The sequence below is a fragment of the Phragmites australis genome, chromosome 1 (genome assembly GCF_958298935.1).
Source record: "Phragmites australis chromosome 1, lpPhrAust1.1, whole genome shotgun sequence".
NCBI lineage: Eukaryota > Viridiplantae > Streptophyta > Magnoliopsida > Poales > Poaceae > Phragmites > Phragmites australis.
In genome coordinates this window covers 53,164,277-53,271,562 of record NC_084921.1, presented here as the reverse complement: position 1 = coordinate 53,271,562, position 107,286 = coordinate 53,164,277, and the positions used below count along the sequence as shown (strand labels likewise).

Below are 107,286 nucleotides of genomic sequence, written 5' to 3'. Positions count from 1 at the left end.
TTGTTGCCTGCGCTCAGGCGAACAATGCCCGTCCCGCGCTCCGTAGTCCTGACATTCTCCTCCCCTTCAAAATCGGCTTGACCCCAAGCCGGTGAGTCGGGGAATCAACGCCGGAGAGCTGTGAGATCTTCCCATGTGTCCAGATTGGGTGGTAATCCCTTCCACTGAACCAGCAGGCGTTGAATTGTGGTATTGCCCATTTTTATCAGCTTGCGATCGAGGAATTGCTCCGGTGTCTCGACAGTTTGCAAGACGGGAAGGAGGAGGTAGTGTAATGCTGACCGGCGTCGAGGGACTCAGTGCTTTCTTCAATTGAGAGACGTGCACCATGGGATGAACCAATGAACCATCTGGCAGCTTCAACTTATATGCAATTGTTCCCACTCGAGCTTCGACAGGATATGGACCAAAGTACCGAAATACGAGCTTCTAATTGGGTCTTTGAGCAACTAGTGCCTGAATGTGAGGTTGCAATTTGAGATAGACCTGATCGCCAACCTTGAACTCCCGTTCAGTGCGGTGTTTGTCAACCTGATGCTTCATGCGCAATTGTGCCCGATGAAGCTGATGCTGGAGCAATTGGTTCATGATCTCCCGTTCTTTTAGCCAAGCGATGAGATCCGACACTGTTGCTTCATCTAACTGTAGCACTCCCAAATCACGAAGTTTCTTGCCGTATAGAACTTCAAAAGGGGTCAGCTTCAAAGCAATGTGGAAGGATGTGTTATACCAGTACTCGGCAAGAGGGAGCCAGTGAAACCAATTTGTCGGACAAGAGTGAACTGAACAACACAAGTAAGCTTCCAAACATCGGTTATCATGTTCGGTTTGTCCATCCGCAAATAGGATGCACTGAGTCGGAGTTGCGTATGTGAAAGCTTGAATAATTCTTACCAGAGGGAACTTGTGAATATCGGTCGTGATCCGACACCATTGCTTGCGGTAATCCATGAAGACAAAAGATGTTGTTGATGTACACCTTGGCCACTTGCAGAGCGGTAAATGGGTGAGTAAGTGCTATGAAGTGGACGTATTTAGTATGATTTGTTGACCTGGGCAATCCTTCGATGAAGTCGAGTTGTACCACTGCCCAAGCTTGATCACGCACATTCAGTGGTTGAAGAAGACCAGCCGGAGGTACTCGTTCAACTTTTACTTGCTGACAAGTTGAACAGTGCTGAACAAAGCTTTTGATCTGAGATTTCATTCCGGGCCAAGCAAATAAACGTTTCACAGGGTGATAAGTTGCATAGAATCCGATGTGCCTGCCCAGCGCACTGTTGTGCAATGCTCTGATGATATGTTGTTGAGTTGTGCTGTCGGATCCAACCCATACACTGCCCTTATAGCGAAGGATACCGTTAGTGAGTGTAAAACCTTGAGAAGAGCACCCCAAGACTGCTAATGCCTACAGAATATGCTGTGTATATTGATCATCCTGATAGTTGTGTTGTATGGCTTCTAACCAGGATGGACGACAAACTGAAATGGCCACAAGTTCTTAAGGGTCTGTGTCTGGTTTGCGAGATAAGGCATCCGCAACACGGTTGAATTGTCCTTGTTTATACTGAATTGTGAAGTTCAGACCGAGCAGCTTGGTGAAGGCCTTGTGTTGAATTGGAGTGTGTAGGCGCTGCTCTGAGAGGCTCTTATGGTCCATCCTGATGGTGAATTCAGAATGTTAGAGGTAAGGGCACCAGTGATCAATCGCCATCGGTAAGGGCAAAAACTCCTTGTAGGCTATCAATTTGTAACATCTCGAGTTGTAGCATATAGAGCATAGCAAAATTCACTCGAATTTAAAAAATTTCTAACCAATATAAAATAAGAAATTATATATTTGAATAAATATGTACTTATATATATATATATATATATTCAAATGTATTATTTGGCTAAAGTATTCCAAAGAGCACCAAATTAATTTCTAAATTTAATCCTTGCATTAAATTGAACCATTTAAATTTTTGGTTTATTTATGTTTATGGTTCTTTGAGTGGAGATTTGGAATTGAATGACTCTCAAATTCAAATATATTATTAGACTCTTTTTAGCTCAAATTCAATTTGAATTCAAATCCTCTTCCAAACTCAGAGCTTCACATCCAAAACATAATTCAAATACTCTTATTTTGAATTTATGCCAAATCTAAATTCAAATCTCCCATTTGAATTTAGCCCAAAACCTTCTTCCTTTTTCCTTTTCTATCTCGGGTCAGGCCATCCTTCTCTCTCTTCTCTGGCGAAGCCCAGTTGGCTAGCGAGGCCGCTCCCTCTCCCCTTGCTCTCCCTCACTGACATGTGGGCCCTACCGATCGAAGTCTTCTCCTTCCTCCAACGCAACGCCATCGCGCTATCTGCGTGCCACCACCACGACAAGTGCATTCAATGCGCCGAGGACTTTCTTGCCCCTCGCCCTCTCTCTGCTCTCTCTCTCTCTCTCTCTCTCTCTCTCTCTCTCTCTCTCTCTCTCTCTCTCTCTCTCTCCCCACCCTGTGCTCTCTCTTGCATAGCCCGAGCCCCCCTGGCACACGACGACTTCCTGGCTAGCGCAGAGCTGCAACTGCCGTGTGAATTCTAGTAGGCACCACCATCGAGAAGATGTGCCATGTCTTTGTGGTGTCACCGCCTCTCTGTTTTCCCCCTCTCTCTATAAGAAGGGAACCGACCGCCTCCACCGTTGAACCTTGCTGTTGGTAGCCAGGATAGGAGGAGCACAACTTGAGGAGCACGAAGGCCACCTTGAGCCGCCCTTCCCCGCTCGATGATTATGTGGAGCACTCGCTGTGCCACCGAGCTCTCCACACCACCATCACGTTCCAATTCCGCCATTGCAACTCTGATTCCGACGATTCTTTTGGCTAAATTCATCTAATTCGAGATATATCCTTCTATCCCAATGTGATATCCATTAGGATTCATTTGGTATTCCATTTGGTGTTATTTGATGCTTCTCTAAAGTATAGTCCAATGTTGATCATAATCGTGTTTGCAGAACCAGAAGACTTCATGGAGAACCTGGATGATCCTGAATTCGATGAAGGCTTAGAAGAAGACTTCAGAGAAGGAAAGTCATATCTTCTTGATCATTTTGAACACATGTCTTCAATACTCTAATTGATCAACCTAAAACTTGACTAATCGTCGCATGTGCTATGTATTATGCTATTTTAACCTAAAACTTGACTTATCATCAAGCAATTGCCATGCCTTAAATGTCATTATCCAGAATAGATATCACCATAAGATTTACCTGTTGTTATCTATATTAATGTCGGATGACGCCTTGTTATCTACCATGCTTAGGTTGGAATACGTCTTTTCAGAGATGTCGCTATGGAACACATCTATTCGGAGATGCCGCTTCACTGTTTAATCAATTCAACTCGTATACCATGAATCTTTGGCGATTGTGGAATCTTTGATGTCGTGCGGGATATGATGAGTGGTGTGTAAAATAGGTTAAAACTGTTTGGCAGGGGCAAGTAGGGTAGTCCTTCGGTCGAGGATGATTTTAGGGACTTGAGTTACCTCTGTGGTAATCATTGCCAACTGAAGATGGCTGCCCCGGACGTATAAGCACCGAATCATGGGCCATCATGCTAAGTCACCCCAGTGCAACCATGCATCTTGTATAGGCAGGACTTGACTTTTCTATCTCCTGACCAAGCTGGACATCATACTAGGAGGTCTGAGGGGCAATGGGGAACCATAGGTGTTTCCAACGTAGCCACGTCGATGGTCAATGGGGAAGTACACTCTATACGAGACTTGGAGCACTTGGGTTATCTTGTAGAAAAGTCCGGTAAGTAAAGGTGAATGAAGTGTCTTAGTATGATTCGCTCCTCCGCTTGCAACTGTCGGAGGCTGAGCATATCGCGTGGGTACAACATCTGCATAGTGTAATCTATTCGAATATCCATGTCCATGGTCATGTACATGCAAAACATTGACCTAACTTTGTTAGATTCGGGGCATGTATATCTTTGATGAGTGAGTGGGTGGACTAGATATCCGTGTGATGAGGTTGCATGCTCAATCCGCCAGGGGCTGTGTTATACTAGAGGTACATCAAGTATAATGATAGGGATTACGGAGTGTGGTGTAGCCCTTCACATGACCAAAACCCCCTCAAATATACCTTGTTACCTTATTTATACTATTTCAAAGTTAAAGCAGTAGATAACGCAATTAAATATCTACATGAAACTGTTTTACGCTTAAAACTAAATCGTAAAGCCTTGTCCTTGAGATATCCTTTATGCATCTATCAACACCTTGAAGTAGTATACGACTTGCTAAATACCTTTCATACTCACTATTGCTATCATTTAGATGAGGAAGCAGATGTCGATTTTGTTGGAGATGAAGACGTGGATAATGAGTTTATTTAGTAGTCACGTTCGCACCCTAACTGCATGTGGCTCTAGGTGGTCTTTCTGTTGTGCTTTTGATGGCCATTAGGCCAAGTTTTTTTATTATATTACCAAGAATATTGCCAACCGAGTGATCTCTTTGATACTTTGAGAACTTTGGATATGACACTTGGGATTGTGGTTGAATGTCATCCACTTCATCATCATCAAGGAATTTGTTGGAGTCGTCGTGAGCTTGATCTTGATATTGATCTTGGCTTTGGTCTTGATTTTGAGTTGATGTTGGTGGAACCACTTGACTTGATGAAGATGGATGAGCTTGATCATTATTAGCCACTTGTTGCTCTGGGGGATCTTTAGGCTTAATTTCACAAATTTTTATCTTCTTGATTGCCTCACTTAGAATTTCTTCATCACCTAAAATATTAGAATCAACTTTCTCCACTTAGGAGCTGTTAGATTCATCAAATGTCACATCACACGTGATTTCAACACAACCGGTGGTTTTGTTGAAAACACGGTAAGCGTAGGCATTTGATCCACAACTATGCAAGAAACTTTCATCTATCTTAGGAGCAAATTTAGAACTTTTGACCTTCTTATTTAGAATAAAGGATTTACTACTAAAAACTCTAAAGTAAGACAAATTAGGCTTGTTACCGGTTAGAAGCTCGTAGGTGGTCTTCTTCAAGATATTATGGAGATATAACCGGTTGATGGCATGGCATACGGTGTTGATGGCTTTCGTCCAAAATTGATCCGAGATCTTGTACTCATCAAGCATGGTCTTTGCCGATTCTATGAGAGTCATATTCTTCCTCTTGACAATCTCATTTTGTTGAGGGGAGTAGGGTGCCGAGAATTCATGCTTGATCCCTTCTTCATCAAGAAATTCTTCATCTTGTGTATTCTTGAATTCGCTTCGCTTCCATTGTCTTTTCTCACCCTTTTTATCTTCACATTGAATTCATTTTGGGCTCTTCTCACAAATTTTTTGAATATAGCTTGTGTTTCACTCTTATCATGCAAAAAAAATACCCAAGTAAAATGAGAATAATCATCAATAATAACTAAACCATATTTATTACTGTCAATGCTTATTCAAGCGATTGGTCCAAATAAATCCATGTGAAGAAGCTCCAATAGCCTTGTTGTCGTCATCACATTCTTTGCGGAATGAGAGGCTCCAATTTGCTTACCCGCTTGACATGCATTACAAATTCTATCTTTCTCAAAAGAAATATTTGTTAGTCCTAAGATGTGTTCCTCTTTTAGAAGTTTAGACAAGTTCCTCATGTCAATATGGGCTAATCGGCGGTGTCATAGCCAATCATTAGCAATCATACAATTTTTAGGCCACACTTCATCCGTTGAAAAGTCAACAAGATAAACTTACCCTTCAAACAACCGGTAAAAGCTACTGAGGAGTCTTCCCTTCTAGAAATGGTCACACATTCATTAGTAAAAAGATAATTGTAGCCAATTTCACAAAGTTATGATATGGATAATAAGTTGTAACTAAGAGATTTGACTAATAACATATTTGAGAAAGAATATCATTAGAGATAGCAATTTTATCTAAACCAATTACCTCTCTTTTTTCATCATCACAAAAAATGATATTTTTATGAGATCCTCCATTTTCTTCAAATGATAAGAACATTCCCTTCTCTCCGGTCATATGATTTATGTATCCACTATCAAGCACTCAACTTGACCACCGGAAGAACATACTTATAAAACAAGTTATGCTTTTATTTTAGGTACTTAAATTTGTTTGTGTCATTTCATATTAGTCAAAAGCACTTTTGGCACCCACAAATTCTTTTTGACAACTCCATATTTTTGCTTGCCTCCCTTGATAAACTTGAGGCACTTATTGTCATTTATCACCACACGCTCACTTAGCTTGCTTGTATGCATATTGAATCCAAGGTTTCTCTTTTGCTTGTTGTCCTTAGCCTCAATGGTTTTGTATAGTGCATCATTAGATTTGCATGTCTTGATACACCCATACTTAACCAAGACATTTAGCCTCTCATTCTCTTTTGTAATGCTTGCAAGAATTGAACATTAGTAGCACAAACATTTATATCAATATTGTAACAACGAGAGAAACCTTGATTAGTGAAAGTATTAGAGAGTAAGGTTGCTTCATTGGAGGGAGAAGAGCTATTTCTAAGAGCATCAATTTGCACTTCAAGAGTTTTATGAGTTTCATTCAAACACTTGAATTTCTCTTAAAGTGTAGAATTGCTGCCATCTAGACTAGCAATTGAGACATTGACCAAATTAAGATCTTTGATCAATTTCTCAAATTTCTCCTCTTTAGCAAGGAGCTCTTTGAGTTCAAGGGTTCTCTCATTTTCAAGGATAAGCAAGTCCTCTTGCTTCTCGAGAATCTCCTCTTGACTCTCTATTGTTTTCATTAGCTTTTTTTTTTATCTTAGACATGATATTTTTACTTAAATCTTTAAGCAAAGATTCACAATAACTATCACTATCACTATCACTATCTAGGAGCTTGGATTGTGATTTTAACTTACATCTTTTTGCCATGAGACACTTGGGAGTGTTGTCATCGTCGCTCATGTCACCAAAAAGTGATTTTGTCGGTGTAGATGAGCAGATGGCAATGGTGGTGACTCCTTCATCATCAGAGTTGGAGTTCCACTCCTCGCCAATGTGAGCTTGACACGAATATTTTTTCTTGTGAGTCTTGTACTTGTCCTTCTTGAAAGACTTATTCTTCTTTTCCTCCTTATCCTTGCTCTTCCTTTTATTGGGATATTTGATGAAAAAGTGGCAAACTTCACCATACTTATAGCAAGCTCTCTTGGATGTTTTTCTTTTAGGTATGTCTCTCTTGTACTTGCTATAGCCACCATTCTTCATGATTTTTTTGAATTTTCTTACAAAAAAAGTAATATCTTCATTATCGGAGCTCCCATATTCACTTGAGCTTTATTCTTCAACTTGTTTACTCTTGCTTGCCTTGAATGCTACTTCTTTATTCTTGGAGGTTGAGCTTTGCTTGACTAGGTTCTTAACTACATTGGCTTTCTCCTCCATGAGCTCATAAGCAAGAATTCTACCAAGCACATCACTTGGTGTGAGCCTCTTGTAGTCTCTTTTTTCTTAGATGAGGGTGACCAAAGTGGGATTTCTTGGTACAAAAGCTCTTAGCAATCTTCGCATTATCTTGTGATCATCTAGCTCTTCGCTTCTAAGCCCTCTAATTTTGTTCACAGGCACCATCATACGAGCATACATTGCTTGGAGGATTTCATCATCTTTCATAATAAATTCTCCTAATTTACCTTCAAACAATTCTATCTTGGGCTCTCATGCTTGTTGTACCTTCATGTGCAACGTGAAGTGTATCCCATATCACTTTAGCTTCCTCAAGCCCATCCACCTTGTTGAATTCTTCGGGGCTCAAGGTGCCAAGAAATACACTTGCGACTTGTGCATTGCGGTGAAGATTTTGTTCTTGCTCGGAAGTAAGCTTTTTGTTTTTGAATGTACGTGATGTCACCTAGAGGGGGTGAATAGGTGTTTCCTAAAAATTAAGACTTCATAGCGGATCACAGATTCTGGATACTCCGGGGTCCAGAGGTTCTGAGCCCAACCCAGATAGTCCGGATGGAACAGGAAATCAAAAACTAAGAATACCTAACAAGCTAATTGAATCTAAGGATTACCACATGTTTCAAAGGAAGCTTAAAGACAATTTCACTAACCACCTGCAACTACAAACTCGCAAACAAATAGATCGAATAAATTACCCCAAAGATCAACTACAAAGAGTAAGTATGCAAGAAAGTAAAGAAGACAAGAATTTGTTTCCTCACGTTCGGATCAAATGATCCTACATCTCTGTTGAGGTGCTCACAAAGAGCCGGATCTGTTCAACCCTTATGCTCACCAAGCAACCACGAAGATCGAGCTTAGGCTTACTCAAAGCTTCCTCTTCCCTTGCGGAGGCGAGGATAACCTTCAAAAACTTTTCAGGGCACTCCACAAGCTTCAGTGCTCTCTGAGTGACGCCTAGCCGTCTAGGAGCTCTAAACTCCAAGAATAACGGACGCGAATCGATGGCTTTTGACAAACTCAAGTGCTCAAAGGATGAATTTATGCTCACTAGCACTCAATCTCACTTTCTCAACTCAACTCTCAAAATCTTGCAAGATTTGATTCACTAGATGAGTTAGGAAGGCTATTGAATGACTATGAATGTGTTTGTCTCAAGTTGGTTCGGCAACAACAGCATCTTGAAGAAGAGGGTGAGGGGGTATATATATTCTCCCCTAAAAAACTAGCCGTTATAAAGATTTTTTACTGACCCAAAGTATCCGGGTTATACCTGGAAACTCTGGGTTGTCACTTAAATGCGTAACCGAGAGCCCTGTCTGGAACCCGACTCGGAGGGTTCGGATGACTGACAGAACCCAAAGTATCCGAGTCAACCCGGAGACTCCGGGTAAAAAAGAACTTAACAGACCACTCCCGCCGAAGCTGAACTCGGAGACTCCGGCTGACACACCAGAATCCGGAGTATCCAGGTCAACCTAGAGATTCTGGATTCAGACTAAGACATTTAACTTCTAGGTGTTCGTGGGGTGATTTGTGTCTCTCTTCTTTGGTCTAGATGAATACTTTGAGCACTGAGATATCTTTAAGTCAATCTATACGTATCTTTCTGGATAGAACGGCATACCTATACTCAAATTCAAAAATAAAATTAATTTAAATCTATTGAGTGACTACATGCTGGTTCTCTTTTTATTTTAAGGGATGTCAACGCCATTTAACTTCATTGATGAGACTAAAACATATTCATAACTTTGATAAACTCATTAATCTTTTAATCGTTTATCATCAATTATCCAAAACACACTTAGGAGCCTAAATGCACTTTCAGGTCCATCGAGATGCTCCTCCGATAGCTGACGGCGAAGTGACCGGGAGTACCTTGTAAGGGCTTAAATGTGATTTTTATGTTCAGTGGGGTGTCTTTGTAAGGAATGCTATGTAATCTTTTATGTGCTTATATGAAATACTCCCCGGTTTCTAAAAGAAAAAGAAGTCATCCCCAGTAGAAGACTCCGCAATGATCAAGTAATAATCCTACACACAACACCGAACCACAATAAAATCAAAGCACAGCTCACAAATGCGGCAAAGGGAAACACAATCCATTTGTATCTGTGTGCGGGTGCGTGGCTGTGTGAAACCTCATTGTTGTGGCGGGCGAGGAGCTTCCGTGGACGAAGATAATAAGATATATAGGCTTTAGCTCATTATATTTTGAGAAAAATTCTAAATAAATCTCAAAGACCTATTAAGAAAATAAAGGTAGTGGTTTAAGTATTACATTGTTAATGGATAGGTATGTAATAAGATGAGATGTGGATGGATATAGTTTATCATGTATCATATCTAGTATTTTTTCTTGAATCAGAATCGAATACGGATAGTATTGTATAATTATTTCTTCATGTTGTATCGTATTCTATATTCTTTTCTCGAAGTCAGAGTCAGAGTAGATAGTGTCGTAAGCTTTCGATTAGTCAGATAGATAATTTTGTTTTCACTTCATTTGTATCCCCACAAAACACATTAAACAATAAAGGGGTGCAATCAAAGTGAGCACAGAAAGAGTGATCGTTGAGATGTGAAAATAAGAGCATTCAGTATTATCTGTTTACATGTGTGTGATAATATACATATATATTATCATGTTTTTAAGTGGAATAATAATAGGCTTTTCGTAACATTTAACATTTGGATACTTTGGATGGATATCGCTCATCTTGTATACTATCTTTTTTTTCTCAAATTCAAAGTTGGATATGTGTAGTGTTAGATAGCTATTGATATATCTTATATTTGCTTCGTAAACCTTCTACAGGTTGGTTTGGTGGATGGAAAATACCTGTCCTATTTTCACCCATACTAGTGGAGATAGAAGAAGACCAATTTAAAAAGAATTATGTTTTTCATCACCTTAGTAGTGAATGAGAGGATTAGAAGACAACTTGTTAATCACCAGGGTAAAAGGAGGTGTCAGTCAGGCGCAAGATGCATTTGTCTTGCACGTCCGCGCTTGCAAGTGATCCACGATCCTTGTTCAGGTTCTGTTCATCATGATTATCTTTGTCTACGTATCTCTATGGTTGTTTTTTATATGGGTTGCTTGCTGATGTTTGTACATCCTAAGTATTTTGGAACTACAGATCACTAGTGGTTGAAGGCAAATGTTTCTGTACGCATCAATTTCCTAGTCTTAAATTAAACAGCCTTGTTGCTCAATTTTGCAGGGTTAATCCCCCCCCCCCCCCCCCCTTTTTAAGCAGACTGGTTTTTCTTGGGCAGCAGCCCCAGCGTATTCTCGTCTTTGTTTTCCAGGAATCACTTCTTAATATGCTCCTCATAGATTCAATGTATTAGTTTTTTCCCCTCCAATGAGATGATGTAGACGTATTTGCTAGTGACTAGCTGATGCTGATGGAGCACAGAGAATCTAATCTTCATGTCAAGCACTTGCTTCATGTATCTGAACTTATCCCTTTGTTTTCTAGCTGAGATGCTGAGGAGTGAGAATCAACGCTGCAGCCAAACCCAGCAATACGCATGATAGAGTATGTCGATTGTCAAAATTAGGAATTAAAATTTCGTTGAAATTTTACGAATTTCAGAAATTTCAGAGGAAAATAAAAATATCTAATTTTGAAATTTTCTTTCACTGACATAAGGAGCCATACAGCTTTTTGATGGACATTTCGTGAATTTTAGTCTTTTCACACAAAAAAATTATAAAATAAAATTGAAATCTCTGATCAAAATTGCATTGATCGGACCTCACTATCGAAAAATACAGAAATAATTACATCATATTTTTATTCTAGCTTGCTTATTGCTTTTTGAGATCAGGGACAGAAAAAAAAACAATTTGTACGTCATATATGGAGCTCTGACTCTAAGCTCTCTGAACCTGTAAATATGGTGTATAATCTATCATCTAGGCAAGGTCAATGTAACAGCTACCGACAATTGTACTTCCCTGCACTCTCTCGTCCCGCCGGCGACACGTGGATCGGTCAGCCGGTGGTCGCCGGATTCGGGTAAGGGTCGGTCCAGCACCCATCCTCCGCCACCGCATCCCTCCACCTCCTGTTGAACACCTGCAGCTCGTCGTAGGAGCGCTGCCTCACAGCGTACCGGTCTGTCGCCGACGTCGACGTGGACTTGGACACCGGCGCCTTGCCGCCGTCGCCGAGCGTGGGGATGCCCCGGTGGAGCACGTACTGGCTGTCGACGACGCCGACGTTGCGGCTCCGGTCGCCCTGCGCGCAGTAGCCGAGCTTGAAGTCGAGCCCCCACGCGTAGATGAGGTCGTTCTGGATCATGTGCCACGCGCAGCGCCACGCCGCGTGCGAGAACACCGGCACCATCATCTCCACCCATCCCGTGCATGGCGGCCCCGTGCTGTTGCCGTAGCACCTGCCATGCCCGTTCGTCTTGTAGAACCGCCTGCTCACAGACGTGATGATGATCAGTGTCAATCTCAGCTCACTGAAAAGCTAGCTTAAGCTGATCGACGAGGACAGAAAGAGTAGTTTGTGACCTGTGCACGTCGCCTTTTCGCGCGCGGGCCGTGAGCCGGTGGTGGATCTGTGACCGGTGGTCGAGCGCCGGCTGCGATATCTCGAGCCCTTCCCGCCTCACGATCCGCAGGTACTTGAGCGGGTCGAAGCTGTCCACCTCGATGTCCTCGTCCCAGAGAAAGATGTACTCGTACTCCGCCACCAGGTCCGGGTGCAGGAACCTCTTGCCGAACCACCACTTGGTCTGGTCGCGCGCCGCGGCGTGGATCGCGCGGCCGGACCACTTGAGGTCTCCCCACCGGTCGACCACACCGTCGTAGTGGAACAGCATCACCGTGAAGTTGGCGGCAGGGAACTGTACGGGCAGAACAACACGGTGATCACTGATCAGTCAGGTGTGTCACAACGGCACGAGAGCGCAGTGCTGCTACCAGGAGGAGCAAAGCTGAACAATTGAGAACAAAAAGATGTATCAGAATTCAGAGGAAGGTTACCTTTGAGACGAGCTTGTCGACGACCGCCTTCTGCTTGATGCCGACGGGGATCGCGAGGAGGCTTTTCGACGGCCTGCTGTCATCCTTTCGTTCAGGGTTGCCACCGAGTGACTCCATCTCGAAGTTGGACTTGTCCTGCACGATGCCCCTCGGCAAGGCCTCACTGCCTGAAGGCTTGCATTGATTCTGCAGAGTTTTCAGCACAAGAATTTCTTCAGTAACTGCTATTGTAAAACTCTCAATTGTCAATTTGTCATGAACAACAGCAACAGATGGGCCATGTTTTTTACCTCACAGATGTTAGGTTCTTCTGTTAGCTCGACGCGCAACTCGCTCGTGGGAGGCCTGATCTCCTCAGGTGCAATAATTTCTTTTGGTTTCAACTGCAATATTGGCAAATTCTGCAGAAACAATTGAGCAGGAGTGAGTTTTCAGAGTTCAGAGACTCTACGCCTGATTAAGATATACAAGAACACATGTTCATCTATCAGGACGCACCTCCTTGCGATCAAGCGTGACAATTGTACTGGCGACAACTACTAGTACGAAAAAGATCAGCGCCGCCGGTGGCGCGATGCTGAAGGGCCGTTTCTGCGACGCATCGCTGGAGATCGGACCCTGCGACCGGTCGTCAGGAAGAACAATGAGAGTTGACATCATACATGCGGTTGCAATAATGCAATTGCATTGCGTCAAGATTCAACATGTCTGAACTGCTGAAACTAGTCTTGACCAGAAAGCAAGCACTTCTCAGAGAGGAAAACAGTTCAGGCAGGAGGAGGCAAACTCATATTCCCGGGAAACCCAATCCAGGAAGGTAAGCTATTCTAAAACTCAATCTGAATTCTGCTGCAAATGTAACCTCTAAGCAAAGAAACTCGCAAGGGTTAAGAATTCAGCATTCCCAGCGTGCAGGACAAGCTGTTTTCAGGGGGAGGAAAGCATCCGAGACATACACACACACGTGCGCGCCTAAAGCAATTTTCAAAAAGAGTTAAGCTGTTATAATCAGATTAAGAGCACAAGTTTCAGCTACAAACAACATTGTCACGGTGTGGAGGAACAAACCGGGTAAAGCAGAAAACTTTTTAATCCTTTCCAATAAAACAAAGAAAATTCTAAGTTGAGGACCTTAGATGTCCAAAAAGGAAGGCAATTAGTTATCTAATTACAGTGGAGCTTATTTATAAAGCGCGTGCAACAGCTACCAAAGGGTGCTGCGGCCAACAAATTAAAATTTTGAAACAGAATTAGGAAATTTTGCATTTTGCGAGGGATCATTGCGCAGTGAAAAACAAGACGAGGAATCAAGCGTACAATTTAAACTTTAACATAATGCACTCTATATCCATGCAAAAAAATATGAAGGTTCATTGAATTCCTAGTTAATTATTGAAATTAAAGCAGGAAACTAGTTTCCGATTTATTAAACTACTATCCCACAACCACAAGAAGCATGTACCCAAAAAAAAATGGGAACTGTTACAAAAACATCTTTTTGAAGTAATACCTACCAAATATAACAACGGAGGAAAAAAAGAAAGAGGAGAATTGCAGGAACGCAAGGGAGGACCGTGAATTTCTACCAATAAGAGAAATAAGCACAATCTGTTCTCCCGGGAATCACAAAAATCCAATCTTTGAACAGAGTTCAGCGAATTCCTTTACCAAATCAATGATAAAACAGTAGCAGAACAAACATTCTGCGGGAAAGAAAACGAATCAATTTCACTCAACTCCTCAACATGAAAAGGCAATCGAAAAATGGATTTTGGGAATAGATTTTAACTAGAAATCAACGCGTTCTCAGAAAGCTTGGAGAAATCCAATCTCTGAACTACCGAATAAAGCGAAAAAAGCGAGAAACTAGTAGCGGAAACAGCAGAACGGCGCAAACTCAGGGGAAGGTCGTTAAGCCTTCGTCGTCATCCAAAGAGAATCAAATCGAATTGAATCATCTAGAACAGCAAGCTATAACGCTGAAGAAACCGTAGGGAAAATTTAGCGAGAAAGAAACAGAGGAGATCAAGAAAACGCGGGCCTTACCATCGCGAAACGATCACGAATTCTTTGAGAAGTTGCTACCGTTGATAATAATCATTTGCCTGCTGGAGCAAGCAATTCGAAACTGCGCCGCTATCGGAGTTTTGCGATGCGCAGAGGAATCCGGAATCGGAAGCGGGGTGGAAGAGGAGTTGGGAGGTGAGAGTATTGGAGGGATATTTTAGTGCTCTAGCCCGCCTCTTTGTCGATTTTTATGCTATGCCCCCTATCGGTGTAGACTTTACTTTTATGATGATAGACTCCGGCAGACTGACTTCACTCTGGCTTTTGTAGTCTTTTTTTTGGCATAGCGAATCGGATATGCAGTGTCCTAAAATAACGAAAACCCGGATATGGATTCAAAAGAAAAAATATAAGTTTGGATGTGTATTTCAGTATTTATTGTTTGTATATTTATTAATATATATGAATGTAATGATAGTAGAAACATGGATTTAAGACTCTTTGTTTTATTATTCTAACCAAAAAAAATCTCACTTTTATGATAGTAGAATATTCTCTCGCTTGATCTTTTCTCTACCTATAGATGTTTTCTTGTAAAAATTTGTAGTAATTTCAAATCCTTCTCTCTCGCTATGGTGTTTTAGTGCTTGCCTTTCTACTTGCTCAATGCTCCATTCATAAGTGGAAACAAGAATGAACTACACATTTGCCAACGCGGAATTCATTGATATGCATAAATTTAATAGCAAGCATAATATGTGGATGTTTTGAGAAAGCAGGAAGGGTGGAAAGGAGGAGAGGGTTGTCAAAATCCAGCATAGGAATTTGCATAGCCACCATTTTATAGCCCCGCCAAGTATCGTTTGTACAAATTTTACTTAGTTTGTTTGGGAGGAAAGTTTTATTTGTTTAATGGAGACTAGACATGTACCTTTCCTATGCTAATTAAAATGAGTCATAGAAATTGCCATAATTACATGATTCTATCCGCAAATTTGTGAAAGCTAAGGGGTCACTGTGAGAGAGCCGGAATACTACTTCTCTAAGTCAAAAAGATGACACCACACATTCTTCAGCGAGGACCCGTGCGTTATCAGTTGTCTCCCACCAGCTAAGCAGAAACTGCCTATTAAACCTTTTTAACAGTCACAAAAACGTTTGAACAAATCTTAAGGTGAACCCCACGAGAGGCTATCAAGGTGTGGGCCCTCCTCTATTTTCAAAGTAATTATATAAAAGTTAAGTGTCGCTCCTCTATTTTATATGTGTAGAAGTTCTAATCATACCATCTATATTCTTAAATAGATATGTGTTTAAGAATTTGAGCAGACATAAAAGTATTGAGATTTTAGACATAAAAATCATGTTAGTAGATTTATCAAAAAAATACTTTCGAGTCATTGTACTTTTAATATTTTTTATTAACATTTAGAAAAAAAAACAATGATCAAATATATGTGTTGAAGACCATGTCAATATCCAAAATAATTACTTACTCCAAATCAAAATAAAGGGAGTGGTTTGAGTTGGCACAGTCTCTAATACTACACTTTAACTATTATTTTTTATAATATATTATTCATAGAAAAAAATTACGATTATAGGAAAGTATTTTCTATTATGATTCTAATGGTTCTATTTTGTACACAAATCGTTGGTAAAAAATCACAAGGTTTAAACCTTGAAATGTGTGTCCCTTATAAATAGAAATAGAGGGAGTCAAAAAGAATGGAAGGAGCCGAGGCCCAGTCATCTCTGTTAAACAAAACATTTAGCAGGCACCAAGAGAAACCCCTCACTTATAATTTGGATTCAGGGCCTATGGACTGTGAGGGAATTTTTAAATAATTTGAAACAAATTATACTAAACGTGTGCTTTCTGATTATGATGAATTATACATATATTCTTGTATGTTTAACTACTGATTCCCGCCGGAAAAGTGAAGGTGATTATATAGTTCATGTTAGCATGCGAGTCCCACCACTGACTATGATCTAGCATCCTCATTTGTCCACATGTTAAAAAAAACAGCTTGTTGATGCATATTTGCACAAGCATTTCTTTACTGCAAACGATAGGGACTTATCCCACAATAGACGATAAGAAACATTCAATAGTATTAGCTAAAGGCCCCTCAAGTCCTCAAGTAAAGTTGTGACCTTTTTCGAGTTGTGGCTAGAATAAGTAAAAGAAATGCATATCCAATTGGATCAGAAAGCTATCTCCACCCCTGAAATGAAGTCAGTAAGGTATGAGGATATGTAGAATGGAAAAATATCAAAGAAAAGTAATCCACGTCGTCGTCAAAGACCAGAGAACAGCCACAGGACTCCACATCTCTCAGCCATCACCATTATTTCCTATGTTGTATTTTTTTTTCATTCGGGTAGCATGTTATATTCTGGGCACTCTTTAGGTAGTTTTTGCTGTAGGATATGATTTTTTAAGTTTGATACCGGGTACTAAAAATATGGCTATTTGCTAGAACACACCGATGCCATTAAAATACTACTTTTCTAAGTTTTAGACAGAGAAGAAAACATAGAGAAAAATAAGAGAAGGACAATCTTGGTATATTGGCTATTGTCTCTCTCTCTCTTCAACACTTAGAAAAATAGTATTTTAATGGGCTTGATGTGTTTCGTAAACAGCCACATATTTTTAGTGTCCCGCAGCGAACATAAAAAATCGTGTTCTACAACGAAAGTTATATCTAAAGAGTGTCTAGGAGCAAAATTTGCTAATATTATGTTACATCTTTGTCACTTCTAGAAAAAATGAGGCAAAAGTCTACATCAAGAAAATGAATTAATGCACCCTAATCAAACTATGAGAGAAGACGAAAGCTGGAAAGATTTCAGGGATAAGAACACTTCTAGCGGTGTCATAGATTGACAGCATAAAAGTTAAATCAGATTACTTTTTGCAAATTTCACCTAACAACAAACGGAATCATGAAAACCTTGTCTCTGAAACCATCAAAAGATCAATCATTCGAGAACGAACAATCTAACTGAAATTTTCTTTGGCAGGAATGATGTCAAGATATCGAATCAGGATAGATTTGAAGCAGCTCCATTTGGTACACATGCTGGTAGGCAGCCTGCAAAAGGGCTTGTAAGCAGGTTTGTTTAGTTAGCATCTAAGTTTGCCGGTGGAGATAACAGACACTAAAGCTAGCACCAACGCTTCAATACCAGAGTGAGACGATTTTGCAACTTCGGCTGGGAGGTCGTTAAAGATTGGATCTTCTTCTATCTTGAATGAGACGATTTTGCAACGTGTTGGGCTACCAAAACTCTTGTTGCACTCTCCTATCTTGGATCTTGTTCCAAGGCATCAGATCAGATGAACAAATTACAATAGTTCAACCAACTGTTGATCAAGGAAACTTTGCCAACATTTGGAGTTTTTCTATTAATTCCATTGCGAAAAAAGAAGAAAAAAAACTTGACCACAGGGAGAAGTTGTCTCCCTAGCTGTCTTGAGAGAGTGTAGTATCAAATCTTTTAGAAACATACTAACACGATCTGCGACCATCCTGAGTTGGAGTCTAGGTAAACGGGAGGTTCTACCAATCAAGTTGATTATGTCCGCTGCAAAAAAGAGACATTACTTTTTTAAACAAGAATATTTGTTCTCAAGTTCTAGTGATCAACAGGAATTCCATGGAACTTTGTATAGGAACTTCTCGGAAAAGAAATAAGATTGGGAATATAATAATTTTATCCATTCAACGCCCTAATAATTGTTCAGGCCCGACCCAAATTCCAACACAACGTCCTAGCACCGGCAGATGCCGTCCTTGGACTTGATATATTAGAATAAGTTTTATGCATATAACAATTTTATTAGTAACTATATATAAATAAGATCAAATTATATATATATAACGATGTTATTACTGTATCATATACTATAAGGAACCGTTTAAATAGTATTTGAGCTAATTATTAGGATGATTATTTTTCATAATCATGCCCACAATGATTAATTGAAATACTATTTTGATAGTCCCGACATGTTTTTACTTCCAGGACCGGAACACCCGTCTTTACAACAAGCATATCATCACAATATATAATAAAGAGCGAGTAATTAAATTAAGTTACAAATCTTTAAGTACATTAAAATTTACAACAAAATACAGAACTCGAGCGTTTGCTAGAGTAGCTATGCAGCAGAATAAGTTACATGACGATAAAAGATGGGTAGTGCCATTTGCCCTAAGACGTCACTCCAAAATAAGAACACACGAGTAGAATGGCACAACTTCTGCCCGTCGTCAACATCGGCGGACGTAAAGTAGCCAAAAACTAAATCTTACTCACCTGAAAGGCAAACAAAGCACGTGAGTACGAATGTACTTTGCAAGACTTAATCTGTAATGGGCACTTATAAATAGTCTGACTCTAAGAAGAATGCAATTTGAATAATTAGCAATGACTCAGCCACAAGTTTAAGTGAATTTTATATGCAAGAGCAATTTCGACTCAAGTATAATCACTACACCTAAACCATAAACAACCTTCTATCCTAAGATAACTTGAACCGTATCAAAACTTCAACAACATCACCATACATTTCTCAACAAACCATCACAACCACAATTCGAACTCTACGATTGATGCAAATAGATAGAAGCATACTTATAAGCGAGAGCGTGGTAATTTGAAATGTTTTACACCATACAGGGGGTACTCTATTACCCACACGATTTGAGGATCATACGGCTTGCGTGAACACACAGGTCCACACAAGGGGTACTCATATCAACCTTTCTCAAATAAACTCCAACCATTTGAACATGCGACTCAGCATGTGGGGTTCATCTAGAACTACTCCCAGAGCAAACTAGATACCCTTTTAAAACCTATTATGTCGACAACATACGAGACTAGCACGCCAAAAGATCACAGCTACGTAAGGTATTCGGCTCATCCGTCCCATATATGGATACGTGGTAAGTACGGATAAGTGCTAAAGGTAACTGCAATAACAGACGATGCTTAATCGATTAAAGCAGGCATATAGCATCCGAGACTCCCTTTTTGAGCTATCCCTATTTCCCACCCGCATCTCAGCTCATCCTAATTAACTTACACCATCCTTCATCATCATTATCTTTGTGATATAAAGTAAGTCCTAAACTCGCAAACGATGGCCGAACCATTGTTTAACTTCTACCGATGACCTATACCATGCTAAGCATAACACATTCTTTTCAAGTTAGACCATTATGTGACATGAACAACACATGTTACAAAGGATCAAGCGATAAACAATATCAAAGGAGGGTAATATAACAAATAGGATCTAACCCAAAACCCGACATAAGACTCATTGACATGCAAACATACATAAAGCATAACTTATCAATTGACACAATATATGGTCCGAAGTAATGAGATGAAAATGCTTAGATGTTTGACTTGTTGATCAGCTTCACAAGCAAGGGAAACAACTTTCGGATCGCCGTCGATCACGCTCGCGTCACCCTCCGGTCCTTCGTTCACTAACAAAGATCGCATGCAATGATGAGCATGAAAGAGATGCAATGAAAATGCTACAAAATTTTAATGGTGATGTGGTACTGGGTACTGAACATAATTCAGCAAGATACGCTCAAATTTAAATACATAAGCTCATGATAACAATGATTTATTTAAGGTCTATCAAAAAATGATCTTACTTAAGCTAGCTATTAAGACTAAATGAGTTACAACAATTTAAATAGTACTTTTATACCAAAATATATTTTTCCTAGATAGAACTGATCATAATATGAATTTTTCAAGTGGTTCCATAATTTTAGGATATGACACTAATTAACTGTGATTTAATTAAGCTAAAATGCATTTAAATAATTAATTAGATATCAGAAAGTATTTATTGAGTTACAACATTTTTAACATGTAGTTCATAGTCATAAGAAGCTAACGCGACTAGTCTCATGATTTTTAGAGTTTGTATGAATTAACTATAAAATTTACAAGCTATCAGCAAAATAAATACAAAAGAAAAACGCCTTATAAATAGTAGAATCCAGAGTCTTCACGTGAACTCAGACCCTCCGAGTGAACCTCCAGGTGGGGTTCCTTGGGTATTTTTGGTTATGATCACCCGGAACCTCCGGGTTGAACTCGAACCCTCTGGGTTCCAGAGTATCCAGGTGAACTTTCGGGTGGGGGTCCTCGGGTATGTTTAGTTAGGATCACCTAGAACCTCCGAGTTGTGACCCAGAGTCAGAGTTCCTGCAGAACATGAATTTTTTGATGATTGTTCGACCGATTCAACTTGCATGTTTAAGTCTAACCCACATAAGCATGTATAGGCACTAAAACATGCATTCTAAACCTAATTTATCCACTCCATCAACTTGAATCATTAGTTGTACTCATCCAAACCTTCCTTCTATCTCTAATGCCTCAATAACATGATGCTACTTCGCTATTCCTCGATTGCAGCCCATAAATCCCATCCAAAAGCCAACTAATTCGTGCATCCTCACATGGAAAACCTAGAAGACTTACCCAAGGTGTTTTCCCAAGGTTTGTGGCTGTCGATTTGGGGAAGAATCGAAGAAAAAGCTTGGAAAAGGGAAGAGAAGATGCTGCTAAAATTCTAGAACAAAGTGGTGACAAAAAATGATTTGCAATTCTTCCAGATCTTCATGCATGCAAGAAAATCTTGGATGGATGGAGAGCTAGGGATGTGGGGAAGGCAATGGGATGACATGCATACCTTGATTTTTGCTTCTTGAGGGCAGATTTTTGAGGAAAAGTGAGAGAGAGCTTGAAGAGGAGAGGGAGCTGCTATCCTTTCTTGCTCTTCGGCTGGTTGGAGTGAGCAAGAGAGTGTGAGAGAGAGAGAGCATGTGAGGGAGTGAGGTGGAGCTGCTGGTCTTGTAGCCGAGTGGGAGAGAAAGAGGTAGTGGGGCCGGCTAGCGGGTCCCATGCTTTAGAGTAATGAAATATTTCAGCTGAAATTTTATTCCTTCTCTCTTCTATTTACCCAAAAGGATGCTCTAGTGCTCCGTAAATTCTAAAAATTCTTGTGCAGTGATAACAAAATGAGATGAGCCCAATTTAAATTGAACTCACCTACCATGCCTGCGCGGGATATAAACTAAAAGAAACTTTAGCGTCAGGTATTTTTATAACTCTAACGCAAGTTAAACCACCAAAAGAATTAACAAGTACTCAACAAATAAACATGATGCTCGTGATGCATTCTTATGCTTAATGACACTGTCGGTGTAAAGAATAATAGGGTCCTCTGGTAGGGGGACCTACCGCGGTCAAATATTAGTCTTTTCTACATGTTATGATTGGGTAGGAGCATGGTCCCCCGGCACGTCCAGCCAGCGACCACACGACCAGTTTCTCCAACTAGTCCCCAGGTCTCAGAGGGAAACCCAGCGACTAGTTCTCTCTGGTCGCGGGGCAAGTATGTGCCTAATTAGTCTAATTTCATTACATACTTTTCCACTCAAGTATTTTCTTTTACCCAGTTCGTCCTTCGAAGCGGACCTAGTTGTGGCCAGCATAGGCTTGTCGTGTCCCGTCCTGTAGCATTAAACACTACGGCACAGCCTGACAAGAGAAAACTTCTTCACTAATTCCCTCAAATATAGCATTCTTAGCCTTAGCATTCCACCTAACTTCTTGTTCGGTAAAAGGTTGTTCAAACCCAACGGAGGTTGCTTGCCAACACTCGGGGGAAATAGCCTCTAGATAGCTCGCCATGCGAACTTTCCAATAAGCAAAGTTCTTTCCCTCGAACCTTGGCACGCTACTTCCGCTCCCCGGGGCCATTTCTCTAGGATTTTAAGCCTATCAAGAGAACGTGGCTCTGATACCAATTGAAAGGATCGAATAGCCCAAGAGGGGGGGGTGAATTGGGATATTAATTTTTTTTTTTAATTAACCACTGCTTGACCAAATAAAACTTATAAGAAACGCAAGTAAAGAATTTTAACTAGCACAAGATAGCTAACCACGCAAGAATTAACTAAGAAAGACAATTCCCAAGAAGAACTTGCAATAATAACAAAGCTCAAAATAAGATGCAAGAAAGTAAAGAGTCAGAGAAGACAACACCGATTTTTTCCCGAGGTTTCGAGAAGTTGGCACTTCCCCCTAGTCCTCGTTGGAGCATCCACCAAGGATGTCGCTCCCCCTTGAGTCACCAAGGCTCAAGTGCTCCCTCTTGATTACCCTTTCTCCATCTCCGGATTGGCGGGTATCAAACCAAGTACATCCTCTTTTTCGGGGCTCCCACAATTGCTCCAAGAGCTCACCGAGAAATCCTCCGATCACCAAGACCGTCTAGGTGTTGCCAACCACCAAGAGTAACAAGCCTCAAGCTTCACTTGACAAAGACCAAGCCTAGACAACAGCTAGATGCACACTTGTTACTCTCCAAGCACTCAAAGAAGTCCTTAATCCTCAACTAAGAACTTAAAATGGACACAAGTGCTCCCTCTCTTGCCTCTAAATGACACACCAAGTGTATGAGCTGCTACAGGGTTGCAAGAGCAACTGTTGAAACCAACTGAGTGGGTATTTATAGCCTAGAGATCAAAAATTAGCCGTTGGCTAACCACTCTCATTTTACTGTAATCACCGGATAATCCGCTGGCTGTATCCTTAAGATCACCGGATAGTCCGGTGGGTTCAAACCCAGAGCCAGCTGTCACTAGCCGTTGCACGGCAACATTTGTCCGGTGATAAACTCCGGTGAACAACAGTCAACACCGGATAATCCGGTGAGTACAACTCACCCGACCCTTCGAATTTCAGAACCTTCTGCAAGAAATACTCCGGTGATATTTTTGCTACCACCGGATAATCCGGTGAGTTCAATTTGTCTGAGTTTCTTCACAACATTTCTCCGGTGGTCTGCCAGCTAAGTCACCGGATAATCCTGTGAACGTAATTTTCCACTGTGGCCCGAAGCAATGCTCTCTGCAAGAAATAGTCCGGTGTTCATATTATGCATTCACCGGATAATCCGGTGGGTACAAAATTGTTTTTCTCCGAAAATTTTCTCTGCTGGAAAAGCTCCGGTGGTCACCGGACTTTAAGCACCGGATATTCCGGTGTAACACTTCTGAAATTTTTCATATAATTCGGATGCCTCAATTAGTGTTTATCCGGTGAGTATTAGACATCCATCAGAGGATAATCCGGTGAATAAATGTTTTGTGAACTTGTCCAATTCAACTCTTTTTGAGCTCTAATTCCTTGATAGTTTCACCATGGACTTGTATGCTCTACCTAGTGCTAGAATTTAACAAGTGTGCATCATCTACGTCTAGACTCACTAAGTCAAGCTACTACTTTTAGCCCCCCTTTATAGTACGGTCAAAAGACAAAAAGAAAAAAAGGAGACCTATACTACTCTAAGTATCCTTCATCTCCTTTGTGATACTTAGAACTAGAAGATCCTTAGTCTTAAAGCATATGTCCTTTGATTGTCCATATAAGCACTTTTAGGGACCAAGATTAACCAAATGTCATTGTATACTGAATTTTTGATTCCCTTCAAAACAAATTGTTAGTCACAGTAATATGGTTGTCATTAATCACCGAAACACTTACCACTTACCTAGGGGCCTAGATGCTACAATCTCCCCCTTTTTGGTGATTGATGACAACACAAATAACAATAGAGATATGAATTTGAAGAGCAACCTATCATACTAGGCAAAAGAATGTATAAAGCAATAAAAGCGAGATAAAGCCTAGCGCTACAAAACTATCATGCTAGAATAGGTAGGAATTATGCGAGCATGAAAATAAACACAATGTGATGACAGGCGAAACACATCCATATACAGAGCCAGATAGCCTGTCATAACATCAAAATCAATCCATAAGATCCAACATTTCAAAACTAGCTACCCAAAAATCTAACCTCCCCCTGAATCAAAATCTCACTAGACTCACCAGATACTTTCTCTACCAACTCCCCCTATTACTAGACTCTCCCCCTTTGGCATCTAAGCACCAAAAAGAGAAAAAAAAACTAGGACATGACTAAGCAGCCGGAGCTGGAGAAGATGGAGGACCCAATGGTGTCGAAGAAGGTGCCACGACGAACTGAGAACCGTCGGCCTCGGAGTCAGAGCTGGACGAACTGTGACCCGCAGCTGCTGTCGCCTCAACGATCTGATCCTGCACTGACTGAAGAGCAGCATCTGGAGCGTCAAGTGCTGGCTCAGCGACTGAAGAAGGCACAACTGACAGCTGAGGGACATGAGGAGAGATGACTGGCTGCTGCTGCTCGGGGACTGTCGGCTGTGGAGTGTCCTCGAAACTCAGAGGGCCAGTGGGTATAGGAGAAGTCAACGATGGTAACACTGGCCTCTGAGACATCCCAGCAGGCAGAGAGTACACTCCGGAGGCCAAGAGAGCTGACAGAGGGAAATCGGACCCTGGAGTACGCAAGAGTGCACTGACACTTCCTGGGAGATGACTCGGGGCAGGAGCTGAAGCAGGTGCTGGAGCTGGCAACTGAAGGCCCTGTGCCTGGAAAAGAACGGAGAACAATCTGGCGTTGTTCTCACGGTCTGCCTGAAGTGCTGCAAACATGGCCTGCTGCTGCTGCTGTAGTGACTGCATCAGTGCAAACTGCTGCTCCTCTCGGCGGCGAGCATCCTCTGCCTGAGCTGCCTGCTGCTGCTGCATCTGCCGAAGGATAAGAGTGATCTCCGAAGGCACTGCAGCAGAGGGCTCGGTGGTAGCTGTCTCAGTATCTGAGGAAGGAACTGATGTCTGAGGCGCACCCTGAGTAGAACCACCAGCCTCAGCATCATGACGTCTCGGGAGTGGTGGAATGAACTCGATATCCTCCGAGTCACTATCGTCGTCATCCAAGTCTATGAAGGCATGAGGTAGCTCTGCCTCGGCCTCTGCAAGGGCCTGGTCCTCAGCGGCAACTCTGTCTCGCTCCTCTGCTGGGATTTGCCGCTGAGCCTGCGCCATAGCACGCTGTCCGCGACGTCTGTCCGTCGGAGCGCTAGGAATATAGTCCGGGAATCGCTTCGGGGATTGCTGGTAGACGCCAAGATGCTCTGGATAATGAATCGAGCGAGCCAACAAATATGAGATGAAATGCGCGAATGGCTGCTGTCTGCCCAGACCCTCTGCTATGTTATCCTCAATCTCACACAAGATGAGATCTAAAATGTCGAACTGCTGATGAGTGAGGATAGATAAGAGCAACCACTGCTGGATACTGGTAATAGCCTCTGCGTTCCCGATCCTAGGCAACAGGCTGCGTCTGAGTGCAAAGTGAACTGCCCTTGCCTCTGGAGTCAGCATCTCTGGCAGTCTCAGTGAACCTGGAGGAAAAGGCGACCTGAACAACAGACGGATCTCGTCATCCGTCGGGAAAACGCCACCGGTCAGAGGACGACGAGGAGGATGAGCGTTCGGATGAACGACCTCATGCAAGAATCTGGTACTCTCCTGAAGCCTCAGAGCCTCAAGCATATCTGCCCGGTACAATTTGTAGACCTCTCCCTGAAACATGAACTGAATGAACGACCTGTCGGGAGCGATCCATACTGTCGCATAGAATACTCTGACCCAATCCCCAACATATCTGTCCACCTGAGTAAGGAGAGCGGTGAGACCGGGGAATGCATCAAAGTGTCGTCTCACATCTGCTCCCCCTGCAGCTGACTGCAAGTACTCCCATCTCAGCGTCCTGTGCTGACTTAACTGAACGCTCTTCCTGCCAAATGAGCGATAGAAGCTCTCCTGTACCACTGTCCAGAACCGGGGATCAATCCCCTCCTCTCTGACCTCAGGGAACCACTCCTCGACTGGTACGAATCTCAGCCTCTTGATCCTCGGACCCTTGCAGGACGTGAGATCAAGCAAACGAACCTCTCCCTGAGCTGGAGGCTGCGGCTCAGACTGCTCGGACTGCTGCTGCTGTTCAGACTGCTCGGACTGCTCGGACTGTTGCTGCTGTGTCTCTACTGCCTCTAGCTCCTGGCGAACCCTCTTCCGGCCCCCTGACCGGCTGGAAGGCGTCGAACCTGACCTCCCGGAAGCACGAGTGCGGGTGGAACGACGTGTAGGAGGGGTGGTCTCATCTCTGATCACAAAACCCTCCTGCCTGTTGTAGGCATCAACAGCAGCAAGCGCTCTATCCCATTCCTTCTGAGTCTTTGACTTCTTCTGCTTAGGCTGCTCAATTGTCTTGCCCTTGCCCTTGTCATTGCGATTACGACCCATCTGACAGATGCAACGTGAAATAGAGATGAGTGATCATATTGGGTTTAAGATTTCGAATGAAATTAACCCTAAACGGAACCCTAATCATGGATGGATATGAATTGAGACAATCATGCTATGGATATAGGCAAGAGACAATAGATATTGATCAATTGCATAGAGGAAGACGTGAATTTGGGCAAATTAATCAAAATAGGCATGAATTTGAAGCAAATGTGAACGATTTTGCTTGAATTTGAGTGAAATGAGCGATATATGGTACAAACAGATGAACATGCCCTAGTAGGTGATGAAAAGGTGGAGATGAAGCTAATTTCTTGATTTGATCACGGCAAGAGGCAAGATTTGACACAATTCATTTAATTTGACATGATTTTGAGGCAAATTTGTATTAAAGTCAACGGATTTAACAAGGAAGACGCATAATTGATGAACATGCTCTCAATTTATGTCAATTGAAACTGAATGATCCCAAATTTGAGAGAAATTGACTCAAATTTACATGAATTTGAATGGAATTTGCATGGATTGTCTTGAATAATCACGAATTTGGCCAAATTATGCGCAATTTTGACTAACATGTACTCAATTCATGTCTAAAAGATGGAATAGCAACAAATTGGATCAAATTTGCTTTGATTTTTGAAGAAATTTCATGAATTTTGGCACACAATTGTATGAATTTGATCTAGGGCTTCATCAATTTGAGTACACCGGCCACAAATGTGCTCACCACGATGAAGGAGAGAGAGAGGAGGCGGTGGTGATGCCGGAGATGATAGCCGGTGGCGCAAGAGGAGCGGCGGCGGTGAGGAGGGCACGGCGGAGGCAGCTCTGCGCGCGGGACCTCAGGGCAGCGACGGGCGGAGAGCCGGCGGTGGCGAACTGGTGGCGCCGGTGGACGGCGCAACTCCGGCGGCGGCGCTACGGAACTGGGAGGCGGCGAGTCGGCGAGGTCACGCGACGACGTACGAGCGGCGGCGAAAAAGTGAGAGAGCCGGTCGACCGGGAAGACATATATGACAGGTGGGTCCCGCTGTTTTTGAAAGCACCGGATAATCCGGTGGAGGCAACAGAGAGCACCGGATAGACCACCGGACTATTTTTTGCAGAACCAACTTTCAGGGATCGAAAAACTCTGTTCACCGGATGTTCCGCTGAGCTTATATTTAGCACCGGATGACATCACCGGATATTCCGCTGATCACCAGGAAAAGACAGCGGACTAATTTTTGCAGAACTAAATTTTTGAAGGCCGAAACCTATTATACTCACCGGACTTTCCGCTGATCACAACATAACATCACCGGACTTATGTTAAGATTTTGAAGTTCACTGAACTGATGAGCACCGGAATGTCCGCTGATAACTAACTGATCACTGGACCATTGTCATGGTTGAACTGATTTGAGACAGAGATCACAGGATATTCCGCTGGTAAAATGAAAGGAGCGCCGGACTATCTGGTGATATGAGAAAAACCAGGCTGAACTAATTTCTCTCACTGAGTCCAAGTTTCAAATAACCACTCAACATAAACACATATTTGGACCAGTTTGAGTGAATCCCTTACCCTCTCAAACTCTCATTTACAAATATTTGCCAAAAAGGCTCTAACATATATAATTTTTGAAATAATCAAATAAGAGCCAAATAAGATGGTAGAAAACACCAAGGAAATATTTGAGCCATATTTCCTATGAACTTAAAGATGAAGGCTTTAAATTCGCTAGGTCATGACTCAATAGGCATTAAGCACTTATATCTTTCTAATCACACTTTTAGAAGTGTACGTTCACATTGAGAGCGAACTGTAATCTCAAAGAGTGATATTCTCCTTTGTGATCTCTCTACCACCAATGCTTAAGCAATGTAAGACATATGCATGAAAGTAGACATGAGTGCATATTATATGACATGTGAATGCGAAGCGTAAAATTAATCTATCTTGTCATATTACTTCCCTTCTCAAGCTTCTTCATGGTGAACCCAACAACATGCCTTGAGAAGAACTAGTGACCCACCATTTCAAGCAAAACCCATGTCCACCATTACCTTGAGAAGGTTAGACAAGGTCCTATTTTGAATGCATCTATATGACAAGGTATCAAATGACATTAGAAGCATCGATCACATTTAGTTCATTTCGTAATCTACTAAAAGTGGCTTCATCTAGAGGTTTAGTGAAGATATCCGCCAATTGATCTTCCGATCGAACACTACTAAGAGAGATATCATTGTTTGCCACATGGTCTCTTAGAAAGTGATGACGGATATCAATGTGCTTTGTGCGGGAGTGTTGAACGGGATTGTTAGCAATTTTTACGGCACTCTCATTATCACAAAGGAGTGGAACCTTCTCTAGACGAACACCAAAGTCTAACAAGGTTTGCTTCATATAGAGGATTTGAGCACAACATGCTCCGGCGGCAATGTATTCTGCTTCAGCTGTGGACAAGGCTACTGAATTTTGCTTCTTAGAACTCCAAGAGACTAGGGATCGCCCTAGCAAGTGGCACCCACCTGAAGTACTCTTGCGATCCACACGGTATCCGGCAAAGTCCGAATCCGAGTATCCAAGCAGTATGAAACTAGCGCCTTTTGGGTACCACAAGCCTATGCTAGGTGTATGCTTTAGGTATCTAAGGATTCTTTTTACCGCACAAAGATGAGATTCCTTAGGATTAGCTTGAAAACGAGCGCACATGCATACACTAAACATTATGTCGGGCCTAGATGCGGTAAGGTAAAGGAGTGACCCAATCATCGAACGATAGAGTTTTTGGTCAATCGATTTACCCGTTTCATCCAAGTCGAGATGTCCATTTGTAGGCATGGGGGTCTTGATTGGCTTGCACTCTTCCATCTTAAACTTCTTGAGGATATCTCTCGTGTACTTCTCTTGATGGATGAATGTCCCTTCCTTTAATTGCTTGATTTGGAATCCAAGAAAGTAATTTAGCTCACCAATCATCGACATCTCGAACTCCTTAGACATCATATCACCAAATTCCTTGCAAAACTCTTTGTTAGTTGAACCAAATATTATATCATCAACATAAACTTGACACAAGAAAAGCTCATTGTCGATGATTTTTGTGAACAATGTGGTGTCCACCCTCCCGATCTTGAATCCTTGGTTGATGAGGAAGTCACGTAGGCGTTCATACCAAGCTCGTGGGGCTTGCTTGAGACCATAAAGTGCCTTGACCAACCTATAAACATGATTAGGATATCTAGGATCTTTGAAACCGGGGGGTTGTTCAACATATACGAGTTCATTAATAAGGCCATTTAAGAATGCACTTTTCACGTCCATTTGATAGAGTTTTATGTCATGATGTGAAGCAAATGCTAGAAGGATACGGATGGCCTCAAGCCTTGCCACGGGAGCAAATGTTTCGCCAAAATCCAAACCTTCAATTTGTGCAAAGCCTTGTGCGACAAGTCTTGCCTTGTTGCGTACCACCACACCATGTTCATCTTGCTTGTTGCGAAAGACCCACTTTGTTCCAATTATGTTCTTGTCTTGAGGCCTTTCCTCAAGTATCCATACCTCATTTCGAGTAAAGTTGTTGAGTTCTTCTTGCATTGCCATCACCCAATCAGGATCAGTGAGAGCCTCATCTACATGTGTGGGTTCTGAACAAGAGACAAACGAGTAATGTTCACAAAATGAAGCACACTGACGAGAGCGAGTTTGTACTCCCCTAGATGGACTTCCAATGATCAAGTCAATCGGGTGATCCTTGGAAATATGTGTATGCTTCACTTGTGGTTGTTGAGGTGTATTTTGTGGTGATCCAACATCTTGAGCTTGAGCTTGAGCTTCCTCTTGAGAGATATGGACATCATGTGATGGAAGTGGTTGATCATCTTTGTCTTCATCTTTATCAACTTGTGGTGCCATTGAGGTGTGTGGTATTGAAGTAGAGGGTACATCTTCATCGTCCTCCTTAGGCTTGATATCCCCAATTGCCATATTCTTCATTGCATCTCTCAAGGGTTCATCACCTACATCATCACAAGAAATATCCTCTCCTTGGGAGCCATTAGATTCATCAAACTCCACATCACAAGTTTCTTCAACAAAGCCGGTGGCATTGTTGAATACTCGATATGCTTTGGAGTTTGATGCATAGCCAACAAGAAAACCAATGTCACAACGTTTTTCAAACTTGCCTAGGCGTTCCTTTTTCTTGTAGATAAAACACTTACACCCGAACACCCGGAAGTAAGAGACATTGGGTTTTCTCCCAATAAGAAGCTCGTATGGCGTCTTTTTCAATAGTCGATGGAGGTAGACTCGGTTAGAAGCATGGCATGCCGTATTGATTGCTTCCGCCCAAAACTTCTCCGGAGTACCATACTCATCTAACATTGCTCTTGCAAGTGTAATCAAGGTCTTGTTCTTCCTTTCTACTACGCCATTTTGCTGAGGTGTGTAGGTTGATGAAAACTCATGTTTGATGCCTCTTTCTTGACAAAAATCTTCAATTTGAGTGTTCTTGAACTCCGTCCCATTGTCACTCCGGATCTTCACAAGTATGGACTCAAACTCATTTTGAGCCCTTTTTGCGAACTTCTTGAAGATTTCAACGGTCTTTCCTTTGTCATCTAAAAAGAAAGTCCAAGTATATCTTGTATAATCATCAACAATGACAAGACAATATAAATTACCACCAAGACTTTTGTAGGTAGTTGGTCCGAAGAGGTCCATGTGTAGAAGTTCCAAGGGTCTTGACGTAGACATCATGGACTTGTATGGATGAGGACTTGCAACTTGTTTTCCGGCTTGACACGCACTACACAACCTGTCCTTCTCGAAAATCACATCCTTCACACCAACCACCTTCCCATTTTTGAATACCTTCTTGAGTTGGCTCATCCCAATGTGTGCAAGCCGACGATGCCAAAGCCAACCCATAGATGTCTTGGTGAAGAGACATGTAGTCAAGCTAGCATCATTAGAGGAAAAATCCACAAGATAGATATGCCCATGTCTAAATCCTTTGAATATTAGGTCATTATGCTTCTTACTCGTTATGGTAACATCAACATCACTAAACAAGCATGTGAAACCCAAATCACATAGTTGAGCTACGGAGAGTAGATTGAAGCTAAGTGATTCTACTAAAAGAACATTGGAAATAGAGAGATCTTTTGAGATAGCCACCTTACCCAAACCTACCACATTTGCCTTAGAGTTATCACCAAAAGTGACTTTATCATGATTATCCACTTCATCTTCTAGCGAGGTGAACATCGTTACATTGCCGGTCATATGTTGTGTACATCCGCTATCAAACACCCAATGTTTTCCACCGGCTTTGTAGTTCACCTACACACATGTGATCAAGCCTTTTGTTTAGGTACCCAACCAAGTTTGGTACCTTTTATGTGAGATACAAGAGATTTAGGCACCCAAAGTTGCCTAGGAAGTTTGCCCTTAGCTTGAGTTCCAATGAATTTTGCCATAATTTTACCATTTTTAAGCTTATGTAATAGAAAATGATGATCATTAAATGTGGACTTGTATTTAGAAGGCAAAATAGGGAGAAGTTTGGTAGGAATTGGACACTCCCTTGTGTGGTGTCCGGTGACTTGACAATGTTGGCAATATGAACCAACTTCTTTGATGAAACAATTCTTGATCTCCGGTGTCTTTATGACCCTTTTTACCGGGTTGGGGAAGCATCCAAGTCCTTTCTTGTTGAAGTACAAAGCATTCATCATGAGGATTTCCTTGTGCTTGTACTCCCCCTTAGTCAACCGGGCCACACAAGATTTGAGACTTGCAATTTCACTTTGAAGCTCTTGCTCCCTTGCATGGTTAGTCTTAGATGATGATGTAATATCACATGATATATCAAGAAGATCATCACAAGAAGTAGATGCATTGACCTTAACTACATCATTATCAACCAATTCATCCAAGCTACGATCAATGGCATCATAGGCATATTCAAGTTCTTGGTGTTTGTATATTAGGCCATCATGCTCAAGTTTTAGCTTATAGTTACTTGCTTTAAGAGACTTGTTGGATTCAACTACTTCATCATATTTTTCAAGCAAATTATTGTGTTTAGTGAGCAACTCATCATGTTTGGAACTAAGCATGGAGTTAGCATTTTCAAGCAACTTGATTTTAGCCTTTTGCCTCTTGATGATAGCAGCATAGTCATTCATTAGCTTAGATAGATCATTAGGAGAAAGACCATTATCATCACTACTATCATCTTCCTCACTACTCACCTTGTTGTTACCTTTTGCCATGAGGCACATAGGTGGTGGAGGTAGAGGTGGATCATCATTGACGATTGCGAGACCCGCGAAGTTGTTGTCATCATTATCACTTGAGTCATCACTTGAGCTCTCACCGGAGACCCATTCACCAACAATGTAGGCCTTACGTCCTCCACCTCTCTTGTTAAAGAGCTTCTTCTTCTTCATATCTTGATCCTTCTTCTTGTACTTGTCCTCATCTTCACTTGCATCAAGCTTCTTGGACTTGTTCTTGTTTCTCTTGTCAGGATGAGGACAATCATATGATATGTGACCAAGATTACCACAATTGGAGTGAGCAAGAGAGTGTGAGAGAGAGAGAGCATGTGAGGGAGTGAGGTGGAGCTGCTGGTCTTGTAGCCGAGTGGGAGAGAAAGAGGTAGTGGGGCCGGCTAGCGGGTCCCATGCTTTAGAGTAATGAAATATTTCAGCTGAAATTTTATTCCTTCTCTCTTCTATTTACCCAAAAGGATGCTCTAGTGCTCCGTAAATTCTAAAAATTCTTGTGCAGTGATAACAAAATGAGATGAGCCCAATTTAAATTGAACTCACCTACCATGCCTGCGCGGGATATAAACTAAAAGAAACTTTAGCGTCAGGTATTTTTATAACTCTAACGCAAGTTAAACCACCAAAAGAATTAACAAGTACTCAACAAATAAACATGATGCTCGTGATGCATTCTTATGCTTAATGACACTGTCGGTGTAAAGAATAATAGGGTCCTCTGGTAGGGGGACCTACCGCGGTCAAATATTAGTCTTTTCTACATGTTATGATTGGGTAGGAGCATGGTCCCCCGGCACGTCCAGCCAGCGACCACACGACCAGTTTCTCCAACTAGTCCCCAGGTCTCAGAGGGAAACCCAGCGACTAGTTCTCTCTGGTCGCGGGGCAAGTATGTGCCTAATTAGTCTAATTTCATTACATACTTTTCCACTCAAGTATTTTCTTTTACCCAGTTCGTCCTTCGAAGCGGACCTAGTTGTGGCCAGCATAGGCTTGTCGTGTCCCGTCCTGTAGCATTAAACACTACGGCACAGCCTGACAAGAGAAAACTTCTTCACTAATTCCCTCAAATATAGCATTCTTAGCCTTAGCATTCCACCTAACTTCTTGTTCGGTAAAAGGTTGTTCAAACCCAACGGAGGTTGCTTGCCAACACTCGGGGGAAATAGCCTCTAGATAGCTCGCCATGCGAACTTTCCAATAAGCAAAGTTCTTTCCCTCGAACCTTGGCACGCTACTTCCGCTCCCCGGGGCCATTTCTCTAGGATTTTAAGCCTATCAAGAGAACGTGGCTCTGATACCAATTGAAAGGATCGAATAGCCCAAGAGGGGGGGGTGAATTGGGATATTAATTTTTTTTTTTAATTAACCACTGCTTGACCAAATAAAACTTATAAGAAACGCAAGTAAAGAATTTTAACTAGCACAAGATAGCTAACCACGCAAGAATTAACTAAGAAAGACAATTCCCAAGAAGAACTTGCAATAATAACAAAGCTCAAAATAAGATGCAAGAAAGTAAAGAGTCAGAGAAGACAACACCGATTTTTTCCCGAGGTTTCGAGAAGTTGGCACTTCCCCCTAGTCCTCGTTGGAGCATCCACCAAGGATGTCGCTCCCCCTTGAGTCACCAAGGCTCAAGTGCTCCCTCTTGATTACCCTTTCTCCATCTCCGGATTGGCGGGTATCAAACCAAGTACATCCTCTTTTTCGGGGCTCCCACAATTGCTCCAAGAGCTCACCGAGAAATCCTCCGATCACCAAGACCGTCTAGGTGTTGCCAACCACCAAGAGTAACAAGCCTCAAGCTTCACTTGACAAAGACCAAGCCTAGACAACAGCTAGATGCACACTTGTTACTCTCCAAGCACTCAAAGAAGTCCTTAATCCTCAACTAAGAACTTAAAATGGACACAAGTGCTCCCTCTCTTGCCTCTAAATGACACACCAAGTGTATGAGCTGCTACAGGGTTGCAAGAGCAACTGTTGAAACCAACTGAGTGGGTATTTATAGCCTAGAGATCAAAAATTAGCCGTTGGCTAACCACTCTCATTTTACTGTAATCACCGGATAATCCGCTGGCTGTATCCTTAAGATCACCGGATAGTCCGGTGGGTTCAAACCCAGAGCCAGCTGTCACTAGCCGTTGCACGGCAACATTTGTCCGGTGATAAACTCCGGTGAACAACAGTCAACACCGGATAATCCGGTGAGTACAACTCACCCGACCCTTCGAATTTCAGAACCTTCTGCAAGAAATACTCCGGTGATATTTTTGCTACCACCGGATAATCCGGTGAGTTCAATTTGTCTGAGTTTCTTCACAACATTTCTCCGGTGGTCTGCCAGCTAAGTCACCGGATAATCCTGTGAACGTAATTTTCCACTGTGGCCCGAAGCAATGCTCTCTGCAAGAAATAGTCCGGTGTTCATATTATGCATTCACCGGATAATCCGGTGGGTACAAAATTGTTTTTCTCCGAAAATTTTCTCTGCTGGAAAAGCTCCGGTGGTCACCGGACTTTAAGCACCGGATATTCCGGTGTAACACTTCTGAAATTTTTCATATAATTCGGATGCCTCAATTAGTGTTTATCCGGTGAGTATTAGACATCCATCAGAGGATAATCCGGTGAATAAATGTTTTGTGAACTTGTCCAATTCAACTCTTTTTGAGCTCTAATTCCTTGATAGTTTCACCATGGACTTGTATGCTCTACCTAGTGCTAGAATTTAACAAGTGTGCATCATCTACGTCTAGACTCACTAAGTCAAGCTACTACTTTTAGCCCCCCTTTATAGTACGGTCAAAAGACAAAAAGAAAAAAAGGAGACCTATACTACTCTAAGTATCCTTCATCTCCTTTGTGATACTTAGAACTAGAAGATCCTTAGTCTTAAAGCATATGTCCTTTGATTGTCCATATAAGCACTTTTAGGGACCAAGATTAACCAAATGTCATTGTATACTGAATTTTTGATTCCCTTCAAAACAAATTGTTAGTCACAGTAATATGGTTGTCATTAATCACCGAAACACTTACCACTTACCTAGGGGCCTAGATGCTACACTAGATCCACCGTAACTGATGAGCCTGGCTCCAAGGACTCGGGCTGCTGTGGGGTGTTCACCATGAAGCAAGATCCAGACAACCCGGGGGTTGCAGAGACCTTCACGTTGCTGGTTCCTGCCGATAGACTCCAGGCCGTGTGCCTTGGGGGAAAATCGCCCTGGCAACTACATGGCCATCCAGAAAGTCCCCCTCCGTGTCGGGATGGTTTGCCAACCATCCCGTGCGTTCCTCTCTTTTTACGGAATGACCCAGAACCATCGGCAAGGTAAGATCCCTAATCAGGTAAAAGAGTAACCTGAAGCTAACAAGATATGAGCCCACTTTGAGCAGGTTCATCCGGAGGACAAAAAAAGGGTCTTCCGCTCTTCAATTTTTCTAAAAGAAAGAACAATCTCTTTTTACGGAATGACCCAGAACCATCGGCAAGGTAAGATCCCTAATCAAGTAAAAGAGTAACCTGAAGCTAACAAGATATGAGCCCTCTTTGAACAGCTTGTTTAAAACATCAGAAGACCACAGGTTGTGGACACGGTACGAGTCGTCTGGCAAGAAGGGCATCCAAAACTGGGGATGGACGAGCACAGAACCATAAAAGCCGATAGGTCGTTCATGATAAGGGGAGCGGGGGCTGGAACGAGCTCGACCCCACTAACTAGCGTCCTCCTCAGGTACATAGTTCAGTTATATTTTTTCCAATTATTAGACGATATTGCGGAGTATAAGGGCCTGCTAACTGGAATACGAGCAACACCTGTACAAGGGTTAGTATACTAACTAGAGATGAGGGACTCGCTACTGGGTGTAACCCAAGTACATATAGGGCGTCAGTGCTCGGGCCAGCCAACGACGATGCTCCAAAGTAAGAAAGCTAAAGCGATGCTTCATCAGCTTTGAAGTCTAGCACTGTCCCTCGCAAGGATAACTTCTTAGGCCGGTGAGCTGGCCCGTCTGGCCTCTTTCTTGCACACCTATCTTGGTCGGAGTCTTTAAAAAAAAAGATTCACACGACCACCCATTGTGGTCTCGGACCAACGTAGAAGGGATGCTCTGCTTGAAAATGAAGCACCAGAGGCAACACCTTTGGAGGCAACGCCTCCTTTAGTGCCGCCGACCTCGGGTGGCCATCATGTGGTCACCCTGTTTGATTCGGGTACGACTTGGATGGATCAGATCTCAATCTAACTTCATAAACAAGCAACCCCTGATGATGACATGTCAGCAGAAAAGGTCATACGACAAGCTCACAAAAATACTCCTTGGTAGAGGGACGCCTTTACCACAGAAGAAGCAACGACTTTTTACTAAAATATGTCACTCAGGAAGGGGGAGCATAGCGTTTCCTAACATCCTCAGAGGCATCAGTGGTGGCTGCGCTTCATACCGCTCTCTGGTCGGAAAAACGTTTCGATAAGGATTCTTTCGGCCCATGGACCTCCAGAATGCTTGAAAGCGGATGAAATGATGTGTGCTATGAGTGTACCATAGCCGATATATCAACCAACAAGCCCAAGCACCAAATAACTATGAACCACGAGACTCGATTCACCAGTCGGAGTTCGCCTGTCAACCATCTTCGATGGCCAACTACTCGGGTAGTGACCAAGTGGCGTGGCGAGAGGGTGATACAGACCCGAATGAAGAGTTTCGCGAACATGCTCTAAATCTGAGCATCCCAATGCCGATGAAATCCCAGGCATTTCCACGACCACAAGGTTTGGAACAGACACTAGTCGCGAGCAACCCTGATGCGGTCTATAGTTCCTAACCTGGCATGGTCAAGTTTGCCATGGAGGTCGGCCACAAATCACACAGCTCGCGGAACATCAGTTCTATATGTAAGGCCACTCGAAAAAGAGCCTATTTTCCTATTTTGCAGGGTCTTCCGGACGAGTGTGGAAACATGACTTGTAAGTCTTTTAAAGTTCTAGAAACTAGGCTCTCTATTTTGTAGGATTTCACGAATAGAAATAATTTTCCACCAAATTGTAAGTTTTTCCATTTCAAAGGCTTGATCGCCTGGTCGGAGTTTTTCTTCTTCCGATTAGATGATCGGGGCTAGAACTATTAGAATATGTGTTTGGTTCCCTAGCAGCCAATTTTTTTTTCCCACCCGATCGCTCACCTTGATGGGGTGAGAACCAGATGTGGCCACTCATGCAAATTCAAAGGTATAGACGCTCGTGGGATCACGATCACAAGGCCACGAGTCCCAATTTGGATCGAGCGTTGGTCGCCATTGAGGGGCTTATCGTGCTAAGGGCCACCCTAACGACCACGAGGCCACAGGTCCCAACCCAGGTCGAGCGTTGGTCGCCACTGAGGGACTTGTCAGACCAAAAGTCATCATGAGCACAGGAACCAAACTCGTGAGCGACTATGTCATCGAACAAAAGCAATCCACTCACGCAAAGTCAAAGGTATATACGCTCGTAGGATCACGACCACAAGGCCATGGGTCCCAATTCGGGTCAAGCGTTGGTTGCCATCGAGGGACTTGCCGTGCTGAGGGCCACCCTAACGACCACAAGGCCACAGGTCCCAAATCAGGTCTGGCGCTGGTCGCCGCCAAAGGGCTTGTCGCGCTAAGTCATCGCGAGCGCTTGGAACATAACTCGCGAGCAGTGCAACGTGATACCCCCATGCATAGCAAGCACTCCTAATCTACTCCCTACCCAAGCACAGGAAAAAACTTGCTTAAATAACAAGTCTTCTCATTACAAAGCAACCCCCGGGCAATACCCGAGGGCTAACGCTAACTTTCTGATCAGTATATACGGGACCCAAAAACATGTGGCAGGGGATCAAACCGAATAGTCCAAAAAAGAGAACGAGCGGCAGGCAAATATAGGTTAGCCTGACCTCGAAGCTCCTCCGTGGTCCTCGTAGCATCGACAAAGTCTTCAGAGACTACCAGGATAAGGTCAATGTCTAGAAAATGCTCCTGGGCGCGGGCCAAGGCAAGGCAAGTGCTGGTGGCTCCAACATCCAGCAAGTGGTCACCCACTGTCACGTGAAGCATGTCCTCGAGATCACAGGCCTCCTTGGAGGCCACCAAAAACCACTCAATATGATCGGTCACGGTGTTCCTGGGTGTCGGGCGGACCTGAATGCCGGTGGACCGAAGCAACGAGTCGAATGGGATAAAAGCCCGGCTAAGGCAATCATAGAACTTTTTTCGCGCCGCTCGTCGTTCTCCTTGACAATCTGCTCTTGGTCTCTCCGCGCCATGAGGAGTTCATCCCGAAAGCGGCTGAGGCGATCATAGAACTGTTCTCGCTACTGGTCGTTCTCCCTAGTCATTTATGCCAGGTCCCACCGTACCATAAGCAGCTCCTCCCGACAAGCTAGTCGACAAACAGGACAAGAGCCATGCAAAAGTCAGTTAATTAAAATTTTACTCGGCTAGCCTAAGACTGCATGTAGCTTGGACGGTCGAACCAACGTACCTTGGAGATCGCCCTACAGACTCGCTCTCTTGACCGCAAACCCCAACTCACACTCAACCACCGCCTTCCGAGTATGTTGGTCGTCGAAGTTGTCGATAAGCGTGGTCAAGGGCATGCTGCGAGCAGAGGGGCCGGTCAACTCTAACCGCGCTCTGTTTATGGGCGTGGTCAGGGGCTTGGAGTGAGCACCAAGTCAGACATGTCGTGGATTCTACGACCACAATGGCGACACAAGCTTATCAGAAAAAAAAGGCATCATCCAGATATATTACAAAACCAGAGTTACTGCCCAGTTCTTACTCCTCGGTGGTCTCCAACGTAAAAACAGACTACAAAATCTACAGCCCCTTGGCACTCCTGCTGCAGCTTCTCCTCAGCTTCAGGTCTGGTAGCCGCGACTCCCTCTCGAACGACGTCTAGATCAAAGTTGAGGTCACGACTACGGTAGCATCAGAGGACGTACCCTGCGGTCTCCCTCACTACCATCGCCACGTCCTCCGCGGCTCTCACCGCCAGGATACCAGGTAGCTCGGAAAACCTCTCCGGGAGAACCTTGGTGGCATGGGTCGAGGACAGGGTTGTTGGTCATGACTGTGGCTCAATGATGTCCAACCCAAGGTTCCCCAAGGGATCCGCCAACGCCTTAAAGGCATCCAGGAGAAGGTTGTGGGTGGTATGCTCGTTCGCCTTGAGCTGGAGGTTCTTGGCGGTGAGCGCAGCTTGCTAGGGCTGGAGCTCACCGTACTTCTGCTAAAGCACGAGCCTCGCCTCCTTCTCCTGAGCCAGTTGCCTCTCTAGCTCGGTGCACCTACTCGTCGTCGCCTCCTTGTCGGCAACTAGCTTGCGGACCGAAGCCAGGAAACGGGCGACCACACAGAGCAGGTTAGATTCTGGAACATGCTTCACGAGCGGCTTCATCGGCACATGATTCACGATTAGTGCTCCTGGGGCCAAGGCCAACACTAGAGGAGGGACCGGAACGCCCTGCTGTGGCACCGGAGGGGGAGTCACGAACGGGGCCGTAGGAGTGGTCGAGGGCCTGCAACAACAATTGAACCACGAAATCAAAAGAAGAATACGAACTTGGTGTATCTTGCACCAACCAGAGAACTCACCGTGAACACGGAAACGTGAGAACGAGCCTAGTCCTCGCGAAGCCGCTAGACCGGCTGTTCAAGGAGGATAGGCCTATGGAAAACACACGGACGTGCTTGAATGCATCCAGGGCAGATGAGTCCTCCGCCGGTCTTTTCCCCCCTAAGCAAAGACACTCGATCGGCAGCGGCCTGACCGCTCCTGGTCTGGGCAGAAGGGGTGTGGTCGAGGGATGTCTTGTTGGTGGGAACATGGTCGGGGTGAGGTTGGTTGGGCGACGCGGGTCAGCCCCTACTGGCCGGCTCCACTCTCAAGACTGCCACTCGCAACATCCGTCTGGCTCTGGGCAATCTGGCCACCTCTGCGACCAACTGTGCTGACTTCTGCAGTCATGGCCTCAGTAGTCACCGTAAGTGGAAGATCCTGCTGTAACACAAACTATGAAACCTCAACCCATGGGAAGATCAGGGATCAAAGAGTCTAAGAAAAATCCAGGCATACCATGCGACGGGCCCTCTCAGAAGGTGAAAGATCGCATAGCAGAAAAGTGTCTCGCGGAGGTCCATTCTTCCTCGCAGCGGCCGCCATTAGGAGTTTGACCCGCTGGTCGATGACATCGTCGGCCAACTCTGAGATAAGGAAATACGTAAGATATCATACGATCAATAAACAGACACCCTAAAAAGGGATGCGATGTTACTTGTGGAGCTTTCCCGAGTGACATCATCCCTCCTGGTGTACAAATAGGCCGGGTGCTCTCTCCTCCGCAGAGGGCATAGCCGGTGCTTGATGAAGTCACGGACGACATCTGCTCCCGTCAACCCGGCGTTCACGAGGTTCTTGACCCGAGCCGCGAGGACCAATAGCTTCGTTGTGGTCGTGGGGGTGGTTCCCCGATCCTCGTTGTACTGAGCCAATCCACTCGGCACACGAATATGATCCATGGTGTCCTCGGTCTTAAGGTAGAGCAGTCCTCCCTCTGGCCCGACCACGAGGACTTAAGACCCGTCTCAAGGTATGCACCGGCGAGGCTGTCACGGAGACGAAACCCGTAGCTTTCGGTGACCAACCTGGCCACCGATCTGGCCATGTAGAAGTACCTGAACAGATCGAGGCACGGCTCAACCCCGATAAAGTTCTCGCACATGTGAGCAAAAATGCTCAGCATAATAATGGAGTTGGGGTTGAGATGGAGGTGATGGACGTCATAGAAGGAAACAATGGTAGTGAAGAACTCGGAGAAGGATGGCATGAGATCTGCCAGGAAGAAGGAGGCAAACAGCATGATCTCCCCTCATGGGGAGCAGGCGTGTCCTCCCCAGCACAGTACCCAGAAGAAAGGCGGCGAGGGAGCAGACGGCTCTCTTACATCACCTTCAGCCTCGTCTCGGTGCATTTCGACTTGGGAAAGTTTGGCTCGTTGCCAATGCGCGGTGCCATGGGATTTCTGGGGAGGGGAGCTATAAGGAAAGCTCTGATGGAGAAAAAGGCAATGAGTGTTGGGCTCTAGGGCTTGGTGACTGGGGAGATGGCAAAAAGTTTCATGGGAGCTTTTGGCTATCCAATTTATAGGGCCAGTGCGATATCCCAACCGCTGCGAGCCCAGCCGTTTTGGAATTCAAGAGGCCGCATGGAGAACCAAAATCCTCTTAGGTCCAGCGGCAATTAAAGTATCTCTCTCCCATGATCCTCTCCCACGCACACACCTTCCTTTTTTCTCTCTCCTAGGATTCTCTCTCATCGTATGTTTAACCTCCCCTCGGGATGTGGTTTTTTGAGCCAACCACAAAAGTATACCATGTCGCCAACCACTTCCTGGGCGAATTCATGTTCACTCGAGGCCCAAATGGTACGACTTGGTCCGACCACGACTACATGACAAACTGCTCGATCTACCGTATCCACGCGGGAGCTTAGGGGCTACTATCAGTGTAAAGAATAATAGGGTCCTCTGGTTGGGGAACCCACAGTGGTCAAATATTAGCCTTTTCTACACGTTATGATTGGGCAGGAGTATGGCCCCCCGGCACGTCCAGCCAGCGACCACGTGACCAGTTTCTCCAACCAGTCCCCAGGTCTCAGAGGGAAACCCCGCGACCAATTTTCTCTAGTCATGGGGCATGTATGTGCCTAATCAGTCTAATTTCATTACAATTTTTCTACTCAAGTGTTTTAGGTCTCAGAGGGAAACCCCGCGACCAATTTTCTCTAGTCGTGGGGCATGTATGTGCCTAATCAGTCTAATTTCATTACATATTTTTTCACTCAAGTGTTTTCTCTTACCCAGGTCGTCCTTCCAGGCGGGACCTAGGCGTGGCTAGCACAGGCTTGCCGTGTCCCGTCCCATAGCATTAAACACTATAGGATGGCCTGATAAGGCGTGGCAGTAGGTTTTGCAGGAGCGCAGGCGGCGCATGTGTATGAGACCTGGCATACCAGACAATAAAGATGACACAGGCGTGGGAGCGATGGCACAGACCCTGCAGACCGATAGGGCAAGTGGAATGCAACCACTCGTAGTAATGATGGGCATATGTTAGAAGGATTAGCTAGATCTAGGTCTAGCTTGGGTCCCTATGTAAGTCCTCTCTCCCTCAGATATATAAAGGGAGGGAGACACGGAGAAGAAGGTAAGTGTGTCCAGCTTATTCAGGCCTATATCAAAAATACATAGTATGTAGGGCTATTACCCCACGGGAGGTCTGAACCTAGATAACCTCCGGTGTTCTTGAGTTTATCACACGCACGCAGCTAGGACATACGACCCCAGGTCACGGATTATACGCCCATCGTCAGTTATACCCCGATATCATTGTCATAGTCAATCCTCGACAGACATGATTACGATTCTGGAGACGTTACAAAAATAGTGTCATTATTACAACGTTTAACTTAAATAAATAGAAAGGACATCGAGATCTTAACCAGAGCACACTAGCAATCGACTGAGGGTCCACCAACCTAGCAATCTTTATCTTCATATGTAAAGTACTCTGGTTCTCCTTCATTATCTAAGCAATATTTTAGAACACATTTATATGAAAATAACAAGTATAAGTACATATTATCCTCTATAAATATGAGAAATAAATGACATACCAACTTAAATAAAGGAAGGCATCACGGGTTTGAGTGAGGTGATTAGGAGTCAAACAAAAGCCTGCGGTTCAGCTGGTATGGTATTGGACTAGTTCTGATGCGTGATGAACATCCCCGGACCAAGTTTTTCTACTTTTGTTTCTGTGCTGCGAGCCACAGCAATAGGCTGACGCTAAAACCTCTGTTGGAATCTGATTATTGACTTGATTGATGGCTAGGATTATTTGACATAGCTCTAGTTCTAGATTTGGTAACATCTTTTTAACTAGGTTGGTTGGTTTTCACAGGAGTAAATCCAGACATAATGGTAACTGTTTGGGTAATTTCGATTTGTGATGCTGGTCGAAACCTAATGTGCCGGATCATGTAACAAGCACTTCTTCCGGCCCACTGGAGTCCTAGGCCATGACGACAATCCAAGCCCAAAATTTCACGGCAGCCTACCCCCAGCAAACCTCAGGGAATCACTAATGTGAGGTGACAAATTCCTTTCCCCTTCTGAAACTTCAGATACGTTCCATGGGCAAGTTTCAGGGGCTACACTACACTACACCTACACGTTAACATGCAGCCACGTTCTGGAGGATGCAAACGGCACCACCGATACAATACAAACTTCACATCGCATCACAGACCCAAACAGAAAGACAAGATACCGTGTCACACATTAAGACGATAAGAGGCATCAATATCCATAGGGAATGCTGGGTATACTTTACTGATGATGCAGCTTGGTACGATGTCTCAAATGCCGACGCCAAAATCACTTGTTAAATTGTTGGAATACTCTATGCCTACGGTAGTTCAACATACAATCGCCATAGGGCCAATGCGGAGGTCAGGTGCTGCAGAACTGATAGCAAAATGACCGAAGCGGTTTTACTCCGTCGTCGGGAGGTACACCCGGTGGTAGTTGCTCTTGTTGAGCTTCCTCCGGCAGGTAGGGCACTTCTTCTGAGCCTGAATGGAAGCCTCGATGCATTTCTTGCAGAAAATGTGACCGCAGATGGTGGATGACGCGTCCGTCAGCTCATTCATGCAGACTGGGCAAGTGAACTTTGGTTCCTTCGTTACCTCCTTCACAGGTTCAGGGGGTGCCTGGATCAGCATTGGCTGCATTATTTAATCAAAAGTCGCAGAGCTCGTAATTCCTGTCTTACGGTATTGGTGAAGTAGACAGTAGAGTTTTTACCTTGATGCTAATGACTTCAGGTGTGTCCAGTAAACTTATTACAGGGCAGTTGTTGGATGCTCTCGGAAGCTCATGCCTACGGTTTATGCCGAGAGACAGAAGTGTGTTCACATGCTCATCAAGAGCGTCCCCTAGAAACAATGCGACATGCACCAAGTTACCAAATGGGAAACAAAAAGACGAGTACATGAGTCTCCTATCACATTTCTACCTGCTTGGCATACTTAAGCCAAATTAAGTACAAGATTCTCCAAGGACAATATTTAACACTACTTTTCTAGGAATGGAAATGGATTCTTAAGAATAAGATTTAATTATCTAATCACTTATTGTATATTCAAATAATAAAGTAAACAACAATTGTAAGCAAATCTAAACCTACCAAAGCTGGGGAAAAAAACCGCTCTGTAGGCACCCCGCTTTTGCCAAAATGATCCATTGCCCATATTGATAACCAGTACTGCATAACGCAATCTAGAGAGGTTTGAGTGCATATGCTCATGCTATTTATCTTCTAGTGGATCAACTGTCAAGTCGGCATAACCAGATTCTTTTTGTCAAGTCTTACAATCAACTTACATCCATGGAAAGACATGTGATTGCACTACAATGTTGTGCTTTACTGCTAACTTGCTAAGTGAACCAAATGTGAAAGATATCACCCTGTCATGGATCAAGATCCAGACCATGGCCCAATAAAACCGGCCGGCCCAAAAGCCCACTCAAGGGTACTGTTCATAAGCCCAAAAGCCCACTTGCAGTACCATGAACAGTACCATGGATACTTCCTCGGCGATTAAGTAGATTAGAGTTTCCCAGAACTTTCGAAATTGTAATAGATTACTTAGGAAACAAGTTAGCAGAGATAAGCAAGAATTAAAAGAAAAACACTTCTTCTTACCGCCCAAGTGCCAGGCCGACCCTCGCTTTCTCTCTCACGTCGCCGCCTCCCTACGCCCAAACCCTAGCCACCGCCCATCGGCGAACTACATGGTTGCCATCCCCCTCCTCTCGTCAAACAACCACCATTACATCTGGTATCAGAAACCACTCTGACGTCATGGATTTCGTTGAAGAGATCGATCATGCAGTTAACTCAAGATCTACATACGCAAATACGATCGTGAAGAACTGCATTGACCTCGATAACGACAACCGTGGGCATGGCCTCACATGAACAGTCCCATGGCACTGGTCGTCGGGTAAACAGTACCCTTGGTACTGTTCGTCATGTGAGCAGTACCCACATCGATGTTCTGTCTGTGAACAGTGCATATGGCTCTCCGATTTCCTCCGATCTTCATGCTCCACTCATCACCGATCCTACACCTTCATCATGGGATTTTTGCAGGCAATTTGAGGAATTTCGTCGCTAATACCGACAATATGAGGATGAGTTGTTCACCGTCCTCAACATTCCTCAGGATCCAAAGGAGACGCCTAAGCATTCTTCTCCCTTACCGCGCCGACCGCCAGCCTCAGATACCTGTACCAACAAGGATGATTTTTAGCAGGCTGCCTCACCGCCGACAACCGTCATCCTGCCAGGTGCCATGTCCCATCATCAAAGCTTCATCGGAGGTCATGACCAACACTTCTCGACGACCACCGACTGATGAACATTTCTGCAACATTACCTACACGTCGAACATTAGTGTTCCCTCTACGCCGGTCTTCCACCCTATCTCGACGCCAAGCGGTGCTACCTATGTCTCCCTAGATGGTCAGATCGCGCACAAAGAAGAACCTATTATTATGGCAGCCCCTAGTGTTCAGGAGGAACACACGGCTGCTAAACAGGATTTTGTGATGTGCGCGGTCACGACGTCCCTCACTGAGACTTATGGCACTTCAGCAGCCGCGGACTCTCGTTTGCCACCTGCGACCGACTTGGAAATCACGCCTGGGGCAGTAGGCCCTAGAGCATATCCAAATGCTGACACCATAGGATTGTTGCCGATCAAGCGTCTCACTAGAAAGGAGATTATGGAGAGGTGGTGTCTCAACCTTTTCCCTTATTGTGACAAGAAGTTTAGCGACAATCATGATTCCAAACACCTATTCTTCATCGTGGTTGGTCACGACTTCATCAATGATGACCCACATTGCACGGCACCACTAGCAACAACAGTCCGTGACGTTGTTGCAGGCAAGACCAATGACACCCCGCTCCATGGCATGGTGTTCCAAGGTCCAGCCGGAACAGCCTACAATGTTATGACGATGGGAGCTACCAGTTCTTCCAGCAACCATGACTTCGTCAACACCAAGCCGGGCACTGCTACTCCAACATCCACTTCAAGTTGCGAGGATTACTCCGTTGTCACCTGCCGCATTCCTACATACACCGGCGGCCACACCATTGCACGGCCGATTGATCCTGGTGGACCGAATGATGTGGCTGTCACCAGCTCCTCCATCTCCACCATGACCAATCTGGCGACCACGATTGCTCGACCTCCATTGCATCCAACAGTCATCAACGTTTAGGAGAAACACACATCCACCCTTCCCGTCCACACCATCTACAACAAGGTCGTCGACTCGTCACGCAACATGATTTGGAGATCGTTGTTCCACCAACGGCCCTGCCTACAACCATCGTGTCACCAATCTCTCCCATCCAGATGTTACGCAACGCACCAACCTTCACCTGTCGGCCATTCACCGCTCTTGGGATGATCCTCATCGCCTACCTGCTTGCCTCGTTCCCATGGGAACCAGAAGGATCGTGTGTTGCGTGCAGGATCTCCAATTCCCCTACCCAACATTTGACGTACTACCAATGCGTGATAGATATCAACATCCACAATGTACACATTAATTTTGTCTTGCAGGAATTCAACAACGAGCACAACAACAATGTACATGGATTTCAACGACATCTCCAGCACAAAACATGACGTCGTCATGATCCACATCTTCATCACACTCATCGCCGAGTCTACCTCCTTCACCTACATCAATGGCGATGCAATCATCTACATGCTCCTTCGACTCCACGCCACCGACGTCATCATCAACACAAGGCAAATAGAGTTCTTCATCAACCATCTCTAGCCCTCCCTCGTCACGCCAAGGAGCCGCATGAGAGCCTTAACATGGGGCTTCCTCAGGCTTCAACCATGGCCCTCACCTTGCCACATGCGGAACTTTTCATGCCCATGGCCCAATAAGACCGGCCAGCCCAAAAAAACCACTCACTGGTACTGTTCATGCCCATGAACTTTCCATTAAGTAGATTAAGGTTTTCTAGAACTTTCCAAATTGTAATAGATTACTTAGGGACCAAGTTAGTCTCTCTACATGTAAAGAGAGGCAAATTATCAATAAAGAGATAAGCAAGAATTAGAAGAAAAACTTTTCTTCTTGCCAACCAGATGCCTGGCCGACCCTCGCTTTCCCTCTCTCACACTGCCGCCTCCCTACACCCAAACCCTAGCCGCCGGCAAACTCCATGGTCGCCATTCCTCTCCTCTCCTCCCTCCAATAAACAACCACCATTACACACCCATAATCAGTAAGATTTTGCTGTTACATGAGCAGCTAACAAGTGGCCACATCAAAATATAGCCTTCTAAATATACCACAATTAAGATTACTAACACATATACCACAGAATTTTCAATACTTAGAAAGTTAAAATGTAAGTTACTAGGCCAAAAAAAGATGGAAAAAGAAAATTCACCTCAACTACTAAGAAAATGAAGAGGCGAGCAGGCCAGCAGAACAAAATGAAAGGTTACTAGATGTGTAACGAGAATTACAAACTTTCATTTAAAAAAAAAACCTAGGTGGTTCTATGTCACAGTATGGGTCAAGCGGTTCATGCTTGGTATGTAATCAAACCTGCTGGTCCAGGGTTTGTTTCAGAATCGTCATCAATTATCACAGTAATGTGTTCCATCCTGGTCGACTGTTGTCTTGCCTGAAACATAAAGTCATAAAGGCAAACAACTGGATCGTCAGTATTCCTTCTCAAACAATAATATAAAACTAAAAGTGGTGAAAAAATTAGACACCAGAACCAGGCACAAGGCACATACATGAGGGAGTGATCTTGAAGGATAGATCACAACATCATCATCGATGGCTTCTACATCAATGGGAAAACTATGCATGCCAATGTGTAGCCCATTAGCAGCAGGTGGCATACTGCTGGAAGCCTGGCTGTGTGAGACAGGCATGCTCCCAGAAGGTAAACTCCCCTCACCAGCCCCTTCAGCTGGGGCCGAGTTCAGGTCCAGAAGCTGTGAATGGGGCTTCATAGTCCGCTGCCTCTTCGGAATCCGCCTTGTGACACCATTGGAGCTCATAGTGTCCCAATAAAAAAATACTGGCTTGAGGGAAGCTAATAGAACGCTGTATGTTTACAAACTTCAGCATCAAGTACAAGCACAGCTATAAAAGTTTCTGAAATATTAAGAGTAAAACAGATGCAATAATGTTCTTGACAAAGCATGGTTCGACCGATCTCCCATGATATAAAAAACATAATAAGATAATCAAAAGGAGCAAAAGAGACAGAATCTAGAATAATAGAACCATCTTTTATCCCTAATCCCTCTTTTCCCCAGAGCAGACATAATGGCACACATGGATACACAATTGAAAGAAATTACACCCAACGGCGATGCAAACCTCTAAAAATCACCCAAAAAAAACTGCGTACTCTCCCCACCTAATCGATTCTAACCAACAAAAAAATTGAAAAGGCATCCTTCTGTCCAAATGCCTTCCATAAAGCCCCAGGCACCATTTCCAACCTAACGGGGCCAAAGAAAAATCGCACCTTTCTACCGCTTTCCCCAATTCCCCAGCCCTAACCATTTGGGCCAAGAGATCCCCGAAATCCCCTCCCAAAACCCCGTCTTCCGCCCATAAATCGTCCTGAACCCCCCAAATCCGAGCATGATTTCTGTATTTCCTCGGCCCCCAACTCCATCCGACCCCAAAAAAATCAGAAAAATTGGGGGAAAATACCACGGCGTACAGGAGGATACAGGGATCACCGGACGGGAGATGAAAATTACCACGAAACAATCGGACGCGTCGTCTGGGTCGCGAGGACCGACTAGGGTTCGTGGTGCAGGCGGGGAAGAAGATTCGTTGTGTTTTTTTCCTACTCCCGCCGACCATTTCGCGATTAAATAAGAGACCGGACGCGGACAGTGGCAGGGACGGCTGTTACGCGGGGCCGTGCACCGGGTCTACGATGGATTCATCCTGGCCGTACGACCGCGCCATGATTCGTGCGCATGCGGTCCGGTCCGTGCGCTCGGTGCAAGGAAGGGGGCGACCAGATTGGGTTCCCCTTCGCGTGAGGGGGCGTTGAGCGACGCGGTGGAGACATGGTGACGTCGGCGCCTACGTTCGAAATGAGTGGGGCAGTTTGGGTGGGTGACATGTGGGCCCGGGGCTGTGGGTTTAAGTGTACAAAGTGGCTAAGGTAAACTTTGCAAGGACCGATTTCTTTTTACGTTTGACTTTGAGGTTCGTTAGTGTTACCTTATTTTCAGTAGGTTTTCAAATTTTTATATCAAATTGAAGCAGTGGCTAGTAAACATTGCAAGGAGCGGTTTCTCTTTATGCTTAGATTGCTAAAATATAATGTTTAAAATTTGTTGGTGTTACTGTATTTCTAGTACATTTTGAAATTTGGTATCAAACTGAAGCAGCCAAATAAAATTTGCAAGGACCGGTTTCTCTTTATATTTGGATTGCTAAAATATGATGCTTGAAATTTGTTGGTGTTACCGCATTTTCAATATGTTTCCAAATGTCGGTATCAAACTGAAGCAGTAGGCAAGTAAACTTTGCAAGGACCAATTTTTCTTTATGTTTGGGTTGCTAAAATACGACACTTGAAATTTGTTGCCATTACCGTTTTCAGTACGTTTTCAATTTTTTTATCAAACTAAAGCAATAGCCGAATTTCATAGGCATTACTAATATTCGACTTCAGTTTACATTAATATCAAGCCAAATATGAGTGTATAAATGGCTTTTCAAGTATCTAAGCTTTTGTTAACCATGATTCTTGTATGAAATATCATGTATCAAATCAGCTTTTCCATGTACTTGCCAAAAAAATACTAGGTTGTATAATTGGTTTTTGGCTGACATGTGTATTTTTGACCAAAGGCTTTTTTCCATGGATGGAAATTTTGTGCGTGTTTTCATGTGCAAGTTTTAACCATATCATTTTGATGGCAGGAGTTTGACATATATATATAGAAGTGCCATCGCCGCTTAAGCGGTTGCATAGAGAGTGGAGCATGCATGACAATATAGTACATATTTAGGCTACAACTATATTGGCGTATGCGATCATTTGATATATGATGACAAAATATGCATTCTCATTTGGGTTACCCAGTTATCAACACAGTTGGTGATGCCTTTTTCTTCACCTCTTTAGCGAGTATAGATGGAATATAGAGAACATCAATCCATCTAATAGTAGAAATTATTACATATTATCTTCTGAGCTAAGGAACTAGTAGACCGAATGATTTGAATTGGCAGAGGCCTTAGCCCAACTTCTGATCTCAGTGGGGACCCCTATAGGTCACCAAAGCCACACCCCAATGGGTCATAGGCTACCACTAGTTCCTTAATGTCACTGTGACCTTAAAAAACTTAAATTTGTCATATATTCCATACATGTCAACCATCCCACACATCGCATAGCTAGAACACATGTGTTGTCCTGCCACTGCCATTCATTTTATAGTTGGGACATAATAATTACCTTAAAACATATTACCATGATCAAATGATTCTCGTGGAGGTTGTTTGGAAGTTTTAATCCCATATAGTAACTGGTAACCTAGTTGGGTCGCAACCCACGATGTGCCATAAATGAGAATTGTGTAGTCTCTATTACACACATATACCATGTATCAATCCAAATCAACAACGGATTTAAACCTAGGCATTGCAGAGATATAAAAAATATACACATAAGTTGACATGATCTTTCTTCTATTCTTCGGGAAGACATAGTTAGCACTTATCTTCCTTTCAAAAAGAAAAAGTTAGCACTTATCCGAAGTTGTCGGGTCGGAGGTCTGACCAGAAGACCGGAGCCCAGAAGAAGAGGATTCATGTGGCCCGGCCCGCTGACGGTGCCACTTTCGGCCATACTGGTGGGCCTTGACACTATAGAATCGGATCATTTGAGGCCTGTTTAGATGTCGACGCCCAAGTCATTCGGCCTGTCGTGGCCCACGAATCAATCTGGGCCACGTACCAGCAAACACATTGTAGCACACGAGTTCTAGTTCAGTGCATGCCGGAATATGCTGTGAATATTCCGAAGGGGGCGCCTGCTTGACGCAGACGACGGGAGGGAGGACGATGCAACAGGGGCAAGAGGGCGGGCCGCGACGGCGAGCGGTTTTGTCCCCGCCCGATCGACCGCCGAAACGAGCCAAACGGCGACGTCGGCGCGCGCTTTGGCGTTTGCTTGCCCGTTTCCTTCTCACCGCACGGCCATGTCCCTCCTCATCCTACGTGCCATGCCCGTGGATATTAATTAATACTGCGGGGACGTGGGGTGCCGCGGCCGCGCGCGTCACCGCAGGACATGCGTTCGGCGGCCGGCGGGCGCTTCATGCATTATTGCCTTATTGGGTGGTCGCAGCAGGGATCCGTGCGGGTGACGCAGCGCGTCCACACACGTAAGCATCATTCGCGCCCAAGAGCGAGCGTGCCGGTGAAAGCGCGTTTTTTCAACACATAATTCTCCAATGAATGTTAATGAAATTTTCGGTTTGTTACTTAAAAAAATTATGATCATTTATATGTTATCAATTTAGTTTTTTAATCTCTAAGTGTTATTGTCGTTGTAACAGAGGTAACGACAGTAACAGAAGATGGAAAAACTTTCACGACAGTAACAGGAGATGGAAAAATTTTCATTACTGTCAACTATGTTACGAAGATGTTGACACACATAAAGAAAAAAAATTAAATGATAAAATGAAAGAAATCATAATTTTTTTCAATAGTAAATCAAAAAATTTGCTAACATTTGATAGCACACCGAAAATTATCTCTTTTTTCTACTCCGTGCTGGCGCGCGTTCGCTCATACGGTTGAGATCCGAGAGGATCCTCCTTCCTAACGGAAAGGCGCGTGATAAAAGTGAAACTGTAAAACCAACGTGTGCTCGAAACGAAGCGCTGGGCCCAGCCGGCCAGCCGTGGCCAGTCGCTGACTCACGGGGCCCACGCGCGGAATAGGCCAGCCTGCAGTTCACAATCGGGCCCCACGGGCGCCACGTGTCGACCATCACGCGCCACTCTGATCCCCGCGGCCCTTCCTCTCCGCCGCTCGCAACTGAAGGCCCTACAACCGCGGACGCAGCCGGAGTGCATGCACGAACCTTTCCCTCCCTCTCTCTCTTCGCTTCTCTCTCCTCCTCCGCTGGTGACGCGTACGTGCCCGCCTTTTTCTCTCTCTCTCTCGATCGGTTCCACTCCATCACTTCCAATCCCTCCCTCACCACGCACGCCGCTTTCTTTCTCCCTGCCGCGCCAAAGAAGGAAACGAAGCAACGGCCAAGAAGAACCCGCGCGGGAGAAGAGCACTCTACCTCTTAATGCTCCTCTGATCCGAGAGCACTAGAGCCGGAGGGAACAGTCGGCGATGGCGGGAAACGAGTGGATCAATGGGTATCTGGAGGCGATCCTGGACAGCGGCGCGGCCGCGGGTGGAGGGGGAGGCGGGGACCCGAGGTCGCCGGTGGCGGGGGCGTCGGCGAGCCCCCGCGGCGCGCACATGAACTTCAACCCGACGCACTACTTCGTGGAGGAGGTGGTGAAGGGCGTCGACGAGAGCGACCTACACCGGACGTGGATCAAGGTCGTCGCCACCCGCAACGAGCGCGAGCGCAGCACGCGGCTCGAGAACATGTGCTGGCGGATCTGGCACCTCGCGCGCAAGAAGAAGCAGGTCTGAGTTACTGTTTCTCTGTTATCACGGCTTTTTTAAGTTCTCGTCTATGAATTTGTTGTATTTCTCTCTCCAATCTCTGGCTCTTTACAAGTATCTTTCTTTCTCGTGTCCCTTTTGATTTCCTGTTGGTTGATGCCTTGGTGGCCCTGTCCGTAGCGTGTTTGGTTGGATAGCCCGTCCAGCTCGCTCGCTGGCAAGGCTTGCCAGTGTGACAGCATCGAAGAGCAGTTTTTTGCCCCGCCAGGCAAGGCAAGCGGTGGCAAAATGTCTAAACGCGCCCTTAGTTTGGAGTGTTCTTGTCTCTGGAGGGAGATGCATGTATAATTAAAGTTCATCTGGGCAAATTAATTATCTGAGAAAGATTCTGATCGTTGCTTATGAACGCTTGTCTACGAACAGCATTGCTTAATTGATGCGTAGCGCTTTCAGAAATTCAGAAATGTGTACTTAACCGATGTCTTCCTTAAATTCAGAAATATAAATAAAGTCTTCCTTAAATTTGAGTTGTGATTCCCCTGTCAAAAGTATGATCTCTGTAGTGTGTAGCCTGCACCATGACAGTTACGATCTACTCATGGTATCAATAGTGGCCGTTGAGTTTGCTTTCCCTTTTCTTTTTGAATTGAACTGGACTGCACCTATGCACCTAGCCAAAGTCACTGTTTTGCCAGTGAGAACAGAGAATTCTGCTTGTTTGCTGATGCTTCTGAATTTTTGGTGCGAGCAGCTGGAGCTGGAGGGCATTCAGAGGATGTCCGCACGGAGGAAGGAGCAGGAGCAGGTGCGCCGCGAAGCTGAAGACCTCGCGGAGGACCTGTCGGAAGGAGAGAAGGGGGACACCCTCAGCGAGCTGGCACCAGTAGAAACGGCCAAGAAAAAGTTCCAGAGGAATTTCTCTGACCTCACCGTGTGGTCTGACGAAAACAAGGAGAAGAAGCTTTACATTGTGCTCATCAGGTCTTATACTAGTTACTTACTCATTGCCTCACTCTACCTGATGCTAAATTGCTAGAGTCAATGTTCCATAATGAAGTGGTCATAAGATGATTCAGCCAGCCATAGTTGCCTGCTATTTGTTCTAGTACACAGTTTACTGGAGTATCTGAAATCTTGAACTTTCTGTAAAGAAAAAGTTATTTGCACAGTATCCTTGTAAGTTTCACAATTTCTTTTTCATTCTTGTTTGCTAGTGTGCACGGTCTTGTTCGTGGTGAAAACATGGAACTAGGTCGGGATTCAGATACCGGTGGCCAGGTAAACAGCATCCATCTTTTAGCTCGGAGAAAATTACCCTTTTGTTGAATCAAGCTTTCCATGGCTGAGTGTGATTGTTCGTCGAGTCTCGCAGGTGAAATATGTCGTCGAACTTGCAAGAGCGCTCTCGATGATGCCTGGCGTGTACAGAGTGGACCTCTTCACTCGTCAGGTGTCTTCTCCTGATGTGGACTGGAGCTACGGCGAACCAACCGAGATGTTAACCTCCGGTTCCAATGATGGAGAGGGGATGGGTGAGAGCGCGGGGGCGTACCTTGTGCGCATACCGTGTGGGCCAAGGGACAAGTATCTCAAGAAGGAAGCCCTGTGGCCTTACCTCCAAGAGTTCGTCGACGGAGCGCTCGCGCATATCCTGAACATGTCCAAAGCCCTGGGAGAACAGGTTGGCAATGGAAGGCCAGTCTTGCCTTATGTGATCCATGGCCACTATGCCGATGCTGGAGATGTCGCTGCTCTTCTTTCTGGTGCGCTGAATGTGCCGATGGTGCTCACTGGTCACTCACTTGGGAGGAACAAGCTGGAGCAGATTCTGAAGCAAGGGCGCGTGTCCAAGGAGGAGATCGACTCAACCTACAAGATCATGAGGCGTATCGAGGGCGAGGAGCTGGCCTTGGATGCGGCGGAGCTTGTCATCACGAGCACAAGGCAGGAGATTGATGAGCAGTGGGGATTGTACGATGGATTCGATGTCAAGCTCGAGAAAGTGTTGAGGGCACGGGCGAGGCGTGGGGTTAGCTGCCATGGACGTTTCATGCCTAGGATGGTGGTAAGTATTCAGAACTCAGTTGTAGATAGCAAGTAGTGTAAGTACTGTTCCACATCTGACAAATCAGGTATTTGAGCTGACTCATGTGGTAAATAAAAAAATTATCCACACATTTGATCTATATTTCTGGACAACTTTTTCCGCAGGTGATTCCTCCTGGAATGGATTTCAGCAACGTTGTGGTTCAAGAGGATATCGATGGAGATGGTGACAGCAAAGATGATATTGTCGGTTTGGAGGGTGCTTCACCGAAGTCGATGCCCCCAATATGGGCTGAGGTTGGTGCTTGATTTTGTATTCCTCCACAGACCTACAAGAATTTCCTTCACAGTGATCGCAAGTCTTAAAACTCGCTGCATGACAACTGCTTGTCACAGGTGATGCGGTTCCTAACCAATCCTCACAAGCCGATGATCCTGGCTTTGTCAAGGCCCGACCCGAAGAAGAACATCACCACCCTTGTCAAAGCGTTTGGAGAATGCCGCCCGCTCAGGGAACTTGCAAACCTAGTAAGCAACAGTTAGCCTGAAGTACACTCATTCCTCGTAACTAGATTGCAAACCTACCCTACGCTGTTTTTGTTCTTTCTTGAGTTTTAAACTGGTGAATGTGGTACTCTTTTAATTCCGTTATCTGTGGTAATGGAATCCAGGGGCAACCCTGTTATGGATTTTTTTTTGAATAATTAAGGTCTTTGCTGTTTCTATAATCAAATGCCACGGGCGCATGTAATCGCTTCTCTTATTAATACATAAGCTGGCAATGTTACGGGTTTTTCGAAAAAAAATAATCAAATGCCAGATGTACGATTACCATGTTGGAAGGCTTCTCATTTCAAGTAGTACTAAACAAAGTCTGCAATGAAAACCAAGTGATAGAACTTACCTCTGTTTTCAGACTCTGATCATGGGGAACAGGGATGACATCGATGATATGTCTGCTGGCAACGCTAGCGTCCTCACCACAGTCCTGAAGTTGATCGACAAGTATGATCTGTACGGAAGCGTGGCCTTCCCCAAGCATCACAATCAGGCCGACGTCCCGGAGATCTACCGCCTCGCGGCAAAAATGAAGGTCTGCTGCATGTCATGATCTTTGTTTCAACTTTGGCAGCTCACACTCAATTTAAAAATCGCTGGTTGTTCTGTGCAGGGCGTCTTCATCAACCCTGCTCTCGTTGAGCCGTTCGGTCTGACCTTGATCGAGGTCAGCTTCTGCTTCAGTTCTATGAACATCACCTGGCACATTCCTATAGCCTTAAAAATCAAAAATCAATTCTGAAAAATGTATGGCTTTTAGGCTGCGGCGCATGGGCTCCCAATCGTCGCCACAAAGAACGGCGGTCCGGTTGACATTACTACTGTAAGCATCCATACTTTCGTGGATCCCATGTTTGAAACACACTTCAATACACTGTGCTGGAGCACAAGCGTGTTATTAGTAAATGCACTTGTGGAGAGAATGTGTAATTGTGTGTGTGCATGGCACTGGCAGGCACTGAACAATGGACTGCTTGTGGACCCGCACGACCAGAGCGCCATCGCCGACGCGCTGCTGAAGCTGGTGGCCGACAAGAACCTGTGGCAGGAGTGCCGGAGGAACGGGCTGCGCAACATCCACCTCTACTCGTGGCCGGAGCACTGCCGCACGTACCTCACCAGGGTGGCCGGGTGCCGGATAAGGAACCCGCGGTGGCTGAAGGACACGCCGGCGGACGCTGGCGCCGAGGAGGAGGAGTTCCTGGAGGACTCGCTCATGGACGTCCAGGACCTGTCTCTCCGTCTGTCCATCGACGGCGAGAGGGGCTCCCTGAACACTACCGAGCCGCCGTCGTCGGACCCGCAGGAACAGGTGCAGAGGATCATGAACAAGATCAAGCAGTCGTCGTCGGCGCTTCCGCCATCCGCGTCCTCGGACGCCGAAGGTGCCAAGAACGCAGCCGAGGCCACCGGCGGCGCCGTGAACAAGTACCCACTCCTGCGCCGTCGCCGGCGGCTGTTCGTCATCGCCGTGGACTGCTACCACGACGACGGCCGCGCTAGCAAGAGGATGCTACAGGTGATACAGGAGGTCTTCAGAGCGGTCCGGTCGGATTCCCAGATGTCCAAGATCTCGGGTTTCGCGCTGTCCACGGCGATGCCGCTGTCGGAGACGCTCCAGCTTCTGCAGCTCGGCAAGATCCCCGCGACCGACTTCGACGCGCTCATCTGCGGCAGCGGCAGCGAGGTGTACTACCCCGGCACGGCGCACTGCGTCGATGCCGAGGGTAGGCTGCGCCCCGACCAGGACTACCTGCTGCACATCAACCACCGGTGGTCCCATGACGGCGCGAGGCAGACCATAGCCAAGCTGATGGCACAGCAGGACGGTTCAGGTGTCGCCGTCGAACAGGACGTGGCGTCTTGCAACGCGCACTGCGTCTCGTTCCTCGTCAAAGACCCCCATAAGGTTGGCAAATTCGTTTACATGCGTGTCCTTAATCGGTTGCTCTCTGAAACTGAATTCTCTTTGACTTGTTAGGCGAAAACGATCGACGAGATGAGGGAGAGGCTGAGGATGCGAGGCCTCCGGTGCCACATCATGTACTGCCGGAACTCGACGAGACTACAGGTTGTCCCTCTGCTAGCATCAAGGTCACAAGCTCTCAGGTAAGAACCGAGCATAGACTGTGTAACGTCATAACGTGACGATACTGTAGCATTTCCAACAGCAAAAGCTGTAAATAGCCTGACTGTCAGCCTGTTACCAAAAATTCAATTCTAGGTATCTTTTCGTGCGCTGGGGCCTATCTGTGGGGAACATGTATCTGATCGTCGGAGAACACGGCGACACTGATCTAGAGGAGATACTCTCCGGTTTACACAAGACCGTGATTGTCCGAGGCGTCACCGAGAAAGGCTCGGATGCGCTGCTGAGGAGCTCAGGAAGCTACCACAGGGAAGATATCGTCCCGTCTGAGAGCCCCTTAGCTGCTTACACGCTTGGTGATCTGAAAGCCGACGAGATCATGCGGGCTCTGAAGCAGGTCTCAAAGACTTCCAGCGGCATTTAAATTTGCCGCTGGGAAGTCTGTTCTCTGATATCTTCACTACATAATCTTATGAACAGTACCACGAGTGTATATCTTGCAGTGAGATAACTAGGACACTGCTAATTCTACTGGTGGCTCACATGATTGTGAACAGCAATCAATTAATACTGTAGCCAGCGTCTACAGTATTTTTACTGTATTCCTCAAGTAGTTTGAAGCACACATAACAAGTACATATTCAGAATTGAGATGATTTGGAACATTCTCCCAATGAGTGTGCAGAACCTAAACAAGAGAATATATTGCTGGATATGAACCGACATAATTGGAACATTCTTCTGCAACTTTTAATTTACTGCAAACTCAGTCAAAGGAAACAGGATGCTCATAATCAAACTAACCAGTAACACGCATTATGATCTGCAACCTTTTCCCTTAATACCCCTCCATTATCTTTTGATTACAGGCCTATAATGTGTGCAGTAAACCTGTTAGAACTTTGACCACTGATAAGTCATGATTTTTGTAACAAAAGTGACCTGAAAAATTACATTAGTAAATTTGTCATCGATGGTACTTCGTTGTCCTTACTATTTTAACAATCATCACTAATATATCATCAGAAAACTGAAATTTGTCATCGATGGTACTTCCGTGTCCTTACTATTTTTAAAAATCATCACTGATATATCATCAGAAAAGTGACAGTCAAAGACATGCACTGTCAGCTAGAGACAGTGCTGATATCCTTAAAAAAAACTAGTACAAGAGAATTGGGGGAATGATAGATTGATAGTCAACCAATTGCTGAATTTTGTAGTATTCATCCTTTCTAATTTACAGTAAGATAACAAATTTGTAGTATTTATCTTTTATAAAATACAATTATTGCAGTCTCTGCCTCCCCTATTGGTTATTGGAGGCATTATTTGCCTTTGACTTACTAAAATTTCTATCTCCAAATCAAGATCGTACTGAAACTGCCACAATTATACCCCCACCCCTGCATCATCTCCCGAGAGGAGACACGGGGGCGCCACCGCCGCCGCCGCTAAGAGCCCCCCACCTTCGTTGACAGCGTCGTAGGTGGCGGCGGCCGGCGACGATGCCAAGCGGCCGATGATGCCTTGCCCCTTTCCGCCTCCCCTTCCCTTCCTCCCCCATCCTCTTTTCCTTCCCTTCCTCCAGCGGATCGTCGATGGTGTCGTTGGTTGGTGGCAGATCCGGTGTGGCGCCTGTAGTTCTGGATGTGGGCCGGCCGGATCCATCTTGTGGCCGCACTCTTGTCTCGTGGCTGGCCGAATCCGGCTGTTGGGAGCTTCCCACCAACAGATCTCGTCATGTGGCTGCGCTCTCGTGGGTCGCCGATGCGACGTGGTGGGTGAAGGACACGTGATCGTGGTGCAAGCCAACGATGACCACGATGGCGTAAGCCGTGCTGCTCCTCACGTGGCACCCCCACCTCGTCGTGCCGACGGTCACACTCCACGTCACCGCCGTTGGCATGCGTCCATGGTGGAGGCGCTGGACTGGGTGGTGATGGACAAGGAGTTCGACACAATTCCGAGCGCGAGGCTGCATGACGGCCCGGGTGCCCTAACTGGCTCTATGGGGTGTCTTGTTCTGCCACCTGTTCGGGCTCCTCCCCCTGATGGCTCCACGTGCTGCCTCGGCGTCTGTCGTGCTCCTGCTGCTCGGCGTGGGTGGTGCTGTGGTGGTGGCGCATTCTTGCGCTATTTGACAATCCTGCCACTCTGGTCGGCCACCTGCGCTGCTGAGCCAGATCTCGCTGCTGCTGGGGGCCTGGGTCCCCTCCCTCTTGGCTGCGTCAAAGATGATTTGATGTCACATGTTTCTGCCTCCCTCCCATTCAACAATGGCGAATTCGGCCCCTTCTTTGCTAGGTCAACTGTGTGCTCGGCGTTCTGGGGGAGGGGGAATCATCGGGCGCCTTCTTGGTTGGTGTCACTGATGCTCCGCGCCTGCTTTGCTTGTCCTCCCCTTTCTATCCCCCCTCGGTCTGGGTTGGCATCGATTTTCTTTCCTCTTTTAGCGGGCCAACTGTGACGATCTAGGGGCTTTCTTTGGGGTGGAGAGGGGGTGTGTTGCTGCGAGGTTAGGGCTTTGTCGTTTGCTTCAGGCCTGGCATTGCCTCAGAGGGGGTCGCATGGTCTCATGCCACCTTTGTGTAGGTTTCTAGGGTGGGGATCCGCGGACAAAAGCTCTGCCTGGCTTGGAAAGATGAAGTGCCAGTTCCATGAATAGAGGCCAAGGCGAGACTCCCAGGGCAATCCATCTGGTGCTAATGTCCGGATGTCCGAATGGGTAACGACGGCATTGTTGTCGTTACCATTCTGAAGGCATCGCTCTGAGGAATCCCTGCTCTCTTCGTTTGTTCCACTGGTTTCTTTCTGTAGGTTTACCCATGCGTCCTCGCTTCATGGTGACTCTTCTTTCTTTTGGCGCTTCACGCAGTGATTTGCTCCAATGCGCACTCCTCCGAAGTGACGTGTTGCAGAATTATGTGTCAAAGTGGTGCAGTGTGAGGGTAGGACTCCGCCGATCGAGTGGGTGACGGGGCAAAGAGGTGTGGCGTGGGAGCAAGGCTCCATCGACCGTGTTTATGAGGGGGCAGAGAGGTGCGACATGGTAGCAATGCTTCGTCATCTGAATTTGCGAGGGTGACATTTGTTCGGTTGGATAACACGCGAGTTGAGTTGGGTTGATCTTGTCTGTTGTCTGGCTGTGTCTTTTGGTTAAGCATCATCTGTGGAATTAAGGTCATATTGTCGTCGTGGGGTTTTAGTGCCGGTTTTCCTCTCTGAAACCATGCATCTATTACGGTTTTTGGGTCCAATTTTCTTTATAAACTATGTCAACTCTCCTTTTCTTTTTAATATATGCTTAGCTCAAGCTCTAGCTCGCCATGTTCATTTTAAAAAAGAAACTGCCACAATTCTACTAAATAGGGAACACGCAAGGAGCGTGGTGGCAAAGCAGCAGGGTGCTACCGAGCCTATCAAGGTTCGATCCCCCGGTGTCACACCCCCCGTATGGCCTCCAATGAAGGTCCTGGGTAAAGGTGGGCCGGTGTTAAAAAAACAGCGCTTAACAGAAGTCTAATCTGCAACCATTTGCTCTATTTGGTTCCTATGAGAAAAATATCCTGAGATGGAATAATTGGAGGAAATGTCTGTCCCTTCCTGTCATTGGACATGTTCATTCCAAATCCAGCAGAAGAAGCGATTGCAGTCCAATTCCACATGGTGTTCCCAGATCAACTGCTAGAAGAGATGGATCATAAACTCATGGTGATGAAAAAAGAAGTTTGAGGTTGCAAAGGAAGCACGAGGGGACCATATAGTTTGCCAGGGCGGTGAAGAAACCTGGCATGTTGCCGATTTGGAAGGCTAAGACTGAGCTCAAGTGCAAGTTCTTCGCATGGGTGCTCTTGCAACGCAAAATTTTAACGGCGGTTAACTTGGTAAAGAGAGGCTAGCCTCATGACCAGGTCTATAAGCTTTGTCGGCAAGAATTTGAAACCCCCACACACTTATGCAAAAACTGTAATTTTACAAAAGACATATGGAGTGAGCTATCTAGCAGGTTCAACCTTGTTTCCATGCTAGGTTTGGATGAGAGCAACTCAATTAATAGGTGGTGGAAGGTGGCACAAAAGATCTTTGCTCACCAAGCTCGAAGAGAGTTTGATGGGCTAGTCCTATACTTTTAGTGGAATATTTGGAAGTAAAAGAACCGTAGAACCTTTCAAAACAAGGAGTTGCCACCTATCAAGTCGCAATCAAGGCTAAGGAGAATTTCGACTAACGGAATCTCATGTTCGCTTTTGCCTAAACTGATCATTTTCTTGTTAGTTTTGTCCTAGTCTTGTTGGAGGAGTGCGATTTTCTGTCTCTGCGATATTAGTTGGTGCGGCTGGTGAGTCGTGGTACCTTGTAGTTATGTTTTTGTTTTACTTATACTGTTTTACTCATTCTAGTATATAATCGACAACTCTCTTGTCATCCGTTAAAAAAAAACAATTGAAATAGAATGGCCATGCAAGGAAGAACCTACGGCTTACCGAAAAACAGTTCACAACACTTAAAACTGTCTACAAAGATCATGGTAATCTCAATCCAGTAAGTTCATAGTGCAGTTATTTCTAAACATCATTATCTAAAAGTTATTTCTGAACATTGTAGTGCATGAGAACTTTCATGTCTTGGAATTGAAAATTCGAACGTGTCACAAAAATTATGATCTGAAGCAAGGGCTGGCTGAGAAGCTGAACATAAAACCACGCCAGTTCGAAGCCTGATTTCAGAACATAGTGGCCGGATACTTGCATTTGCATATCGCATTTATCAATTTATCAGGACAGTAGTAAAGCTTGTTTTCTGATGAGTGATTTTCTCCAAATTTCAGAAACAAGTAGACGGGGATGGCAGAAGATTTTGAGATCTGAAGATATCATGCGACGGGCTAAAAAGGAGAACCACAGAATGAAATGCGGTTTATCTCTCCATGAAGGAACTTGGAATGGGTCAAAGCTGGTCGTCATGTGCTCATCTTACAACAAATCTCCAGAAACCCACACAGTCTTGCTTAACACACTATGAGTTCTTAACAAGCACACATAAATGTCAACTAAATTTTTTAGATGTTGTTTGTCATCCATTCAAATAACCGGAAGAAGTTCTTTAAAAATGCTAATATAGATATTTCTTTAATGAATGCTAATATAGATCTTTCAGTGCCTAAATAATTCAATGTCTAGAGAAAACCGTAGGGGACTGGACTTGCTAATACTTTTAGTCTGCTGGAGGATCTGGCTATCGCGAAACGACATCATCTTCAGTAACCATCGCATTACAACTGATTCTCAAATGGCCCTCATCCGGTCGGACATGGACATCTGGTGTTAAGTCGGGGCTAAGAATTTGTCCACCCTTGTAGAGCGGTTGCGACGTTTTGGCTCCGTCATATGACCTACTACTGGCTTCGGTCCAACCGGTTGCTTCTTTCTCGCGTAATCAGTTCTTGTAATCCAGTGTGCTAGGTGGTTGTTTGATGCGACCTTTACTTGGTCGTCGTCATGTAAAACTAAGGTTTCTTCTTTTTAATATAAAGATGAACAACTCTCTTACGTATTTAAGAAAAAAATTCAATGTAGCTCACGGTTAACTATCACATTGTTAATTTCCCCCTTTTTCTTAATTGAAGGCTTATCGAACTGCTATCTAAAACACTATTAATGTACCTTCTGAGTTCTGACAGTAGAGAACTAGAGATGTTGTTGTGTCCCTACAAAATTCGGACAACAAGACTGCTCTTTTAGCAGGAGGACGAAAGGAGGAGAATAAAGGAGAGATAATGAAACCCACTGCATGCATGCAATGCCTATTGCAAGCACAGCATGCAAATGTTCCAAATGTGACGTTCTCCAAATTTAGGGCGCACACCATGTCTTCGCCTACCGTTGAGCAACACCACTGCACCACGGACGCTGCCCCTGAAACCTCTCCCCTCCACCGCCCTGACTTCTACTCTTCCCGTATAAATCCATCAAGAACACCACCTCCACCATCATCACCAAGCCAAGATCCAGTCGAATAAACAGACTTCCACCTCTGCCAATCCGTGTTCCTACAGTCCTACCGGCAGTTGATACGCAGGCGATGGCGTCCAAGTCCGGCGAGCTGCGCGTTACGCTGCTGGGCCTGGCCCTGCTGGGTCTACTGCTGCTGAGCCACTACGCGGCTCCCGCCGACGCCACTGAGAACGCCGGCGCAGGCGCCGGCACCGGCATGCGCAAGAACAGCTTCAGCTTTAACAACGCCGGCGGCCGCACGCTCACCAGCTTCAGCATGAACCACGACTCCGAGGAACACCGGGCCGGCCATGCCGGCGGCGGCCACTGATCGGACCCAACGATCCGCACCCCGTGCTTACCGGCGGCCTTAATCACGTACCGCGTCGCCGTAATCTTCTACTATATATATGCAAGCGACTACTGCAGGGGATTGCGTCTACCGGAACTGGCTTGCTCGTGCTGCTGCTGTGTTGTCAACGTCTCGTGTTTCTTGATCTGTTCTTGGCTTCTTGCTTTTACTTTCATCTTTTCTCTCTCTCTTTCTGATTAATCAATTATGGCTTCAGGTGCATGCAACTAACACGTGTGCCTGCACCAGCTGTTCTTCTGTGTAATTGCTGGATTAACGATCTGTTCGTGATTAAGGGTCGTTTAGTTGTTTGTGTTTGTATTGTGCTCCAGTACTTAACCATGTATTGAAAAAGTTGTTGGAATTAATTCTCGCACACCCCCCCCCCCTTCTCCTCTGTTCGGATTAAGATTTTAGTATGTCTCTTTTTTTTATAAAAAACTTTATTAACTCTTACCACCATAACAAGTAGATATAACTATATAAGAGTTTGCTCTTACATTTTACATGAACATAGATGCACACGACCTGAACAACAAAAAAGAACAAACAAAAACAAAACAACAAAATACTTTGTAAATGACGAGGAAGACTCGAATCATACAATATTATGAATGTGAACTCATGATCCAAAACCTAGAACCTCATCTATATCTGACAAAGAGCTATCTGATTGTTTGCTCCAGTCGCATACATGTGGTTGCTAACATCCCTTGAGAGTCTGCTTGTTAAAGCATGGATCAAGTACGGATTAATATGTACATGTATATAAAACTTACAAATGAAATAACTTTTTCTCTTATTAAAAATAATAACATTTCTACATAGTCATAGAGACTAACATAATGCCACCGCTACAACTAATATATGTGATTTTAGTCTTTTACTAAGACCTCGTAGCCAGTTTCTCATCATATTAAATACGTTGCAGGATGGATAAAGGTTTATAGCCATCTGGATAATAAACTATATGAAACAAGCTAAATAGCATTATTTTTTTATTTTAGAGGGCATTTTAGCTTATATATATATATATATATTTATATTGGGTGTATCAACATGTTTTAGGCTCTATATAAGGAATTCACAAAGAATTTACCCTCTTTTTTTTGTCAAATTCTAGTTTAACTCATCCCGCTCTTCGATGTGATATTTACATCGTTAAGGTTTAATAATAGATCATTAAAGTTGTCAACCTTGTACCAGCTAGATTATGCCAGAATGTGATATTCACCGGAGGTGTTGAAGCATATAAGCCTCTATTTCATATTTTGGTAATTAATGGCAATAAGAAATTTATAGACTAACATGTTTATTTGAGTTATGAAAAGGTTAGTCACAAAAGTGTTACGAAGGTAGAAGAAACATGTGTGGAATATATGAAAATGACTAGCTCAAGGTAAAGGTATAATTGTAGGATATTTTCTTTTACTGGTCAAAGGAGATTAGAGAAGAAAATTGACCGGATTGATAGAATAAGTGCCGTACTATTAAGAAGAGTTGATGCACGTTTACTTTAGACATCTAAAGTGTCCAAATTGCTGAAACTTGCATTTCATATAGAGTGGGAAATTTAGGTTGAGAGAAACCAAAGAAAGACGGTATTTTTGTATTTCTGAGTTGTGGCGGTCTAACCGCTGGAACGGCCGATCTGATTGCTATATAGAAAAGGTTGTTATGTTCAAGTTTTAAGTGTCAAGGTCTGACCGAAGGGCCTTGCCGATCTGACCATTGTATAACCATGTTTGAGATGTGTTCGAACCTCAGTCCTGGTCTGATCATGGTGTGATCCGGTCTGACCGTCAAGGAACAGAGGGGTTCAGACCCTCTACTTTGGCTGGCGGTATGACCATCGGGCATGGCCGGTCTGACCGCCCAGGACCAGATAATTTTGGCACTCTATTCCCTGCTTGCGGTCTGACTGAAAAGGTTGGCGATCTGATTGCCAGTCTATGTCAAAAGTAATCCAACTTTATAGCCGTTGAACGGCTGGTGGCCTGACCACCAGTTGATCTACGGCCTGACCGCCAGTGTCGCAGAAGTGTCAAATCAACAGAAAATAGACATATTTTAGAGTGTGACCTATATATAGTCGCTTGGCAGGTTCAAGGGAGGGTGCTAGCACTTCACTACAAACTCTTTTAAGCTCTTGCCTTATTCCTCTCCCTCTCTTGCCTTAGTGTTTTCATATATAGTGGGAAATTTAGTTTGAGAGAAATCAAAGAAAGATGGCCTTTTAGTGTTTCCGAGCTGTGCCGGTCTAACCGCCGGAACGGCTGGTCTGACTGATGTATAGAAAAAGTTGTTCTGTTCAAGTTTTAAGTGTCGTGGTCTAACTGAAAGGCATTGCTGCTCTGATCGCTATATAACCATGTTTGAGATGTGTTTGAACCTCAGTCCTGGTCTGACCGTGGTTCAGACCCTCTGCTCCGGCTGGCGGTCTGACCGTCCGGGAACAGAGAGTTTTGGCACTATGTTCCATGCTCGCGGTCTGACCGAGAGGGTTATGTCAGAAGTAATCATCATGACTTTATAGTTGTTGACTGACTTGATCGCTAGTTGACATGCGGTCTGACCGTCAGTGTCGCAGAAGTGTCAAATCAACAAAAATGGTCACATTTTGAAATGTGGCCTATATTTAGTCGCTTAGCTGGTTCAACGGAGGGTGATAGCACTTCACTACAACTCTTTTGAGCTCTTGCCTTCCTTCCCTCCCTCTTTTGTCTTAGTGGTTACATTTTTGAGAGTGTGAGAGCATCTAGTGCATAACTTTGAAGAGTTTGAGTACTGGGGCACTAGTGATCCTTCAAGCAAGCGTCATTGACTTGTTACTCTTAGAGGTTGCTGCCTCCTAGACGGCTTGGAGGTTGTTGCGCTATGGAGCTCTTCAAAAAAGATTGTGAATGAGCCATGACAGTGATTGTGAGAGACTTTGAGCACGCCTTGCTAGAGAGGCAAAGTGTTATTTTAGTGAAATCGAGGTATTGAGTAGTTCTTGTTCTTTTATGGTTTAAGATCAAATTGCTCAGTGTGAGCACTTTCAGAATTGGATACTTGATAGAGAAGCGGTTAGAAACTTGAACTCACCTCAATGTGGATTAGGGGTGATCGGCAAATCATCGATATTACAAGATAAATTATGTGTGTCATCCTTTGAAATATTTACTTTCATGCAATTTACTTTATGCAATTTATCTTTCTAGAATATAAATTATTGTATGTCACCTTAGGATTATAAACCTTGACATAGTTCTTAGTTGTTTTCATATTGCTCTAATGATTGTTAGTTTGTTTTCATAAGTTTAGTTGATCGCTTAACAATTAGTTTTAAACCCGCCTATTCACCCTTCCTCTAGTCGTTATCCTAGGTACTATAGGTGTCTGTATCACCTGTGCCACTGTTTTGTCTGTATAACACACTATATTATACAAATTGAGGTATTGATCACATAGTGGTGAGTTCTCTAACCACATATACTCTAGAATCTGATGTGCGAACCATCTTTGATAGCAGATGTACCAAAGCAGAGCAGATATCTCTGCACGCATCATCCTAGCCTAGAAATTAGAATCCCCTCGTTTCCACTGAGCACACGATAAAACATTTGTCTCCAAATATTTATTCCTTAGTAACTCTTCCCATTTGCTCTCCTCATCAAGCTGTCTAAATAGTCATTTAGATAGTAATGATATGATTTGCACATGGAGGTCTTAGATCCTCATTAACGGTATGCCTCTTATTGTGCGTTGTTTCTAAGTTTTCAACATTATTTTGCAGCAGCAGCCGCAACATGAGTCAACACAGTAATTGGCATATATATATATATATATACACACGAGCCTAAATAAATGATTAATACTAGTAGGATATATAAGAGGGAGTCCACAGGATGTAGTGTCGGTGTACACCTACAACACATCAACACGTACGGCCGAGGTATATATCCATAAAAAATATACCCACGAGTATATGTACGTGTAGTGTCGGTGTAGGTGTACATGTAGTCATGTAGGGGTACAAACAATATACCCACAGGTATATGTAGGTGTGTACTGTATATTAGTACTACTACGTGGAAAAATTGCTGGCCGGGGACTGCTCACTGCCGAAGAAACTTCCATGGGCCCCTGGCTGCTCCCATCCTCCAGGTGCTCGCCATGGCTCTGACGCTCATGTAGATGGTGAGCGCGATCCAGATCCCAACGAACCCGCCGTGCGACGAGAGGAGGATCAGGGACGGTATGCTCACGGCCGCCACGCCGACCTGCCATGGCACCACATCGATCGCGCGAGATCAGTTATTCGCTAGTCGCGATCGCCGTCAGAATTAGAAGACAGTCACTACTAGGAAACATGTTCATCAGGGCAAGCGGTTGCATATATATACCATGGAGCACGCAGCGAACGCGTAGTCTGACGCCCCAAAGTTGATGCCGTCGAAGACGAATGCCAACGTGTTCAACGTCTGTGTGCTGGCGACGAACTGCCATTGATGTTCATCAGAGTCAGACAGGGACGAAGTCCATAATCAGGCATGGTAACTACATTTGTGTGCTTAATTGTTGAAGAAAACTGGCTAATTACCGGAACGGCTTTCTGGATGGTCGTGATGACAGCAGCGTCATTGGTGAAGACGCCGGCCCCAAACTGCATCCCGAGTCCGAGGAGAAACGTGAGGGCGAGGCCCAGGACGATGCCGAGCTGCAGGACACGGGCGGTGGTGGTGACCACCTTGTAGTGGTCCTTCCTGGCGAACGCGCTCGCAAGCATGGCCTGCGTTGCATGCATCAATGCATGCGGCTCAAGTTGTTAGCCATGACGATATGACGTGCATGGCGATATTTTGGCATATCAACAAACTAAACCGCACGCACGCATGGCCTCGAGTATGCTCTGATTGCGGCAAGCAGAGCATGAAGCTAACCTGGCCAGCGACGGCGAGCCCGTCGGCGAGAAGTGACGTGGCCAGCCAGACCTGGGAGCAGATCTGGAACGCCGCCATGGCGGTCGGCCCGTGGCGCGCGGCCAGCGACGCCGCCAGTGTCACGCAGAACGTCACGGCCACCACCCTCGCCAGCAGAAGGAACCCTGCAATTACATGCATGTGTTATGCACTCATGCGCAAATCAAATCAAACACCTTCATCTCCACAACCGACATACTTAATTAGAGGATAATTTCATCTTGTAAATCAAACGCAAATAGTACTCACCGCATCCGAGGAAACGCTGGAATTTGAGGCATTTTAGGTTGGGCGGGACGACATCCACCTTCCTCACAAGCTTGCTCAGCATTATCAGCGTTATCAGGTACCTGCATTCAGTTTCTCATTTATCAGTTGCCGGCCGGACGTAACACTAGTGTTACTAAGTACTATTTCCTCCCGTCATAAAAGAGTGCCATTTTGGGTTATATGCAGTCAACATGTCAATATCTTCTTTTTCATAATTCGATTGAACTTATGAAAATGGTATAGTATGAAGAAGACAGTTTACAAAAGTTCGTGTGTTGGAGGAGGGAGAAACAACTGAGTGTAACATGACAAATCTGGCAGAAGTAAATTAAGGACTTACTGAGAAAGAACATGAGCAATGGCTGCGCCGATCACGCCCATACGGCAGCCAAATATCAGGATCGGATCTAGTATAATGTTCGCCAGGTCGCCGGCCACTGAATTCGAGCACGCATTGTTCATGCATGGAGAGAGCAGATCGACATTAGTTGAGAGTTGGGCACGGTAAGAATAGGAATGACTAATATGACATGAAACGAATTGGTTTGATTGGCCAATTAAGTGTTAGTATTACCGATGGCGTATAAGGGCGTCTTGGTGTCCTTGAAGCCTCGGAAAACGCCTTGCATGGCAAGAGACAGGAGCACGGCCGGGGCGCCAAGCGCGCGCAGTGTCAGGTAGCGCAATGCCGGGATCATCATCGGCGAACCCTGGAATCGATCAACAGCAATGTATAAGCAATACAACAACAAGCTTAAAAAACGCATAGATCGAGATGGTTACTAGCTGATGCCATGCTTGATGCCAGCACTGTGGGCACACTGACTGACCGGCTTGACGCCCATGAGGCGCAGCAGTGGCTTCCCGGCGGCGACGAGGAGGACGGTCTGGAAAAGCCCCAGAAACGCGCCCACAATAAGCGCCGACGTCACGGACGGCACGAACCTCCGCTTCTTGCCGCTCTTCCGGCCGACGGCAGGGGCGCATCCCTCGCCCCCGGCGAGTTCGGCCGGGGACGCCTCGTCGGACTCGGTGGAGCCACCGTTCTTGACGGCTTCTTCAGCTGATTGCTTCTCCGGGTCCATGCTGGCACCAGTGTGGTCTGGATCTTTTTCCTTTTCTACTTCTTCTCCGGCGCCTTTGCTGAGGATGGCATTCTCCTCCGCGACGAAGGACGTCGTGACGCTGACGAGCGGGTAGATGCACACCTTCATCACCTGGTTGAACACGGCGATGGCAACCCCCACGGCCGCGATCTCCACGGACCCCAGCCGGCCGATGAAGGCCGTGTCGATCAGCGACGCCAGCGGGTCGGCCGTCAGCGCCAGAGACGCCGGCACGGCGATGCCCAGAACCTCCGCGCCGAGCTCGTCGAGCTTAAACACGTTCTTGATGTTCATAGCGAAAAGATGCAACCCTGTCCTCCGCGGCCCGCCGAGCAATGCGGTCTTCACCGCCGGCGGCGAGCCGTCCTCGGCGGGATCATTGCTAGGGCTCTCTGCCGCAGCCGGAGCCACGACCACCGCCACCTCCGCCTGGTTCTGCTGCTCGGCGGCCTCGGGCGTGGTGGGAGCAACTGCCTGGTGTTCCTCCATGTATCGATCTACGAATTTAACTCCCTCCTCGCAACCTTCCTTGTCCAGATTCCTGCGTGTCGATTCCATACGTCAAATTAACAAGGATTGATCAGTGATCACCCACTAGCTTGTTCTACTTCTACGTCTCAAATTAACGAGGACTGATGAACACCCACTTGTTCGATCTAATAAACCTCTCAAAGTAACAACGACTGATTCACCCACTTGTTCGAAGAACTGAAACAAGCTTCTTCATAGTTAACGACTCGGATACATGATTGAGTACGTATCAACGAAATGCATGCATGCACCTTAAGAATATAATGGCCTATGCATAATACTAGTAGCAGATCGAACAAGATGGCAAATGAAGGCAGACTACTAACCAGAGCTGATCACCAGGAGCTAATTGCAGCAAGAACTGAAGTGGTGATGGTGATGGGCAATCGGTGCTCCAACTGCAGTCAGAACCCATTCTTAAATAGCTATATCTAGCTAGACATCTGACAGATGGAGCGAGAAAGGTTTGGTGTGCGGTGCCTGCACTAGATGACACCCGGCCGTTCTGAAGTAAGGAGTACTGGTGCACTGGTCCTTGCTAGCTACCTACTGCTGACCACATGTGGAAGGGAGATGTGCATGGTGTGATTATAGAGATTTTAATTTTGTTTTATAATTTCTTCTTTCACCAGCGAAAAACCGAAATTCATGAAATTTCGGTCATTTTTTTTGTCATATGCCTTGTGAGTCATGTATGTCCGTGAAATAAAGTTCTAGAATTAGGTATTTTATTCCTCTTTGAAATTTCTAAAATTTGTGAAATTTTAATCGCTGATGACTACTGAGAATCCACATGTTTGCACGGTGGATTATGTGTACCGTTAAATCATCTTATAATTTTAGCGAGATAGTAATGTTCCTTTATTTCTTAAAGAAAATAATAGTACCTGTGAATGAATCTATCTTCGGGCATCCGGGTCTGCCCTTTACCCTGCAGCCTGGAGGGGAACTTCTACTGCGTATACGTAAGTGACATTTCTGCCACTGCAAATTTTCATTACCCTTAATGCATGTCTCTCACTGCAATGCGGATCTGGACCCACCTTGTCAGTAACAATCAAAAAGACTTTGCAGAATTGTGGTGCAAACAAGAAATTAGCCCAATATGTTAACATAAGTATACACTATAAGGTACAAAGGAAGATATTGAGAAACCCTATGAATTCGAGAGAAATTAGCATTTTTTCTACGGATGACAACAGCAAATTCCAACATGCTACTTCTGCTCCAAGCTCCTCAAGGGGAGGCGTGCCAAGAAATAAATCCCACACTTGGGTGCATACACACCCTCATATTGAATTGCGTATTAATTTACACGTAAAAAAATTCAAAAATATAAAAATAGAACATGTTGAAACATGTGTACATCATACAAAAATATGACCCCACACAGACACACACATATATATAATAAATTTACAAACATGTTTTGAAATTGATTTTGTTTATTGTCTCATTTACAGAGCGCGCGCGCACACACATATATATATATATAATTACTTTTGCACAAATTTTCGCAAGTACACATGATTCAACATTTTCTACAGACATATTTTAGTATAAATCTATCTTGGTGCGCACACATATTTGCGGAAAATTCGCTCCCAGGGTTCCACTCTACAGGTACTGTTTGTCTAGTGCAATCTAGCTAGATGTTTAAAGCCCTTACTAGGGTCATTTTCCAGGGAAAGTTGATACTCCTTTTGAAGTCCACAAGGGCCTCGTCTCGTTGAGGACATAGGCGATCCCAGCAGGCTTGAGCAAAGACACAAACCACACAAAGGAAGATGGTGAACTAATCCGTTCCATTGCTTAGGAATGAGACCCTCATGAACTAATCAGTTCCATTGCTCGAACCAAAGAAGCGGTTTAAGCTCGGAGTTCAAATTAGCTTGATGCTCGAAACAATTAAGTGACCCATGCATGATGCATCAACAATGTTTTCGATATATTTTCTGGCCAAAAGAGAATTATATATAGGGGACATCGATCGTGTATGCATTGATAGTTGTGCAGCAGCAGCAGCAGGAGCAGCAACTAAAAAAACTACTCCTCTGCAGGCGTGGTATGGCAGAGGGTACTGCTCGCGTTGCCTTCCCCGGATCGGCCCTGCCCGACCTGGCTACTCAGGTGAGATTAGTATAACTTGAATTAGCTAGGTTGCCGGCCTCGCGATGGATGATCCGAGGCGCGCATCCCGTGCTCGATTTGATACATGATTTATTATATTTGATGTATCGTTTCCCTAAAGTTAAAAGAAACATCAGCAGAGTTCAATGAAAGGAAACTGAACTACTGCATGGATGCCAAACACGCATATGGTTCTCCGGCGATGCAACTTTTTGCTATTGATACTCTTGTTGATTAAAAGCTTATTATGATTCGAAAACTAGCCCCCACGTCCCTCCTGAGGGTGGCACCCTTGAAACTCTAGCGCTACCGCCTTCTCTTACCACTCCTTCCGTCTCACCACAGCTCAAGCACGTTGCCAGAAGCCCGTGCGCCTATAAGGACGACGGTGGCAGGGCTTTCTCCTCCCCCGTGGGTCGCTTCCCCCTTCCTCGTGGTCAGATCTGGGCGGTGAGCGGTGACTTGGGGCGACGTTGGTAGGCGGCTCGGCGCTGCCGCGTTAGGAGGCGGCTCGGTGGGGGCACCTCGTCAGGTCAGTCCTGAGGAGCGGGGCGTCGGCAGCGACGCTGAGATGCAACTAGCGGAGACTGCCCTGAGGCAGCGTGCGTGTGCTGTGCCTACGGCCAGGATAGCCACGTGGTCCTCAACGGATGGCCTGGTGGATCTATGTGACCATGGCCACATGCACCGCGCGACAACGAGCGGTAGCTTGAGCGACGTGAAGCTCCAGCCGTGCCGTGCCTCTTGTTTGTTTTGTGAAGGTCACCATTGTCCCGCATATGGTCTGTCTTTGTGCTGGTGGTCGATGCCCGTATTGCTTTCGCTGTTCCGCTCTCTCTGGATTGCCTTGGCTCCTCCCCTTTTCGGATCAGTTTACCCCCCCCCCCCCCCAAATCTGGCTTGCAAGGGCCTTGACGGCTTGGTTTTGGCTTTGTCGTTGGCATGTGTGTGGGGCGTTGGCTTCCCTTTCTTTTAACCCTGGCAGCTATTGCGGTTGTGGTATGATCGTGATTGGCTAGGAGCACTAGGCGAAAGCCCATTCGACCTTGTGTTGATGCCGGCGTCGGCGACACCTTCAGGTGTCGTTACCTCCTTGGAGGCGGTGATGTGATGATCTCTGCCTCTTTGGGAGGTTCTTCGGGTGAAACTCCAATCCTGGTCTTTCCGGATGAGCGACGACGATATCTTTGATATCGTTCCCTCCCTAGTGACGTCGTTCGGGAGTCCCTTCTGTGGTTCAGGTGGCCTCTTTTGTGTGGGGAAGACAGAGGTCTGTGTTAGGATGTCGGAGTTGCTTGGCCGTATTTGTGCTATGAGCTTGGCAATGATAACCCAGTTGCAGACTCCATTTATGCAGTAGTGTGCGGCTTTTGTTGTCCGAGCGCTCAAGTCATTAGGTACTCTGCCGGTTAGTCATAATTCAACCGTGCAGTTGTTAAAGTTTTCAGATTTGTTTTTCCTCATAAACTAAGTCAACTCTTTTCTTTTTTTAATAACACCGGCATCACTCAATGGTTTGGTTAGACCTAGACAACACCTATACGTAATTTTTGTAGAACAGGTGAAACCCCCATTTCTATTATCAGATAATGGAAAATATTAGTTCTTACATCCAGATCCAAATCCGACGAGGCAGACAGGAGTTCCCAACATTCAGAACAAAAGAACTAAACAAGAGATGAAAGAACTAACTTCCAAGCCAAACTATAAGCATAACACCAGGCAGACCTACTTCAAAAAGCCATAGCATCAAAAGTTCACAGACTAATAAAATTTCTCCAATAGAATCATTACTATATCCAACTAAAGCGTCCTCCATGCGAAGTGATTAGCAGACAACATCAGGTTACTTGCGAACATCTTCGTCTTCAATTGGAGCCAGGAGTGGAGCTATAATTTAAATGATAGTGGTGATAAATACGCAATCCAAAAATAATATTAGTCTCAGAACTCAATTTAACCTAGTGTACATACGGTGAAAATAAAATTATTGCTACTAAAATTTTGATTTACTCAGATGCCGGTGACTGGAGCCAATTTAATGTGCATTGGTTATTCAGCGCTAGCTAATCTAATGTGCATGCGTGTCGATCTCGGTTGATAACTGGGGGGAGCAGACTGCAGATGCATGCAAATGATAGCCTGGACTCCTGCTTGGGACGACAGCTTTTCCACTCAGAGACGAGTCAGTCAGTTGCGTAAGTGGGCGCAGCTCAGGCTCATCAGACTGATACATACTGCGTCCCTCAGAGCAAGTTCAATAAACTTTAGCTTGTAGAGACATCACAAGAAACAAGCTGTACAATAATTGGGCTGTTAGGTTGTATCCATAGAACCACACAAATATTTAATTGGTACAAGTACATATGCAGCATGGCTGAGGTGGGAAACCAGGGGAATACAATAAAGAGACTGGGGTTTGATAGAGATGAGGAATAAAACTAGCTGGGGGAGACAATAAAGAGACTGAAGTTTGACAGAGAATTCTTCGAGTTCTGTGAAGAAAGTGGCATAATCCATAAGTTTACGTCACTATACTCACCATACTCCATTAGTTAACGTCTTGCTACAAAGTTCTGGTATGACTAACTCATAATGAGATGAGGCTATTCTCACAGTTAACTATGTCCTGAACAGGGTCGCTTCTCGGAATCGCGAAGCAAACCCCTATGAAAGGTGGAAGGAGAGAAAACAGAATACGTCGTTTCTTTGCACCTGGGACTGCAAAAGTACATGTTCACTGTCGAAGAAAATGAAATTAGGACCAAAGATTATCGATTGTGTCTTTCTGAGGTATGCATACTAGAGTACTGCCTATATATTCCTAATGGTCCATTCTGACGTCTCAGATACTACTGCCAACTCGATAATGGAGTCTCGAGATGCGATTTTCTTTAAGCACATCTTTCCTGTACGAGAAAAGGAAGAAGTTACCTATGATCTTTTAATTGATGACTATGATCCTCAGAGTGTTAGCGACACATTTCCTGAAATGGAATTTAGAAGGAGCAAGAGGCAAAGAACTAAAAAATCATTAGGAGATGACTTTATCACATTTGTCGTGGATGATAAACTACGAAACCTTTTAGAGGCTCACGCTTCTCCAGAAACAGAGTACTGGAAGGAAACAGTCCGTAGTGAGATAGATTCGATTATCACTAATAGAACTTGGGAGTTAGCAGACCTCTTAGTTGGCTACAAGCCGGTCGGCTACAAATGGATCTTCAAGATAAAGAGCAGACCCGATGGTACTATAGAAAAAGTACAAGACCAGACTAGTGGCTAAGGGTTTTACGTAAAAGGAAGGAGGAGACTATTTTGACACGTATTCTTCTGTTGCCAGGTTGCCCACTATTCGCGTGCTTTTAGCATTGGCAACTTCTCATAATCTCCTCGTGTATCAGATGAATGTCAAGACCGCTTTCCTTAATGGAGAGTTGGATGAGAAGATTTATATGCAATAGCTAGATGGATCTATGGTAACATGACAGGAGGGTAAAGTATGTAGGCTAATTAAATCACTGTATGATCTCAAACAAGTTACTAAGCAATGGTATGAAAAGTTCAGGGATAAGATTGCTTAAAGGTTAAGCAAGCCCTCTAAACCTATAAATAGATGAGTATGACTGGTGTAAACACAGGAGTATTGGAGAGTTTTGAGAGTCTACCACTTATGTTGTGTGGAGAGGGAGAGAGATGAGTGCTTAGCTTATATTTAGGTGAGAAATTTTGTGAGAAAAATACTATATAATCTATCAATAGAGAGCGTTCCTCTAAGCTTAATGAAGAGAATGTTTTTGCATATGCTTGAGTTTATCTCCTGCTTTTGGATCTCAGGTTTTCATGCAAGTTCTTAGTGTTTTCTTGTTGATTTTCTTTTTCTAGAGAGCTGCTCATTTTGGGTCGTATAAGAGGTGTTCTTCTTGTTACTAGAAAATTAATTATTTCATATGAGTTGGTCTTAAATCATCATAACCCTCTAGATTCATCAACTTGAAGAATCATTTCTTTCGGTGGCTAGTTCTCTTCTGGTTAGGAGTTTTTGTCAAGTTACTTAATTCCTTGCACTATGACTCTTAATATGATCTTAACCAGAATCTAGAATTCACATTCATCTAAGAGAATTGTTGGTTTTAGAATTTTTGCAATTTACTTTTGTCCTTGTCGAAGGGTGAACTCCTCAAGCGGGGTTCCGGAGGGACCCCTTTGAGATTCAGCTGGAGGGATGATTCTGAATCCGCTTTGCAAGTGAAATAAACGGGAGTAAATAAGATGCAGGTGGAGGTGGAATGATCGGATGTAGGAAGGAGTAAATGCTCAGTGGATTTTTAGACAGGTTTGGGCCGCACTGAGCGTAACACCCTACTCCTGTGTGTATGCTATAAATGCTCTGTGAATGTCTTTCTCAGGATCTGCTGGGTTACAAGAATGTTTGTCTAAGTCTAGAACTTTGTGCTTCTTCCGCCGTTGTCGACCGGAGTTCGTCCGATGGGCTCTGTACTCTCGTGTAGGCTCGTCTCTGCGGGGTCCTCGTTCTCCGGGGAGCCCGTCCCGCTTATATACCCGCGGGGGCGGTAGCGTGACCAGAAAGGATGGCGCGAGTTCCAAGGCACCATAAATGGAAAGCAACTATCATGGGTTGCTGCGCGAGGTGACGGGGAGGGTTGAAAACGCGCCCCCGTTCGGTCTTGTTCGTCATCATTTCGCTTTTCAACGGGCGCTGCAGGACGGGCCCACCGAGCAGCCCCGCGTGCCCGCCCGGTCAGAGCAGGCCTGACACAGCAGGGTGGCAGGAGGTGTGCCTCGAGCTCTGCAACGTTATCCCGAGGCATGTCGAATGACGCGCGTTGGGACCCGTGCATTAAATGCCCCCACGCCTCCCTGCTAGTCTGTGGCAGGGACTGACAACAGGCGTGGGAGGAGTGGTTGGAAGTGACAGGCCACGCACCCTCTTAAATGCAGTATCGGGCCTTTCACCAGCTGACACCTCACCGCTGAGCCCTTGTGGGGACCACCGGCAAAGGACTTATCAGGCCCTCGGGGAACTGTGGGTGCTTGGAGGCTACTGTTCGCAGCCCCGAGCACTCTCTCCCGGATATGCCCTTCTCTTGGTCCTCGAGGAACTTGGGTGCTCGGGAGCCACAGCTCGCGGCCCCGAGCACCCTCTCCCGGTACTGTACTGCTCGGGTCCTCAGGGAACTCGGGTGCTCGGGGACCACTGTTCATGGCCCCGAGCACCCTCTCCCGGTACTGTGACTTCACTTGTCATCGGGGAACTCGGGTGCTCGGGGACCACTGTTTATGGCCCCGAGCACTCTCTCCCGGGACTTGATCTTCTTTTGTTATAGGGGAACTTGGGTGCTCGGGACTGCTCATGGCCCCAGACATTCTCTCCCGGAACTTGATCTTCTTTTGTCATCGGGGAACTTGGGTGCTTTGGGACTACTGCTCATGGCTCCGGGCACCCTCTCCCGGAACTGGGTCTTCTCGGGTCATCGGGAAATTCGGGTACTCGGGAACCACTGTTCATGGTCCCGAGCACCTTATCCCGGAACTTGATCTTCTCGAACCTCGGGAAGATAATCTCCGATGGAGGGCGCCACGTGACAGACTGCTGTCCTGGCCTCGGGACTTGAAGACCCCTGGTTCCTATGTTACCAACAGTCTCTCTTGCTTTTGCATGTGGTTTTGAGGTACGTTAAGTTAAAAAATAGAAAAAGATCATTAATTTTAAAAAAAATTATTAAAACATCTATCTATCTTAATTTTATACAAAACTTATCCACTCCTCTAATCTTGTATCTAGATTCTAGATGGAGTACTACAATGCAAGCTTTCGTTATTCTCCCAATGCTCTTCCGTTTCCACGATCGTGCTGGACGACGCACGGTATTGAACGGGACTGCAAAACCCCCCAAGCACGCTCCACATCTTCCCGACACCCTTGTTGTCTTGTTGAGTCACTGCAAACAGCTTGTGTTTCTCTGTCGGAGGAGCAGGTAGGTATCTTCTTCATGAAGGCAGCCCATTCCGGGTATATTGTACTTGCTCTTAGGTGCGTGCGACGGATCTTGGCCAGATGCGATGGGTGGATCGAGTGAACTGCTCCTATTCCTTGGCGTTAGTGCTAGCGCAGCTGCCACCAATCTTTTCTGAAAAGAAGAGAACACCACTATCTCAAGAAAAAAAGAAAAAGGAAAGAAGAATGCATGCCAGCACCAAGTAATTCTATACGTCTTGGCTACTACTTGATCTACTTCTTCCAGCTTGGCCGGTGACGCCTAGAGAGATCAACCAAACTTTGATCAAACCAAGCAGAGGGTGAGACTGAGACAGGCATCAGATAGAGGGACAGCTTGGCCGGTCACCACGTCGGTTTTCCTCTTGGACGCATGCATGGCGGAGGAATCATGGCGGCATTTCTTAATTTTATGCGTGTTTCCCTCCTGGTCCCGGTAAACGATCAGCTAGCAGCAGGAACCGCGCTGAGATATCGCCTGGCTCAGATCACGGCCGCCACCTTTTCTGCTATGAGAGAGAACCAGCATAGGAAGCTTCTGGCCACCTTTCAGGACAAAATAATACAATGCAACAAACCAAACACCCGAACATGTCTTATTTTAGACCACCTCTCGTACATACATTAATTCGTACAATAAACCATACACTACCTTATATTATCGACCACACAGGTTGCAAATGCTTCAAGAATATTTTACAAGAAAAGTGATCGAGATGGAGAATGATGCTCACGATAGAACCACGTGTCCAGGAGTTAGCGTAGCTCTTGGTTTACAAGTCAAATTGTTGGCGTCCTGTATACGTTTCATCAATATATTTAGGAATGGAAAAGTTTCTTTGACGCCAGATACATTCCTACTGAGATCGTAGTTAAATATCTTCAAACCTGGACACAAAAAATAAATAGAATGGAGTGGTTTTTCCTTTTAAAACACAGCAAGAGCTATACCATTCATTGATAGGAGAAACGAGTTTGACGAAGAGAGAAAAACAACATCAATAATGGATGCTACCGAAACCACACCAACGAAAAAAAAAACAAGAAAGGCTACAAATCTGAAAGAAAGAGCACCAGAGCACCAAGAGGTATATAAGAAAATAATGGAGTGGATTAAAGATTCCAGGGTTTGAAGGTTTCTTGTTCGTGAAAGAAATCGCTTGGGGATGTAGCTCAGATGGTAGAGCGCTCGCTTAGCATGCGAGAGGTACGGGGATCGATACCCCGCATCTCCATATTTTTTTCTGTTTTCTCGTATCGCATTGTTTCGTATCTTCAAAATACAAAGCAATTTGTTGGTCAAACCCAGCGGCGGTAGCGACCATCTACAAACGGAACGGGATCCATCCGTGCATGACTGCCAGATACCAGATCTCCCTCCCACCGTCCGAGGTGTCTGGCCAGGGGCGGATCTGCCGCGGGGGTGCTCGGCTCAGGAGTTTTTATTTTTATATTTTTTATTATTAATATTTAAATAAATATATTTTATATCAATATTTATATAAATAGGTGTCTACTATTTTTTAAAAGAGTTACATCCATTTCAAAGGTAGTTAGTATGCTACAGTGATAGCCCTACCTCTTACCGTCCTCTCAGAAGGTGGGTAAGGTCCACCCCCGAACGTTACTGTATAGCGCTCTTTACCGCCCTTTGAAAGTACGGTTAGCCCTTGTCATCTTCCCAGGGGCAGTTAGCCCCACCGCTTAGAAATTTAATTTTTTATTTAACTTCTGTATACTTTATTTTGAAAAATAGTATATATTCATTCGGTGAAAAATATTAGTTGTGCAAAAAGTGATCAAAACGGCATCACAGAGTAGTTAAATTTTGGAAATTATGGATCGATATAAATTTGTTGATATTTGTTTATTTATTTGATGTAAAATTGTATGAGTAATTTTTTAGTAACGTAATGTTGGGAGGATGCAAAATCTAATTTTTCGAACAATTATAGTTGTGAAGCACTATTAGCATAATATACGGCACAGAGGTTATATGGGACATAAGGTTTGTTGTTGCTACGCGAATGAACTCTAACCATAAAGATATGACGATAACAAACGTTGGCGTAAACGGTACACATAAAGACTAACCTAATAGGGTGTCGCTACTAATACTAGTATGTCTTAGTGAGTGAAAATATGTCGGGTTACAATAGATGCTCTCTACTGAGTGCACTTAGGATATTGCCCTTTCTTAGGGCATCGGGGCCACCCGCCTTAACGCAACGGTCCTCTCTCATTTCCTTGCCCTCTCTGCTTCGCGTGCTTGAGCTACGGCGAGCTTTTTCGCTGCCTTCCTTATGCGCTTCTCCTCTTGCCGCTTCGGCCATAGTTCCTCCTACTGTTGCTCGTACTCCCGACGTTTATACGCTTCCCTCCACACACTCATGCTCATGTCGACCCACCGCTTCTGGTCTTTATTTTGCTCCATGTCGTGTCATTATATGAAGTCACAAATAAGTAGAGGAGACTAGACAAATGAAACAAGATGTGAGGTTAGTAAAATAGTGCATGAAATCATATGGAAAGTGTCTCATGAGTGATCTATGTCGCTATACCGGTTGGTACTCATAGGGTCCATGTTGAGACTTGTCGTATTGGTAGTTGGCACACATAAAAAAGCATATGTCATATGTGTAGTAGATGTCCTCGGACCCGTGAAGCCTACAAAGGTTTTCACAGAAGCACATCGGCAGTTCGACCTCCTAAGGGATGAAAATCCCTCAATATTTTTTGAGTGGGCTTGGTGAAGCTGAGAAAGACATTGCAGTTGAAAGAGCTGAGGAAGGAGTGGTCTATTCATGGATGAAGGTGAGGTTATTTATAGTCGCTGAGGACTGGTGCATGGATTGAGTGTATGGGCTTGGCTGGGGGCTAGAGCATAGGATTCCTTATGAAAGATGGAAAATTTGTGATATTGATACTAGACAGAGATTCTTTGTGTCAGGATAGATGTGTTATCATTTAATTATAATTAAAGCTCTGTCGTATGGTCATTTCATGCCTACAGCCTGTGTCAGGACAGATATGTTATCATTAATGGTTAAAGCTAAGTCGTGTAGTCACTTCGTGTCTAAAGCCAGACTCACGACATATATGTTGTCATTTCATGCTTGAAGCTCTGTCGTATGGTCACTTTGTATATAAGTATCTTTCTAAATAATAATTTTCATATATTGGATAGAATTGTGCTGGATAGTACGTCAATATAGTAAACGTACCATCATATTGATTAGATATAAAGTTCACAAATAGTTCATAACATAATACGTTAATATAAGATAGTAACCATATACCCATCAAACTGAACTAATGAAATGAAAATATAAATAATATGACTGACATTTGCATAGTTCTTAGTGGATCAATGCTATCAGGGTATCACGTGTCCATGAAAAGTCTGCACTCGAAGATCCCGTTATTTATTAACCCTTCACTGCAACGTTATGCCTCTGCACCGAAGCGCGAGTCTCCGATTATTTAATAAATATTAAATAAGTATTAAATATCATAATTAATATGTAACAAACATTAATAAATAACTAAAAAATAAATTAAAATTAATTCATCCCTAAAGGTTCTAAATGTATTGTAATTGGTTGTGACTGCATGATATCGGATGCCCCTTTGCTTGGAGAATAGATTTTGCATGGGTGTAGAAGTAACATATATCCTTTTGATCTTAATCCAAAGTGAATGTTTGCTTTAAGCATTCATCCTAAAACAAGCAATCCTTGTGTGTTGAACAGTTCATACAATCACATGGTTGATACTAGAGCTGAAATTAATGTTAGTTCCAGATATACCAGTGATACAACCACAATCTATATCGATCCCTAAGGTGCTCGTGCTACAACATTAGCTCGTGCTACCACATTAATCATAAGAGGATACTACCACAAGCATTGGCGTGTCTAAAGTCTAAGTCAGGATAGAGATGTTATTTCATCGTTTGGTCTAAAGCATGCCCCAAACTTCAACATCAAAATCGAGGACAATGAATGGGTCAACCTGTTGAAGAAATACAGTAATGACATGCTAAGTAGTACATAGAAAATAGACACGTCTAAATAGGTAATACTAGTTCGAGAATCAAAGATGCATCATGAAACAAACATGTAAGTTACAATGGCAAAGGTAAAATCTTACTATTGTCTCCCCCGCTGTGTCGGCCATTCCAACCATCGTGATGTAACATCCTGAGTTTAAATATGTTAATTAATTACAAAATTCACTTCAAATTAAAACTTTTTTATGATTAAGTAGACTAGCTAAGATTAGAAAAATAGTTATATGAATGTATCTATACCAATATGTATACATTCATATGTGTATTAAGTGTGATAAGATACAATAGAGTTAGCTTCAAAATAGTCCTTGCATTAATTTGGTTCATATAATTTGGTTTGAGGTTTTTGTGATTCTTTGTGTGGAGTTTTGAAATTGTATGTCTCTCGATTTAAAAACTACTCTTAGATTCTATTCAGCTCTAATCAAATTTGAATTCGAATCCTTTGATTCTAATCATCTTAAAAAGCTCGAGATCCAAGCGCAAATCATAATTCAAATATATTTATTTGAATTGATCTTAATCCAAAAGTAAAAAATCCAAGTTCAAATCACTCATTGAACTTGATTCTAAAACCAATTCACCTTTTCTTTTTCTCTTTATTCTCCCAGGCTCAACCTCTCTCTCCCTCTCTGTTTTGGCCCAAGAGCACCCGACCGCCTTCTTTGCTCCCTTTTCCCTCCCTCTCCTGCACGCGCTCAGCCCAACTCCCCCGCACGCTCTCTCTCGACCCAGCTCGCACCTCGCCACACTGACCTGCTCCCGCGCGCTTGCCCACGCCCGTACGCGCTCGGTCATCCAAGTGTTCACTATTCGCCATCACTCGTGTGCGCCCTTTCACACATCAGATCATAGGGCGGTAAGCTATGGTGCAGGGGCTAACAGCCGATGTGTGAACAGTGTTTCATCAAAATCACCTTCCACAGTAATATTTTTATCTTCTTTATACAAAATTATGATCTTCTGTTGCTCCAAAAATTCTAAATTTTTTTATGTGTTTCATAATTAATGCGAAACCTATTTTAATTATATTCATCTAAAAACCGTATGTAGAATTTAAACTAAAATTCTCTAAAAAAGCTTACTTTTATAACTTTTAACAATTGTTAGAGCCTCAAATAAATTTCCAAAAATCTGGTAAAATTCACCAATATTCATCTTATGTGATGTACTAATTTCTAAAATTATTTCTAGCCCTATTATATGTGGTGAAAAAGTGAGTTCCTTTGTAATGCTTATTCACATGAAATGATAAAAATACATATAAATAAAATATTACAAAGGAACTCACTTTTTCACAATATAGAATAGGGCTAGAAATAATTTTAAAAATTATTTCATCATATAAGATGAATATTAGTGAATTTTCTTAGTTTTTAAAAATTTATTTGAGGCCCTAACGATTGTTAAAAGTTATAAAAGTTATCTTTTTTTAGAATTTTAGTTTAAATTCTACATACGTTTTTTATAAATATAATTAAAATTGGTTATACATAAATTATGAAACACGTATAATTTTTTTTAGGATTTTTAGAGCAACAGAAGACTACAGTTTTGTATGAAGAAGATGAGAGTAAAAAATATTCCTGTGAACAGTAATTTTGACGAAACACTTCCGACATCTATTTTTAATTATTTGTATCAGAGATCTATTTATTTAAATATTAATGTTAAAAATATAAAAAATAAAAAAACTCTTGATTTTCCCCCGTTATTTCGACGGTTACTCACCGGCGAAAGGGAAGTCAAAACGGGCCGCCCGAAGAAAGGAATACCCCAGAAGGCCGAGCGAGACGATCGATCTCTGCCCCGCGAGCCCCACCAACATGGACACGGGCTGGCCCTACCGCCCCGGCGAGCCCTCCGGTGCCGCGTCTTCCTCGGCGGCGTCGGCCTCCTCGTGCGGCTCTGCCTCCCGGGCCACCCGCCTGCGCAGGGGCGTCCGGCTCCGGCTGTGGCGACGGCGGCACGAACCAACCCTTTCCGCTACGGCCGGAGGCGACAGCGGCGTCGGCGTCGGCGTGCAGGCCTACCTCGCGCTGCCCCTGGGGATGTCGTTCGCGGCCGTCATCGCGCAGGTGCGTGCCGGTGACTTGGTGTCTTTCCTGATGCACAAAAAATATGCGATTTTTGCACGGGTCGTGAGGGTTCGAGCGATGTTTATGTCGACATTATTACTTTAGCTTTCTACTAAACTGGAATTCTATTTGCGGCGAGACATAACAACAGATTGGAGACACAATTGTGCTACAGAAATCAATTTCAGTGTGATTGAAATTAGATTTCAGGATCAATGATTGACTTGGGGCCAAGAGAAGTGGTAAAAAGCCATAAAGGTGTAGGCTTTGAGGAGAAATTGTCATGTTTTTGGTGTTTCTTTGAGCTGTGATGAAGCATTAGATCTGTTCAGTAGCCTTCGTTGTGTGGTTTATAAGTTTGTGTTTCTATTTCCTTTGCTAATTGCTAGAAAGCTCGCTACTTGTGGTTGTTTGAGGATGTTGGGTCGTAGTTAGATTCCTATTTAGGTCAGTAGATGGGTTAGCAACTCTCGAAAATTGATCCAAGTAAAAATAAATAAATTTAGCCCCTTTTATATAACTTATGCTTTCGTGGCAGTAAACGATCGTGTGAATCACTATGTGGATTATTAAATTTGGTCAACAAGTAGAAACCCGAAGAATATATTTCTTTCAACTTTGTGTGGATTATTAGTGCCCCCATTGGCCCATTCACAGGATAAATTTTTGCTTGAAAATCACAGGATGGCAGGGAAATGCTAAACCCGGACGTGATTATTTTCTTGTAGAATGCAAGAAGTAATATAGTGTTGGAGGATTATCATGTTCATAAATTGTAAGAGGAGAGCAATCGAGCATAATATTGTTATGTCCATATGGTCAATGCAGGCATAGTGCTTATCTACATAACCGCATTAAGTAAACTTAAATTAAGTATTGCAACATTTGCTATTGACTTTAAAATCAAACGATATTATTTATTCCGTTTTTATGGTGACCAACTATGGCAGTAAAATTGAATAGTCAGTTATGATGTCCCTTTCTCCCTCCGTTCCAGTGCACTATTGTTATAATTGTCTGCTCACAATGTGCCATCTCTTCATCCACTCACAATTGCACAAGCATTTCTCAAGGGGCATCTTCAGTACACACGAGCACACCAAAGTATATCCTATATTTCACCAACTCACCAGTATACAGCTTCATATTCTCATGATCACGTGTCACAGTATTGTACACTACATAAGTCTTTTGCTCAGGGTAATAAGGAGATGTTTTCCTTGATTGCAGGTTGTGAATACAAAGAATCGTTCCGGGGAAAGATTACAACCTGCTCTCCTTTCCAAGGTACACACTTTGTACTACAATTTGACCAATAAACTCTCCAAAACCATAAAACAATTTGTAGTCTGAAATTTGAGCCTGAACTTGGGATGCAGATCTGTACCTCAGCAGTAAAGGAATCATTGAGAAATGTAAGCCTGGTTCCCTTTACTGTGCACAGCTCAGTTTTTACTAACATTCCTGATATGTGTTTCACTTATCATTTGTATAGATATATGGTGACAGGTTAGACAGTTTTATGAGAAATTTTGAGAAATCATTTAGCAGCACATTGACTACGCTTCATCTTGTTAATGAGATGCATGTCTATGGACAAAGTTGTATTCCTCAATGTTCTTCTAAGCATGACGATTCTGTAGCTGCAAGCAATTTGGGCACTGGTGGTCCACAAAAACCGACACAGGAAATCAAGAAAGGCCTTTTGAATTCGGTGGAAAGTCAGCTTGTTCTGTATGCTGGAGGCAATCAGCAGTTGACTCATCTTACTCGTAGCATATCTTCTCCTGAAGCTGATCAGCACATTCTTAATGCATTTGAGAGATCATTGAAAGAGCAAGCTCGGTCAAACGAGCTCAAGGAATTTGAGATAGGCCTTAACATGAGAAAATTGCAACTAAAACAATCTCAACTAGCACTTAGCTCCTACTCGCATATGTTAGAGAAGATTAAGTTATCCTTGGGATTTCAGAAAGCTTCCTTCCAAGGGGAGAAATTCAAGACTCAGATGCAGGACACAAGACATGCACAAATCCTGAGGACGCTTATGGATTTTCTTGTTAGTGCAGTGATTATTATGTCGGCATGCTTTGGGTATGGAACTTATATTTATTCACACCAAAGGATAACTGATGTTACAGCAGCATGCTCTGTCGCCTCGAGGGTACGCTCATCATCTTCTTTTTAATCAATTATCAATGAATAATATACTCTTAACAAATCTGTGTGGTAACCAGAAAGGTTCTCTTTCTCTTTTGCCCCCCTCACGCAGGGATCTAAATCATGGTGGATGCCAAATTCAGTGTCAAACTTAAATTCTGGGTTGCTCTTCATAAGATGTCACTTAATAGCAGCAACACGTATGTGTTTTGGCATAGTAATGATTCTGGCAATTGCTTGGTTAGCATTCCAACGTTCTGCAATGACTGGGTCAAATATGCCAGTAACTTTCAACTTCATTTTGTTGGGAGTGATTTGCGGCTTTGCCGGAAGGTTTTGTGCCAACACTCTGGGCGGCGATGGGAACATCTGGCTCATATGCTGGGAGGTACTTTGTTTCATCCATTTAATTGGAAATTGTTATCCATCTGTCTTGTACCTCATTCTTCATGGCCCTATATCGACATCTCATAGCAAGGAGGTTGTCCAGTTCCCATACTGGGTTCGTCGGTGGACATTTTATGCTATGCTGGGGTTTATTATCCCAGCTTTGACTGGCTTCCTGCCATTCGCTTCTCTTTCTGACTGGATTGATCATTTTGCTGAAGAACTAAAATCCATCTTTGTTGGTGAGAAAATTGAGGCCTGAAAGATCTTGGATGCCATGATTATGGTTGGCATGATGGTGCCCTTTTGCGTCAGCTGTGCAAGTTTTTTTTTGGAGAAGTAAAATTATTCTCTTTGAGAATTAGATTCAGAAGTTAAGTAAGGAAAATTGATTGAAGTTCTGCAGCAGCAATGAGCATATTTATCCAACTCATCTTACTTCCATCGTTTCTAATATAATGGGGTATCATCCTCCCATTGAAGTCAAAATTTCAGTTGATTCAGGCTTTTGATCGTTGTGATCTTGCATGGAAGTTCACCATATATGTTAGCTGCCAGTTGTAAGCTCTGCTGTTTATTTTGAAATCGTTCCTTCGCCTTTGTTGTATCTTGGTAATCTGTTTGTTCATTGTAAACATTAAGAGATCCAGTTTATCTGGGTATTGCCCGCTTACTCTTCAAACTTTAAGATCATGTATTGCTACTTATATTACTAATTGTGAGTTCGTGTTCATGTATTGGTACTTACTAATTTGTACATGCACTTAAATTCAAGCACAAGAATTTGCATAATTGCGAGTTTTGCTGAAGCTCTTGATGTATGTATTTCCCTTTGTATGAAGTTATGCAGACCAAATTTTAAAATCTTTATCATGATACCATCGTTGTCCCCAGCTTTGTGCTTCATGTTTGAGCGTAAAATTGTATATAACAGGTGGAGTTGCTGCAGACGAGTAGCATGATTCAGGTTTGACGGCACGGCCTTCAGCATTCCAGACTTCCAGTGCGTGGCTAGTTGACAAATGTCATTAATGCACAAGCACTGTGATATTCGCAGAGAATACCTTTCCAGTTCGTGGCATCATATAAGGCACACAAGAACTAGTGAAGTTACAGCATACAAGAGCTGCACCTATAACTGCGTCCAAGCAAAATCTACGGCCTTCTGTTCAGAAGACTACATGAACGTTGGAACATGTAACAGGGCATGTCAATTCACCACAGCTTCGGAGGGTACATGAACGTTGGAACATGTAACATGTCATGTAAAATGGCTGTCTCAAGCAAACTGACTTCTGTTTTCAAAGATTTATGCAACTCCAGTCTCGGTCGTCACCGAACTCTTTTCCATGGAAGTGAGGTGACCATCTCCTCATCCGGCGGCCGCTTTCCATTTCCATTTACAAAGCTGCAAGAAAAATTAACCGGCTGCTGTGTGTCTGCTCCATTGATTGATCACCCGATGTAAGAACAAGGAAAAGTTCAGAATATGTTCTGGTTTATATATGAATAAATATGAATCTCTAGTTAATATTTGATGACTTGTCAGTTGTCACTCACCTGAGCTGTATTCTAGTTGCTTAATCTTCTTAGCTGGACTGGTGTCTTCCAATCTGAGTCTTCTCTTCAAACCAAGGATGATTTCATCGCTAAGTAGATCGTCCCTAGGTTTTGAAAGAGCTGATCTGTTCTCTCGTGGCTTTCTCTTCTTGGGGCATTTTTCGACTTCCAGCACAGATTTTCGCTTTGAGCATAGAAGAGTTGTAGGATCTAAAAACAAATTTGCAGATTCAGATCAAATGATCATGTAAGTATCTGAAATCAGATTCTTCCAGTGTAATATACGCCATAATGACACTTCTTGCATTTCGTAGATCAGGTAATGCTCACATGTTCATGCAATATGTATAAGAAATTGAATTTGCACATCATCAAGTAGCAATTGATAATGAAGAATAGCTATGACAGGCGCTCAGCAAGTGCAGGGTTAATGGCACAGAAAATCAATAATTCAGGAAGAGTGCGAGTTGTAAACTTGAAAGTTCAAGGGACAATGAGTTTTTGTTTTAGGAGACGTCGCCTTCATATACACACAATAAAAGGTGATAGACACGGTACTGAAAAGACCATAAGAATGTCACAGTGGCGCAGATCTTACAACTTTCCTATTCATGCTCAGTATTTTACTCAAATTTGTTTGTTTTTACAGAACAGGATTTTACTCAAATTTGTCCAAGCCTAATTGTACTTTATTCTTCAAGGTTAGAGTACAACCTCCGGTTTTGTAATACCACTGTCAAACATTTGTTTTTTTAATAAAGGAAGTACAACCTCCGGTTTTGTACCAACTGGACGCCAAAGATACATGTAGTCATTTTATAAATATGAGCATCCATGTCGAGTCTGGACTCAAATCCGGGTGAACAAGTTCACCCCAAGGACCCCCAACATTTGATAGGCTGAGGAATAAAAACCTAGAATTTATAGTTATCAACTTAGCCTTAGCCATAGCAGTACCAGAGCAGTTCAGTAGCTCCACATTCTTTAGTTGTACTATTTGATCACTCGTTCATCCCAAAACTAAATAGCTACAAGTTTCTCAAGCCGGTTCCCGGTTGATCATTGAAACTGACACAACCGCATGATAAGCAAGCCTCGAATCTGCACGAGTCTGAATACTTGACCACAATCGCACAATGTAATATCTAGCGACGTTGCCCCCTAGTAGTTTGTAGCAGTATACCAGGAGAGGTGCGCGTACCTGATGCCGGGGGCGCGGCGGGCTTGGCGTGCACGGCGACGGGCGCGTCGGCGTGAGCGCCGGTGGGCAGCCCTCGCGCGGCGAAGAAGGCAAGGAGCGCGCGCCACGTGACGGCGGAGGAAACGTGGTCGGGCCCCCGGCTGAGGAAGTAGCCGTTGAGGCGGACAGTGGTGGGGTCCAGCCCCAGAGCAAGCCCCACCCGGGCCAGGTCCACCCCGGCGCCGCCGTCCACCGCGATCGCCGCAACCTCCGCCGCGGCCCGCGGGGACGACGAAGACCGCCGGAGGTGCACGGTGCGGAGCGGCTGCGAGGCCATCGAGGATGATGCTTCGGGCGAGGCGAGGGAGACAGAGTCGGAACGACGGCGAACGGTCTGGACTCTGGTTGCTGCCTGTTCTGCTGCTGCTGACGCGTGCTCTGTTCGGGAAGGAATTCTAGAAGCGTCCCCGCGCGGCCGGGTCCGGCCTTCCTCATTGGCGGCAGGCGACAGCAGGGCCGTGGTTGAAAAATACAACTTCACATATTCTTGTGCATGTCTATTCTGTTTCTTTTATATAATATTTATTTATATGTTTATGATCTTATTTATTATATAATTTTTTATTTACTATTTAGTAAAAATCTCATAAACAATATTCATACGCGTAGTCCAGCCCGCTGTTTCTGTCAAACTCCTGTCACGGTAGAAAGAGTGGGAGCTTAATATCATGTCCAAAAGATTCCCTTCACGATCTAGAATTTTTTCGCGAAGGAATTTTTGTTATCTTTAATATTTTAACGGTTTTCACTTCACAGTTTCCTTCACGAAGAAATTCCTAAGCTTATTCCTCTCAAGACGAGATCGAGATTCTCTCCTCTTTTCCTTTTACCGATCACTTAAAAGAGAAGTTGGTAGAGATGAAAAAAAATAAATAGAATAAGAAAAAAAAGGAATCAGGAATAGAATGAAATGGAAGAAAAATCATATAATCGCTTTCCAATTGGACTGTTCACTCTAAATTCATTGAGGGCTGGGCTGTAGCCGGCCCAAATATGAACCAGTTACGGTGGACCTGATCTTCGAACTGACAGGGTAGGGAGACTCCATTTTGCCTCTTAAACTCATGTCAAAGTAGTTCACCCTGTCAGTTCATGCCTTTTTAGGAGTTTTTTATTTTTATATTTTGAAAATAAAAAAATTGAAAATTTATGTGCCCATTTGAAAAATTACAGAAATATGCTTTTGTCCGTCACCCTTCTAACAAGCGACAGGTTAAAAATAAAAAACATTGCATTCCATTGCTTCAAAATTCAAAAAACTTTCAAAATAATAATAAAAGTTTCTAAAAAAAATTATGTTGTATAGGATGCTATAATCTATATCTCTAAAAAAATTCAACTCAAACAATTACTTTTACATTGAGAAATAAAAAGAACAAAGTTTATTGTATAGAGTTTGACAGACCGTGTATAATGAAATTTATTTTTTTCTCATTGTACAAATAATATTTTTGTCTGAATTCTTTAGAGTTAGATCATAGTATTTTCTACGATATACATTTTTATAGAATTTTTCATGACTATTTTGATAGTGTTTTGAATTTTGAGAGCAGAATAATACAATATTTTGATTTTGGAAGGGAGGCATCTTTACTTTTTAAAACTTATCACCCGTTGGTAACATATGTTTGTATTTTTTTTTAAAGGACGTCTAGTTTTATAATTTTTTGATTTATGAAATATAAAAATAAACAATTGCCTTTTTAGCTGTTCGTGGCCAAACTGGACCCAACAAGAATGGAAACGCAACCTCGCTCAACGGTGATGAAATGAATGGACCTTGGAGAGAGGTAGCGGGCTGTAGTTTTTGTAACGATTATCGGCCCTTGGAGATGGGTTACCAAGCTGGGTTGGCCCATGGTCCAATTAGCTCGCCCTTGGAGACGAAGAAATGTATGCACCCGCACCACTCATCGCTCCCTCTACCCGTCCGTTCGCGGTTCCGCACACACGGCGAACAAACCAGATTTTTTTATTTTTTAAATCCAAAAAATATAAATATATACATCCATTTTAAAATTTTGTAATTTTATACCCACGCACAAAATGTTTAAAAAAAATAAAAAATCAATACTTTCAAAATTCAAAACACTATAGAAATGGTCATGATTTTTTTTATATAAAATTAAGGATGCTACAATTAGCGCTCCAACAAAAAAATTCAATGCAAAAAACTACTTACAATGGAAAACAAATAAAAAACAAATTTTAGGATCCCTAAAATTTGTATTTTTATTTCTCATTATCTGAATTTTTTTTTTGGAGAACTTAGATGATAGAACTATCTACACCACAATTTTTTTTGAAATTTCTATTATTATTTTGATAGTGCCTTAAATTTTAATAGTATTAGAAACTGCATTTTTTTAACCACTCTTTCAACTGACGACGGATGTATCTCTCCTCCTTAAAAAAGAACATAATGCCTCCTTTCGCCCTACATCATCTCATGTCTCCTTCCTTTCGTGATCCTCCCCCCCCCCTCGTCCGTCCGCTCTCTCTCGCATGATCTTGCAACCACCACCATGCCCTGTCGACCCCTATGTTGTGCCATCTAGCCCTCCTCGCAGCAACCCCTGCTGCCCACTATCGAGTTCGTCCTCTGCCTCGCCTCCCGCGACCTCTCCGCCGCGGCGCCCCTCCTCCCAACCCTCCCACCTGACGCCCTCGCTGACCTCCTCTCCTCGCTCTCCACCGCCTCCCCCTCGAACCACCTCGTCCTCCCCATTTGTCACAACTAACGCGCTCTTCGCCCTCCTCTTCACTCCCAACTGGCCGTCTGCTACCCACCTTGCCATCGTCTACCGCACCCGCGTCCCCACCTTCCTCAAGAAGATCCTCCCTAATCCCCAGTGTCGATGCCCAAGAACTCCCCGTGCTCGCCTGGGTCGATCCTGGTGGTGGTCGGTGCTTTCCCCCATGTGGAATTGCATATATACATGCCTACGATGGCCAAATTTGGTAGTGGAGCATCATGTTGATCCTGGTCCTGGTCCTGGTGCCGGTCGTGTCGGCGGCGTGGCTGGAACTTGATGATGACAACAACTCCTGCGTGTTGGACGAGCTCCTAGCCATCGACGAGGAGGTGGAGTGGAGCAGAGCGGGCTGGAGCAGATGGCGGGGGTGTGACAGAGGCAGTGCGACAGGCGTAGTCGATGGTGCAGGTCCTCGATAATAACAACGTGTGTCGCATCGTGGATGACCTCGCGGAGCTGCTGCTCCTGGGTTCATGCCCTGGTTCGCCGAGGCCGTCACCGCGCTGCTTGCGATGGGTAGCGCCGTCATGTTTTCCAAGCTCGACAGGGAGCGGTACCCCATGGCGGCCATCAGCGTCGAAGTCAAGGGTTCCCCAGCGAAGTTCCTCTAGATGTGTTCAATCAGATTGGTGTAATCGCGTCCCTAATTTTTTCCTGATAAATTTATGTAGACGTCGATTTAATGTGCAAGTATATATGATGTTTCTTGGCAAAACAAAAAAATTGATCTACGACTTCTACTGAAAATATATGCTAATGAGGTTTGCAAATGTGCAATTTGGTGAAAAGATATGCAGGTCTCATTGACATAGCTAGAAGCTCATGCAGCTGGAAGCATGGAACCAATATTTTGCAGGTATTTTCCAAGCTAGAGATATTCATATATCAGAAGGACTCATTTGGAAATATTGTTCCAGAGATTTATCCATTTGACGCTCAAGTAGTTGAAAGAGCCTCAAATTTGTCTGTCCCAGTAAGCAGGGTTAAAAATGTGTCGGTGACCACTCGAAATGCGCGGAAACCGACCATTTCGGTCCGGCTTGGTTTCATAATGCGATCGGTAACCGAATTTGAATTAAAATTTCAAATCGATTTTGAAAAAACTCAAAAAAAATTCTATAAAAAACTAGAGGTAATTCTAAGACTATCTGTGAAAAGAATTTTTTAAAAAATATCGTTTTTACATCACCAAATAGCTGCTCAAACTTTGGTAGTTGGTAAAAAGACTGAAACGGGCCGAATGCATAGTAAAATCGGTCTGTTTTGGCTCAGCTGAAATGGATAAGGGCAGACGGCGTTCTGCTCGCGTCTGTGCACAGTGCACTTTCCCCACGTGTTTCTCCACAGCAAAAAGCGAAGAAGCGTCGCCCGGTCGACCAAATCCGCGGCACTCCGGCGGAAATTCGGCGTTGATGCTTCAATTCTTGAGCGAATAGCGTCGGTACTGATCGCATCTAAGCAGTTACCGTCCGCCTTCGAAGAGCAGCGCAGAGTGCCTGAAGTCGAGCGATTTTCAAAGATCCCCGTTCGGTAACCGCCCATTTACTAGCGATTTTTTGTGTTATTCGTTCGGTAATCGTGCTGAGGTGGTCGGTAGTTCGTTGTGTGGTTGATTAGGACGATTTAGCACTTAATTGGCTCAGTTATCGACCATTTACAAGCGATTTTTCATGTAATTCATTCAGTAATCATTATTAGGAGGGCGACAGTTCATTGTGTGGTCGATTAGGACGATTTAGTGGTTGATAACCCTATTGTGTTGGTCTTTAGCCCGATGCGCACGGTTGTTATGTTGTACTAGCAAGGGTTGTTAATATTGGTCAAGTTAATTGTTTCTTGAGACATTTATGCATGACTAGCAATATGCAGCACATGTTTATGAATTTAACATGTATGGACATAATTATTAGTAGGTTAACCATTGAGGTTTCTTCTTCCAACAGAGACAATACAAACTAATCGATGGCGGATAGAGATGTGGTGTGGTCGCACGGGGACAATTTGGCCCCGAACTTTAGGTGCAATTATTGCAATAAGGAAAAGAAAGTCAGTGGTGCCACAAGGTTGAAAGAACATTTGGCACGGCGCGGATCAAATATTATACATTGTGATAGAGTGCCTACAGATATGCGTGATTATTTCAGATGTGAACTGGATAGGGGAAGAGATAAGAGGAAGGAAAAGGCTAAGAAGAGGTTTCGGAGGCAAGAGTCAGCAAGAGTTCAGGTACATTTGACAAGCGATAATGAGGACATGAAAAAAGAACAGATGCAGTGTGTCATAGCTCAGTCTATGGATGAGAAAGAGTTCAGGAGGAGGGCAGGTGAGTCCTACAAGTATGGAGGTGGCAGTGGAAGTGATAGAGAAGGTACTATGTTAAAGAGGATGCTTAGGAGAGCATATTCAACCAGTGAGCTACCACCAAGTGTCAGATATTATAATGTTGTTGTAGCAAAAGCTCCTGTGCAGCCGAGGATTGACACCGGGTCATGGAGCGCGAAGGGAAAGAAAACGAAGGAAGCTATTGGTTTGACATGGTCCAAATTTTTCCATACTTCAGGTATTCCTGGTAGAAAGGGCGGACGATACACTCTTTGTTGCTGTAGTGAAAGAAACACAAAAATGAGGTGAGTGATTAAGTTTGTAATGAATTTATTGTTGTCATATTTCTTTTCTTTTTTACTTATAACCATTTGTTCTATAACAAGCGAGAGTGTATCATCTCCAACTGGCCGGGATATAAATGGTAAGTACCTGGACGAGAACGAGAGTGCATTGAAGAAGATATTTGACAAGTAGAAGCTAAAATGGGCAGAGTATGGTGTGACCATCATATGTGATTCTTAGACTGGACCAACGCACATGAGTATTATTAATTTTCTTTTATATTACAATGGTCATATGTTTTTTCACAAGTCCGTAGATGCGACTGGCTATAGTCAAGATGCAAAGTATTTAAACAAGGTACATTATTTTGCTAAGTTGATAACATAATATTTCAATTGTTGCATATTTATTTGGTTGATTCGTTTATGCATGTGATAAGAGCAGTGGTCAATGATTTGAAGCCACAAAATATTGTGCAAATCGTAACTGATAACGGATCCAACTATAAGAAGGCCTGTCAGGTTCTCATAAGGGAATATCCTGCTATCGTGTGATAGCCTTGCGTGGCGCATACGATAAATTTAATGTTAAAATCAGTTGGTGAATTTAGAGAACACGACATGATCATTCAAAGTGCAAGGTCCATATCACGATGCTTGTACAATCATTCAAAGCTATATGAAATGACGAAGGCCACGATTAGTAGAGAGTTAGTGAGGTGGAATGGCACAAGATTTGACACAAACTATCTATTTCTTGAAATCTTTCTACGCCGAAAGGATAGGTTCATACAATGAATAGCATCTAGTGAGCTTCAGCAGTCTCGCTATATTAGTTCTGATATTGGGAGATATGCACATAGTTGTCTATTCAGCTTACCATGGTAGGACAATCTTAAAATGGTTGTCGATTTCGTTCAGTCATTGTATGCCTTCCTCTGATTTGCTGATCAAGACAAGGTGCCAACATTGAGTGAGGTGCTCCTGAGATACACCATTGTCAAGTAGGAGTATGATTCATTGTATTGCAATGATAGGGATTCTTTTGAAAAGTACATAGCAATTGTCGATCGCAGAATGTATGATCTAACGAATGGGACCTACATGAATACCGGTGATACACTCCTACCACTTGCATTCTTATTATACTAATGCTTATAGTACTAATACTTTGATCATCAACTTGTAGCGGTCGCATTGAACCCCCGCACGCACTACGCGTATGGCACTGGTCCAAACTTGTTAGAAGATCTCCGGGAGGCATTCGAGAGGCACTTATTGAGGTTGAAATATATTGGACAAAGTCTCTGTCGTTCGCTGGTCCGCTCGCTTCACGGATGGCTTGTGACGGCATGACTCAACCTGGTATGAATTGTGTTGACATATCTAATTGTTGCATCACGTCATCTATTTTTCCAAACCTTATATTACTTTATCTACTTGCAGCGCAATGATGGTCTATGTTTGTTTCGTCTACACCTAAACTAACAATGCTTATCAGGCGCCTAGTATCCCAGTGTGCTTCATCTAGTGAGTGTGAGAGGAACTGTATTTGCATTTATCCACATGAAAGTTCGCAACCGCTTAAGCTACAAGAAGCTCCATAATTTGGTATATGTCAACTACAACCTGAGAATAGAGAACAATTTGGATGCAGGTATCAGGTCGACTGTTGATGATGATCCATTTCAGCGGTTTATGGAGCTCACATTAAACGAGGAGAACAATCCGCTCCGGGACTGGATGGAGACTATAGATCAAATGCTGTCTAGAGCTTGATGAGGAGGATATAGACAGTGACATACCCCTGCCAACTCACCTGGTGACAGACGCAGCGAACCCACAAGATTTACAATGGTAGGCTGCTAATGTGGTAGATGACACACACACGAGAAAGAGGAAGAAACAAATGGCGCATCCAAAGAAGAGCAAGAAGATTAAAAGTAAGGGCAAAAGATAAGTGTGAAATAATGAGAGTAAGGATAGTGACCTAAAGAGCCCAACTTACCAAGAAACGAATGACAATAGCTCAAAGATAGATAGTGCTCGTCAGGGAGGCGATGTTCCTCCATGCCCATCCTCTGTTGTTGCTCCCGTGCAATTCACTGGTGAGAGTCAGTTTTTGCATGCCACATAGGATCAGGACCACGATGCCCCATTCTCACAAAGGCATGTCGTACATGGTGGCCATGATGTACCACAAAATAGTGGGAGCTATTCCAGCAACTATGGCATCAAGAGTAGTTCTGGATTGTATTCGTACCACTATCATATCCCCGATGCTCAGTCAGAGTCTCCTATTCAATGGGCCTATGAGTGGCAAGATCCTGAGTTTTATGCCATATTGCAAGGACAATAGTCAACCATTTCTGTATGAACGGGACAAACTTGGACAGAGTTTAAGGCAGAGTTGCCATCTACACGACGGATAATGCTCATATCTACCGAGGAGTACAATACAACCGAATTTAATCGTCTCCCAAACTGGTGGTTCTGAATGTGTTGATAATTTACTTTCTGCAACTATTTTATTTTCATACCAAGGTATTATACTAATTTTTTTTTCCATCTCATAGGTTGCACGTGGTGTGGATACTATGCAAACTACATTTAAGCATCGACCATCACTTTGATAAGTATTGATGGATGGCATGTGATTGTGTTTTTAGCTTTTGTATAGATAATTTGACATATTTATTAATTTGATATGCTATATATATAATGTATGCATATATTCGATAAAATAATCATATGATCACGCTCGTATTGCTATTAGTATCTATTTGTTTCTTTAGAAATGTCTAAAATATAGCAAAGGTCATACCAAATTTTTTTATTAAACAAAAACATAGCAAATCTCATGCCATATTTGTTACTATTTTTTTCTTATTTTTTTGGTGATTTTTGTGTTTTTTTATTTTCCTAGAAATTCATTGATTATGAGTTAATCCGGCCGGTTACCGCTTCAAATCACTCGATTTTTGATCAAATTCGCTCGGTTATTGAGTCTTCGGTTTTCTTACAAACCGTTCGGTTTATCGCACAAATTGCTCGGTAGTCGTTCCAATTCGACCGGTTACCGACCGATGAATCTAGCATTTTTTTTTTCAAATTTCAAATTTTACCGAATGAATTTTGAGCAAATTTTAGCTAAATTTTGAGCGATTATCGCGATAACCGCGATTTTTATAACCGTCTGGGCCCGGTAACCGTGTATAAAACGGTAATTAAAATCCTAGATGGAAGCAGTTGCTGACGGAGTTCAGATGCTATCTTTTAATGTTGTAGAGCCTGGAGAGTTTGTTCTCGCAATTTTTGATGACCAGCTGAACCAAAGGGTTTCCAACATGGCGTACACGTTTGATGTTTTCTTAGGTATGCAACTATACTCTTCGGTTTCGAAAGTGTTCCTTTGTTGTTACTTTCACGATATTGTGATGGATCAAACAGCTTTGCAAATGGATCTGGTTTGGCATATTCAGTTGCCGGTTCAACGTCGTCCTTCACTGTTTTCTTGGAGGATCAGTACAACAACCCTTCTCCAGTTGAAACCGCAATGCTGCAAGTGAAGATTTTGAGTAAAAATATCACGTCTTACGCAAACCCAGTCATATCACCTAAAAGAGAACCAAATGGTAATGCTGTATAATCATTTAGCCTTCTGTTAATCTGAAAATTCTTTTTAACTGGAATGTGGAATAAATTTACAGAGATGATATCTATGGAAGGAGAAAGTTCTTTCAATCTAGGACCTGCTGGCCATCAGGAAGCAAGTACCCTTTTCTTCTGCCTAATGTGGTACAGGTAAGTAACATGATCACTGAAATTCAGTCTGCTATTATTAGATCATTGCTGGAAACTTAACTGTGCAAGTCACTCAATTTAATGTTTCATACACTCACTCCTCAAATTACCGGGGAATATGAAATTTGGGTACTGTGTAGAAACATAGTTGTCGGTGTATCAGGAACCGGGGGTCCCTGAGTTCCGAGACCAAGCCAGTCGTCCATCACGCGTCACCATCCCGCGAGGTCCCTCCTGCGGGATGAGGAAATCTAAGTTCCGGGAGAAGGTGCTCGGGGCCACAGCCTCTGGTCTCCGAGCACCCCAGTTCCCCGATGACCCGCAGAATCTAAGTACCGGGAAGAAAGTGCTCGGGGAGGTGCCCGGTCGCCCCCGAGCACCCTAGTCCCCCGACGATTAGAAGAGCTAAGTTCCGGGAGAGAGCGCTCGGGGAGCTGCGTGCGGCAGCCCCCGAGCGCCCTGTTCTCCGAGGGTCAGTGCGAAAGTGCTCGGGAGAGAGTGCTCGGGGTTGCACGTGGCAGCCCCCGAGCACTCGGTTCCCCGAAGGGTCAGTGCAAAAGTGCTCGGGAGAAAGTGCTCGGGGTTGCACGTGGCAGCCCCCGAGCACTCGGTTCCCCGAAGGTTCGTGCGAGAGTGCTCGGGAGAGAGTGCTTGGGGAGGTGAACAGTACCCCCGAGCACTCGGTGCCCCGACGACCCAGAAGGGCCCCCGAGGGGCCCGCCGATGAGGTGTCAACTAGTCAGAGGTCCGAAGCCGTATTTAATGGGCGTGCGCGACTTGACATTCCCAACTGCTCCCGCCGCAGTGTCAGTCCCTGCCATGCTTTGGCAAGGAGGCGTGGGGCCATTAATTGCACGGGTCCCGTCCCGTATCATCTGGTGTATCTCGGGATAACGTTGCCAAGATCAAGACGTTCCGCCTGCCGCCCTGCCGTGGCAGAGGAACAAGACAGGGTGGGCACGCCGGGTGCCTCTGTGGCTGCTCGGTGGGCCCTCTCAACGGCGCCCGTCGCCAGGGCGTCCACAGTGACGAGTGACCGGACGTGCGCCGTGTTTTTCCACCGCCCCTGTCACTTCGCCTAGAGGAAATGATGACGCCTTTCTCAGTCGTGGCGTCTTGGAACTTGTGCCCCTTCCTTCCCATTCGGGTATGTCGTGGCCGGCGAGTGCATAAAAGGATCGGCATACAGAGAGAAGAAGAGAATGGAAAAAAAAGATCGAAAAAATTGGAACATCGGAGGAGAGAACAATTGAAAAAAAGACAAGCCCAAGCAGTCGACCGTGCCACTCTCAGACGAAAACATCGCAAGCAAGCCTGAGCAGAGCTAGAACAAGGAGCCTCAAGCTCTTAGTTAGACAATACATTCTTGTAACCAGACATATCCCTGAGGGATCCCCTCAGGGTAGGATATAGCATCCATACAGGAGTAGGGTATTACGTCCGCGTGCGACCCGAACCTGTCTAAACTCCGGTGCATTTACTTCCCTTTACACTAGGTTGATCATCCCCCACCACCGGCCGTTGCATTTACTTCCACTTCCATTTATTTTTCCGACGAACTTATTCAGGATCATCCCCCGACCGAATCTCTAAAAAAGGGGTCTCTCGGGATCCCTGCGACAGGAGTTAATCCTCCAACAATAGTGCTAAACGGTGGAAACCTTTTATATGTCTTTTTATCAATCTTTTCACATTCATGTAATCCATGAACTCACTACTATATAATCATGTAATCCATGAACTCACTATGATACAGTAATGTCACTCATACTTTTTTCATTTTCATATGCTGGTGCCATTTCATATGCAATGTGTGTAATACTCTGATCCGGTTTTACTTTTAAATGGCGGAGCTTGCAGCATATGGAATTCTACATTGTCGTGCTTAGTATTTAATCAAACATGATATAGGACAAAGCACGACAATCTTTATATGAAAAATAAAATAATATTATTTGCGAGATTTTGAACCATTGCAATATATAGATACTAGATTTAAATTTAGAAACCATTATATATAAAGATATTAGATTTAAGATTTAAGGGCATTTGGCCGAACAAACCAAACCGGATGACTACGCTCAGCGGAAAAAAGAACGGGGAGGCGGGCCCCACGCGAGCACCCTGACCCGCTCCGCGTGCAAATCACGCACCGGCACGGCCCACGAAGCGGCCGCAGCCGATCCAGATCCCGAACAACCCTGCACGGGCTCCCACCAACCAGAGCCGCGGAGGCTCGCGGGCCACAGGCACCTCGCGCAGGGTGGATCCGGACGCGAACATCGTATCAAATCCGGTTATGGGCAGCCGCCCTATAAGTCCCCTCAGGTCCGCCCCTCCCGCCGGGACATCGCAAGTCGCAACCACACCTTCCACGGCCGCCACCGTTCGATCGCCTGAGAAATCGCCGGGCTACGCCGCGAATCTGACCCCTGCTTTGTTCGGAGGTTGCGTCGATCATGTCTGGCGCGGGCGAGGAGGACAAGAAGCCAGCGGAGGGCGGCGCCCACATCAACCTCAAGGTCAAGGGACAGGTTCGCCTCCGGTTCCCCACTCCTCTTCTTCCGCGAAATTTTTAGCCTTGTTAGCATCTAGTCACGATCATCACTTCGTAGTAGTTGCTTGGATTGTTAGGGTTGCGTCGGTTTTGGTATTGGTAGGGTTGCCATGGCTCTCTGCTGTTAGATTCGGGGCGATTGCCATCGTTATGTGCCTTAGGGCCTCACATGCGTGTAATTTCCCTTGTCGCGATCATCACTTCCTAGTGCTGTATGTTTGCGATTTACTTTGTGTTGACTGGATGATAGATCGAACTGTTAGTTTCTGAAGTAATCATCGTCTGATGGCGGTGTGAACGCTATAAGGTGATAGATGGCATCAATTGATCACTCAATCTGTACTAGAGACACTGGCAGAATGCTGAATTTTTAGTTGAGGTAGATAATTGGAAACAGTAGCAAGATGAAACACTGTGCAGTGATTTTTTATCGAGGAAATTTTCATGCACAGAATACTTGGTAGTCCCGTTGCTTTGGGTAACTATCTGGATTGTGTTCTGCATCTCTTTCCTTTGCTGGAGTAGGTCTAGTGACGGTGGCACAGGCAAATTTACATGATCATAGACACGTGTCCAAAAAAATTTCGGGGTGGTGCGATGTGAATCGGACACCTCAGGCTGTTGCGGGGGAGAAGAGGAGGCGGAGACGGCAGGGGAGAGGAGGGGAACTCGGGAGGGGAGGTGGCTGGAGGGGTTATGGCACTGGAGCAAGTAATGTTGGACCTTGGGGACGTGGCTGGATGGGCCAGCAAATGACCTCTTCATTCTTTTCTATTTCCTTTTTCCTTTTTAGCCTTGACGAATCTAGTGGATTTGATTGTAAATCAGAACTATGATTTTATTTCCCGTTCTAGTGTATTAAAGAAGAGGTAGATCACTATGTTATACATATCTTTTATGTTTACTGAGTTGGACACCTGCACCCGAGTTAGATTCTGACTCCCGCACCGTGTCCCGATAAAAGCATCTCCAGCAGCTCCTATTGCGCCTTTCATCTCACCCTCTAGTCAAAATGCTGTTGACCGGAGGTAGGTCCCCATCCCGCCCCTCCTAGATCTAGCGTTTTCCGACAATGATGAACTCCAGGTGGCTTGTCGGGGTGGTGACGGAGGATGAGAGGGCGGAGGGACGGGCTCTGCTGTCGCTCGCCGTGTTTGTCGTCAACCTTCTTGCCATGTCGCTCGCCGATCTGTGGGCTCCGCTGCAGGAGCTGTTTGTCGGGCTGCTAGGTGAGCTTGTTGTATATGAGGTTGGTGATCTATAGTGCCTCATTGTTGGATCCGGCCTTGGTGATGAGGCTACTGATGATAGACAAAATGCACTTGAGAGAGATCTACAACAAAGGAGGAATAGGGCTCAATTCAAGAACAAGCAAGTGTTTATTTGGAATCGAGGAAGAGAAGGAAAGAGATGCCTTTGTTTGGGACATGTCGAGCCATCGGGCGGCGAGGATGTGTTCACGCGCCTTGATGTAGAGGTGGGCGTCCTCGGGCCATGTGTCGGCCCATGCGAGCTTGATGGTGGAGTGCACCACTACTAGCATCGGCTCCTCTGTCATGTTCACAATCGTCGCCATCTTGTTGTTCCTTCGCTGTGTGTGAGCTAGAGTTGTTGCTGTTGCCGCCGGAGAGGGTAAGGGAGGAGATAGGGTGTGGGGATACCCAACGCCTTAACCCCACAAGTTAGGCACCCAACCTCGCACTGCAGCCGTGGGATCAACAATCTACAGTTGGCAGCAGATGGATACAGGACAGAGTGGTGGTTTAGATGGCAGGGGGAGATTTTGGTAGTTACAAGATATTATTGAAATATAGGAGAGTTGAATATGAAGGGTGAATATGGACAATCTGTTGGAATGCAAATAGATATGGAGAGGGAATTGTTTTTGGATGCACTCCATATGGAGATATGGAGGCTGCAATATAGAATGTCTCTTGGAGATGCTCAACTGCTTTCTGTAGTTACTGGTTTGATACTGTTGGTTTCTGCAACCCTCGTGGTATGTTCTTTTAATAGTAAGAATACAGTTGCCTGTTGTCATGGCTAGGTCCTTGTTCATGAAGGAGTACTTGTTCTAAGTCTTTGGCACTTCCTTCTAGTCAAATTACATATCTGTCCTTTATACTTATGTGATTGAAATTAGCTGAATGATCTTTTTCTTCAGTTAGTTGCATAGTCATGTTAAACCCAAGCCCAAAAATTCTTATTTTAATCCACTCCTTTGTTCTATTGCTAATGTCTAAGAGACATTGCACCTGATTTCAAACAGCGGGAATACGTGATAGGGTGGTGCTAATCACTGGTGCTGGGCTGCATATTAGTTTCGCCAGCCAAATAATGTAGTTGGATCTTGTCCCACACAGACCTCTTAGGGGGTGTGAGTAATGGAATATGTAGAAGAAAAGGAATAGGCCCACCATTAGTTGATCTTAACAAAATTGTTGTAAGTCATTTTATCAGGTAATTGATTATTGTGTCCTGCTATAAATTATAGCTAGATGTTAGCGGATGGAGTAAATATAGGGATGATGCTAAAAGACAGAATATGATGCTTCACATCTTACACTTTATTAGGAGCTAAGGGATGGAGATGCCTTTAAGAGTTGTACATTCAGTAGTAAATGTCTCTTATTATCATTAGAATATCTTTTGTTATTCTGTAACATTAACCCACATTCTTCTTAAGACGAATCATTTGCATTAAGCATTCAATATGCAAAACATCACAGCATGTCTTCGTCTGTCACAAAAAGATAATTGCTGTAGCACATTACAGCAAGAACATTATAAGGCAAGAAGTCGAAACATGCATTTAACTGAGTTTATTTTTTGAGGATGAAGAATGCTTCATCAAGCTCTATGTATATTGATTGGATGTTGCAACATTTTATATGTCAGCTTGTATTGTTTACTCAGTGCCAATTCTTATCCATTTCTTACCCTTTTGTGGCATAGGATGGTAACGAGGTGTTCTTCCGCATCAAGAGATCCACCCAACTGAAGAAGCTCATGAATGCCTACTGCGACCGCCAGTCCGTTGATATGAATGCCATCGCATTCCTGTTTGATGGCCGTAGGCTCCGTGGCGAGCAGACCCCTGACGAGGTGTGTGATGCTTACTCTCCTACAAACTCACTCAGCTTGTATCTCCTTAGCAATACTCATAGAAACCATGTATTTTGCCTATTGAAAAACTATTTCAGCTCGAGATGGAAGACGGCGACGAGATCGATGCCATGCTTCACCAGACCGGAGGCTGCCTGCCTAGTGCTTAGAAGCAGCTGCCGCAGCCTCGTTTTGCGGCTTGCTCTATCTTCAGGAGTGAGTAAACTAGGGAAGTCTTAAGGAACTTGTGAAGCTCTGACTCTGTGTGCGCCATTGCTGAAGGACATTAGGTGCCTTGTTTAGTAGTAAATTTGGTACTTTGGCTGTCATGACTCGTTTATCTATTACCTAATATATCCCGCAATCGTCGTACTCCTGATGGTCTGCCGCTGATTTGTTTTAGTTGCTCCTCGAAGTGTGCTTTGCTTTGCTGACCAACCGTTTTGTCCCCTGTTCGTTCTGTACGCGGAGGTGGATGCTGCTTAGATTTGTGTTGCCGCAGCATCGGAATTTGTTCGCTGCACATGTTGCCGTTCTATTTCCAATGGTAGTAAGCCTCTGCGTAGCCTGTGATTACCGGGGGACAAGCAATGAGGATATTTGGTCCTGCACTGCCGCCATACTTTCGTCTGTATTATGCTACTTATGGTATTACGGAACAGGTGTTCTAATTTTGTTTTGCAATTTTTTTCGGTCGGCGCAAAGATTGCGAAATATTGGTTATTTTTTTGTCTTCTGCTACCTGTCTTAATAGTGAACGAAAATTTTTAAAATTAGATATTTTTGTTCTCCGTCAAATTTGTGAAATTTTCTCTAAATTTTGGCAAATTTTTAATCTTGTTACGGAATAAGTAGAACGAACCTTCCATATTATTTTGAATAGTTTGCAAATTGGCCTTCTTTTATATAGTTTGTCGCATCGTTTGTTAGTGCACCTGACGTGCTATGAATTTTGCAAACCATTGAGTCGAAACCATTGAGTCGAAACTGATTGTTCCACTTAGGCCATCTCCAATGG

At 44.3% G+C, this 107,286-nt stretch overlaps 8 protein-coding genes and 1 non-coding gene across 10 annotated transcripts; 5 read left to right on the top strand and 4 right to left on the bottom strand.

The window, feature by feature from the left end:
- Nucleotides 1-11,253: 11,253 nt before the first annotated feature.
- Nucleotides 11,254-14,744, bottom strand: LOC133927380 (uncharacterized). The gene is made up of 6 exons (XM_062373832.1): nt 14,526-14,744; nt 12,978-13,097; nt 12,770-12,880; nt 12,480-12,665; nt 12,006-12,340; nt 11,254-11,911 (listed from the first exon to the last, which is right to left on the bottom strand). Exons 1-6 carry the CDS (start codon nt 14,526-14,528, stop codon nt 11,479-11,481), a joined length of 1,188 nt encoding a protein of 395 aa, XP_062229816.1. The 5' UTR covers nt 14,529-14,744; the 3' UTR covers nt 11,254-11,478.
- A 29,701-nt stretch (nt 14,745-44,445) lies between these two features.
- LOC133927368 (uncharacterized) lies at nt 44,446-50,092 on the bottom strand. 2 transcript variants are annotated; one of them, XM_062373810.1, is made up of 5 exons: nt 49,976-50,092; nt 48,989-49,304; nt 48,792-48,870; nt 44,943-45,073; nt 44,446-44,863 (listed from the first exon to the last, which is right to left on the bottom strand). In XM_062373810.1, exons 2-5 carry the CDS (start codon nt 49,256-49,258, stop codon nt 44,630-44,632), a joined length of 714 nt encoding a protein of 237 aa, XP_062229794.1. In that variant the 5' UTR covers nt 49,259-49,304; nt 49,976-50,092; the 3' UTR covers nt 44,446-44,629. The 2 variants fall into 2 exon arrangements, with proteins under 2 accessions (XP_062229794.1, XP_062229802.1); XM_062373818.1 differs by having other exon boundaries at nt 44,446-44,848.
- Nucleotides 50,093-53,327: 3,235 nt separating this feature from the next.
- LOC133927361 (sucrose-phosphate synthase) lies at nt 53,328-59,311 on the top strand. The gene is made up of 12 exons (XM_062373799.1): nt 53,328-53,903; nt 54,634-54,863; nt 55,097-55,160; nt 55,255-55,947; nt 56,094-56,225; nt 56,325-56,456; nt 56,845-57,021; nt 57,100-57,153; nt 57,247-57,309; nt 57,442-58,395; nt 58,468-58,595; nt 58,711-59,311. The coding sequence occupies exons 1-12, from the start codon at nt 53,598-53,600 to the stop codon at nt 58,997-58,999; spliced, it is 3,222 nt and encodes a 1,073-aa protein (XP_062229783.1). The 5' UTR covers nt 53,328-53,597; the 3' UTR covers nt 59,000-59,311.
- A 5,348-nt stretch (nt 59,312-64,659) lies between these two features.
- LOC133890891 (uncharacterized) lies at nt 64,660-64,914 on the top strand. Its single transcript, XM_062331519.1, has one exon. It carries the CDS (start codon nt 64,660-64,662, stop codon nt 64,900-64,902), a length of 243 nt encoding a protein of 80 aa, XP_062187503.1. The 3' UTR covers nt 64,903-64,914.
- A 3,770-nt stretch (nt 64,915-68,684) lies between these two features.
- LOC133890883 (protein DETOXIFICATION 42-like) lies at nt 68,685-71,767 on the bottom strand. Its single transcript, XM_062331508.1, has 8 exons — nt 70,988-71,767; nt 70,732-70,867; nt 70,498-70,594; nt 70,137-70,237; nt 69,849-70,012; nt 69,509-69,697; nt 69,312-69,407; nt 68,685-69,188 (listed from the first exon to the last, which is right to left on the bottom strand). Exons 1-8 carry the CDS (start codon nt 71,750-71,752, stop codon nt 69,024-69,026), a joined length of 1,713 nt encoding a protein of 570 aa, XP_062187492.1. The 5' UTR covers nt 71,753-71,767; the 3' UTR covers nt 68,685-69,023.
- A 9,338-nt stretch (nt 71,768-81,105) lies between these two features.
- TRNAA-AGC (transfer RNA alanine (anticodon AGC)) lies at nt 81,106-81,178 on the top strand. The gene has a single exon. It is a non-coding gene; the product is annotated as a tRNA-Ala (tRNA).
- A 4,579-nt stretch (nt 81,179-85,757) lies between these two features.
- Nucleotides 85,758-89,449, top strand: LOC133927348 (protein CPR-5-like). Its single transcript, XM_062373775.1, has 5 exons — nt 85,758-86,093; nt 87,324-87,380; nt 87,473-87,508; nt 87,589-88,257; nt 88,366-89,449. The coding sequence occupies exons 1-5, from the start codon at nt 85,842-85,844 to the stop codon at nt 88,900-88,902; spliced, it is 1,551 nt and encodes a 516-aa protein (XP_062229759.1). The 5' UTR covers nt 85,758-85,841; the 3' UTR covers nt 88,903-89,449.
- A 347-nt stretch (nt 89,450-89,796) lies between these two features.
- Nucleotides 89,797-91,834, bottom strand: LOC133927354 (uncharacterized). The gene is made up of 3 exons (XM_062373787.1): nt 91,402-91,834; nt 90,201-90,410; nt 89,797-90,079 (listed from the first exon to the last, which is right to left on the bottom strand). The coding sequence occupies exons 1-3, from the start codon at nt 91,715-91,717 to the stop codon at nt 89,973-89,975; spliced, it is 633 nt and encodes a 210-aa protein (XP_062229771.1). The 5' UTR covers nt 91,718-91,834; the 3' UTR covers nt 89,797-89,972.
- Nucleotides 91,835-102,940: 11,106 nt separating this feature from the next.
- On the top strand, nt 102,941-106,642 carry LOC133927340 (small ubiquitin-related modifier 1). The gene is made up of 3 exons (XM_062373763.1): nt 102,941-103,140; nt 106,119-106,268; nt 106,367-106,642. The coding sequence occupies exons 1-3, from the start codon at nt 103,066-103,068 to the stop codon at nt 106,436-106,438; spliced, it is 297 nt and encodes a 98-aa protein (XP_062229747.1). The 5' UTR covers nt 102,941-103,065; the 3' UTR covers nt 106,439-106,642.
- The last annotated feature ends 644 nt before the right edge of the window (nt 106,643-107,286 follow it).

Bases quoted from the DNA above. Each gene is read 5' to 3' on its own strand.
- LOC133927361 (XM_062373799.1), top strand. From the start codon at position 53,598: ATGGCGGGAAACGAGTGGATCAATGGGTATCTGGAGGCGATCCTGGAC. The intron at 56,457-56,844 runs GTAAGCAACAGT...CTCTGTTTTCAG, and splicing joins TCAGGGAACTTGCAAACCTA to ACTCTGATCATGGGGAACAG. The intron at 57,310-57,441 runs GTAAGCATCCAT...TGGCACTGGCAG, and splicing joins GTCCGGTTGACATTACTACT to GCACTGAACAATGGACTGCT.
- LOC133890891 (XM_062331519.1), top strand. From the start codon at position 64,660: ATGGCGTCCAAGTCCGGCGAGCTGCGCGTTACGCTGCTGGGCCTGGCC.
- LOC133927368 (XM_062373810.1), bottom strand. From the start codon at position 49,258: ATGAGCTCCAATGGTGTCACAAGGCGGATTCCGAAGAGGCAGCGGACT. The intron at 45,074-48,791 runs GTTTGATTACAT...CATTGTTTCTAG, and splicing joins AACAAACCCTGGACCAGCAG to GGGACGCTCTTGATGAGCAT. The intron at 44,864-44,942 runs GTAAAAACTCTA...TAAATAATGCAG, and splicing joins CTGAAGTCATTAGCATCAAG to CCAATGCTGATCCAGGCACC.
- LOC133927354 (XM_062373787.1), bottom strand. From the start codon at position 91,717: ATGGCCTCGCAGCCGCTCCGCACCGTGCACCTCCGGCGGTCTTCGTCG. The intron at 90,411-91,401 runs GTACGCGCACCT...ATTTGTTTTTAG, and splicing joins CGCCGCGCCCCCGGCATCAG to ATCCTACAACTCTTCTATGC. The intron at 90,080-90,200 runs GTGAGTGACAAC...TCAATGGAGCAG, and splicing joins GCAACTAGAATACAGCTCAG to ACACACAGCAGCCGGTTAAT.
- LOC133927348 (XM_062373775.1), top strand. From the start codon at position 85,842: ATGGACACGGGCTGGCCCTACCGCCCCGGCGAGCCCTCCGGTGCCGCG. The intron at 87,381-87,472 runs GTACACACTTTG...CTTGGGATGCAG, and splicing joins AACCTGCTCTCCTTTCCAAG to ATCTGTACCTCAGCAGTAAA. The intron at 88,258-88,365 runs GTACGCTCATCA...CCCCTCACGCAG, and splicing joins CATGCTCTGTCGCCTCGAGG to GGATCTAAATCATGGTGGAT.
- LOC133927380 (XM_062373832.1), bottom strand. The intron at 12,666-12,769 runs GTAAAAAACATG...AAAACTCTGCAG, and splicing joins AAGAACCTAACATCTGTGAG to AATCAATGCAAGCCTTCAGG. The intron at 12,341-12,479 runs GTAACCTTCCTC...CTGCCCGTACAG, and splicing joins TCGACAAGCTCGTCTCAAAG to TTCCCTGCCGCCAACTTCAC.
- LOC133890883 (XM_062331508.1), bottom strand. From the start codon at position 71,752: ATGGAGGAACACCAGGCAGTTGCTCCCACCACGCCCGAGGCCGCCGAG. The intron at 70,595-70,731 runs GTAATACTAACA...GCTCGAATTCAG, and splicing joins GACGCCCTTATACGCCATCG to TGGCCGGCGACCTGGCGAAC. The intron at 69,698-69,848 runs GTTAGCTTCATG...CATGCAACGCAG, and splicing joins GGCTCGCCGTCGCTGGCCAG to GCCATGCTTGCGAGCGCGTT.
- LOC133927340 (XM_062373763.1), top strand. From the start codon at position 103,066: ATGTCTGGCGCGGGCGAGGAGGACAAGAAGCCAGCGGAGGGCGGCGCC. The intron at 103,141-106,118 runs GTTCGCCTCCGG...TTTGTGGCATAG, and splicing joins ACCTCAAGGTCAAGGGACAG to GATGGTAACGAGGTGTTCTT. The intron at 106,269-106,366 runs GTGTGTGATGCT...AAACTATTTCAG, and splicing joins GCGAGCAGACCCCTGACGAG to CTCGAGATGGAAGACGGCGA.